The sequence below is a fragment of the Pempheris klunzingeri genome, chromosome 24, assembly GCF_042242105.1.
Source record: "Pempheris klunzingeri isolate RE-2024b chromosome 24, fPemKlu1.hap1, whole genome shotgun sequence".
Lineage (NCBI taxonomy): Eukaryota > Metazoa > Chordata > Actinopteri > Acropomatiformes > Pempheridae > Pempheris > Pempheris klunzingeri.
This window is the reverse complement of record NC_092035.1, coordinates 7,796,210-7,940,388: the sequence shown is the minus strand read 5'-3', so window position 1 is coordinate 7,940,388 and position 144,179 is coordinate 7,796,210. Positions and strand designations below refer to the sequence as shown.

Sequence of the window (144,179 nt, the reverse complement as noted above, 5' to 3'; positions counted from 1 at the left end):
ACAGTTTTACAATAAATACATTTAGTCTGATTTTAATAACTTGTTTTTGCCTTTGGGCATCGTCCTCTCACGTGTTTGATCCTACACGGTCAAGTATCATGATTGCTGGTAGATTTCTTTGAATTTAACCTTGATGTGGCTTGAACTTGGATTTTGCTTCTCTATAAGTCTTCTACAGAAGGTGATACAACCATATAATGAATACAAATTAATATTCTAGCTGTGAAGACGGCCAAGGGTTGACTCTAAAATGGATCATTCTGTAAACAAACTCAATGGTGGGCCGACAATTGAAACAGCAGGCAAGGCACTACTCTTCCTATTTGTTCCCCTCCATTCATAAATCCTTTGACTGCACTGCAAGTATAACCAGTTTATCGCCCAAATTTTCCAATACCCCATCTCCCTCTCTCTCTCTCTCTCTCTCTCTCTCTCACATACACACATACAGCGTACACTGTGGAAATCGATGATAGCAACAGAGTGTGGGAGGCAGAAGCTGCCAGAGCAGTGTCATCCAGAGTCGCTGATGTCACCTCCACTGTACCGTGCACCGGGAACGCTGCCAAAGTGCGACTTATTACCGCTGATTCAGCCGGCACTCAGCCTGGCAACCATGGTGATGTGCACAGTGGGATGCCTTTAAGTGTCATTAACTGGCATGGAAGAGTGTTGGTCGTGGCAAGGCTCTGCCACATTCTTTTGCCATCACACACATACACGGCTGTACCAGGCACACATCTTGAGGGAGGGACAGAGGAGGGAAGGAGGGAAAGAAGGTGGGAAACAGAGGCAAAGCCAGAGAGATAAAGAGGAGGGATAGAGAGAAGACGGTGGGTTTTAAAAGGAGGATAAGTGCGAGGGCATACCAGGGGCAAAGCTCCAGAGAGACAGAGAGTAAGAACCCACAACGTAAGGTGAGAAAGTGAGAGGCAGAGTGGGAAGCAGAAAGAAAGGCAAGCGAGTGAAGTCAGGCTGACTCATTCCCCAAGGCTCATCTGAAAATGCTCTTTCGTCTTCTTTTCTTTGTCTGTCGAGTCCACAATAACAGCATGTTGAAAAGATGCACCATCCTCCACTGGAGAAACAAATAATAGATTCATAAAGAAGTGCCTCTTCTTAGTTGAGGTGCAGTCGTGGACATTCTGTCTGAAGCGGATTTGAGATGAGCACTGGCGGTATGCACATAGCGTTAGCTAAGAATTTATAAAGCTGTTGCTACCGGCTCTACTGCACTGTGCTGCTCATCACAATGCCCAACTTTCATGTTACAGGATTAAGAGGGATCAGTTTTCTGGATCAATAGGATTATAGCTGTCGTTAACCCCTCTGAGATGAAAGAATCACAATCTACAGAGACAACAAGGGGATGTACAATAAGAAAATCTGTTACAGGGTGGAAGGAGGACAGCTTTGCCAGTACTTTGCACACCAAAACAAACAGTTATTCCTAGCAGGAATAATCTGTACTTGGAAGCAGACTCAAACCAAACTGCCCATGGCACAACATTACCAAAAGCAAGCTGAAGAAAGAAAGAAAGAAAAGAAAGCTGTGATTGTTCAAAGAGCGCAAATAGAAAAATCACTCACTGTAATTGGCCTGCCTTTCTTCTCTTTCTACCTCTAGAGAGGAGGAGAAACATGCTTGAATATGTGCACAGAGAACCATGTCTTCTAGACTTGCACAATAATTGGCTACTTTTCAGGGCACGCGCACGAGTCAATACCTACCATCAAATCCACTTTGAGCTGCTTTCAGCCCATTACTTCCACTGAGGCTGTTTAAAACTTACAGCTTGCAGACACATTACTGAGTGCTCTGCAACAACCTTTATTTGTTCTCTGCTTACGCACAAACTCACAGGAGGCAGCAAAGAGTAATGTTGACGACGTATTGCTAATATGCAAGGACGAATGCTACCTACTTATTGATTTACCAGTTGAGCAGTGCTCTGGCTATTATCTTCCTGTTTATCATTATTGGATGTTTCCTCTTTCAACACGACGTCGTTGGCTTGTGTGGGTGGTAAATGTAATCCATTTGTACAATGTGTGTATGCTTTTCTCACACCAAACACAGCACTACTCTTGTCCAGGTGTGTTTGTGAGTATTTGTTTTGTGTGTCTGTGTATGTATGCATGCTGAGCACCTCTCCCACATCAGCCCCTAACTCACAGCAGCGCCAGATGGATCCCCGGGAAATAGCCAGAGAGAAAATTAAGAACAACATCTGTCAAATCAGTGAGCGAAGTGAACAGGAGAAAGAAGAAAAAGAGGAAGAAAAAAAGGAAAAGGAAGACGAAGGGGAGGGAAAAAAAGTCCCTGTGTGTTCATACAGTCGTACCTCGCCCAGGTAAAGCCGGATTGACATTCAGCGAACGGCTTATTAGGAAATTTCATGGGACTCGAGAAGTGATTATCCTGAACCTGTCAGCTGCAAACAGCATGTCAAAATGCCACCCAGGCATTTCCCCCTCCAGGTGGCTGATGCGTTGCTGCAATGAAAACTAAACATGTGTTCATGAGACTGATGGCTGATGAGGGAGTTGGGGGATGGGTGGGGGTGTGGGGGTGCAGATGGAGGCTAAATAATAACACACACACACACACAAACACGTCAAACACTAACTCGTACTCGTGTGAAGAATGAGCACAAAGAGAACACACAAGTGCACTCGGATGATTCCCTTCTTTCTCCTCATGTCCCCGTCTGTCTCTAAACTGATTTGATGCATGCAGAGCAGCTAATAAGGGGTGTGAATGAATGAAAATGTGTCACCCTGTCTCCTCCTCCCCCCTTTATACTGTCACTCTGAGCTGTTTGATCATTGCAAATCATCTATAAAGTATTTTCATTGACAGTACATTCATAAGGGAAGGCAAAGCAAAAGCTGTTTTTTTTTTGTTTAGCATCTTTCAAGCACAGAGGCAATTCAAAATGCTTTGCTAACAGTGTACCATGATCATGTGGTGGTCATTTGTCCTACTCAGTGGTTACCTAAAGTAAAAAAAGGCAGGTCTTATTACTTACTAATGAGGGACTGTCAGACATCAGAAAGAAAGACAGAAAAAGGAAGGACGAGGAAAACGCAAGAAAGTTGACGTGCTGCAGATCTGGGATTAAAGCAAACAAACCCTCTGACAGAAACTCTTTTTCAGTCATATTCCTACATTTTGAAAAACAAGTTACAGAAGAGGTACCTCACATCGGCCTATGATGCCTGTTATACAAATCACATAATATGTCCAGTGATGACATTTCAGTACCACCACACAATACCTCGCCAACAAATGATATTGTGAATGTGGCTCTCCAATGCATACTGTAGTCCTGTCTGTTTACTACTAATAAACTACTAATAATCTGTATTATTCTCTTTGGAGAACGTCTCACAGATGTAGTTACAAAAGGCCCCAATGGCATTTTGCAAACGGAATGCTTTATAGTGATTTTTGCGATGAAAAGTGTCTGGCTGAAGTTTGATGAACCTTTTTCTACGGTAATAGCTGCAGATGCAGTGGCTCTGACTCCTGGAGTGCAGCATGAGGAGGAGGAGGAGGATGAAGCTGTGACAGCAGCAGTGGCTCTGGCTCCAGGAGCCTACGTGATTATATGCTTTTGGTTCATGAACTGTCTCTTTATCTTTCAAACGGCCTACGTTCTACATCTCAAGGTTCCATACAGCCGCCGGGCTCCCGGTGTCCCAGACACCAGTAGCTTATTTAATGCTTCAGGAAAGATACATCAGGACACAGTTCTCTACGCACAGTATCTACATCTTTGTTCACCTGACAGTGATTCAGCTTTTCTGAAGCATTAAAATATTGGCATAGCCTACCTTTACGTTACCATCACATGCCCATTCTCTCTCTCTCACACACACACACAGTGCAGTAGCCTCTCACAATGTAGCCACACAAAGATGTGACAAATCCACCGTGACTCTCTGTAATGGCCACCCATTATAAGTCTATTGGCATCATGTTATTTTCCTCAATAATAGCGTGGTATTTTCCTCCCATTACTCTTGAACAACGCTACATATTGTGATTGCTTTATTATACAATTGCATTGTATAATGAAAATGGATAGGACGTCTTCACAGGCCAAGTGCTCGCCATTCAGGCTCAACTAATTGGAAACTTTTCTAATTCTTCACTGCTGGAATAAACATTCCTTGAGGATCACTCTCGCCCACTGGAGAAGGATCGATTTGTTCTTGTTCATCGGAGTGGTGAGATTACGGGCTGCTCCTTTTTGGACCGCAGCCTCATCACAAACTTTGATTACAATCTTGATAAACGTTATTCATATTCAAACTATTTCAGTTGCTTGATTGGGGGTCTGGGGTACTTTGTCATGTTAATAAATGGATATTTTGGTGTTAATCTAACGTCGGCTTGTGTGCAGGCTAAAGTTGAACGAGGCGGGATCATTTGATTAGCCCACTTCAATACACAGTGGGACTATATGATCGTCTCCGATTGTTTCCTTATTGTACATATACATGACCTCTCTGGGATCCAATTGACAGCAATACATCACAGCGACAGAGTACGTTCTGTCCTGCTGATATAGTGTGAAACATCTTTGGACACTGAATGATAACCCTCCCTGCAGTTTCTAAATAATTACTTAATAGTTCCTGCACAAGCTCCATGCATGGATCCCCTGGCTTTGAAGCTCTGAGCTTGAGCTAATTAGACAAAGGTAGCGATTGTTGTAAGAACATTTTTCTTGTAGCTCTGACTCGCTGACAGAATCGCATCACAAACAACACAGAGAGATAATCAGAAAATGGGCAAACATTTGTTTTAGTTGACGTGTGCATAATCACTGCACAGCAAGTAGTTCCTGCTCGCAGCAGAAAAAGTTGTGCAAAAGAATATTGCTGAGGTAATAGACTGTCTTCAGTCTGTTGTTTTGTAAAGATACACAGCTTTGTTGTTCAAAACCAGCAACTTTAAAGATGTTATTCCAAATTCATAACATTTCAGAATTTGCCTTCACACTCTCTTTTATCCACTTTTGTGCAGAGTGTTGCCTGGAAAGCATTAATCTCTCTCTACAAGCTCATTTGAAATTGTAATGCACTCCAAAATCCATTTAAAAAAATTGTAAGTCAACTGCCCAGAACAGGCTGGAGTAGATGTGGAATACACAGATGTGAAATAATGCGATGTTGTGGAAATCTCTGCAGCATCAGCCTCACTACTCCTCCACTCTGCATGCATCAACCCGAGCAACTTGTCACACAAAGGTTTATTTTCAATGGATGTGTGGAAATGAAAGGAGAACAGCTGTGTGGAGCAGCGAAGCCCAGGTGACACGACTTTGTCTGCCACTCGTCAAAGTCAGGAAACAGCAAGCATCAACACGTTCCCTTTTTTTGTACTTTGTTTTATTGATGTTGTGAAACTTGTTCACTTTGGTAGAGACACAAACATCATCTTTATGCACGACTTTTCACTGCTTTACAATGTCAAAATTAACACAGTTCAATGTAGCTATGATCATATAAGACACTGGGTTTAAATATGAATTTACAAGGCTGTTTAATTATGTATTCTGTTAGGATGCTGTGGACGCCATTAGATGTTGATCATATTTTGTGCTGTGTGCAAATCTGGTTACAAATTCTATTTCAAGATTAGTTATTTTGTGACTCTAAGATCATAGATCTAAGACTTAAAGTTAAAGACTAACTTGTTTCACCAGCCTCTCTGGGGCATATTATGAAAAATGCTCTTTTTAATGTCTTTTCAACATGAATGTGTGTCCCTGGTTTATCTAGAGACCTAGAGACTATGCAACAAAAAAAAAAAGCTCCTCTCATCCACTCTGCTCCAAGATGGAGCAGGAGAAATCCTGCCTTTCAGCAGGCTGACGGTGCCCACCCACTGAAATTCTGAATGTAGTAAAAGAGGGCACTTGTCACAATGGCAACGCAACTAGACATAAACGCTTAGCAACATCCAGCCTTAAGATAAATATCTACACTTGTTGCACCATCTTAAACTACGACTTGGCACAGTGACAGCTGCCACACCATTCATACTGCTAGGGTTATGAACTTACATTCACATTCAATGTCATTCAAAAATTGCTTGTAAGCAGAGGAACTAAAAATTGCAGAACAAAAAAATAATTGAACTGTACAGTAAGTTTGTTTGTATGCAAACAAATCAATGCCGTAACTACTAAAAAGAAACAAGCCGTCTGGCAGATGATAACAGTGGCAGTCAATGAAGCAAAGGGTGGATAAGGAAGTGGGATGGAGGAAAAGGTGAAGGAAAAATAGAGAGACCTTTGTCATGGAAGCCAGGAAAGACTCTAGCCTGCTGAAAAACTAAATTTACCCTACAGCACTATCATCATGGAGGGGCATGGACACCACTCACATGCTTTCAACAGGTTAAGAGGCTGTTACACTAGTGCCGGCTGTATAAGCTTCACGGAAGATCAGAAGTTGAAGCTAGAGAAAGTTTTCCTTCCACATCAAATGCAAGTTCATCAGACAGCAGACATGAGTGTGCTGAGGACACACATGTCTGGGGCAAGTTTTATCTTAATGAAGCTGCAGGATCCCAACCTGCCTTCAGCACCATGGACAGCAGAAAACACACCTTCTGCTCCACAAGCAGCTCCGGAAAACACAGCAAGAGATCAGCTGGACCTGCACTCTGTGTTACTGGAGGGAGAAATTATAAGAGGGACGATGGAGACGGAGTAGTGACAGGTGGAAGAGAGATTTAAAGCTCCAGTTATTTCAGCGAAGGGCCAGCTACATGATTGAGAACATCATCTAAATAATCCCATACATGTAAATAATAAGAATTATATTACTTTTGATGACATGAGCCGTCACATCCTCCTCTCTGGCTTGTTCTCTGCCATGTTCCACCTTTGCCCCCACTGGTCCCAAATCCTCCACTGGGAGAGACACTCTTGGCTATGCAGCCCAGCTGCTGCACAAATGACTGTGCACGCCCTCTCCGGCTCCGTCCATATTTCACTGTGCAAGAACTGGAATCATAAAAAAAGTCATTAGTGTGCCTTTATGCAGTAGCTATGCATCATCCCATAACAGTGTCATTAGCCACTTCTCTAAAGGTTAGCCACCGTCTGTGTATTATGCCAGAGAGCAGACCCTCCTCATACACTCTTGCCGGTGCGCTCCCTCCCTCAGGATGTGTGCACCATGGCCAGATCCACATCACCAGGCCACCACAGCAATTTATTTCATGACTGCATTGCACACACCCAGAAAGTAAAAAGGCATTCCTGTTTAGATGGAGCCTGGGTGCACACGAGTACCATCAACACAGCCAATCTGCTGGAGTCTCTGCAAACTCTCTCCTTGGTCTGTGCAAACATACTAGTGGACCCAATCATCAAGGGCCAGAGGAACTCGTTGCATCATCCGGCATGCTGTACTTTTGCTTAAATTCGCCATGTCAGTGACTAGTTTGGAAAGATCCACCGGCATAAAATCAAAGAGAAATTAGCACCAGCTGCGTTGAGGACATCGCTCTGTTGCTCTGTGCTCTGTATGTCGCAACTGCAGTGATAACTCATCAGTTCTGTCTCCACATATATCCAGAGGACTGGAGCAGTTTCTAGTTACTCTTTCTTGCCTGAAAGCCTGTAAATAAGACAGACCGACATAGACACAATTATTGTCACTTTGGAAACCAGTCAAGACTTTTTCCCTTTACGCTTGTCTTTGACCAGGCCAAAGAATTAGTCTCAGTCATATCACTACGCCCAGATGGTGCAATGGGTATTAGATATACGTCCCAATTACCGCAGGCGTCTAACTGGTACAGCCGGCCCCAGGAGACCACGAATGCTTCTGCCACATGTCATGGAAATCCATCCAATGGTTAGTGGGATATCTCCATCTGGACCAAAGCGCTGGGCTGACCAAGTGACTGAAATTGGGATCTAGCATTGTTAAAACTGGTTAACTGCAACAGCTGGCATTTTTGCTGCACATATATTACAGTTCCCATTCCAGGAGAAGACAATCAATGTAAATCATTCCATATTAAAGGCTTTTGAAACAGCATACTTCATATGTTTTATACAGCATGCATCTTATATCTAAATCACCTTGTTAAAATTACTTCTAGTTTGCCAATTATCCCTCAATGATGAAACACAAGTATGTTTCCAGCTGTGCAGCATCATGACACCCAGAAAGTGCTTTTCTCCTCTTTGTAGTCTGAACAGCAGGTTTTTTCACGGGCCATCGCACTGAACGGTGAGCCGAGCTCAACTCCACCACTGAGCAGACGAAGCAGGTGACGAGACGAACTCAGGCAAAAGTGAAAATTAGGCGTTTCTTCATGGAACGCATTTCAGGTCAGCTGCGTGTCCACACTCCAATTACGGGCAAAAACAACGAGACGACCAACAAGATGGAGGCAGCGTAGTTGAGCATTGTTTTACACTTTCAGCATGAGTCTGAAATGGGATTTGAATGGGAAATTCCACTGAGCAGATGCACGCTGTTGTGCTGTGTGCTTCTTTTGAATTTATTTATTTATTACAATGCAAGCTAATTTAAAGATAACACTGGTCACTTTGCATTCAAACAGGCATTAAAATGTCTTTGAAAAGCCATTATTTATTTCTGTTCTATTTCTGCATTTATGTTATTTATTTATTTATACAGGCTTGAGTATGTACATACGTACATTACAAATCTGTTGTTCGATAGTAGCAGTATAATCTATGAAGCAGAAAAATATACAATTATCCACAGGAAACCCTCCTGGGTGCTCTCCATCACCTTTATTATCCTTCCTAGCATATTCTCTCAGGAGCCATCACTGATATTTCATTTTAATGAAATGGCAGGTTCAACTCTTTTCTTTCTACTTTCCACATTTGTGCAGAGAGTTAGCTCAAGTTAACAACGCTGACTGGATTTGGGAGGAGTGGAAAAAATACCTGAAATTCAGAGGGTGTTAATTCTTGAAACCAGACATCAATGATGACATATACCAGGAAAAATATACTGAGCCAAAGTTATCAATATGCTAAACAACATAGAGTGTCTGTATTCTGTAATAAGCTGCAGAATTGTATAGGGAGTGAATGGAAAGACAAAAGTAAATGTGAAAGGACATATCAGGGAAAATGATTCTATAAGTGGTGTGTGTGTGTGTGTGAGGAGTTCTGTATGCACGGTTGGACTGTGGCTGAGGGGACTGATTAGCAGCAACATCTTGTGCCAAGCTACTCCTCAGCTGTACTGATTTCACCCATCTATCTGTATTCATTTATGCATGCAGCGACTGTGGAGGATGAGTGGTGTGCAAAACAGAACATTTCTCTTCATAGGGTCTCTATTTCTCCCGGAGAACTCACCCCGCGCTAAAGCTATCTCTTCTTTCTCCAAAGTCTTCATTCTCTTTGCTGTTTCAGTTCAATATTGTGTGAAATAACATTTCAAGATTCTCATTTTGTCTTTTCTTTTGTGTCGGATTCCAGACCAAAGCTACACTGTTGTTTTTGGATTTTTATTGCTCCGATGCAGCCACCCACTGTTCAGGAACAGTCCTACTGTGAATAACAGCTAAATGACTGTCAGGGAGAGCGGAGCATCTCGAAGTGAAAGCAAACCACTGTGTATTACACATGATCATCAGGCTTTCAGCCCCATTGTCTCTCAATTATGTGCCTCATTGTCGAGGTTGGCTTGAAAAAGGAAAAAAAAAAACATGGACATGTGTGAAAATGTCTTCAGAAATGTTTTGTTGGATTCACAGATTGATTTCTTTGTCGCCACTTGTGCAGATAGGGCTGACTTACTGGGAATATCTAATCTAACCAGTATCGCAATCTAAATTGTGATTATCATAAATATGAGCCTCTTTTTGTGGTCTGTTAAACAAGGTATGATTGTTTCAAGCACAATCACAAACTTATCTTCTTTCTATGTGAATAGAATCACATAGAATCCTGAAAGTTTACCAATTTAACTCACATTTGTTATGATCTAAGATTAGTGGCATACTACACCATGAAAGGTATCAATACATTTCTAAAAATGGATGAACGCCATTAATTTAAAACAAAAAAAAGAAAAGTATACCTGCAGCTGCTCACATTAGTGGTGTTTCTTCATTCACAAAACCATCTACAGCCAACCTTATTGTTCAGTGACACTGGCCTGCAGTTAACAGACATTTTCCATTGCAAACATAGTGACTTGTAGTATAAAGGATGGGTGTTTCTAACATTAGCCATGGCTCTGTTCTATTCAAGAGTCTCAGTAAATCATGACAATGAGCCAGTGTAACAGCTAAATGGAATTCAGCCATCATCCATTTTATTATTTACACCTGTGCTTTTCCTGCTGTGGCACGCCAAAACTGTCTTCTGTAAAAATGTCTATGATCATATTAATGGGACAGAAAATAATAAAACAATGTGAGCAGCTGTGACACCTTTTGTCCGAGGCATTACTTGTTGGGTTTTCTGGAGAGTACCTCATGCTTAAGGTCTAGTCCTCCTGACCAGGTTTAACAGGGCTGCTCACTCCTGGAGGGCCTACACATCCCACAAATGGGAAAACCCCATGAAGTCAATCAAGTGGACCTGCACTAACACAGTAATAATGGCCCTGGCACAAACCTTAATGCTTGCTCACTGCCACATTTGTTAAAGTGGACACATTAGCAGCTTAATCTGTCACTGACTGTGGATTAGAAGAGTGAACACGCGAAGCCATGCAAACTCAGCATACTGCAGAAGAAATGCATCAGCTGCTACAAGCACAGTGGGGACACCTTGGCGACTTTTCAGCCTCCCAGCGATGAGCGCACTGCTAAGATATTAACATGATAATTAGCATTTCACTTCTGGTGATTTCCAGGAAATGTCTGATAAAATATGAGATTTGATCAAAACACCTCCAGGCCAGACAGAATGAAACATTACTCCTCATGATTAGCATTTACCTGATCAATATTCATCGTACTGCAAACGCTGGTTATCCGGCACTGATATTACCATGGGATCAAATTATTGCGCATTTGTGTCTCAAAACAAAAGGCAAATTCTAAATCCCTCCAGTCGATGCAGGCATTTAAAGCGAAATATCAGCCAACATTTGAGTCCAAACTCTTGACTCCACATCAGCCGCTAATGCTGCTGTAAGTTAATTCACTATCCTGCCTCAGTGAAGCAGCAGATTAGAAAAATGTATGTGGTTCAGAGAGGTACGCCAGGTCTACCATTGCTTCCATTAACCATCTAAATAATGATGACAGTAATGAGAGAAACTGTAAAACTGAACCTGGAGAATCTGACCAGTACTGAAGCTGTTCTGCAGGTCTACCAATAAAGCACGATCTGTTTCCAGGACAGCAGAAGGTTGTTGGTTGAGGATATGAGTATATAACTAGAACTGAAATGATACATAAATTGATAACAAACCTTAAATTATATCTTTCAAATAACTGTTAATGAAAATAGGACCTGCAACCACCAATTACTTTCACTATTGATTAAACTACAGATTATCTTTTCGATTAATCCATTGAATGTTTGGTCTCTTGTGGTATCGGAAAAAAACCCATAACACTTATCACAATTGCCCAGAGCCAATGCTCAAACAGTCCAAACCTCAAAGAGATTCAGTTTGATATTATATTAGACAAAGAAAACCAAAGAATATTAACATTTGACAGGCTGGGATCAATGATTTTATGTCATTTTTTGATTTTATGCTTCGAAAAATAACTTCAACAGAAAAATAAAACAGTGTGCCGTTACATTGCAAGGGATAAGAGGAGGTCATAAAACGTTTTTTTTTAGTGAGAGGTGGAGGAAAACCAACGATGAAGAGTCCTGATTGGTTAGTTTATGAGGCCAGCAAGACAATACTAGGCATACAGACAATATGACAATACACTAGGTATGTCATCAACACGCTTCGGATGCAATTAGAGGACTAATGGTTTCATTAGCGGGACGGAAAACCTAAAATTGGAATCCACTAAAGACCAAGAATTATTCAAATGCCACATCCAGGTAATAAAGTTAGTACACAGAGCGAGCGTGTGCGTCGCCGACTCTATGTTTGAGAGAGAGAGAGAGAGAGAGAGAGAGTGTGTCAGTCTTTTCCTTAAAGGTTTAAATATTTGCTAAAATAAAACCTATTTTCTATACAATCATGCTTGAATATTGTAGATCTTATTTTTCTACATGTAGTTACTCATTACCAGGTTAAATAAGAAAGTGGTAGGTGACAAAATTGAGTCTCTGGCAGGTTTTGGAATCCACCAGCCACAGTGACTAAAAAGTTCCTTTCCAGCCCTGTTGATGACCATGCAGCAATGTGTCTCCACTCATTGTTACTGCTGTAACTCCGGGCTTCGCGACAGTTTTGTTAATCTGGAATATGTGATGTTTTGAACACAATGGCTCAATGATCAGCTGCTGGCTTCCTGCACACCCAGAGGGAGGTATCAAAAGCAACAGCGTTAACATTCCCTGGCTTTGTATTCATAAGCATACACAATAAGAAGCTGGCTTCAAACTCTGCATCCAAATGGAGCTACAAACAGCACATGGGCCATTAAAGAGTGAGCTGTAATACCACCCTGCCCTGGCACACCAGCATCTTTTGATTTATTGTTGGGCTAAAGTCCTCACTGTACGATGGAGCAGCCACGCTGATGTATCCCTGGAGACGCATTGCAATAAAATGAACTGCCATTGTTTTCTTGCAGAACTGTACAAATTGCCTCATCAAAGCCACAACATGGGTCCTCCACCTCTAGCCATTAATCAGTGGGAGAGACGTAGGCGCCACAAAATGCCTTTGCATTTTCCGTAGCTGAAAGCGCATCAGGCTGACAAGTGTTGTTGTTTCCATGTTTTACTTGTGGAGAAATGAAGACCAAGTGGTGCTGTCAAGGCCAGATGTGTTTAAGCCGAGGAGTCTGAATTGACTTGCACGACTCGGATGTCTTCATACTATGTTTTATTCAAATGAGAATTGAGATTGAGTTTCAGGTTGCGGGTGACAGTGGGCCGGTCAGTGCTAATCGCTGACCTGTGAGTCAAAGGCAAAGACACCAAGCTAAGTGTCTCGGATCAGACACACTGCTCTTCTAAATGACTTTCTGCGATGGAAATCTTGCCATCGCCTTCACCCTAAATATGGAACGGATCCATAAATGAACGACACCACTTGGGGAATAAATTAGACGGGCCGTGGGCTGAATTCTAATGACTGTGTTAACCTTTGCTAACAAAGTTCCATTGACATTCACTTTTCAAAGGGGAGTGAGAGGAGAGGGCATTCTGTAATTTCCACTTCCACCAAACTGTTCTTTTAACAATTTACTACCCTTGTGCTCACAGTTTTTCATTTCTAATTGATAAGAGTTGTGAGGATGAGACACTTGGATTTCATTAAATTACCAAAGATGGATTTAATTCCACACATTCATGTGCAGCACGAGTGTGCTATTCTTTTTTGCCCAGGCGTGTTTGATATGTTGAAGTCTACTTGAGTTGAAGTGTGAGTGTGTGGAGTGGGGGGGTATCTTGTTATGATTGGACATGTTTTCATTCTACCGTGGACTGATGAGCTGTTGGAATCTGCCAATTTAACATGTATGTAGGGATGGGAATTGATAACATGTCATTGATACCAAAGCCATTATCAATTGTGCTAATCGATCCAGTGCTTAATCAATTCCTTCACTGATTCCTGAATGATTGTCTATGTGGAAGAAAAGTAGACCTACGCAGGTTTTAGGCATCAACCAACTTTATATCTCTAATGTCTACCTAATTACATTCTAACGTGTTAAAATAAATTATAATGCTGCTTCTCTTAAAAAACAAACAAAACTGACTGATAGAATAAATAACTCCTCTTTACAAAAATAGGCATGCCAGCCTAGTAACATTTGAATAAATTACAATACTTCTTTCAAAAGGGAATAAGCTTGAACCAAATATAAAACTGGCACATAAAATCCACAATTCTTCGGCAGAAAAATGAGCATGTCTGCCTTCCCTCTGAGGACCCTAGATCATCATCTAAAATGGATGAAATGAGAAAATATTTGTACAGCATTAGTTTTCATTTAGATTTTCTTTGTCAAAGAAAAAATCTGCTAAGCCTTCCTGCATGGCACTGATGCTATTTTTATCCTATGTCATTAATATAGGATAATTATTCCTGGCAATAGGCGTGACGCCCTGTTAGGAAGCGGTGGCAGAGCATTTAGAGTCATATACGAGGCATTCCTGGAATTTAAGCCCATGTTGCATAGACACATGTGTCTGCATATTGCAGGTGTTTCCCCCTTTACTTGAAATGATCATTCCAGGACATTACAGCTGGCACTGCTGTCATCTTTTTAAAATTGAAATGAAGCAACACTTTGGACCGTTTCTTCCTGTTCTTCCTCCTTCTTGTTGCAAGTTTCCAGCAGTGGAGTCAAGAGTTTGATGTCATTGTTTTGCAATGTTTCTGTCAGAAAAACTGGTATCAGAGACCATTTTGTCTAGAGCTGGCTCTAAATTCTCATCTCTACATGTATGCAGCAAAAACTAGATTAGTTTAAGTCAATAATGTCCAAGCTTATATCTTACAGCAGTGGGGAGGGTTTGTACAAAAAGTGAGTTATGCAAAAAGCCTGTGACACAACAGGATTTGAGCTCCACTGCTCTTATACAACAGACAAAAACAAACAGGCTATCCCCCTGAGTCCCGCCTGCGTGGCCAGTTAACCTGAAAACACAACGTTCACAGGGGCAACAAATGAAACTTTCTGTATGGCTGAGTCCTCACAAGCTAATGGAATGCTCCCACACGACAGGGTTAACTATTCAGCGAAATCTGGGACACTTCCATGTGCACGTGTCGCCAGAGCCACCATAATGCACACAGGGAGGGGTTACAACTAAGCATGACAGCTCATTTCACTCATCAGTACACCGATTGTAATATACACCAATCGGCTCAGGAGCAAGCCTGACAACGCCAGTGTCCTGCTGGGACTCTCTGCTCTTAAGATGCGTGCCATGCATTTCCATATGCTTCCTTGCATCTGCTGTGTTACCTAATTTTGAAGCTTCTAACTACCACCGTAGATGTAGAGTAGAGTCGATACTCTCAACATATGAGCCTCCATCTGGACGAGAAAGCTTTTTATTTTCCCTGTATCCACCATGTGTTAGCTAGATAACCAGTGGCACACTAATTCTCTCCCTTGCAGGGATCAAACAGAATGCCATGATCACTTTACAGACAAATAAAATGCAGACAAAATATATAGAGAGAAAGAAAGAGAGAAAGAACGAGCACAGCGAGCACCTGTATATCTAGTTATACATTTGATTCCGACATTTGAGTTTAGATGTTACCTTTACCAAAGGGAACCAACAAAAGGAAAATGTGGACAAAAAGATGGAACTGTTGGCAAATATTTCACTGAAAAGGGAATTAGATCATGTGGATCCCTTTTATTGTGTGACAATGTTCACTGTCAGTATGCTCTGGCAGAAGAATGGGAGTTAACTTTATTTTTGAATCCTCACAAGCTGCCTTTGATTAAACCAAAGAGGGCACGCCTGAGTCAAACCGTGCTTTTTAAACTGGCTTCATCCTTTCCCCCCAAAATCCCAAAAAGATTCTTTCTGTGAATCTCAGCCTCTAAATCCCAGCTGTCAATCCAGCTCCAATCCCTCTCACACTGAGAGCTTTTGACATAAAAGAGCCGTTCCCACCAATTCACTAAATATAAACTGTGATGTCACACAGTGTGGGCTCTCAAGATTTATGTCCGAGCTAGATTGCTGTCCGTTCCTCATAATTACTGTGCTACACTTGTTGCCCACGGAACGTGGCTCATCTTCCATTGGGACTGTTTTCGGGCTCACCTCAATCAGCTGAGAGTGCTGGGAAATCAGCCAGAAATGGGGAGAATAATGCCGTTTGCATGCCAGCGTCTCACACCTCAATAAACACTGAAAAAGGGAAATGGAGGGGCATTGCTCTGGCGTGGCTCCGACCGATGGTGACCTCCGGCACCGCTGCATTGCAGAGGTGGCAGAGGAGGAAGAGTTAAAAGTTGTTTGAGCCTGATGTTTCCCCTGTCAGTTTTACGGCGCAGCTTTGGCAGCTTTATTTGCGAAATCAACTGTCAAATAATCTTTTTCATCAATTTGATCAAAATGTCGACTTCCTTCCAAAATGTCAGTTCAAAAATAACCTCAGATGAAATCCTCAAAGCAAGCAGTTCTGCCACTGAGAGGTTAGACATGAACTCAACAATGCTGTTCGATGGAAACCAATATGGTGACAAACATTAGATGCAGCTGCACTAAGCTGGCGCTTTTATTGCTTCTGAGAGTTACAGTGTAAAGAGTATTATAAAAGCATACACTGGAGATTATGCCACTAATCTGTTCCGACAACCACATTGATTATTAAAGGCCCAATCTATAATCCAACAGCATACAGTTGGGACGCCTTGGTGCTGAAAAGCTTTTGTAAGCATTCATTCATTCATTCATTAGCAGGAGATTTTATACACAGAATGACAGCTGGGATGGTTGATAACAAGTTTCTGATGTGCAGTTGGATGCAAATGTGCATGTAAGCAGAAGTCATTTATAGTAATAAACAGCAAAAAGTAGATTTTCAGCCTCTAATCCTGTCCTTGAGTAAAGGCAATATCTACAGTATTAGTGACATTTTAAAACGCCCTCTGGGGCTCACGGAGACGACAGGCGGCGATGACTGCTGTGGCTGAACTTCAGCCTTCATAATCTGTATTGATTAGAGTGAAAAATAATACCTGTATGTGGTCAATAAAAGCGAATCACATGTCCCTGTGACATTAAAGTTCAATTCTGTATAATCCCATGATGTCTTTTCCCCAGGCCAAATGGAAACAAAAAGGTCAACATGTCATCAGAGGAGAAATCATTCATTGATAATGAAGTGGAGACCAACTTAGAGGGGAAAGTAATGATACCCAGGGGGCACAAAAAAGGCAACAGAACTGTTCAAATAAAACTAGTTTAGATGTAAATATTAACAAGACAAGAACTAAAAAGCTGCTGTTCACTCTCACTGAGTTGCTGCAGAAACAGCAGTCTTCTGTCAAACAGAAAAGGAGAGATGACTCTGACTCTTCTCTGTTTTCCAGCTTTGACAGATATTTATTCATGCTGCAAAGACATGAAAAATAATATGTGAACTCTTCTTGGACGGATTCTCTTTGTTAGGAAGACATGCTTTCACAGGTTGCAGATGAAGGAGGAGGGGATGCCTGTCGCAATTAATATCACGCTACTTTTCAGCAGCCTATTTTATTAAGACATGGGTCTATCAATTGCTGGAGCAGCAGGCACCTCTGGGCGCCAGAGTCTGAAGCCTGGCATCCATCTTTGCCCCCTAGACACCTGCAACACTGGCATCTCCGTACAGTCCAATCCATCCTTTTTCATTTTTCTCCATTAACATCCCAGCCTAGTAATTCAGTTTTCATTTGTTCCTCATCTTGCCGGCTGGTGAATGCCAGGCTGACGTAGCGAGACTCATGCCAGATGACTGCTTAGCGCTCCGCGTACAGACAGGAAGCCGGGGGACAGATTAGGCTAACCGCAATTACAGGAAAACAGTGAAGGGGAGGATTCTCTTCATTTGTTGTGGACCTCGGCTGACCCCGACTAGAATCTGTGCACCTGGCCTGTCCCTCCTGGGCTCCCCTACTTCACTCAATTAGTGAGGATCCTTTATTGCACCTGTGCCTCCCGTTCACCAGTCTGTGCCTGCCCTTTACCTCACAGAAGATGGCAAACATCCAACAGCATAGCGAAGGCAGTCCTTTCATCATTGTCTCTCTTTTTATCTCTCTGTCTGCCTCTTGTTCTGTCTCCCGTTCTCCCTACTTCTCAGATATTTAAACTGCAAACAAAATCAAAAATAGATACTTTGAATGAGCAGCACCAGCACCTGGGAAAACACAAGATCTCAGCTTGCCACTTTCCGTGAATCTAAAGATGGGTGACTGGGTTGAAAGCTGTGAAGATGATGAGGAGAAAACCTACTTCAATTGAGCATGACTGCCAATGCTACTTTTATTTTCTTTTTTTTAAAGTGGCATTTTTATATTTCCATCCTAAAAATAATCCCTGTTCACCCCTGCAATCAGTGTATGAAAACCAGCCTTTCCTGTCTGACAGATGACACATAGCTGACTGCTGAGTCCTGGGCTCCACTGTGATTCACACATAACAACTCTACAGTGGCCTATCACGTTTAGCTCGCCTTGAGGAACTGACTCCAGCCGACTCTTTATCATGAAACACAAGCCCCCGTGAAATTGAAGAAAACACAAACTACAGATAACACAAGCGGAGTGCGTAAATTCACAACGCAGCCTGCAGCACAAAGCCAGGGGGGATTTATAGACAAGGGAGATGACTTGCAGTTATGCTATAGGGTGTTTAAGTCCTTTTGTGTTCCCCATAAACAGAAAATACACAAATACACAGCCCTGGTTTGTTTTGTGCTGAGTTTGTGTTTGTGCAGTCTTTTGTTGGAGGCTAGATATCAAAAGCAGGTATAATAAAGCGAGAGAGGAGTTATTCGGGGCTGTGGAGTTGCAGATAGACACACTATTGTTTACATATTATATGTCTCTTGCTTATGAAAAACTTAGTAGTTAAATAATACTCACTGATATTTGCTTTTTTGTGAGCGTTCTAAATAGATACATTCATGTATCCTCATTTCACTCACTGACTTGTCTTTTCTTTTACTTTTGAGATTGCTGACTGAAAGATGGTGAAAATCTATAGAGCTGCCTCTTTTATTGACGGCATATTGTGTAAAATACAGGGTATTTGTCCTTATTTTCTCTGTGTAATGCACGATCATCTGATCAGTTCATATCTAAATCCACAGTACATCACCTGGCGTAGTATCAGGCTTTACAAAACCAGTTCCACAAGTGTTATTTTACCATATACCCAGGGGCTATTATAATGAGCAACAAAACACCACAGTAAAAAGCGTTGTACAGCATCATAAAACCTCAGGTGACAGTTAACTACTGAGCCAGAGAGTGAGATAAGAAAGGATAAACAAGGCCTAATGAGCTAAAAACAAACAATGAAATATGGAGCAAACAAGAATGTAAAAGTTTGAACAATATAACAGAAGTCAATAAAATGTAAAAAATGGGTCATAAAACAACACTGGCATTAAATCAGTCTTAACACATCCAGGGGTTCAGGGTAGGGACTTCCTTAAGTGCAAAAGGCCAGGCTTCATTGGGATTTAGACCAACGTACAGCTGGTTAACCTCTGTATAACAGCAGAATATTGTCTGCTACAAATAATGACCTGCAGTATCTTGTAGAAGATTAGTGGTCTTAGTATTGATCCCAAAAGAACACCACAAGTAAATAAGACATAAGAAGAAGGTAGTTGGCCTGACCAGCTACAACAGAGAATGATCCGTACAGGGTTAGACCAATATGTAACAGTTACCCAAATTAACAGTGATTAATTAACAGTGACAAAGAGATTATTAGAGCATAAAATGCTGAAAATTCTAATCTCGAAATCGGTCTAAATGTGTTTAGGGGATCCAGGTTGGAGAGAGTGTGAGGCCAACATCTTCAGGGAGGCTAGTTGGGATCATTTCAAGTAAGCAATATGCAGAGGATGTCACATGAGATACAGATTTCATTACACTGCAGGCTGGGTCTAACATTTCATTTGTCCAATTGTCACTAATTAATTATCATTATAATGTAAGTGCTTGCTAATCAGTAATTATCAAGCAAAAAAAACATAATGCGCATTAACATTAGAAGGATTTAACCACAGCAAAATCTAAATCTACACAGAGAATCTGTTTTTTTTCATTTCACAACATTCCAGTCAATAAATGTATGAGTCCACACACTGACAGTTTTCCTTAGCGTGGTAAGAATACTTGTTTGCTGCTTTGATTGGGTTCTGTGCAGTAGGCTTAGTTACATAGTTCAGTAAAACACAACAACCCCAGCCAACTGAGACAACTCTGCAGATCAGTTGAGCCCAATTCCTCTCAATGATGGGGGGAAAAATACAGAACAGCATAGAAATCTGCTATAAGTTAACAAGAAGTTAGGATCACCAACAGGTCGAGGCTTCTGGGAGTCTGCTCGCTGTTAGCAAATACTGCCTGGCCTGTTATTATAGAGTCCTGGCTGTTCTCATCAGCATTCACTCTGGGGAGCACCTGCTGCTGAGGTGGATGCTCCACGAGTTATTGGATTGCTAATCTCTTCCTGGGAGGCCTTTTCAGCCAGGCGGGCAGATGAGGGTGGAAAAGGCAGTAAGCCATCTACAGGGAGCAGCTGATGATAAACTCGAGTGAGACAGCAACAGAAGGAAGGGTGGGGGGGTGAGAAACGTATGTCCATATACACAGCTGAGTCGAGGAAGGATGTCCGTCTGGCTTGCTAGGACACGCCTGCCTCCTGATTTCCTTCTCCACGGCCGCAGAGTTATTGCTTTTATTTGAAGACCGCTCCGGCTTTCTCCCTCATAGATCATAGCTCTCAATAAAGTGATGGGGGAGGCGAGTGGGGGGGTGATTGGGGAGGGGGGCTCGAATCTGGCCCCGCCATCTACATTGGTTGCTTGCTCTAGCCCAAGCCGATCTGCAGCACCACTGATTGCTCCATTAATGGTGATGAATGCACAGGAAATGGCAGACCCACTGCCACGCATTCAGTGATGGAAGGGAGCAATAACTCTACATCATGGGACCCTTCCACCGTGTGCAGGCACGCCATTTACACAGAGAGCACACGGTCATCATGGAAACACTAAAATAATAATGACAAAAAGGATATGCTCACAGTTTTACCTGATAAGACAAAAGCTGGAGAATACACAAAAACTTTCTAGATTATTTACCTTCTTCTGTGCTGCATTTTCATGTTGTGAATAGCTGGATACAAGTGTTAGTCATGATTTTTTAAAAACCTTGCTTCATGTTTACAGCTGTCCCAGATAACTCTGCCTAAAAGGCCCCTTTAGACTATGCAATTTGTGGCCGTCCCAGCTGAAAGCCGACAATTAGCACTGATGGTGCTGCTAAAACACATTAACTATAGACTGACTTAACAAAAGTGGCTCTAGGTATTGCAATGTCCCGGTCTGTCCACTGCTTTGGTTCAGAAATATGAACCACCACTGGACTGTCTTGAAATTTTGTACAGACGTTCATGGTTGCCAGAGGATGCATCCTGATGACGTTGCTGACTCCTCTGACTTTTCCTCTGGCACCACCACAAAGTTTGGTGGGGAAAGTCTCAACGACAAGCCTATTGGATGGGTTGCCGTGAAATGTGGCCCTCCAGGCTGAACTGTACTCCCTTTGGTTAACTTTTCATCATCAGTCAACATTTCTATGAGTCCAAATGCTCAAGTTAATCACCAAATACCTGCAAAACTCAGAACATTCCCATCAGCCTCAGGAGTACATTGTATTTAGTGCCAATTAGCAAATCTTAGCATGCTTACACAATACATTAAGATGTGAGCATTATACCTGCCAAGCATCTGAATGTTGTTCCTGTGAGTTAACATGCCAGCATCTACATTTAGCTCTGAGCATCGCTGCACAGCCTCATGGAGCCTCTCACTCTTACAGATGTTCCATCAGAAATGCTGCTATTATAATACTATTATTGATGGCCTCTGGCCAGTTACACTACAGTTTACAGCCTGCGTGCTGTTTTCCGGAGTTTCTGCATGTGATGCTGCAGAAAAAAAGCCAAATGATTTGACTGACAACATGGGGTTTGAATTGGAGGCTTCTTTACTGATTATTTTATTAAGTACCATTTACATTTTTATGTAACATGATGGATTAACAGCTAATTTTTTTAATCATCAGTGTTGAGCAAAGCGGCTCATTGCCATATAACTCTTCTGTGTGCCCTATTTGGCGTCCATGGGGACAGCTGCGTGCTTGGCTTTGAACCTGCAGGACTATTGTGGCATCTTTAGGCGTCACAGCACATCAAACACATCTCAAAGGCTGTAGGGAGCCAGAGCTGCAATCCTACAAACCACAAAGCAGGACTATCATCCTCTGGTTCATTACACATGCACTGTTTATGTGTCAATGTGAACAGGACGGTCATGGTAGCAGCAAACAGATGATGGTGACAGGCTGTCCTGTTTTCTCTCTGTATAATAACAGGTGAATGTGTCTTTCCTTATCAGAGCTTTGTGTTTGTCTCTATAACATGACGGAGCAGAGGTGACACAGCAGTAACTCCATGTCTGGGATGCCTCAGTGATAACTCAGCTGAATTAAACGACTCTGCCACAAATTTTCCCCACGGCGGATTCATGCAGGAAAGGTCACCTGGTGTCCACGATTGAGTCAACGCTGCTTCTCCTTCAGGCACGATGGAGGATGACAGTGATGAATGAATGATCCGAATATCAAGATTACCTGCTGAGCTGGTAAGCGGGTAAACATCCAATCTTTACAAATCCACATGAACAAAACTTGGCGGTTTTGTTCCACAGTACTGCAGCATCCTTGTTCTGTTGTTTTCACATGCACCTATGACCCCATCATCATTTCAGCTTTCACTATTTTTACTGGGAAGCTTCAATGTAAAATGAGATGAAATCACTGTCATTTGAAGATAATATCGCAAAATACATTTCAATTTAAACTCATTAGAGAAGATGAAGAAGCTACAGTTACATTAGTTATATAACAATAATCCCTCAATAAACACAATTAGGGGTCAAGATCACTAAATGCTGGGTAAATAATATCGTATTTGAAGTTTCTGCCAGAGCAGCACTGAAAGAAAACAAAGCCATGGCGGTAAGTGCAAACAAAGTAAATGCATGTGTGCTGCAGATACGCTGAATTTTAATGGCCACTCTAGTGTAAGTAAAACCCATAGCGCCTGGAGCTGGTTAAATATGAAAAATCATCCAGAGAATGTAATCAACCGCATGGTGAAAAATGCATGGGGTTCACATATTAGAGAGGACACAGTGTACATCTCACCAGAGCACACATTAGCCTGGCCCTGTTATGTTATTTTTCCTCTGAAGGCAACTAGATGCGACAGACATTCTGATGTAATCTAAGCAGATAAAAGGATCTTTAGAGCCGGAGCCTCAGATAAGTCATTTATCATTTTCAGATCATGGCATTCATGTTGCAGCGCATGTATGCAGTCAAAACTCAGCAGCTAATGGAGTGCAACATACAGTATTCAAATCAATACGCAACATATTTACAGGCTTTTCTGCAAAGATAAGTGTGTGTTGCTAGCCTGGAGTACAAAAATAACAAAAGAGTGCCCTGAATGCCTGAGAACAAACATGCTCCAAGAAATGATTATACCAAACAAACCTCAAATGTGTTTTTTGCCTCTATCCCCATGTCTTCTTGGGAGCTCAAGGGGAAGAATAGTTTTTTTTTTTTTACCCCTGCACCACTATGAGAGCACAGTCAAACAACAAACAAATTATGTCTGCTGCAATAAACAAAAAAGAAAAATGGAGTGAGCTCACTCAGATATACATCCAGTACTCTTGCTCTTTAGTCAGTGTTTCAGTCACATGAGGTGGTAGTGATCATTGCACACACCGACTTGCCGTTGTTCTAATTTTCTCATTTGTTACAGCAGCCGATTCAATTAATAGTTTGGTCTTAAAAAAATATAAGAAAACTGGCTGTCACAATTTCCCAGAGCCCAGGGTGATGGATTCAAATGTCTTTTGATCAACCAAAACCCACATATATTCATTTTGCTATCAAAGAACAGCAAATATTCACATTTGAAAACCTAGAAGTAGTGAATGTCTCGCCTCCGCTTACCACATACATTTACTATCTTCGCAAAGGCCAAAGCGGTCAAAATATCCACAAACGTATTTTATTGGTAGGGTTTGAAGAAACTCCACTACGGCTCAGCTTTTCCACTCCACTTTCAAACACCTTTAACGAGGTAAAATAAAAAATTAAACACGGAGCAGCAGCAAGGATATGAGCTGAATAGAAGTATTCTCCTATTATCAGCCAGGCAGCTTAATTTAGTATTATTTGACCTTTAGAGGCTTCCTTACAGCTGTTCCCAGGCAAGAGAAAGAATGAGAGAAAACTCTACAGACATACAAACATACTCCAGTTCTGGATGTCCTGTACTTGAGAATGAATCCTGTAAATGCATATAGGGTTTCTGTTATTAAAAAGAATTGACTAGCATACAACATTCCCTGCAGCCTACTGTACAGATTATGTTGTGAACATGTACTATGGCGAATAGTGCAAACCTCCAACATTTCACCAGCTGGCCTTAAAACTCAACACTTCTGTCACTTTTCAATAGATTTATTTACTTTGAAAGCATACACAGTACATTATTATTGCATTAGATTATGAGACCTGCAGCAGTGCAACAATCATTTCACCTGCACATGGCGGCACAGTAAGTGCATCGCACATGCAGAAAAATCTGCAATTCATTTGAGTTGACATTTGCTGAACGGTAAAGCGGAATTCAGATTATTTCCACTGGGTTGTTCTTACTCCTGCAGCTGGAGCACAGCCCTTCCAAGTCAGCCGCAAACACTGCCTTCCCTCACAACAAAAATGAGCCAGGACAGGGTTAATGAATGTCACACAACAAGGAAAAAACATGTGCGAAAGCTCTGCACCCTGATGCAATGCAATTGATGCAGTTGCAGCCCTCCTGAGAATTGAACTCTGTAGGAGAAAGCTAAATAGAATATTAGACCCAATACACACTGTGTGTCTTGCTTTCTAACCTCCTTCTTACTTTTCAGGGAGTAATTTGTCCTTTTTGTAATCATCAATATTGAGAGCTAAAGAAAAGATCCTTAATGTGACAGTGCATCCCTGCAGCAGCCACTGCCGGGTACTAACTACAATTAAACTTCTATGACATGTTCTGCCAAGTGAGGCACCGCTTTGTGCTTCACATGGCACAGAAGCTTCACGTGTACAAATCTGAGATGAATTACAGATTTGGGAACTGGAGCTCTGCAGCATCGACCAGGATAAAAGCACCTGTGGTAATCCCACTGTGCGCACACGGCAGCATGCTGCAGCCTCACTTCATTAACACGAGTGGAGGCAGAGGAGATCAGCCTCTCCACTGTCTGATGGGAAACATCTGCTCAGTCCAGAAGGTCAGCTCAGGAAGTTTATTATCTAGGTCTGTCAGCCTCATGTAAATATATTTTTCTTCTTAAAGCTGTGAGCGAAGGCAGTTAACAAGACCAACTGGGATAAGATGGGGATAAGATAGCTTCACATTAAATCTGCCTTCTCTCAGAATCAATTTGGTAGACATCATTTTGTGAGGCAAATGTCAAATTTACATACAGGCCTCAAAGGATAAAGACTCTTAAACATGCATCAAGTCTATCAAAAACACCTGAAATAATTGCTACTGCATCTAGTTAGCCTGAGATTAATGATGTTCTGTAAGTTGTTTGTGCACACATAATAGTGCATAATTAGGCCAAAAAGTTAAACACACGGCTGTTCAAATGGGCTAGTTGGGTCCACTGAAGAGTGTGTGATCACCGAGAGAAGATGCTGATTGAAATCAATCGTGCATACAGCAAGATGTTCATGTCACCAACAGAATTACACCAAAAGCAGGACAAAATGTTATATGTGCAGGCTCCAAAATACAAAATTAAAACTATCTCATTCTGTGGCGACTGGGGGGTGAGCTGAACACTCTGTATTTAATTAATTTTGCTGAAGAACTAAAAACAGCATGACTTTGACTTCACATCCCATTTTCCTCCCAAACCCTGCTGCATATAAATATCAGTATGGAACCATGTTGGGCTTCCATAAAGAGGATTAGAGCGAGGGGAGGGGGGGGGGGGGGGGGGGGGCCTAAAAAACATTACAATGCTTTATCTTAGACACTAGAAACTGTGGAAGCACAATGCTACTGTCCAATATGTCTAATAAAACTGTTTTTTAAATGGACAAAAACAGCCTTGTTATTGGAGCATGAATTATGACACGGATGGTTTAGAATGTGCTTCATAAGCCATGGGGTTTCCAAATGTGTTCAACATAATGGACAACGTAAACTTTCAATCCAGAACCTCAAAATTAGAGTGACAAGGTATCCATGCGGCAGCAGAGATAAGGAGGAAGCATGCCCTCACACAAGCAAAGCTTCCAAACGTCTCGTCAAACGTCTATAAATTCAGTGCTCTTGGAGGCCAGGCAGCCTGTGGAGCTACACAGGGAGACGGCTGAAAGGGTTCTTACCCCTTTATCCCCCACTATTTGACCACTCCAATGGAAATCCAATCATCTACTTGACCGAGGGGGGGGACTGGGAGACATCACAAGTCGCAGTGGCCAGCTTGGCAAACCAGCAGAGTCCCATCATCAGAACCCAATTAAAAAAACCCCGGGCAAGGAGGCTCAGCTCTGCACTCATCCCGTGCCAAGTGTGGTGGTGGAGGGGGCTCAACAGGCTTTGCAGCCTCGCATGTAGAAATGGGAAGGCAGCGGTCGCCAACACGCAACCACAGCTGGTAGAGAATGAGATAACGGGATGCGGGGGATGTGGCATGAAGCTAGCGCAGCCCTGCTCTCCCTGCGTCTAACCGGCTATGTGATACCACCACAGTCATGAAAACGAACCGCCGTGACCCACAGAGCTGTGCACAAAGGGAACAAAAACAAAATCCAGCACTTAGCCAAGACTCCCCCAACAAACTCAGCCTTATCGAACAGTGTAATCACCTGGCTGTTTTATCGGGGCTGGCTGCAGCAGTAAGTGACTCACCTCATCACCCTGAAATGCACCAGCAAGGATGTGACAGACATTTTGGGTCAGTAATTTCACATTGTGCTGGGTGGCTGCCTTTAGTAGAACAAGAGAAGACATCAGCATGTTGATTAGGCTAAACCAGCTCCTCATATCTTGGTAATTTCCATATCACTTGTCATTTTTGTGAATAAAAACAGGAAACTGGATAACAACACATTTTCCCTTTAACAGTAGCATGCATGTTTTGGTGTCAAATCCATTAAATATAACCAGATATAAAAACAAACAACACGCTGTTTGTTTTATTCATGTGCCATGTTGCTGAAAGGCCTGCTGGGTAAAAATCAGTATGATCACAGTATGCTGTTGTTGGATTTGAATCCATCATCTGTGCCTATGGAGTCGAATGCAGAACCGGGGACGCGTGTGGCTAAGCTCCAGCCAACAAGATTATCAAATGATCCAATAAACTTTGGACGGCAGTCACAGACATGATCACAACGCGCTAAGCCCGACAGATGAAACACATAGCCGCCTGTGCAGCTTTCCAAACCCCTCTCCGCAGAGACGGGGAGAGCGGGAGCCAGCGTGGAGGAGCAGCATAGGTCAGAGCACATCAATGTGAAGCCAGTGAACGCCCTCGGAGAAAGTAAAGAATCAGAGAGAAATGCTACAGCACAGCAGCAAACTGTAGACCTTATAAAAGATGACAGCCTTGTGAGTTACAGCCTCCTCCTATCAGTAATTACAGTGTAGCCAGACAGTCATAAAATCTAATGCATGGTAAATTATGAGTTGTTACACAGAAACCATTAATTCTGCATGAAAACGGACAACTGGGCAGCACTCCCCTCCCCTGGTTTGCTTCCTCATGCTGCTGTTAAATTGAACAATTTGGTCATTAATTATTCAAAGAGAAGGCCAAGTGAATAACAATAATCCCTCCGAGGGAGTTTGCTCTCTTCACTTGCCCTGGCTCAAGAAGAGGTCAGGGGTCAAGAAGAACAACGCCCCCCCAGAGAGCTGTTGCTGGGTGTGTCAACAGGGGGGCGGTTAAAGTTTAATTATGTATAATAAGTGCAGATAGAGCCCCACAACTGGGGGAAATAACTGATATTGTGATAGCTGTTTGAATTCAATTATCCTCTAAATCAATATATTAATATTGATATTTAACTGTGTTCTTTGTACAGAGACACTTAACCAGAGAACAGATGAACTTTTAGTTTTAGCTGTTACCAAATTAAAAGCTAACTAGCGAGACAGCGAGAGCAGAGGTGCACTAAAAGTACAACGCCGTTGTCCAACGCTCTTTGCCAATAAAAACGATCAAATGTTTGACTGATGATTCGTTAGCGTCAGAGCTCAACAATTCAGGTATTTTACCAACTGTGAACAAACTTAAACCAACTATCGCACCCTATCACTTTGAGTTTAAATGTACAGACCTTGGCATGCAGAGAGCTCATTAACCGCACAACAGACACTGGTTTCTTTTTTGTAGTTTTTCCCGAAATTACCTTTGGCTGGTTACATTTATTGTCCTTACAGCTGACATCTTAAACTTTCAGTCAGTACAGCTTGTTAAAGCAACACTAAATATGCAACCTATAATTAAAACCACGGCTCTTGCGAGTTGAAAATTGCACTTTTTCGAAAAAGACGAAGAAATTAGTGTTCAGCGTTTCCAGTAATAAACACATTTAAAGCGTAATAAACCAGCAAAGCTGAAGCACACTGAACATGACACAAAGCACCAACAGTGTCGAGGCATTTGTCTTGGAGCACATTAGTGACATGCCACAGTATATGTACACACCCGCTAACGTTACAGGACCTGACAGCAGAGAACACGTCCCTCCACGTATATATATATATTTAGCATTTTGTCACTGTCATCCTGTTACTTCAGCAGCACAGCAGCCACCTGGTTGCATGCAGGGAAAGAAAGGGAAATGTGGTGGTGAACACAGCATTAGCATGTACACCCAGAGTACTGTACAGTTGCATTTATTAAAGGAGAATTTCAGCCTTGAGTATCCACATCCTGTGGTGCTCAGTGCGAAGAGGAAGCATTGCAATTTTACTTTTTCTCACTTTCCCCGGTTTTTGAGATTTGCCACAATGGCAGAATGTGTCTAAACCTGAGGGTGTCAATCACAGGTGGTCACATGGGCATATGCACATAGCTCGACTGCCAACTAGTCATGTTGGCGTATCTATGATTGCAGCCGTGACCCTTGCTTCTTGGAGAGATTGCTATCTCTTCCTCCTCTGTGATGGATTCCCCGCATGGCGGTTGAATGTTGATGCACAAACATTTGGAGTGACTGACACTAAATCCTGACGATCAACAGCAGAAATTAAACCAAAGGTGGTCATAGGCAGGAAAAAAGCTAAATTCAACACGCAGTTTCTAAAGGAGACTCTGGCACAACACATGTTCCCTCAGGGCACCAAAATGCCACCACATAACAAACAAGCAGCCCTGACAGATTTTCCCTTGAACTCCTCTTGACGGGAAAAGCAGCAGCAAAAGCGGAAGTGCATTGAAATTGTGAGCGAGTTAATAAGCCGGTTTGTAATACACTTTTCTATTGCGCTCTTTACAAACGCCATTCATCACTGCCACATACAGTTTATCTCATCTGGGAGCGCGATGTTGCACCATAAATCGAATTCCAATCATATCCAGGACAAAAATATGATGTAATTATGGGAACCTGGTCTTGCCTGAGGGCTTCTTGCAGATTCATTTCAGCCAAAAAGGAAATAAGGAAAAAAAAGTCTCCAATTTCCTACTCTGCACTGCAAGAATGCCATCTGATTTAGTGTAGAACATTTGAAAAGATCAATTCTGTGCGTCACATTCGTCCAATAACTCTGACAGGCAGGATGCCTTCACATATAAATCCCACACATGAGAGTTAAATGAGTAAAATCCAGCTTATTAGATGCACCCAGAGGCTTGCTTCCTCTCACAGGATGTCAATAAGATGTAGCTCACAACACAGCAGATGTAAACAGCTTATTTATAGATATAAGGGCTGTGATAAGAAGTGTTTAATAGTGATTTACTACTGCAGCGGCTTTTTAAAGAAAGGGTGAAAGTCATTGATTTTTGGGGAACTTACAGGCACCATGAGGAGGAAATTCTGAGAGGCTCTTTTCACTGCTGCAGCAGTAACTTATTGACCCACAATCGCTCTCATAATCATCCCTGAAAAGACTAACCACTGTGGTATTATGAGGAACTGATAAGCTGCGATCTAAACATCTTTAATTCTGGAAACACTCAGCGTGCTAGTGACATAAAATGACTTCTATCTGTTCACTGCCTGCCAGGAGAGAAATGGAGATTGTACGAGGAAGTCAAACATGCTGAAATCAATTACCATCAGTTAACAACAATTTGGAAATCCAGAATCACCTTCAGTTCACCAAAGCTGACCTCCAAAGGTCATCACCGTCCTCTGAAACCGCCTGAGTGTATGAGGTACCCTTTTCAATATGTCACTTCCTAATTGAGATTAAACCAGCGTCTTTCATGTCACAGGAGATAAATGCAGGACTGTGGGACATTTCTGAAATTAAATGGAACATTTTGACCTCCCCAACCCTCACACACACACACACACACACACACACACACACACACACACACACACACACACACTCTTACAATATCAGTATCTGGTCCTGCGCCAGCACGCAGGCTTAAATGAGAGAATTTGGCAGGACTGCCTGCATTAACGACCCAGGCAGCATTGTAAGGTTGAAAGCCACTGTGGCCACAAAAGAGACGGGCTCGGCTTCTTTAGGAATTACCCCACGACAGGAAAACAGTGTGAAGACGTATTGATGTAACCACTTCAAGCAGCGGAGTAATTCCAAAAAGAGGATCAGTCCTGTAGGAGGGAGACACATTCATGTTTCAAAGCAACAGTCTAAATAAATCTCTGGAAATGGATTTCTGGAGGCTTAGACGTACTGTTCACAGCCGGCAGAGACACTGGCGGTGAATTGTTGTTACGGCCCCTTGCCTACAAGGTAAAATCCCATTGAGCAGCTTGCCACAGAGGGTTACATCCATTTTTACTGTCCCTTTCACTTGCCTTGAGTAGTGCAGCAGCATCTGACGGGCGATAAAGCACAGCATGGCATGGTGACACTCATCCCTTTATGCAATGAAACAGAGAGCTGATGGATTGTACTAGTTCATGTTAAGTGACATGGATTAGCAGCCAGATAAATCATTGTACTTGATATCAGGCTGTAAAGTGCACAGCATCATGAACAGCTGAAATGCTCTCATCCACTTATCTGGATTTATTCTGCCTCTGCCTCGCTCTCCATCTCTTGTTTTCTCTCACACGCGTATTAATGCCACTGACAATCGAGCCACCCTGATCTTTAAATGATGGCATGCACTTAAATCGCCATGTTCAGTCTGTGAATGAGTCCAGGCTAACCTGCTGGACACTCACATGAGGCAGCAGCTCCAAACACCGACCAGCTGAGCAGCACTTCCAGGCGACAACACCAACTAAAATGTACTGAAAGTAAACGGACAAAAACAAGTTTAAAATCCGGCTTTCAGCACCGGACAGCTCCGTAGGGTTTGTTTTTCTTTTTTAAGAGGGGAAAAAAAGAGTATTTTGCCAAAAGGAGCGGGCAGAATGAACTGCCACAGCCAGGGTCAAACAGCGCGTCCACACACCTGGAGGTTATCAACGTTAATTCACTTTCACCCCCAAAAACAGCAGCACAGCACCGAGCGGGCAGTTCGTGCCCAGAAAGCGCACTGGCACGCCAAACACCGGAAAACCGCAGCGTTCCCGAGCACCTACCGGTGTCTTCCTCCGTGTCCCGTCGGTCCAGCTCGTCCTGCACGCCGGGCTCCGTCCGCTGCACGCCGCGCGGGTCCCTCCTCTGCACGGCGCGTCTCGCTGCACGCTCCAGGGGGGGTGGGGTGTGGGGGTGGGGGCGGAGGAGAGGAGCTGTCCAATCAGCGGCCGCCTGACGGGGAGGGATGAGCAGCCAATCGGCCCCGGCCGGGAGCGAGGAAGATGATGCTGCTTTGTTTAAGGGAGATTGACTTTCAAGTAACGGAGAGAGCGCCGGTGCCTGAGTGATCCGATGGCATCTGGGCAAAAATAGACCCAGATCCCAGAAGGGGAGGCAGGGAAGAGAGCCTGTTCTGATCATTACACTGTTTGATTGAAGGTTCACAGTTTTTCAAGGCCATCAGAATTTAATACTCACAGAAAATGCATGGATGATTTGAATAATCATTAGCTGCTGCCCTAAACCACTCCTCCTCTCCATACCTGCTGCCAAATAGTCCCAGTCCATGTGCATCATGTCTGTTTGGTGGAAAATTCCTTCCCTGTTTCCCTGCTCTGCTTCAGGGGTACTAACACAAAGAGTAAGAAGTGGTTTTATGCTTGTATAAGTGAGTTGACAGGAAATGGGAGGCAGGAGAGATGGTCCTGTCCACCCAGGGACACTGCTGTTCCTTAGGGATTAGTCAGACATATCAAGGTCAACAGTGTTATCACACAACAGCCTAAAGCTTCCTAAAATGCTTCTATTTGAGATGATTTCTAATAAAATCGTGGATCACATTTGTCAGACTTAATAGGCACTGAACAGTGGACCATATGACGCAGCTAAACTAACAGCTGTGCAAAGCAGTTCTTTGTAGTGTCCAGAATCACCAGAATAAGATTTGTTCAGTGAATCATTCTATGCTCTGACTGCTCACACCAAACTCTATTTATAATTCTTATCATTTTCAACGTTTCCTCACCAAATATCAGAGATCAATGCAGGTTTTAAGTCTTAAGTTTTAAGACTATCAAGTCTTTTTCAGGGATCTTCAGCTCTGCATTGCTCTCGATCAAGCACCTCGCAGTAAAAAGATGAAAAGAGAAGAGACACTCTCCAGCCATCTGTCTTTTCACATTGCAGGCTCCAACATGCATCGTAAACCGAAATGAGAAATGAATGGATCATTCCAGGAAGTGATTCAGCTCAGTTCGTTCACCCAGAAGATTCACTATTTTTGAACAAATTATTTGTAATTGAGCCAACAATGACCAGGAATTACTTTAAATGCAGCGTTGTGTTAAATGTGTGTCTCTGCGGGCACTCTCCTCTGGTAAAGAAATTGAAATTGCTGATAAAGATATGAGAACTGCATTGTGTTGATGGTAGTCATCCATCCATGTATGTGATCATGGTACATGGTGAAACTGCCACACTTGGACACCATGAACAGTAGTTCATGGTTGGGCCTCAGACCGAAGAAGCTTCAGCTGACCTTTTACAATGCACTCCTACAACACTACTGGACTCACAGTGGAGCTACAATGCAACTCAGCCCCCAACAGTTCAGTCAGAGATTCAGGTGATTCAGGTGCTTGTAGTGGCAAATGTCACCTGCAGCAGAGATGAAGAGCGGGCTGCAGAGGTCTAGTCACCCTTCGGATTCTTTTCATTTTCAAACTCGAGGACATGTGTCTGACGTCACATGGCTCCCCCTGGAGACAATAAAAGCTTTGTGCAACTTTTTTTCACATATACAGCAGAACTCCCCAACACCTGTAAACACACTTTGATGTGTGAAGTTGTTGGCTTTCCCCTTTAAGGATGCATTTTTCCACAGAACAAAGGCTGTGGATTTTCGCCGACACAGGAAGGTGTGTCCTCCGGGCTAGTGTGGACAGAAGGAACATTTGCAGCCAAGAGGAACTCTGTTAATATACGTACAGGCATGTGAAATTGTTTTAAGACAAAACAAAAGTGAACGAGCCCTTTAAGCTTTGGGGATAATTTTTGTATTCACTTTATCATTGAGTGCAGGTTTAACAGACATTATCAAGGTCTCGTCACATGTCCTCTTCTTCTATTATAAAGGGTTGGTTCAATATATTACAGGAATAATGTAAATCCTCATCCTCATTTGTTTATTCCAGTTTCCCCACATGCCCTTTCACCCCTTCACTCACCCAGTCACCCTTGTACATCTCAACAAACTGAAGGAGAAATAATGATTTATCAGTTCATACCTTATCTTTCCCAGTTTTAGAAAAAAACACCACATCCTGAAGCATCAGAGAGGTGGATGGATTAGGATCACATATCAACTGGAGAAGAAGGTGGTGTCGTGCTAATAAAGATTTGAAAGCTAGAGTGTCTAACAATTTAGAGATGGACAGACTGCAGTCCTGAGAGCCACCAAATATCCTAATAAAAGGGCAGTTTCTAATGTTAATCTTAAATATTTTAGACATAATCTCAAAATAGTCCTGCCAAAAATGGTACAACGTCAAGCATGAATAGAACATGTGACCTAAGTTGCTTGGAGATGTATGACATCTGTCACACCCATCCTCTACTCCTGGAAACATTTCAGACAACCAGGCGGTAGAAAAATGAACCCTAGAGAGAGCTTGTATGGATTCTTTTGATGGCCCCTTTCCACCCTCCCTCTGTGGATTTCATGCCCAGCTCCTGCTCCCACACCACCATTACTCTGATCCTGGAACACTCATGGAGTGTTAAGAGCTGGTGGTACATCTTGAAGATCAGTGGAGTCTGTTTAGGGGTGAGTTCAAGAGGATCTTGAGTAGCAGACATACAGGACTGAGAGTGGCTGACTAAGTTGCTTGAAGTCCAAATTCAGTAGAAATATCTGCATAACTGCCTTTGTATGCCTTCATCTTTGTATAGATCTTGAAAACACTTTATGCCTTTGTTATTGCCCCTGCAGAAGAACAGCATCTGTATGTGATGGGGGAGATAAATGGTTCTTCGCTGGAGGTATCCTAGGGGGAACTGATGGTAATATGAAGTGGTGCCTGCATTGATACCAGATCCGAAGGGTGCTGGATTATCTGTAAAGCCAGAGGGGTTGAGCGATAGAGAGGATGTATGTAAAGCTTTCAGAGAGAATGAGATGCAGGACTGTGCCTCTAGTCTACACCATGGTGCGTCTGAAGATCTAAGCCCAGTAGTTACCTTATGAGTTTGTGCTGACCAATAACATGATTGTAAATTAGGTTACATCCTCATTAAATTTACGTTTTTAATTGTGTTTTCATTTTTTCCATAAAAAGGTTTTTACAACCTCATCAATAGTTTTGTATTGGTTCAGATAAACGAGAAAAGGGATATGACGCTTCTTTTTAGAGCATTAATCCTTCCGTTAAGTGACAATGGTAGGCTGCTCCATCTCTGGACATCGACTTTAACCTGTGAATCAAAAGGGAAAAGTTGATGGAGAAGAAAGAGGACATGATTTGTGTTATATTGCTCCATAGGTTGTCTACCTGAATCCAGTGGGGTGAATTTTAAAGAGAACAGCAGGATTCTGAAGTTGAAATCAATGTATAATGACAATTTAAATTCCTCTTCACCCCAGATCACTACCTTAAACTACCTTAAGACCAGTCTATCACTAATGCAGACAGTAGGGGGGATAAAGGGCACCCCTGCCTGGTCTGTTATGTCAATGCCAAACCCACGTTTCTACCTCCATTCCACTCAAACAAACGCCTTCTCTGCGTCCACAGGAGAAATCTCGTCTGGAGTTTTTGAAGAACGTTCTGAATGGAGCGTATTCAACAGTGGGTGCCCATTGAAAAAAAACTTGCCGTTCTTTAAGCTTTGATTATCTATCAGACAACGGGCCATTTACCTCCAACAGCCACAGAACACCATGACTGGATTATGGACGAATCGTCATTTTCATTGTGAAATGTATCACCTTTTTGGGCAGTTTTATTGTCTGCCTATCCAATCTGACTGGCAGTTGTCTGGGTTTGTAATTGCTTGGCAGGGGAATGAGAACGATTAAAAACGTACAAAATTGCATCTCTGTTGGAATGCCAATGAAAGCCTTACAGAGGAAAAATAGTCCAATTAAAAAGATGCCATACAGCATTTCAGGAAAGGATAGTGAATCATTGAACCGGCAACAATACCTCTCCAACTTAAAGGAAGCACTACATTGCAAGCAATGTAGCAAGGCGCACAATGAATTGGTAAAGCCATCAGTTTTCTGACACAAAAGTACAGTTTGTTTGCTTTTTGGCTGGTGTAATTAACATTGCAGTATTTTTTTGCACCCAATTACCCCAATGTGTTTAAGCTGTAACTGAGAAGAGGGAAAAAATCTTGTCAGCTGTGACAAAAGCCACCTAATGGAAAAATCTGTAACTCCTACAGCAGGCCTGTTCTATCAGTGAAAATCAATAGGCCTTTCGCCAAAGAGATCCCAGCTGGTCTGTGTTGTCTAGGTAGGCCATAGATCAAACAAGCCAGCCACACAAAGGGGTCAGAGCTAAGTACCATTCCTGCTCCTGTGTGTCTGTGCACTTACTGATTAAAAAGTCATATATTGTCGAGTTTGTGAAAGCTTTATTTCAACCAGAAGACATAATAGAATGAAATAAGTGAAAACCTCTTTTTATCAGTCACAAAAGGAAGCTGGCAGCCTTTCAATCAAGAAAAACACTGTTTGTAATTAAAGCACATGTTGCAAATTTTGAAAATATAGCCCTGTTTAGATCAGTCAGCAAAAATATAGATATGCATAGTAAGTAACATACAAGAACAAATATCCTCTTTCCATTTCTCTGCACACCAGGTGCATTCAATCAGCATCAAACAAAGCTGGATATTAAACAAAAGAGCAGAAGAGTAATATTAAAACTCAGTACAAAAACATTAGATTCAATCAGAGCAGTTCATCTCTCCATGGACATGCATTTGAAATTACAAGTGGTCAACGCTGCCTGATTAGTAGCTGAGTGGGCTGAATTCAGGAGTTGTCGCTGTCGTCGTCACCGTAGTATCTGTTCCTCTTGATCTGCTCCTCCACCGTCAGGGCGTCATCGTCTGCGTCTGCCCACAGAGAAGTCCCCTCCCCGCCCGTGCTGTAGTCTGTGGCCCCGCTCACATGCTTCCCCCTCATATCTCCCGCTTTATCTGCACTTTCCCTCGCATCCATCCCGAAATCCAAAAGGTCATCCAGCGCCGACATCAGAGGTGTCTCCCTGGCAGATTGACTGAAGATGTCAGATTTGAAATCCGAAAGCAGACTGGAGCTGCTCGTACTTAAGCCCGCGAAAATGTCCTCAAGGAAGCTCGATGTGCTAATCTTTGGCTCGACTGCCTCATTTTTGAAAGTGAACGTTCCCTCGGCTGTGTCTGTGAAGAAATTTGTGTCTGAATAGCAGTCTGTGGCTTCAGTACATTTGGCACCGGCTGGCACAAAAGCATCATCCCTCTGTGCCAATTGCAACACTTCACTTGGCATCCATTTTGATTCTTCACAGTGTTCAGCTTGGAAGAAATCTGTTGCTTTGGTTGTATCTGCGAGGAAGGGTGACTGATTTTTCTTTCCCTCATCCTCAGTAAGCCCTTGAAACAGGATTTCATGTCCAAGCAGTGTCTGGCCGTTATTATTATTGTTGTTATTGTTGGAGTTAGCATTCAGTGTCTGCCCTGCCGTCCCTTCCTCATCTATTAACGTGACCTTTACCGCCTCCCCATTCTTCATGCCATCATTGTTCCCTTTATCTATCTCTTCCTGGCTTTTCTGCTCACCTGCTGCACTCTCTATCTGCCCGTCGTGTCCATTCACTTTCACTTGTTCCACAATTTTCTCCTCTTTCTTCTCTGTCTTTTTCTCGCTCTCCACATCACCGCCATCCTTCCCTTTGCCACATACTTTCTCTTCCACTCCAGCCTGCACTTCAGAGTCCATTTCAGAACCCACTTGTGCCACAGCATCAGAGCCACTGTTTGACTCTTTGGTTTCTTGAGTGTGAGTAACACATGCTGATTCCTCAGCAGCTGCCACGGGGGAGGCCGGGGCCTCTGACTCTGCTGGGTTCTGTTCAGACTTTTTCACTTTCTCTGTCGAGCAGACACCCTCTTGCACCTTGTCATTTTCTTTGGGTCCATTTTGCACTTTAGCTGCAGGGATATCAGTCTCTTTAAATGAGGGCTTGATAGGCTGATCTAGGTGTTCATTTTCCTGAGCTGAATCCTCCTTAGGGGGCCATGATGGCTTGACCAATTTCAGCTCATCCTCGATAGTGAAAGACTTCTTTGGAGAATCTGACTGAGGAGGCCACACAACAGAAATCTTACTTGAACACTTTTTATTTTCATCCACTGATTTGCTTATGTCATTATCCTGAGTAACTAATGTGCTCTGAGCAGTGGAATATCTGGAATCCATGACTTTCTTTTCTGGTGATGGTGATCTGACTTTTGTCTGTTCAGCTGAGTTCTTCTGGTTTTGATTACTCCATAGTTCTTTGTGTGGTTTCTGTCCAAATCCCTCATCATAATTTCCTTTGGATTTGAACAGTTGCTTGTAATGTGGCTTGCAGTACATTTGTCCATGGAGAGAGGCATAGTTGCCAAGACTGTTAAAAAAGAGGAAGACAACAAGAGGTTAAAGTAGTGCAAAGAAAAGCCATAATAATGTTTATGCTTTGGTGAAATACCGTAGTTTCACCTTAGTTTGCCTCTGCAGTGTTCACAGCGAAAGCAGCTTTTATGGAAGTTTTGTTTGTCTGCTATCAGCGATTCCATCGGGTACACCCTCTTCCGACACACCCTGCACAGTTCGGACTCTGGAACTCGAATTTTCTGCAAAAATGGAAGTAACACTTTAATTTATAGGTTCATAATTTCCTTTTAATTTCCTAGGAAATTTCCTGGAAAGAACCATGTAATCTGGAGTAAATTAATTTAAAAAAGATGCTCAGTTGTAGCAATTCCTATTCCACCGAGCTGCTAGTGTCACCTAGCAGTGTTTCATCAATGCTTTTTGGCTTACTACTCCTTCAGATGAAGCAGTATGTGCTTGTGACTCACAGGTTATGCAGCTGCAGGTTCACATGGCCAATAGTGTATGGTGGCTAATGTTGGGTAAACTTTAAACTACAGTGTACTACATGTGCAAAAGGGACATGCAGTGCAGCTCTCTTCAGTTGCTCTTTCCAGGAAACTATCACAGAAACTGTTTAAGATTATGAGCCAAACAAGGGCAAACCAAACGTTAATGTAACTGTGCTAGAAGGGACAAAGAAAACAAAATAGCCCTGCAGTAATAAGTGTATCAACAGAGCATGAATCCTTCTAGGTGTTACAAAATGCACCTCAGAAAAATGTGCTTTAGTACCAGCATTAGAATTGCAATTAATTGTCTAAAAATTTACTTCGAAGGATTTATAGTGATTTTCATAATTACTGCAAAAGCTTTGAAATGTAATTTTTTCTTTGTTTTCAGTTATTTCATTTTCACTGCATAAAACAAGTGAAAATGAAAGGTGAAATCATATCTTCAGCTGAGTAGAAATTTAATTAAAAGTATTATTTTCTTCTTGCTGGAGACAATTCAAGTAGTTCTCTGCTGTCTCGCACTGAAAACGGCATCACACACCCAGGCATGAGAAATATTAGTTCAATATGTTAGCGTCATTGCCAGCTTCACACATCAGAATAAATCGTGAATAAACAGAACAAGTGTAACCTGTGAATATTAAAATGTGTGAAGCTGACAGCACCTAAACTGTGAGCTGTTCCAAGATTTAGTGTGAACGTTTCAAATAAAAGGGAAAACATCAAAGGAAACCATGAGACATAAACAGCAGTGTCAACCCGATGTTAATGCTTCTTTTCTTTCCACACAATACAGTTGATGCCTTAAACTTCTCACAAACAAAGCGTGTTAAACACACCGTCACGCCTGTTTAGTATCCTCATGCTGCACTGCTCGGTTTACCCGTCACGACAGTCTCCCGCTGGTGTGTTACGATCTGCGAAGTCCTCTGCTCGGTGACACTGAAACCCAGGTTCTGGAAAACTCCCTGGCTCTCGGCCCATGACTGCTGGAAGTTTCTCAGCAGTTCCTCGGTGGAGGCCTCAGGGGGCACGGCGACAGTCGGAACTGTGCCTCTCACCACATCGGCGTAGGATGGAGGGCTACCACGGGTCAGAGAGCTCCCAGAATGCACCTCACTCCTCATGTCGCTTGTCATGTTTCCGAAGTCGTCAATGCAGCAGAATTGCTCAGTGACTGCTGTCGTCCTAGAGTGACCCACCGGCTCAGAATAGGCAGATTCTGGTTCTCTTCTTTCTATTTGTTCTCTTAGCTCTCGGGCTGCCTGAGAACTATGCTCTCCTGTCTCAAACACATCCTTTATTGCTTTAACGTTGAATGAGGGGATTTCTTCAGTCTTTGGGGTATGTGGGTCAGGTTCTGCATCCTCCGTGTCGCTCCCCAGCCTCTCTGCAATGACAATAGGCTCTTTTCTAGTGTAGGCTGTTGGTTGTGGTGACTCAAATCTGTTTACCAGCTTCGACAGGTCAACTCTTGGGAGATCTTCTTTCAGAATGTCTATAGTCACAGCCTCTGGGCCTTCCTCGGCATCAGCCACCAAACGTTCTGGGATATCGATGGGCTCCTTCCGACTATATGCCCTGCTCAGTTCAGCTTTCTGCGCATCCTCGAAAAAAGTCTTTTTGTCCATCACAGTCATCATGGAGTCCACCATTTCCGTGACATCCACCAGTCCTTGCTCATTTCTCTCTATAGGTGTCCCTCTGTCGCTGAATGGGGACGAATGCTCTCTTTCAGTTACAAAATACTCCGGCACTGGCATCGGAGGAGGAGGGGTCATGCCGCGAGAAAGCTTGGAGGTGGTGTCCCTCAGTTTCATCAGCTTCTCGGAGCGGCTCAGGGTGGGAGAGGGCGTGGCCCGACTGAAGGTAGATGTGGGTGTGTATGACTTGCGGGGAGGAGGTGGAGGTGTCCCGACTGATTTGTAGGGTGGAGGAGAAGGGGTCACTCTGAGGGGCGAGTCTATCTTCCTCGACTCAATACTAATAAAAGTGGGTGATGGAGTGCGAATGCTAGCTAACGGGGAGGACACTGCCATGCCCTCACTCAGCTCCTGATGCACCTTCCTTTCTTGAATGCACTTTTTCTCCTCCACCTTTTCACTTTTGGACGAGCCGATACTAATCTTTGATATCTTTGTAGTTGCCCCATTGAAAACGTTCTTATCTGGCTTTGGAGGCACCAGTGGTGGAGCTGGAGGTTCCTCTTTTTCATTTTCTTTCTTTGCCACAGCTGTCAAGTTTTCCTCTAAAAATGTGAACTTTGCTTGAAGAATCTTTTTCACATAGACTATCATCTCTTTCAACTTTTTCTTACTTTGTTGTTTAGCAATTTCACTTAAATTCTTTTTCTCCTCCAAGCCCATCACCCAGTCAGGGAATTCACATATAATCATCTTGACAGCGTTGGAGTCTATTTTGCTGGGTGTGCCTTCGAGCTCATTTGTTTGAGCGAGCAGCTTCTGCAGAACATTGCATTTCTCAAATGCTGTGATTTCTTCTGCGCTGGCCTCCTCTTTATGGCTCATGTTGCTGCCTGTCCCTTTCACAGGCCCACTCTTTGACTTTATCTGCATTTTATTTGTTTCTGCTGCCTGTACTTTTATTTGCTGTTTATGCATCTGAGCGGCCTCTTGCTTCTGAAGGCTTTGCTGCACCACACTCTCAGTCACAACCACCTCTTCGTGTCTTTGAATTTGCTCTGTCTGCATGCTCTGCTGACTGCGGGAGACAGACACATGGCCTTGTCCTTGATGAGTTACTGCCGATGATATCTTAGCCATCTTAGGCATCAAAACAGTAACTGATGGCGACAGCTTTACTTCACTCTTTTGCCCCTGCTTCCCCTTTTTCCTGAGAACCTCCACTTCTACCTCCTTTGGTGGGGTCATCTGACTTTTCTTCTCCTTTACTGTCTTTTCTGTTTTCATCTCAGTTCTCACTGACGTCAGTTGGTTGCTTTCCTGATTCACTGTTTCGCTTTCCTGTGACACACCAGTTTTCTCTTGCTGTAAATGCATTTCACTTTTCATTGCCTGTGTTTGCCCCAAACTGTCACATTTCTCCTCTCTCTTCTCTGTTGGCATCTTAAAGGTTTTCACCTTGAAACTTGGAGTTACCTTCGGAATTTTAGTGGGCTGAGAGGGACTCATTTTCCCCTCGTGTGTCAGAGGAACATTAATATTCTTTACATCTTCAGCTTTCAATGTGACCGCGGTGTGGCTTTGAAGATTTACATTTTCCTGGACAGCACTCTGTGTGGCCGTGATAGACCTGGTGTTGGATTTCTTAATAAACTGCTGCTGCTCCGTGACTGAGGAAGTGACCACATCTGAGCGTGACTGGACGTCAATATTTGAGGCCTCGTGATGAGACTGAGAAACAGAAATGGTCTGATTCTTGGGTGTGGTTTGACTCTTTTTAACAACATCAGCTGAGGCAAGTATTTTTTCTGAAGAGTGCCCGCTGGAAACATGCTTTTTATCTAAGGACACATTTGAAGACCCAGTGGCTGATTTCTTATTCACCACTGAGATCAAGGGCTTGCTCAAAGGGATCTGGGAAGGAATTTTCTTGACAGGTGAGTCTTGTGCCGATATTCCTTCTTTAGAAACTGTCTTGCTTTCTTCCGTCTTTGCTTTTGTCTCTTCTGTGGCCACTTCTTTCTCAGTATTCTGTCCTGCAGACAGCTCAGCACTAGCAGCAGAGGAGGGCACACCAACTGGTGGAGAAGTGGGAGTGGTGACATTACTACTCTCCATTTCCTCTTTCTCCATCATTTGTTGGCGGTACCTTTCTTCTGCAAGCATGAGAGGGGTTTTAAATTTGCGAGCATAAGGTCTAGACTTTGATGCTGGAGTGGGCTCAGGTGGTGGAGGCAGTTTTAGCGGAGGGACAAACACTTTTTTAGGTGGCTGTGGGCTTTCTTTTTGCATTGGTTTCACAGCAGGGATGCTTGGTATTTTTGTTGTTGACACTGCTGTTAATTCAGACTGGATCTGCTTGTGTGTTTCAATCTGTTGGGTTGCTTCCTTTTTCACCCCCTGAACTTTAGCATCTTCTTTACAGTCTGTTGTTTTTTGATCAGGGGGGAGCTGTGGTGGAGTTGGAGGTGGAGGTGGTGGAGGAGTTTGCTGCTTTTTCTGCCATTTGGGTTTAGCTTGTATGGGCTGTTTCTGTGCCTCTGGTTGCTTGGGCACTTTGAATAAAGGCTTGCCAATGGGTTTCACCAGCTTTGCATGTGGAGGCTGCGGCATTGCATTGAGCTCTTGCTGTGAGGGAGGCGGAGGGAGAAAGTCTTGTCCGCCCACAGAGGGAGGAGGCGGAGGAGGTGGTGGAGGAGGATAAAATTCTGGCTCAGACTTTATGCATTCCATGGGAGGTGGAGGTGGTGGAGGTGGGAGGTCACTGTCCTGCCTCATGATAGAAGGCCGGGATGTGGGGGATGCTGGGCTCTCTAGCACTGGAGATGGCGGTGGAGGGAGGGAGAGCTCCGACTCTGAGGGTGGAGGTGGTGAGGAGGGAGGAGGGGGGAAGTGAATCTCTGGCTTCACCTTTTTGATCACATTTTTCCCTCTTGTGTCAAAGTTACGGTTATCACTCTTCATATTTTTGATGCTCTGCTTTTGTGTGAGAGCCTTATTCTCTGTTTGCTTTTGAGATGTTGACACTTGCTCTGATACGGTTACATTCTGCTTGTGCATGACAGATTTCTCCATCACTGTAGTCTGCACCTGTTTGATTGTTTTCTGCTTGTTTGAAATATTCATCTGTGACGTGTTTTGCACCTCTTTCATTTTAGCCTCTGTTTGATCATTATTAGTCATTTGTTTGTTCTTTATCATGACAGGCTTAGGAGCTTGTATTTTCTGCGGGGGCGGCACTTTCTGTTTCTGTTCTTTTATGCTCTTCTGTTGTGAGGCCCCAGCAGTATTATCTGTTTTGGCTACAGTAACAGAGAGGCCCTCTTGGGTTATTACCTGTGTATTCACCGATTTGCTTTCGTTGTGCCTCTGTGTGTGCTTCTGTGACTCACCACTCTGAGACAGGTTTTTCACAGCGGGGGCTGGATTGACTGCAACGCTCTCACTCTTGGCTTCATGTAAGCATTCATGCTCTGCTTGCTTGACAGTTAATGGATTTTTCATGGGCACTTTTGCTTTCTTGGACGGATACATACGCTTTGTATTTGAATACTGTTTTCTTTGCATTAGACACTTTATTGCCCCTTGCACGTCCCCTTTAACCACTTCTTCCTTTTCCACCTGCATTGAGTCTTGCCCTTCATAAAGAGATTTAATGGATGTTTTCACGTCGCCTTCGATGCTCCCCCTGCGATTCATTCTTGGAGGATCTGTTGGCTCTAACAAGAGCTGGATAGTGGCTTTAACGTCCCCTTGCTCGCTCACTTGATGCTGGCAAATCCTTTTCTCGCTCGACGCCTCGTGTAAATTTTGCATTGCAGTCTGGATATCTCCTTTGACAATCTCCTGTTTTTCAACCTCCTTCACAGCTTGCTTTGCCTCCTCCAGGGACTTCAGGGTCCCTTTGATATCACCTGGCACTAAATCCTCAACAGTTGCTTCCGTATTGCTGGTTGCAGATTTCTCCAGTGACTCGAGAGCACCTCTGATGTCTCCCCTGATGATTTCAGGCTTTTCTATTTCTTTGGCTTGATGCTGGGCCTCCTCCAGAGACCTCAAAGTAGTTGGAATATCCCCCTTCACCACCTCCTCTTTTTCTATTACCACTTTCTGATTGATGGCTTGGGTGAGTGAATCCAGGGCTGCACTAAGGTCACCTTTAACAATATCCTTTTTTTCTAGGTTTCTATAGGTAACATTAGGCTCCATCATGAAGACTTTAACGGTGCTGTGTACATCACCAGGAAGTATATCGTCCTCTGCCACTGTGCGACCAATCTGCTGCTGATTCTTCCGGAGCAACATTTTGGTCTCTTCAACGTCACCACCTATAATATGCTCTTTTTCCGCCTTTTCCTGGGGTTCATCTGGTTCGTACTGAAGCTGCTTCAGGTATTCCAAGGCTCCCGACTCAATGCATGTGGAGTAAAAACTGACATTGCCCCTTTCTGTGTCTCCGACCTTTATCTTTTTTGAGTCTTCACCTCCTGAGTTGGAGAGAAGACGATGAAGGGTTTTGTTTACGTTACCGTGAACGATGTCCTCTTTCTCCATGCTGGCCCTCTCCCCTTTATTCAGAAGGGAGTAGACTGTCATCCTCACATCTCCCATCTCATCCTCTTGAATCAGAATGCCTCGCTTGGAGGAGCCCTCATTCTTGAGCAGATTGTTTATGGCCTCTTGAATGTCACCGCGGATAATTTCTTCTTTCTCAACATTGATTCCCTGTTCCTGGTTGAACAGTTGCTTCACTGTGGTGTTAATATTCCCTCGCTCCTCCTTGTCAATAGTGATCCCCCTCTCAGTTGTCTCCCTGCGGTTCAGAAGGTTCATCATTATGTTGCTCAGATCCCCTCTGATAATCTCTTCTTTTTGGATTTGTGGAGCCTCCTGGCTCATGAGTTTATACTTTGCCATGCGGACATCACCGATCTCATCTGCCTCAATAAGGATACCCTGTGAGTCTACCATTTTCTGACAGTAAAGCTCCTCAAGTGTCTCTTTAATGCTTTTACCTAATATTTCTTTCTTTTCCACTGTGTTCTCGTTGAATTCATGGAATGGTGTAGTTTCAAATAGCCATGTTGTCGTCTTGACATCGGCCTGTGGGATTTCCTCCTTTGTGACAACAAGCTCTGTGCCATCAGTCTCTTTGATACTGTCAAGGGACTGCTTTTCAAAGAGCCACACAGACTGTTTGACATCCCCTTTCATTACCTCCTCTTTTGTCACTCTCTCCATGCCATCATACTCTGCGCCTTCACCACGGATCTCATCAATTGTGCGTGTTTCAAACATCCATGTGGCAGATCTGACATCGCCTTTTTGGATTTCACTCACGCTAACAGTTCTGATGTACTTTTGAGACATCTCATCAGTCTCAAATCGCTGCTTGTTTGTCTTCACATCACCGCCTTGGATATCTGCAACTGTTTTCGACCTTACTTTTATTTCCTCTGTAATTTCATCCAAAGGTTGCGTTTCAAACTTCCACCTTGCAGAGCTAACGTCTCCTTTGTTAATGCCTTCCTCAGTCACTGCTCTGATGACATAGACCTCCTCAGAATCCCTAATTGAATCCAGAGGCTTTGTCTCAAAAAGCCATCGGGCTCCCACCACATCTCCTCTCATGATTTCTTCTTTGGTAAGGGTGGTTACTTCATGGTAATGGCCCTCTTTGTCACGGATGGCATACAGCGGCTGATTTTCAAACATCATGGTGTAATTTTTCACATCTCCCTTCTCTATTTCATCTCTAAAGACACTTGTGACTTTAGAAATATCAGTCTCAGTGGACTCCTCTTTGATTTGATCCAGAGAATATGTTTCAAATGTGAAGCGGCCTTTGTCAACGTCACCCCCTTGAACATCAGTTACAGTGCGAATTTCCTTCGCCTCGTCATGGATGGCATCGATCGGCTGATTCTCAAACATCCAGGTACAGTTGACCACATTTCCCCTCTGGATGTCCTCGGCCTGCTGCGTCTTCAGCCTCTGCATGGTTTCCTCAGAGGTGGACGTCATAATGTCAGAGGAGCGATTCTCAAAGATGTACTTCATCCTGGAAACATCACCTGAATGGATGTCGATTTCTGTAACCCTCCTGAAAGAACCGCTGTCCTCACCTGTGATATTTTCAAGGTTCTCGGTTTCAAAGAGGAAGCGCGCCAGCCGCACATCCTTTCCTTGGATGTCCTCTTGCTTTACAGTGCACATTTTCAGAATGGTCTCAGACTCAGACTCTGTGTGATCACGTATGTTGTCCAGTGTCTGAGTCTCAAAGAGCCATGTGCACGTTTTGACGTCACCTTTTTGCACTTCCTTGACATCAGTGTCGCTTTTTTCCACCTTTTCATACAGAACATCCATTGGTTGAGTCTCAAATAGCCACCTACAAGTCTTAACATCTCCTTTCTCAATTTCAATACCTTCCTTAGTTTTATGGTCTTCATCCTCAGAATTATTGAAATATTTAATGGCATCAAGCTGTTGAGTTTCAAACAACCACTTGGCTGTTTTGACATCCCCTGACTCAATCTCCTGTTTGGATATACCTTTTATGATCTGAAACTTATTGATGCTTTCATCAAACTCATCAATAGGACGTGTTTCAAACATCCACCTGCAGCTGCGCACGTCTCCCTTCACAATCTCCTCACGCCTCACGGTCTTCACCTCATGGTAATGGCCAGAGCTGTCTTGCATAGCATACATAGGGGTAGATTCAAAAATAACTCTGTTGGACTTGACAGATCCACTTGTGACACCTTCAACTTGAATTTTCTGTGTTCCTTCACACTTACTTAAGTCCATACTTTCAAATCTTTCTTTATAGTTTGTCACATCTCCTTTATCAAGAGCTTCAACATTCACAGTTCTTGTAATCTCCTTCTTCTCCTCCCTTATATTCTCCAGAGGCTGGCTTTCAAAGACCCACTTTTGATGCCTCACATCACCCTTTTCCTCTTCAGACGCAATCATTTTCTTCAGTTTTCCAACTTCGAGCAGTTCTTTCAGATTTTCCATTGGTACCGTTTCAAACAGATGTTTTGCTGATTGGACATCACCACCCACAATCTCCTCTGAAGGTAAAGGTCTGGCATTGGTGTTGTCTTTCAGAGTGTCCATGGGCTGAGTCTCAAATACCAGACAGTGCCTCCTCACATCGGCACCAATTATCTCTTCCCTTTGCTTGCTGGAACTCTCCCATTCCTCATCCTTAATGGTGTCGAGAGTCTTTGTCTCAAAAAGCCATCTACCTTTGTTCACACCACACTGAACGTTGTCCTCCATGGAAATACCACATATCAGTTTTACCTTCGCAGGGTCTTTGCTTATCATATCCAGAGGCTGGGTTTCAAACATCCAGCGTGATGTCTTCACGTCTCCTTTCTCAGTCTCCTCCCTGCGGATGGTGGTGATCTCCAGCATCTCTCCTGAATCCCCCCTGATGACACACATGGGCTGGGTCTCAAACATGCGAGTGGTTGTCTTCACATCCCCTTTAATCTCTTCGAGTTCAGACTTCAGGTTGAGAAAGTGGCTCTCCTCAATGGTCTCTGTTTTACCCAGGGAATCCAGATGCTGGGTCTCAAACAGATATCTAGCCGTTTTCACATCTCCGCCGGTGATATCTTTGGTGATGACGACATCTGTCTCCTGCTCGTCCTCTTGGTAGATCTTATTCAGATAATCGAGCGGCTGCGTCTCAAAAAGCCATGTTGCAGTGCGGACGTCTCCTCTCGCGAGGTCTGACGATTTTTGGGACTGCTCAGTCGAATCTGCAGTCTCTGTCCCCAAAGCATCCATCGGCTGAGTCTCAAACATCCAAGCTGTGTATCTAACATCTTTCCCAGCAATGATTTCCTGCTGGGCGATACTCCTCACCTCGTTTTCATCTGGGGTTTCATCTTTGATTGTATCCAGTGGCTTGTTTTCGAACATCCAGCGCCTGGACTGCACTTCGCCTCTCAGGATCTCATCCCATTCCAGGTCCTCTCCATCAGGGCTCGAACACTTACTCGGGCTGTTCTCTTCATTTTCAAACAAATAGCACGCCTGCTGGACATCTCCCACCATTTCCGTGCTTTCCAAGTCCTTCTTTTCTGCTTCGGTGAGTTGACTTAAGAAGTCCTCTTCCAGGTTCTTGCGGACCCCAGGATGAATGTGCTTATAGAGGCGCTTCAGTTCAGCCATACTCTTGTGTTTAAAGTACTGCTCCTTAGTAACAGTGTGCTTTTGTTGGGAGGCTGACTCCTGATGCTGGGAAGAGATGGACTCAGGGATTTCCTGAAATACCTGAAGTAGGTCTGAGGGTGGGGGAGGGAAATTATCTGTCATTTCATAAACCACTGACGCTCCTGATGAGCCAGTGGCAGTCTTTAAGGTGGAGGAGGTGCCATGGCTTGTCACGGCTGAGGTTTTGGAAGATTGGTTTACTGGTGTCCACTGAAACTGGTTGAAATCCACATCAACCTATGATTAGTAAGTGGTTTGGTTAAGGAGAGAGGGATAGTGGAGGCTGTGTTGAAGTCTTTTTTGTCATGAAAAGCACAGAAAAGGGCAGCAAGGAATAAGACTAATTTAGAAAATGAAGTGTAATCCTTCCAGCTAAATTAATAATTATCATAAATGTTAAATCTCTTATCTGTGCAGTGTTGTCAAATTTACTTTGCAAAGCTAGAAGAAAAAGCACCAAAAAACAAACCTGATTTGGATGTAATGCACAAATACAGTCGCATCTCCAGTCTGTCGAACCTACACATTTTCAGTTATGCACATTCCTAATTAGTGACTTGATTGAAATATTCATTGAAGATCATTTTAACTACAGACAGTAATGTGAGTTCTTGTTTTAGTCTGGGGATTCCTTCTAACACTGAAAAAAAGTTTTAGACATTGGCTGTGTAATAACATGAGGTCTTTCATCCAATCCAATTTATTCTTTATCAGCTCATGGCATGCACAATTTCCTTTTGATGATTTCATGATGGAACCTCATCTTCATACTGATACTTCATATAAAACCCAAACTATCATCTATTTAGATAAACAGACAGCATCATTACCTTAATTTCCTTGGCTGGTGCAGCTTCCTCAATCGTTTTTTCATACTGCTGCTTCAAAGCCAGAGTGGAAACCTTTGGTAGGTCCTCTCCTCCGACGAGCATAACTGAATTAGACACAAGAAGAAGGCTGCCTCATTAAGTCATTCGCAGTGTGGGAGCTCAGGGGGATTGGAAAGAGAAATAAATCATTTCATTAAAAACCTGAGTAGTTTTCATTTTCTGAAACCATGCAGCGGTGATTGCCCAATTTCCACTTTCCAATATTTTACCTTCCTGACTTTGCCCTGATTAGATTTGCTGCTATGCACTGAATAGAAAATCATCTGCAGTCATTTTCATAGCTCATCCCTTATTCAGCAGGAGTGGGAACAATCATTAATATACAGGACACAAGCAGTGCTGTGATAAAAACGTGCAAATTACAATATAAAAGGCATGAGCAGAATAACCTGTTTCATTGTAATGGTTCCCATAACTGGCGGCCACATTGTTATGGTGGACTCTTTCATCATGGATCACCTGTGAAAAGATGGTGGCAAATCATTAGTCTAGTGGCAGCTCCACTGCAGCTTCCAACTGTTTTCAATCAGTGAGAAGTTAAAGGCTTAGCATGAGGCTAATTTTCTATATAGGGCACAAAAAGTGCAACAGAAACTTCTGAAATAACCAAAGAACTCAGACTGGGTTTATAAGCAGCCTGTCAGTGGTAATATGCTCCCATACAGCTGGTGACAAATGGTGAGTGTAACAGTCAGTACCTCTTGTTGATTGTGAAAGAGGGTTGTGGTGGGGACGACCTCTCTGGCACTGCTTTTCACTGTCACCTCTGAGGAGCTTGACATCTCCTGTCAAACACAGAGAAATGAGAATGAGTAATTTCCTCTTACATCGACAACACATGCACACACACACAGAGCGCACATACAGAGCTGCACATACAAAGACAGACACACACATGCCGCGGTTTTATCTCCTCAAGACTGTGCGCTGTAAGAGACAGCAGAACAGTAAGTAATCTTTATGTTGTAGAGCTTAATAAAATCCCTCTGTGGCCGGTTACAAGTGTTTTCCCATTACAGAGCTGCTTCCTGGGGAACTACTAAGTTAAACTTTCGCTAAAGGAGGATTTCAGTGCTGGAGAGAAAAAGCAATAGATTGCAAAAACTGTACAAAACTGCATCAGCCATTTCCTCCAGTGAGATTCATGCAATTTGAACGAGATGAAAGAGGAATATTATACTTGAGCTCGTATCTTCTGCTGTTAACATGAAAGATACATGGAGGGTGGGGATGCTTGGTACTTCTGAAACCACTTATGTCAGAATAATAACATCTTTCCTGATGTATAACCAGATTTAAAACAGAGCGTGGATATTACACCTGTGACGAAAACTTGAGTGGAAAGTGGTTCGCTGTTGCAGCACAGAAGCAATAGCAGAGACAACTCGATCAAACAGGCACTCCCCTCACGAACCGCTATGTAAAATTTAGCATTCAGCAAGGTCCTTGTGTGCTCAATGAATCCACTCTGCTTCCCGCCTGAATGAGCAGATGGGGAGAATGAATGGAGGGGCGGACATGACCTTACTTCACTGAGATCTGGCCCTGTCCCAGGCTGCTAACGTGTTCAGGCATTTTCCTCACGCACTGGATGACAGTCACAGAGACGAACAAGGTTCAAGGTGCCCTCTCTGATTTGACCTAATAGCCATAGAAGCCAATTTTTTCCAATAAAGAGCTACAGTAGAATGTAGATCATTTAGCGAAATGTTTCTCACTTTACTCAAAGTAAGTCCAAGTTCTATTGACTTTAAATAGGAAGAAAAATGCCCCTTTCGTCTACTATCCTCACGATCTCTGACAATTCATTGACATTCATGTGGAGCCCTTGCATATTCAGTGCTGATAATATTATCACATACATAATCTAGCCTCAGGTTTTTTCCATACTGTGGCTTTATGAGAAAGCTGTTGACTGTGTCTGTAGATTTCTATGAGCTTGAAAATGCCTATAATAGACTCTTCCTCTTAAAGGAATGGTCTGACATTTTGGGGAATACATTCATTCGCTTTCCTTGTGAGAGTTAAGTGTTTGGTACTACTCACATGTCTGTGCACAAGCATGAAGCTGGAGTTAACAGAAAATTAGCTTAACTCAACACTGGATGCAGGAGCAACAACTAACTAGCAATTTTAAAAAAATCCACCTTCTAAAACCTCCTATAGCTGCAGTACCGTCACTGTGCCCCGGAGAAATAGTTCCAGCACACAACTGTCTATTAAAACACAGCATGACATTTTTACATTTCAGGTTTTATATGGATTGAACAAACAAGATATGATGTGTTAATTAATGAGCTTTAGACTTCCTGTTTTATTTTTGTTTGTTTTTTACCTTTGAACAGAGCCACACGTGCTATTTCCCCTTGCTTACAGTCTTTAAACTAGCTGTCTCCTGGCTCTTCACTGCATGAATGAGTTTATATTTGTTGATCTGACCTTTGGAAGAAACCTACATTAAAGTTGTATTTCTGGATGAAACTGTAGAGTAAGAAATCATCATCATATTGAGACCAAAAAAATGTGCTGGGTGAAATATCATCCATCAGGTTTATCTAAAAGGTTTGAAATACGGTTAACGATGTTCGTACTGTAACCTGCAGGTCTTTGAAAACATCACTTTGTCTAATAGCCTAATTGGAACATAGCAGAGATCTTAGCTTAGCTTCCACAGAATCGCGATGCCTTATTTATGGTCTAACTCTTGGCAAGAACACTTAAAAACCCAAAATGGGGTGAGGGTTAAACTAACAAACTATTCCTTTAACATTTCATGAAAATATAGAAAAGCCACAGCCCCTTCCAGCTGCCATCACATGCATTCATCTGCCTTGTGGTATAGAAATATGCACCATCATTGCAGAAGGGTTTTTAGCAGAAAGTGGTTGAGCACTGATGATTACATTCTCACCTGGACAGATCTCTGCTCAAAGTGATACTGGGTGACGGTGGACTGAGAGGACGACGAGGAAAACTCCTGGTTCTCAAACTGTCTCTTCACACTGGCCAGGCCACCAGGCAGCGAGCAAGCCTCCGACTCATCCATCATCTATCAGCAGAAAACAGACAGCATAGAATAATTTCTTTTTAATTTAATTTCAATACATTTTAAATGAAACACACTGTAAACAGTTTTTGTGAGATTTAGAGGTTGGATTTGACCTTGGTGAACCAGTCTCTGCTCTCTTTGACCGTGAGTGTCTTGTACTTTCACTTATGCTAATATAAAAGTGAATAAAAAGGCAGTATGCTAATGGTTTTAGAGCCATCAGTGTTCTTTTAAGCATACAATGAATGCTGTAATTAAAAAAAATAACTTTGGAGACAAGAAGGTAAGGTCATGCACTGTAGCCAATACCTTTAACAATACTGGGAGACAAGCTGTAAATCAAATGCAAACAGGACAAAGCTCCATCTGAGTGATACAACCAGCTGAAAAGGCAAAAAACCTACATTAAAGTAACTGAATCATTTTTAGTCTTTATTTCTGGCAGAAATTTCTGAGAAAGCAAAAATGGCAGCCACCCAATTTTAATGGATTTACGTTTTCTGCATTTATTCTGAAACAAGGAGCGAGACGTCAATAGAAGATGTAGCCTCTGAGATTAGCCAGTTTACAGTAATGGAACAAAAAAAAGCTTTTCAATACATTTTATTGAACTACAGAATTATTCCTTAAAACAAAAAAAAGAAGAGGAGGAGGAGAGAGGAAAACTTTCTATATCAGCATGGAGAAGGCAGTCCTCACCCTATGAGAGATGGGCAAGAATGCATCAGATTATATGATACAATAATCTATTTTTGAGTTTGTCAATTACTTTCCTAATAAAACATTTATATGTGAGCTGCGGCATATATGGCAATATACTGTATATGAGAGTTTCCACGCTTGAAGCTATTGATGCGTGTGTGTGTTGATGTGTGTGTGAGTGTATCCGTCACCTTTCCCTTTTAATGCAAATGGAGGGCTGAATGCCTTTTGCACGTTATTGTAGAAGAGTTTAGGCCAGTGACATTTTATGGCAGGGCTCCATGTTATCAATAATTTACTACTTCACAGTATAATAGCTCCATTGCTATGACATGAAAACAGCTCTCTCTCATTTAAAATGACGAAAATGCAGATGAGCATGCAGTTGCGCAGGTGAATGCAGCGTGTGTTGGTATAGTAATTAATAACTGGACTGAATGGTGTCCATCAAGAGCTCTGCTAGCTCTTAACGCCTTGTCACTTGTGCGTGGACATGCAGACAACAGCTGCAGAGGTACAGAGGAAAAACAAGATTCCTGTGCTGATTCTCTGTGGCAACTCCCCCCCCCCGCTCCACACACACAGAGACAGACACACGCAAACATCCACATTCAGCTGTCAGTAGCCAACACATGAGGTTGAGGCGGTTGCCACACAGGCAATCACTGAAGTGAAGTGCAGCCAGTGAGCCCCGTTTGAGGCTGCTGTTTGGGGACGGTTATGCTAATCTATCAGTATTATCAAACTATCGATAGAAGAGTATGAAGGGTTTATTGAGTTTGTCCCATGGTTGTTATCTGAAGGATAATTGTGTGTTATGGCCATTTAGACAAAGCAACAAGCCACTTGAGTCAGCGCTTTACTGTGACACCCAGCTAAAAAAGCACTCTGTTTCATGGTAACAACACCTCTCATCTGCTCTGAAATGGCTGTAAAGCTCGGCCTCAAGTGGTTTGTCACTATGCAGACCTGTGACCAGCGAACAGTTAATGCACTCACTGAAAAACCCCACTCATACTACAGAAATTAAGCAGTGCTGCACAGTAGAGAACAACACTCAGTTATTACTATCATTACTGTTAATCAGTTTTTGATTATTTTAAGTCTCTTTCTCAAGATTATCTATTATTATTTTTTAATGAAATGTACCAGTATTATGATCAGCCAGCCTCCTGAGCCTTATCACATCCAGTAAGCCTGGAGCACTTCTGTCTGGTCATGTACAAAGACTCCAGAAGGTGGCAGGTCGGCCTCTGTAGACACACCACAGCATGGCCTCATGAACGACCTGCAGGACATTAATCATTTATCCAGCCAACAGAGTCAAGAACTGGACATGAAGCTGGATTACTGCATTTAACTGAAGCAGCCATTTGCATGAGAGATTTTTTTGGTACACATTTATTTTTCCTCATTTGATTGAATTATTTCTAAGATAAAAAGATAATTTAACAGCCTACTTAATGAGTACCTGTTGCTGGTTGCTTCAGTCATATCACACTAGGCTGGAGCTGCTGTCAGGAACACAAAAGGTTGAAAAATAGCAGGTTGCTGCTGCTCGTTTGAGTGGAGAGCTCTGGTAAAGTAACTTTCTTATGCATCTTGATTCCTTTCTCTTCCCCTCCCTGCTTGGACGTGGCTACAGTCTCTCTCCCTCCACGTGAGCCTGATAAAACAGCGCCACAAACATCTGTTTTTTCCTCTAATGTTACACCTCCGACAGCTTAGTCTGTCACAGTGGTGAGTCAGCGGTGATAAATCAGGTGCAGCGGATATTTGTAGAAATTCCCTCCTCCTGTATTCTGCAGCTCTGAACAGGAACGCCTTAAAATACATCTTACATGAGACCAAATGTGAAAGTTTCAGATATTTACCTGCACAAAACCTTTCAGTCTACAATAACATCCTCATGCTCGTAAGTGATATTTCCATTAAGTTGTTATGTGCTGCAGCTGTAGGGATGAACAGACATTTTCCAGGAGCTTTATTTCAAATATTGAGCTGACTTACTGCACCAGCCTTGGCTGACTAACTGCTTGCACATTTGAATTATTGGGTTTTTAAAGCGCATGCAGGCTCTTCAAAGCCACTGAGGCTTTTTGGTCCTTGGTAATGACTTGGTTATCTTCAGAAATGTTTTTTTACTTTTAATCAAAGGATGAATCATGTGTGAAGGCCTGCCGATGTGCTCGCTGTGTGGCTTCATTTGAATTTTTCCCCAAAACACATGTTTTTTTTGTCTACACACGCAGTTAAAATGACTCTGATGTTCTGATTGGTGGGTTTTTGCACTGCCTCTTTGTAACCAGATTTACTATGTGTGCGTGTGTGTGTCTGTGTGTTGTCTATATGTATACTCATTAGGCCAGAGCAATATTTTCACATTGACCATGACCATTCAATATTAGAATAACACCCACAGCTTATCCAGATGAAGGGCTTAACGCATAAGCGTTTCATATGTAAACGACAGGTTTTCACTTAACTAAACAAAATACTGCATAATTTAATCTAAAGTACAAAATGAAATTATTTTGTATATCTTTCAGTGCATGGAACAAATCCACTTTCCTTCTTTCAGACTGACATATCATCTAGATTGAAAATTAAGGGGTAAAATACCAGATGTTTGTATAAAGTAGCATGAAACAGAAACACTCAAGTGAAATATACTGATAAAGTGATCTATATTGAATGTACTGAAGTACAGTACTTGAGTAAAAGTTATTATTAGTATCCATCAGTGGGAAAACCTTCAGCATGCCGCAGGTTTACTGAAATGGCTCCAATTGATGAAATCAGGATATGCTGAGAAATTAATGATGCAATGCTGCAACAGCAGCCCTGTGTGAAATGACTGATGATTCCTCCTGACTCCATTCATACTCTAAAGGTTTTCCCATCCTATACCTAGCTTTATGACACTTTGACAAATAATCCCACTGCCCCAGCAGAGCCCTGTGGCACCCATCCCCCCTTTTCCTGTTCACCAAAGTAGCCCACAAGCAGGGCAGTGCTCAGCGACGGCAGATTTATACCTTAGGGAGAATTAAGTGGGAGAAATTTGGTCATAAACATCAGCAACGTCATAGTGTCAATTTAAAAATGGAATGCAGACATTTCTCAGTCTGTGACAGTCTGCCGTCTCCGTGGCTGCCTGCGTATCCTGGCTGACATCTCTCCTTACATCCGTGTGGAAGTATCGTCTTACCGCAGCAGAGGAGGAACTGCTCGTCTCTTTCTTGGACACGGCGGCCTGATACATTGCCAGGCGCTCTTTCACTGACACCGGCTCGCCCTCCTGGTCCTCGATGCTCGGGGCCCTGTCCTTTGGATGTCCTGACCTGGATTTACCTGCACTGCCTGCAGCTACACACACACACACACAAACACACACAAACACATTAAACATATATATCTACATACCCATATATATGTATACACAGACAAAATGGAGGTCTTTTGGGGCTAAAATATATACAATAAACTTTACTTTTTTATCTTTTTGTGTTCATAACTCATAGTAATCATAATAGTTTTAGATTGTACATGTATATTTGAACCTAGGTTTGGCCAGAGGTAAACAATCTGTACCAAATATTGACACGAAACCGAAGTGGAATACTCATCAATCACAAAACCCTAGTTTATGATACTTCACATTGCTCAGCACATCCCTGTGGATAGCCAATTAGAGAAGACCACTGATTCTACATTTGACTTTTCTGTGCTACAAAGCATCATTAGGCAACAGAGAGAGCTCCATTAAGGCTCAGCATACGCCCACACTGGACCTTTAGCTCTTCGTATGTTCTCTATCTCCAGGCAACAACACCGTGGGATGAAAGAGGACCCTAAATAGAAATTATTCTCTCTCATTATGTGCTCATGCTGTGACCTTTTGACAGTTTGTGGTGTTTTCACACTAGGCACCTACATATTTTCTCCACATGGATGCATGCTGGCTCAAAGCAGAGGTCAAGATGAGCTCTACTTCAAAACTGATTGATGTACATTTGAAAGGTCTGACAGCAGCTGGCTCTTAAATGCATATGGATCTGGTGAAGGTCCCCTTGGTGCAGTGGTAGTATTGAGATTAGCAACAGATTCAGTGCTTAGTGATGTAGGGCATACTGTGCATGCTTGGCTGTGCAAAGTAAGCTACCTCAACGCTTCTCTCAGGCCACTTCTAGTATATTTATGACTACTCTGGCTTCATAAAGCCCACGCCTGGTGTCCATATCATCAAAATGAAGAAATGTATCACCCACTGGTTTGGTATTTGTATCTGGTAGATAAAACTACATGCTTTCTCACATAAATCCAGTCTAAATGTCTGGTGACACTGGTTTTGAAAACAGTGAAAGTTTCCTACTGCATTCATGCAGACTGAATGGGTGATTTGTTCATGTGATTGAAATAAATCTGCACAAATGTTGATTTTCTTCATAGTGTAATCTTTAGTATCGCAGGTAACACAGTCTTATCTGGGTGATTGGATGCTTCTTTCTGAAATGCACCTTGGGATGTGCTCCTCCTGCTACACACCTCTTGACAGTGCTGACCTTTGAGGTAACAGAGAGCCAGAGGGTCCGAAATAGTAGCGTATTAGCTTCGTTGCATGATCTGATTTTATCAGCTGCTCCACAAAACAATAAAGGCTTATGTAGACAGTTATGAGACAGGAGTATCATCATGATACACAAACAGTTGCAGAAAAATAACTAGCACTACCATGTTCCTGGGTAGATAGTGTGTTGGTGGCTTGCTCCCTGGCTGTGGTTGTTCACCAACTAGCCCAGCAAATAGTCCCTCAGCCACCGAGCTTCAATAGCCAAATATTTTGAAACAATGCCACTTTCTGGTGTTAGTGGGCCTTCATACAGATGCCATGTGACTAGTGCATGCTGTCCTCATATCGCCAATTTTAGCTTTCTGCTACGTCCGGCATGCTAGTGTAACCAATAACCCGTCAGGGAGAGAAATAGCCTGCCCGAGACAGCAGCATCTGAAAATAAACAGGGTTTTTACCCCCAACATCCTATAAATATGGGTTAGAAATCCTACACCTGAGGCTGCGGCGTAACCTAATACCAGCTTGATGACAGAAACACAAGGGTAATGCCCTCATTTATCATCCGAGATAAATGTTCACGTCACAGTCCGGAGCTGGAGAGGCAGAGACATGGGGGTTTTGATGCTTTTGAGCGATGACAACGACGCTTTGGATATCTCTGGCCTCTGAGAAGGGTATGTCGTATGCAAAGCTGCCATAGCATGGAAGTGAGGTAACCAGGGCTCCCGGGAGGTGGAGAGAGGGGGAGGCTGACTGGAGAAAAAAATAAACCCTGCCTTTTTATAAACCGGCTCTGTCTGCAGCGTCATGTTCCCCTGTGACAGGGAGATTTATGGGGTGGGAGTGTGTGTAAGAGAGGAATAAAAGGAAAGAAAGAAAACAAAGTAGAGGCAGAATTGAAAGACTTCTAATGAGATAGAATATTCTCAAAGATTTGAAATTCGTTTCACCATCTCCCTGTGCCGCCACTAATTAGTACTGGCACCAACGGGTGTTTAATTAGCATTAATAATAGCGCTCAAACACTGTTTCATTGCTTAAGATGCCTGAACATAATGCAGGCCAAGCCTCTGTTTACAGTGAGATGTTGATATCGGGGGGGAAAAAAACCTTTATCTCAGCGTAAACTTATAACCTGTGTCATTTCTGCTTTTGATGGAAAGAATATCAGACTGCTTAGAGGCATATGTAGCAGCAGACTATTATTGTCTACTTTTATTAGCTTCTTATCCCTTCAGTGCCACAGCAGTGGCACATGTGATGGCACCAGGCGGCGGTAATGAAAGTGAGAGAGGCCGGGAAAAGTCATTGGGGGAGGCCATGCTGCTGCCAGTGTGCACAACTCAGTGCCTATATCAAATGGAGCTGAGGGCCATTGACCTGACTGTTACCGCCTCCTCAATGGTGCCTGCGTTAAAGCGATCAGGGACGAGGTGCTGCACCAATAGCTACCCAGAAGTGAGGAGGTGAAGGACAGCGTGGGTTGTTAGGCCAAGAGACGATAGAGGAGATTGTGACCAGGAAAGAGAGAGAAAAAAGAACAAGAGAGTCATTTCAGAGTGTAAGGTTGCAAGAGAAGGCAGCACGGCTGCGTAGCTCAAAGCTAAATCAAAGCCCATAGATCTGTGTCAAGCAGAGGCCGTCCGCTAATCACAGAGGTGTCACCCCTTTCTTTGCCCTCTCCCCATAACAGAAGCCTTAAGCAACCCAATTTTCTGTTCATTACTTACTGACCAAAGCTTTTGGCTGGCGAGGTTTGACAGAAGAGCCAAATCGAGCTACACTAATTGAAATGTCAGCCATGGAGGGCGATTTTTTCCTTACAGACGAAAGCAAAACAGGCACAATAATTGAGCTGTCAAATCTATCAAAATAACTTCTTTACATGGAGACTGCATTGCCCTCCGGTGCTTCCTTTATGCTAGACTAAGCACTTTGTCTCCGATTTGCTATGCTTTCAGAATATTCCGGATCAGATTGCTGCTGGTTATATCTGGTGGAAGGAAACAGGAAGGGCCCATGCATGTTTTATGACAAAGCACAAATCCTGGTGGAATCACTGAAACGCACTCTCGTATCACGTCTCATTCTTTATGACGCTCCAGCACCTGATGTTCCAACACAACACAGCTTCACGTCATCTCATTTCTCATTTTACACAAGATGGTTCATGTCTGCGCAGCCGAGGCACATCAAACCAATTCATTATAGGCTAAAATGCCATCTACCTTTTCCAATCAGTCTCCTTCCACTTATGCGTCCGTGGAAAATCACTTTAAAAGAGCTGTGCTGACAGTGGGGCTTATGTTGATACAAGAGTCAGCCTTGACATGCTGATAGTCTACATACATCGCTTACCTTCTTTCGGTGTTGCTCTGTACGCCAAACAACAATAGAATCCAACAGAACAGAAAAACGGCCTTGGATCTCCAGAAAATGAATTGGGTTTAGTTGCCAACCCAACACAGAAAGCAAATCCTGGGCAGAGGCAGACAGTGGGGCTTGGAGACCAGCTCCAGCAGTGTACACCACAGCTCAGTGAGGCCCAGGCATCCAGTGACAGCTGATTTTATTTTAGAAGTCCCCCTTGGTAAAAAATAGGATGGACTTGTGGGAGAGGGTAGGTGGATGTGGGTTGGCTTTTTTTAGTATCGAGTATCAAGGTACCCAACATGCCCTTAGCCTTATGTCACAGTAGTCTTATGGACACAGACGCTCCACACTGTGAGCTGGAAAACAGACACTTAGCACATCCTTCATTTACGCAGCCGAGAGCACGGAGACATTTTGCATTTAAAATCACAGCCTGTAAATAGCATGGTAAATATCATGGCATTTCATGACTCAGCATGCACAGTAAAGACAGATTTCATACACGCTGCTTCATAGACAACATACAAACAAACAAACACTGGGGAAAGTGAGTTTGTTAACCACAAAACACAAAGATATGATGCAGACCTAACCTAAAATACACCTAACAAGACATCTAAATCTCATTTGTTTAATCAGCGCACAAACAGAAATGTCTCTTTATGCTAAGCTAAGATAATCTTCTCATCTGACTCAGGGAAACAAATCACCATATTTTGCCAAATGTCAAACTAGTCTTTTAAAAAAAATGGCTGGTAAAGAAATTGACTTGCACAGGTCCTGCTAATATACCTTTTCCCGATGTAGCCCTGCCTCTCTATGTGCATTATTGATCATTCATTCATGTGCTCAGCATCACTTATAACAACAGGGAATGGATATGTTACCACTACTGCCAGATCAATGCTTCTTCTCAAACATTCTGTTTTCAGAGGAACACTTTGATAGCAGTTCAGTGTGTTAAAAACCTGCTGCTGCATAGGTCTCAGATACATACTCACAATGCCCCTCTTGACTTAAATATGGCCTGTAAAAGCTGTTCAACGTTTGGATTCTTTCAGTACGGTGAATGATTTAAAACTTTCTGCCAAGAGGAGTGGAGTGCACCTTTCTGGGCGAAACCTTTGCTCCCCCTTGAGCACTTTACGCCTGCCATCAATGATGCCTTTTAACCCTTTTCAAAGACAGCTCCCCAGATAGCCAGTAAGGCACTGCAACCAATGCAAGTGAGGAAATTCAGTGAGGTGCCTGCTGTGAAGAGGCCCAAGAGAACTGAGCAGGAAACCTTTGACGATCAAGACACCCCCAAAGAGGTAGAAATCATCTTGCCACTCTTTTTTTTCTGACTTTCTATCCGTCTTCCTCCTTTTCTTCTTCCTTTTCCTTCTATCTTGAACATTGCCCTGTAGCAATGGCAAAGGTCCACTTTTTTTGACCTTGTGTTTATCTGCCTGGGGCCTTTCATTCACTGTTTTTCAACCTACATCCCTCTTGACAACACAAAAGAGAATCTTACACAACCCTAAGGAATCATTTATTTCTATTTTCTCCACATTATTTTCTGTGATCATGACTGTTTACCAGCCTCACACATGAGACACAAGGTGTTCTCTGGGAGCCAACCCCATGGGGTGCTGTCGGCAGCACATCGACGAGGGAAAAGTGTGGTTATCAGGCTTGTGGGGAAGCTGCACTCTGCTGATAATCCCACTGAAATTGCACATGGATTTCCTGTTTCTAAAGTGGAAAATAAACACACTCCTGTAGAATACCTAATGAAGGGGCCTGAGAATATCCCCAATCCGAAGTCCAGAGTGAGTTCACATTCAAGTGAGTTTTAAACAGACATAACTTTTGATAAGTATGGTGCTGAATGAGATCAGTATCTCTAATTTGTTCAAAGACGTTGTCAATGAAGAGTTTTCTGGGTGGGTTAGGGATGTGCTAATCAATGCTAATGATTTGTCTGTGAGAACACAATGTCAAGACTTTCTCAATCCCCAAAAATTTCATCTTCAGCTCGTCAGGGTTGGAGAACGGTGCTGCGTTTGAGTAGACAAGGTTATAGGATATTTAATTCTCAGGCTAAAAAAGAACACAGCAGTGTTGTGACTTTATTGTGAATGTTATATAAGTACCTTATTAAGGTTTCTTGTGGTCTTTTCCAGTCTAATTTTCTGAAACATAATTGCTGAGTTGGCCTGAATAAAAGAAAATATTTGCAACAGCAGCACCTGTCCCTGTGTTGCATTACTGTACATTAAGAACATTGCTAAGATAGCAAGTTTCTTAATACGTGTTCATGGTGTGTCTTAGAGTTAGTCAGCACTACGAAAGCAGCAAAACCCTTAAGTGTATTAAGTTGAGCAAGAGTGTGTTTTATTGTTCATGAATTCCACTTTTCATTTACAAGGATTGTGTTTGTTGTTCTTTTAAACGGTACATAGTCTCACTTTAAAGATTAAATGTATGTAGCATAAAAGTACAGACAGAATAAACAGAAAAGACATCTCTGAAATTGCCTGAGTAAACAGTGTCATTAGTCCACCATTAGTCAAGGTGAAACCAAAGATATTCATAAAGTAATCATGATAAGGCGCACTCAGATTATAGGAATTTGTTTACTCTGCAAGGTTGAGAAACATTATGTTTAAATGTCAAAGATTTCAGAGAATAACTACTTTCCACACATACTAGGCTAAACCTATGCAGTGTATTGACATAATGTTGATTCACCACAGACCGTGAACCGTGAATCAATGCACAATATGATCAATTCTTAATTTTCAATTTCCAAAACTCAATCATGTCTTTAGGGATAATTTGTGTCCCATAATAGCCATTTAGGGAATCACATCTGAAAGAAGATAGGAAAGGAATCTTTGTTTTTCCTGAGGATAATATTATAAAGACATCATCATTTAGCATGTAAATCTGGGAGGAGAATAATTTAAAAAAACAAAACCCTGGCAAATCCAGTTCCAATTGGCAGCATTTTTCCATTCCAAAATTCTCCTGGGCTTGTGTCTGACAAGCTTAGTCAGCCACAACCTAATTTAAATATATAAATAGCATAACATAACTTTTACATAATAAAATAAAAAGCATTCTTGTTTAACTCCCACCATTGTGTGTGCCACAAAGGTAACCATAGTTTCATAGTGGTGATTCTGGTTTAATATGAGAGTAAGTAAGTAAACAAGGATGCTTGTTTAGAAAGAGCAGCAGCATGGAGATTTAGAGGTGAGCTTTTGTATCTGTTTAAAGCACGGTTACTCTGCCACCGCGCTTTATTTAAAAGTTGCGGCTTTGTCGAGAACAGCTCCTGGAGCCCCCCTGACACCACTGTCAGTCATTTGACCTGGCAGATTATTCTGAGTTTGCATGACAACCTGTCAGCAAAGACAAAGACCATTGCTCAGTCAGGACAGCAGGAACATAGAAGATCGCCTAGAAGCTCTGATTTTAAACACGCCACGGAGATTTAGAGACACGCAGGTTGACACGAAAGCCTGACTGATCTGAGGTGGAGATGAAGAGGCTCTCAGTCTGCATGTGTGAATATGTAAAGTGTGAGCATGCATGGGTGAGTTTATGTGTGCGTGCATGCGTGTGTTTAACACCTTTACCACTTTGAGGCATGTCAGCACCTCCATCACTTTAGATTCCCATTCTCTACAATCACCAGCTGTTTGTCTCTTTTTGTCCATTTGCAGTGGCTGACAGGTAACAACGTGTATTGTCCTCTGCTTTCTGCTCTGCACTTTTTGGAGCATTTTGACAAAACTTTTGATATAGTTTTACAAAATTCAAGTTTTTCTGGGGGTGTTTTTTTCACTTCCACAAAAGCAAAACTCACTCAATGATCATTATATTGTGATACCTGAAAAGGCCAATGTGCCCAATGTGCCGTTACTTGCTTAGTTTTGTGTTCCTTGCAGAGTTAAAAAATTGGCTGTACCTTGCACTGTAGGTTCCATCTGTGTGTACACCGCTATCAGCGCCAGTGGAAAACAAACTGGAGGTAGCCACCACAGCGTTGCTATCACAGTAATGGAAGTGCAGTATCTAGCAAGCACCCAGCTTCCCATTAAAAAGCTGCCAGGGAGGCACCTTTATCTAGCAATGAACAATCAAAAGCTGCATTCTGCCAAATGTTTATCTCATAGAACAAATGGGACACCAAATTGCATTAACCAACCCGCAGCCTAGACAGACTAGTGTAACCATGATGCAATCAGAGAGCTAGGCCTCCTGTCATATGTTATAATACATCAAATGTTGCATCAAAGCTATCTGAAAAGTAACTGAAAATACAATTCCTAAATGAAAAGACAGAAATACTCACACAGAGTGGCGTCTGTAGGTGAGGCCATGGTGTGATGTGTTGATCGGTCTGCCTGCGGGAGATTACTGGACGTCACTCTCTTGGCTGGGGAGTTGTGGACAGTGTTCACTTCCTGGTTGGGAGAAAGAAAGAGGGAGCTATCAGAGAAAACACCTGTGCGTTTTTCAACAGGGGCTGGAGAGGTGACGCTAGGGGTCATCAAAAACCAGCTGGCTGTGTCCGAGTGGCCTCTGTACACACTGACACAGACACCTATGTACACACACAGACAAACAGAGGATGCACATGCTACCACACATGCCTTAAGCATGAAAAATGATACAGTCAAGCGTCTGGATGCCAGTGAAACGTTGCTTTTGTCTGGTTTCAACACACAACACATGTACACACACAAACCCACACACACACGCACACATCTGTGAGTGTAAAGAGAGACGACCTTGAACACAATGTGAACAGTAGGCATTGACTGGAAAGTTAGTTCAAACAGCACTTGGTTGAATTTTAATAGAGTCACTCCAGCTGTAACTAAAGGTGTTTTCACAGGCTTCTATTGATAAAAGGTACAACATTGGTAAATGGCATGTCCTTGGTGCATACAGGCTTGTTTTTCCCTTGAAGCATTTTGTCAAAACTTAGAAGTCAGTTGGTGCAACACTCCTATTCAGTTGCAAATCATCCCTGCAGGGAACAAACACACCTGTGTCTGTGTGTGAGTGTGTGTGTGTAGGTGTGCCTTTGCAAATGTGCAGGAGGTTTTTTTTTCATTTGCAAATCAAATGTATTCCCAATAGCGTTTTTTGCGACAGCAACTTGCCAGGCGTCAACATGGAGTGACAACAAACACACCATAATTCTGCACACGGCGTAACCATGCGGCACGCGCACACACACATAAACAAACCTGTATCTGTCTGGCTTGGTCTCCTTCTCTCTGCTGAAGGTGTCAACCATAATTTCAGAAATGCACCAAAGGACAAAACATTGTCCTCAAAAATCCCATTTAGCAAATCTTGCGTAGTAATTTGCATACTTTCCTACAATATTACACACAAACACACACACTCACACACTATGGATGTAAAATGATCTCTCCCTTCCTGTCACTGTCATTCTCTCTCTCTCTCTCTTGCAGAAGTAGAACTCACATCGAATGAAGCTCAAATCAGTGAGCTGAGAGGAGCAAAAGCACACTGTCCAAATGGGCTGCTAACCACAGCTCCCCAGTGCTGTGTGTCTGACTGCTGATATTAAACAGGGTATTTTGTCCACAACGGAGGGCTACTTAGCTCAGGGGATGATTAAGTGCACGAGTGTTAAGGATGTTTTACAGGCCAGTGTGTGAAAAATGTGTGTGTGTGTGTGTGAGTTTGTGGTGGTCTGACTTCATTATAGCTGGTTATAGAGGTGAAAGGCAGTGAATGAAGGCCATTAAAGGGATTCAAACATTTATCTCTCTTTGCTTGTCTGATGGGTTTGTTTTCAATTCACTTAAAGCCAATGTCTGTATGTAAATTATGCATCTAGTACATGTGGTATGTGGGTGTGGACACATTTTGAAAGATTTCCTCTACACATTCATAGATATTTTTCAGTTGCATCACAGCAGATGGCACTGAATCTAATTGAGGGATTGGCTGCATGCACATACACTACCGTAAGTGCTATGTATTGTGTTGTATTGTGCTTCAAATACAAGGCCCAGATGTGGCCAACAAACACACCAGGGCATTCTGGACGTCACGTGGACGTCATTCTAAAAGCTAACAGAGCAAGTTTTGAGATCACAATTCACTGTCATCAGAAATGTAATGGTCAAGGTTGTGAACAGTGCCGAAGTCATCAGGGTGAAGCAATAATGTACAGTAGTATGTCATTGCCTAACAAGGTGAAAAAGTATGCAGGGTTTGAACTCTCTTGAACTCTTCACACAACACTTTTTGTATTCACAACGAAGTAAAACATCATAACTGCCTTGCAGGTTGGATTAGATATTGTGCGACGCTTTTTGCATTTGTATAGTTTATTGTATTTCAACCTTGTCCATTAAATAGGCTTTTTTCTCTAACTTGAAATGTGTAGCTGTTCAGAATAGATATACAGGCTTGTCTTCTGGCATGATGTTTACTCTTTTAAGAAGAGAGCTTTCCAAGGATTTTAAATATGTTCTTTCAGTAACTGACCATATGAAATGCAGCGTTGAGCTAAAAAATACCAAAATTCATTATGTCTGGCTTGTCATTTGAAATGTCATTACCCTCTTTGAGAAGACCCATCTCAGAGCTATGTTTGGCATTGAACCATGACTGAAATTAAAATTGGAGCCAGTAAAATTTGAGTGTTGAGAGTGAACTTTTTCAAAAATACATTGACTTGGAAATTGGTCCATAGTTATTCACAATATTGGCATAAAGGCCATACAACGGCAGTTCTCAAAAGCCAGAAAAACACAGCCAGTCTGCACGGAGAGATTGATAATGTGCTATAATTCTGCTGACACCAATGAACCTCTTTACAAAGCTGGTCAAGGGCACAGATGGAGCTTCAGGGAGTGCAGCACCACTAGTTAAAGAAAAAGGTTGCAGTGCATTAAAACGGGACATTGTGTTAATTTTCAAATTGTTATTTTGCGTAGCAAGCCTATGTGTGAACGCATGAGGAAAAAGGATTGGTGTTTACTGGGTTCATTATCTGGGAGCTGTATGTTCTGATTTTAAGAAGGGGAACTAATCCGTGATCCGTATCACATCAGTTGATTCAAAAAACATCTTATTGGTGACAGGTACTGTCTCTAAGAAGACCCAATTTTGAGGTCACCAGATATTTTGAGGTGGACCACAGTTATCCATTTTATGAAATACAATAACGGGATGAGCAGCAGCAGTGCTACAGCTCAATGTCTCATGCAACCATCACCAAGTGTAATCTAGCGTTGAGTCCCTGCCATATGTTCTCTTTGGCGCATGCTGGCTGCCACAGAGGAAAGAGGAAGAGGGAGCAGGGTAGTGGCGGGGGATGCCTGTATATCTCCAACAGACTGACGGAGTTAATAAGGGACAGTGCTTGGTGAAATCTGTCTAAACGTTGCTGGCCTGTCGTGAGAGATAATCCCTGCGAAAAAAAAAATCACTAGATCCTCAGCTAATGAAATCAATGCTGGCCATCTGGGACCATTTCATGTGTGACAGGCGCCTACAAAGAGGCCAGTCGGACCTGTAATCGCGAAACCATGGTAACAGGAAAGAGTAATATGCGCACTGCTAGCCTGGGGGGGGTGACACCATGACACCCTCCACCTTCACTTTGGTGGCTATTAGAGGAAGACATCCCCAGAACATAGACCGATCCAGGAAACTGTGAGCTCGCCATCGCACGTGCAGGGTCTTCGCCATTTTACACTGATTGTCTTATGTCAGCTGTTGACATTTTTCATCCTCTAACAAGCGGTGCTCCTACTAGTAGGAATTTAATGACACACCATAGTGCATAGATAGTCTCTGAGGAGGGCTGTCCGCCTCTCTCTACTCAAATGTTCTCCATCTGTCCTCCCCCTTTCCCATCCTGCGTCATCGTCTGTTTAAAAATGTCAGTCTCAATAAGTCAATTACTCAAGAATAGAGTCCAAAGGTTTTAGTTCTCTCGACTCAAGTGAGTGAATGGTGTAGCTTGGCAACATAATGTCAGTTATAAGGACATAAGCATTTCCTACAAGGAGTGAAACTGTCTTGACTTGGATCAAGTGGGTTTACCTGAGTCCATTGCAGAATTTTTCACAAAGGAAAAATCATGAGTCAGTCCTGGACTTGACTTTTTGGATTGTCAACCTCGGTCGACACTTTCACAACATTCTCTTCTTTAACCTTCACAGAACCACTTCTGCCACTTTTTGTATGTAATTTGAAGTGTGATTGCACCTCACTGTGATGGCAGGCTTTTTGCACTGCCTTTAACTGTGGTGATTTGACAAATGTTAAAGGATAAGCCTGAGCTCTATTTCTATTATTAATATAAATGATTAAAAAATGATTATTACATACAAAAAGTCTTTGAACTGGTCCAATTGATGGTTTCAGCCAACAGCCGTGAAATGCAACTGCTGCAATGTAATCCTTTGGGGCAACTGCGCCTGATCAAAGTACATCCACTAGAAGTGCTTGTTTTTGACACTGACAGGCTCAGATTGTCATTCAAAGTGTCTGAAAACATTACGGAAATGATTCCCTGGACATAGAACTGTTTTTTGTTTAACCAGAAACCCCTGTTATATTGCTCTCTTCAAAGCCACCAGACTCTACTGAAAAAAACAGTAATCTAACCTCTCAAAACATGGGCGTTGCTGGTGTACCCCTGCATCAATTGGTTAGTTTGTTTGTGTCATTGTGAGCTAGAAAATATTGTATTGGGCCCGAATTAAAACCAAAAGAAATTAGGTGATGGAGGCAGCAGTAGAAATAGGATCGTTATCCTTTGACACATTTCTCTACATGTGGTCAGTCAACACCTTGTACAGACTAGTTTGCTTCAAGCATACCATTGAGGGAATAGCGATGAGCAGATTGATTCCACCCTCACATCAGAGATAAAAGCTACAGCCCACAGTGTTTGTGATGACTTGAATATGAGTTACCACTTTGCCAAAACTAAGACTCCTATCCGTCTCTCCTGCACCTTACTACTCAAATAGCACAGAAATTGCTCCGAGTGTTTTTGCTGGAGTTGGTGAAGCTGCAGTAGCGTTTCAAATCGATAAGGTCTGCTGGTTTGATATCAGATAAGACATTTTGGAGGAGAAAGGGCGCCCACGTCAACAGGCTGTAATCCTTGAACACTTTTTAAGATTTTATCTTATTTTTGGATTGCTCTCTATTCCTTTTCCCCTTTTTCTCTTTCAGGTTCCTGCCTTGTTTTCCCTATCCTTTCTATCTCTCTATCCTCTCTCTATCATTTTCTTTCTTTTCTTGTCTTGAGACAGCACCCTGGCCTGCGGCATGCTTGTTATCCTGATTGTCTTGCAGGTGAATGGGGGGGCTCTTTTGTGCTGCCAAGATCTGTAAAAGCTTCCATATCCACCTGCGCAGGGAGACTCTCCCCATCCTGTTTCTTCATGTTTGTTTCTTTGCTCCTCTGTTGTCAAACCTCCTTAATTTAATTTAATGCCTATGTGTCTTTGGAACTTGCACTGTAGTTCTGGCTGGTGTTTGACTAGAGGGGCCTGCCAAGAAAAGAAGTCACTCACACATGACTGACTGTTTGGGAACCTCATTTTAAATGACAGGATTCCTTTGTTGGCAAATGGTGCATACACGAGTGAATCCATGCATGTGGTCACAGACACTGTATTTAAATACACTTGAGCCACATGCACAATCCCTCTGACAGCTCTTGGACTGAGTGCTTCTGGCTGTGAAAGCTGCCTTATGGGTTTGCTGGCATAACGTACAAGTGGCTGCTCTCAAAAATGACTCATGAGACTGTACAACAGTAAACAAATCACTGGGCGGACGGAGGCAAACAGTTGCTTTGGATTTGCTTTGGATTTACTTCTCTAAACATGTCTGACCTTCTCCAACAATTCAAAGCGGTGAGCCAAAGGTCTTAGCAGTCATTTCAAACCGTTACTCTTCAGCAGGAGCATCACAACATGTCTTATTTGGGTCTGTTCCCCAGTTGTTGGCCTCAGTCACAAAGTTCAACTGAATCAGGTTGTCTTAAAGTTAGTGAAGTAACCAGAACAAAATCAAGTATTAAATATGCTTCTGTGTATTAGACAGTGATACCCAAGAAGAGAAGACATGACAATCATGTAGGTAGTTAGGGTGTAGGATTCTGTGTTATTTTCCGCTGTGTTCTACAAACCAGGACGTTTTGGATACACCTCATTGAGAAGACTAAAATGTCCTTCTACATTCACATGTGATGACTTTTAAATGCCAGATTTGTTAAATTAACCAAAGCAAAAAGAGAGAACACGAGAAGACGCAGGCTGCATTCCTTCCAAAGGATGCACCAGCGGCTCCCGGTCCAACTGTTTATCTGCTCCATACGTCAACAAAACATCCCTCTGCATTACTCCACCTCAAGTTATCAGTTCCTGCTGTGAAAAAAGCCTTTAATATTATAAGACAGTTCAGAGTGGAGTCAAGCTGTTTCTGCTGCCAAAGCTTGAAAGAAAAACAAGACATTCTGTGCAACAAAAAAAAAAAGTAAAAAGAAATGAATAGTTAATAAAGTCTATCTTACCAAAATGTTGCATTTATATTTTAACCCTGATGGTGGGAACTTTTCAGCTTGGAATTTTGTAGTGCAGGTAAACGATTCCTGAAAATGTCATTAGGCTATTTTGCCATGCCAGATTTGTAGCAAGATATATTGTTGGATTCTTGCTCTGGTTTCCTGAATAAATCATTATTTTTTAAATTCAAAACTTCTTATTCAGAATTTATAATCAAGAAGCCACATTTTTGGTACTTTTCTGACTACTTGAACTGAACTTTCACAGCAGTGCTATTGGTCACATTACAGGAAATGTAGCATGGAAAAAGCACCCATACTCGGGGCTAAAAGTCAGAATACCTCATCCTCTGCTGCATCGATTCAAAACAGTCTGAGGCTTTTCGCTGCTTTTTTTGGAGAAACTGCATCCTAAGGCACATTAGCCTGCATTGGCTTCAGCATTCAGCTGTGGCGGTTGCAGTGCTGCAATACCTCAACCTCTGAGTCTAAATCATTTGGTCTGTGAGAGTAAACAGGTGAGTGAATGAACGCATGATTGCCTGAGTGAGAGGCTGTCTTGATTACATAAGGTAATTAGCATCTCGAATGGGACAGCTATTGTGAGAAAAGAGACTGATTTGCACAAAAAGAAGCCTATTTATCCTCATATAATGTAATTCATATTTACCCAAATCATTTTGATGTTAAACATTTACAAATTTTTTGTAGTAATCTAAAGTGATGTCTGCTGGCTGACAGGCGATTGATGGAGAATAAAGGAAACATTCCATTTGAGTACATTGAAACAAAAATCTAACTGAACAGTAAAGTCTCTCTTTGAAGCTCCATGTTTACCGTGACGGATTAGCTCTCAAAGTGGAAGCTGCTTTATGTGTTGTACAGGAGTGGCAGCAAATAAAAGCAAAGCGTTGTACCCTCAAGTCCTCAGTGCAGACAAACCAGGAATAAAATAAACCACAGGGGGGGGGAAAGAACTGCAGCGCTGATTTATGTACAGCCTTTAACAATGCTAAGGCGTAATGGTTATCACATTCACCATCGTAGTTTTGCCTCTGAAGATGAATATTAGCTAATTAGCATTTAGCACATAGTTGAGCTGAGGCTGATGGGAACTTAGATGTGTCTAGTACAAGTACTAGAGAACTAACACTCGAAAAAAAGTTAAAGGATCAACAAAATCATTAGAATTCATTGTGTGGGAAACATGAATGTCTGTGCCACTTTTCATGGCAATTCATCCAAAAGAGATATTTCACTCAAAACAACACATGTGAGTCTCATGGTGGCGCTAGAGGACAAATCTGGGGATCAAAATCATTAAGATTCATCCTCTGGGAACAATTGACCATTACAGCAAACTTAGGGCTTAAAAATGTAAGATATTTGACTGGATTTGTGAAATGGCTGACCTGCTGGTGGCACTAGACAAAAGGTCAGAGGGTCATCAAAGTCAGCGGAGAACACAAGTTTCTGCACAAAATGTCATGGCAATCAGTTCAATAGTTGTTGAGATCATTCTGTCTGGACCAAAATGGTGGACTGACTGTCATCGCCGACCATGCAGCCATTCTGCTAACACACTTCCACTAACTGATACACATGTTTGTTGCAGTACGTGCACTCTTTGCACTTGATGTATGTACGTTTAAGTTCCATCAGGATATATTTGTGTGTGTCTGATTCTGTTGTGTATAGGTTCTGGCACTTGGACAGTGGCTCTGGCAACTCCTGTCCTAGCATGCAATAGATTTGAAACCTATTGAACCTACGGTATTATCCAGTCACACATGTAGACCTACTACTCCAGGTTGGCTCAAGGCCTGATGTCCTTGCAGTTTGATGTTTCCACTAAGTTATTTAGTGTGCTATTTTCCGTTCTTTTCCTGTGACGTTCACTGCCCTTGATCTGAGAAACACTTGAATCAGCTGCACATTGTTGGAAAATGCAAGTAGAACCCATTTTCATCAGGAATAATGTGCTGAAATTAAGCAGCCTGAACTATGGGAACACTTTATAAAAAGAGCCATCGATACTGTCATTATTCCAGTCAATTCTATTTTCCAGTACTGTGCCACGGGGAAGCAGAGGTAAACCAGAGGCTTTCCTCTATCACCTCTTCCTTGTTAGTGTTATGCAACTGCGTGCATTGTTCATTTGAAGGTCATCAGCTTTCATGCCATCCTCCCCTCTGCTCCCTCCCTCTCCCTCCCTCGACTCTTTGGCAGCAGCTTTCTTTTCACCACTGTTGTTGTTTGCGCCAAGTGCCATAAGCGTTCCCTTTTGCAATCCAGCAGCAAATATGAAAACAATTTTTTGGGGGTTTTCAATCCTCTATCGACTGTCCTCATTATGACTAAACAGAGGCACATCAATATTTCAAGCACTCATAGGCAAACATGGGCATAAAAGAGACACGGTCCAGAAACAGAGAGGGAGAAGAGACAGAGATGAGCCACAGGCCAAGAAAAACACTGAAGTAAAATAGAGTGTAAGGGAAAAATAGACAGAGAATAGCAATGTATCTGACATAAGAAAAAGTCCTATTGGGCAACAAGACCTGATAAACAACAGGAAGAGAGTGGAGAGGTAGGGAAAGAGACTGTGGGAGGTGGACTCTGGTTTGTAACAGTGATTTGAGTTTTTCTACCGAGGCCAGCTGGGACAGACAGGATTAACTAAAGGCCAACAACCAACAAACACATACACAGTGAAAAGCTGGGAGGCAGAAGACAACAACACAGAGAGACCGGCAGAGGAAATGAAGAGACTAAACAGAAGAAAGGACAGACAGGCATATAGTGACCTAGAGAAAAGCCCAAGGGGATATATGATTCACATTTATGGTGACAGACAAACAGAGCTGCAACAGATGGGATATTTTGGTACTGAAGCTCTCAGTACAAGAGGCTGTCGTGATGTATGAGCAGAGGGCACATGCAGGATATTGCTGCTCTGGTCACAGTTCGCGCTTCATTTTCCTCTCAGGCACTAGTTTTGAAACATAAAAACTTGGGTGATGTGTTTTCATCCCATCCCGTGCTGGTGAGAAAGTGTTTTTTTTTTTCTGGGGGAGTCTACATGATGCAACATTTAGTCAGAGTTTTCCCTCAGCTGTGTTTGTGGTTCTGTCCTGTCAAAATCCTCCTCCCATGTCTGCTTGATGAACAGTGCAGTGGTTTCTGCTCTTTTTTTCCCACATTCTTTTAAACCTTTAGGTCTGAGAGCGAAGAACAACTGGGTCAAATATGTTTTTTAATGAATGCTTTGACTCTGGACAGTTTAGACTGTGGTGCAGTCTAAACTGTCTAAAACGATACTCGCAGGGCAAGTAGGTGAGCTGTTGTAGCTGGGGGGACCGGCCATGGTCCCAATAGTCCATTATTACAAAAACGTAATAGTCCAAAAAATGTCCATTAAATTGGAACCAAATGCCTATTGCTCTCAAAATACATGCTCTCCCTGCAGTTGTTAGTTCAGTAACTACTGGTCCTGTCCATGGAGCTGAATCTCTGGGGTTTTTGCCCCAAATAGTTTATCTTTGTGGCGTTGTACCAACTGACATTTTAAGTGATTTAACTGTCAAAGACACATTTTCAGTGTTAAAATAAAATCTTTAGAGTTTTCTAGTCTTGTACGCTTCTTTCACATTCGCTCATACACTCATGGGAGGGGCTACAATGCAATTTGGGCACATTGAAAAACTTTTTGTTGATTGTATGTGACAAACATTTCCCAGTCAAACTTACAACCTCAGCTGTCCACTTAGTGGTTACATAGCAGCTTCACAGAAGTAGTCAGAGGTTATGTCTAAACCTGCTGCTATTTTTAGCATTACTAGCACTCCCCATGGGGCAGCTGTGTTACAGGAAAGCCATGGGGGCGGTCTGGTATAGTAGCAACATGGATACTTATTTTCAAAGAGGAGGATTTCAGTTAGAAACACTTTGAGTGCATCAAGGAGTTCAGCATTTATAGCAAATGGTAACAGTTAGCTTCAACCTTTAATTTAACTTGAGTAAACTTTGACTTTTTTGACATTTCAAATTTGTACTATTGACCAGCAGCAAGCTGATCGAACAGTGCTGACTTATGAGCCATGACCCGCCTCTGATCGGTCAGTCACAAGGTAGTGACCACCTGCTTCCACTCTCTCTCCTCCTGCTTCCTCCTGGGTTTGTCACCACAGCTGGGCGAATTGTGGTTCCCAATTAAATGATATTAGTGTGCAGAAATAAAGTTTGTTTTTAATTATTCATCCTGTCTTGCTGCCTGCTCTTTCTCCTACTGAGGTGCTTACCCAAGGTAAAAAAAACAATAGTATTTCTAACAGCTTATTGCACCTCTTATGCATTGACTGCCAAAAACTAACAGGGCATTAATGCAAACTGGAGGTGTGTGGCCCTTAGAGAACATAGATATACATATATAGACGCACATCTATGTAACAATATTAGACATTTGTGTGTTTCACATGCAGCACATAAATGAATGGGACATTTGTTACATATGTATATTTCCATTTAACATGAACACATACGTGACTTACTCATGTGAACATGTATGCGAATGGACGTTTTTTCTGAACATATATAAGATATAACACTTGTGTATGTGAGTTGATATGTGGTCATATATTTAGTTTCTGCAGTGCTCCTCACTCTGTATTCTAGGCCTTTCTCCCCTGATTATCAGCACACTTAACTGAACTTGACAGACGTGTGCTTGTCTGAAGGAGAAAAAAAAGTTGTGGGAAAAGAGAAAATTGAGCAAAGGGGAAGGAAAACTGTCAGTGTGAGAGTCTGCGCAGCCCTGATGTGGAGCCTGATGAAGCTTATCATTATTGAAACATGAATATAATTTGTTAATCAGACTCTGACCTGCTTTACCTGCTAAAATATGAACTTGCCCTTCATTTAGATTTTCTCCGCTTAACGCCTCTGCTGATTCACTCTGAATCTCCATCGCTCTCTATCAATCTTCATCTTCCTTACGCTCTGCCTTCCCCTTCCATCCACCCTCTCAGTCTTCCTTTTCACAATATGGCTGTGTGCTCACAGAATGTAAATTATATTTCAGTCTCTTTCATCAGGCTCCGTGCGCTCTTAATGTTCAGTGAGCAATGCCAACATCACCAGGCACCACTATTTATACAGGACGACTCTGCAGCAGCTCAAGATCCGGCTCTGTTTTCAGCCTCTCCAAATATACACTGAATCATGCAACCGACATTGGCTGACATGCTGCATGCCTGGTTGATATTCTGGGGATTTAAGTCTATAATTGTTCAAATGTGTAATACAAGCCCATGCATGTGGATGAACTTCATGTCACCCTGGCATGGTGACTCTTTCTTTCAATTATATGTGGCCTGGATACTCGACCACTTTGTACCAGACTGAAATGTGTAAATAACTGTTGGATGGGTGGTTAGGTTTAAGCATTCAAAGTTCCCAGAGGATGAATCCCAGTGACTTTGATAATCCCCTGACTTTTTTCTAGCACCACCATTAGGATGCTGTTGAATGGATTGCAGTGAAATTGTGGCTAACAATTATATTGTTATTTTGTTCAACAACACAAAATATGTAAATAGCCCACACTTTTGAAGTGTTTTTGATTCTCAAAAAAGGGGGTTACCTGTAAGTGGCTAAATGAGACTAAGGTGATGCTGAAGTCGGCTGTGTTGTTCTTACTTATGCAAATTGCATTTATGCTTCAAGAATGCTCCTTTGTGGAGATGCTGAACAAACTGTGGAAGTAACTTAAACTTTTGTTTGCCACAGAGCTAATTTTCTGTGATAATCCACCATCCAATGGAAAAAACCCATTCGCTTTTTGTCAAGGGAACCAGGGAGATGGTAACTTCAGGGATGGCCTAAATTTGGACTCATCTATCACTTTAAATTCAAATGATTTTCCCACTGTTTGATATATAAAAACCACCAAAGTGTCTTTAGATCTAGAAGCTTCTGTTTTCTGCTTCCATCCATCAGTGCTAACATGGCACCATAATATAGCATCCTGGCTTTTCGCCCAATCATTCCAGCACCTGTAACAGGTAATGAGACAAATGGGACCAGTTTCTACCATCAGTGTAGAGCACATGAGCATGCTGCCAAAATGTTACCATTCAGAAGGTTAACAATGGTGTGCAGTTTCTCACAGACTTTAATTTGCAAAGAGAAAAGGGCCGAGAATTTAAAAGCAAGCAGCACCCAACACTGCTGGCGCTGCTCTTAGCCTTGTTTTTCCCTGTGGCTCCTTGCTCTGTTTTTCTCTGCACAAGCTTCAGTGATTGAGCTTTCGGTCATGACACACAGCCAAAAACATTTGCATTAGAAACCGATTCGAGGTCGCTTCCTCTTTTCTTTTCTTTTGCTATGGCAACAATGAATGGCAGAGATGAGAGATGGCGTGGTGCTGCTGTCACAATCACATCTTTCCATGATAAATGATTGAGAGAGTAGGCCTTGAGGTCTTTGGCTAATTGTTGAACACATATGCTGTTGTCGGGTTGTGGGTGTCAAACTGCGTTAGAGAAAAGACAATCTGAGTCACACAACAACAATCTGTATCTGTAGGCCCGGAGATATGCATTCATTACCCAGCTTTGGGGATGGATTATCATGTTGGAGTAAGTATGCACATACCGTCTGAATTCCTCTGGTAAGAAAAGGGCTGTCTTAACAAGTATTGACAGCAATACAGAGCAGACTTTTATGTATGTTTCAATTTCCCAAATCCACACACAAAACAAACGACGGGTAGGAAAATGAGAGGTAAATTGAATGAGTCAGATGGAGCGGGCAGTCTCAGAGCTGTGTTCGGCAGACCGCATAACAGCGCGACTATTCTCAGAGCCAAGGCTGCGAGCAACAAGTCATCATCACACAACAGACTAGCTGTGCGTCACACACACAGCTCCGCTGCCAGCTCCATTAAAAGATTTGAATCTGCGAAACTGAGACGAAAGAGAGGCCCGGTAAAAGTTAATGGAATTTTTACGAGCTCAATGGACTTGATGAGGACGCCGGTGTCCTCATCAAGTCTGGATCAATTTCTTGCAGACACATTGTGGCTTTTAGTTTATTCAACATTTAATTAAGTGCATTTAAGAATGTTAGTGTATATTGATGGATCTCTTTTTTTTTATTTGGGGAAAATGGCCCACCATTAGCCAAAAAGCTTTCTCATATCTTACACCACATCATTTGACACTTTTAAGTGCGATTTTTCAATGCAGCATAGTGACAAAATTCACACTCTTTGCTTAAAAGCAAAAATCTATGGAAACAAACTATGTGAAAAGCCTAATGCATTGCTCCATTTAATGTCTTTGAAAACGAATACTGCCTTTTCAAAGCAGGGCATTTGTTGAGACCAGATTCTGAAAGCTCTATGGAGAGAATATGGTTTGTGGAAGGAAATGACAAGTATATCGCAGTGCATTCAGCTAGACGCGTAAAAAAACATGAGCGAGTGTGTGACAGTGATGATACAAGTTATGAAAATAAACCGAGGCAGCATTCCAGACCTCTTGTGCAACTGTCTGAATTTATACAGACACCTCATTCAGAGTCAGAGAGCACGAGTCCTCCACCAAGAAAAGCTCCCCTCCCCCTGCTTAACCATGTTATCCTGTTAAAAAGGTGTGACTAGCTTTATCCCAAAGTATGAAAATCCATTTAAATTCTTATATGTTGTGTTAAATTTACCTAACACTTCAGATTTAGATATTTCCCCAATTATGCAAATCCTGATAATCTGATTGCCTCAAACACAAGAGAAAAGCCATTTTAAGACACCGTCAGGCATTAAGAATTAACTCCAATTAACACCAGGTGATTAGTAATTGTCTCACAGTGATAAACTCCTGATTAAGAGCAGATCATTTATCCTCCTTCTCACAGACCTTAGTTTTCACACTGGCTTTGTTTTTAATGTCAGCTTACTGTCTTAGTCACACAGATGCTACACTGCCACCCACTGGCCAACAGTGGCCATCACTGCATGAATGAATGCCAAGTCAGGTCATGAGTAGTAGACACATTTGCATTATGTAACTACTAATTTATGCCCAAACATTTTAATGAGCGAGTGCAGACTAATGGAAAGCTTTCTGAAGTGCAACATTCTTGATTACTGGCCTATTTTGTGCACATTTGCATGCAAGATAGTCACAAAACGTGCACATGCACTTCTGACAATTCTAGGCCATTGTAGAACAGTATCACCTCATCTGTCTCATGCATGTGCATCAGTGTGAGTGTATTCTACCTTGTGTGTGCAGCCATGACCAGAAGGTCAGACAGATGTTGTAAACACAAGCCAGCGTCCCTCGAGGACCGGCCTGCTTCACAACAACACGCTCTTTGCACTCAAGATAAACCGTTGCATCACTCCACATCTGCGGTTGTTGGACTGTCCTCTCCCCTGCTCGGGATTTTGGCCATAGCTGAGCGACCACCTGGGAATCCATCAGTCACTGTTATCACTGGCCGTTCAATGACATCGCACACTTTAAATAACTGAAGTGGAGGCACAGGAAGAAAAATACGGCGCATCATCAAATATTAAGCTCAGCATCACAGATGAGCTGGAGACAAGGTCATGTTTTATAACCAGCTCCAGTCCTGTCCTCTCTCTGGGAATCTGGGAACAGTGCCCATATGCTCCATTAACACTAACTACAGGCCTTTTTTTTTTCAAGAGAAGATACAAACACGCTATATGCACACGTGCTCCAATGCCATGATAAAGCGTGTGTTGAGATGCCAACATACAGACACAATGACCAGCTAGACAGCTTGTTATTCAAAAAAGAAATTATGAATAAATGATAATTTTTTTCTCCCCTGGGTAAAAAAGTGAGTGTTAAGTTTGGAAGGTGAAGAAAACAAATTAAAAGCTTAAATGTGGTGCTGATTGCAAAGTGGCAAGCTGAGTAGTATCAGCTAGAAAAGATGATAAGTGAATTACTAAGTCCCACTCTCCCAAAACGATCATGTTGCACAATTCATGCTGCGATGAGGAGACTACTTATACGTACATACTTATATGTGAAGGCTAAATATGTCATGAATATAAGGTGTGAGGCATTAAAAAAAGAGAGATTAAACAGAAACAAACACTAGTATAGTACAGATTGAGTGTCCGCTGAAGAAAAACAACAGTATCAGTCACTTTAGAAAATGCCCAGTAGTGATATATGTTCACGCTCAAGCCCTCTAGCAGCCATTAGAAGTATGGAGTAAAGGAGGAAATAATGATGCAGAGCCACAAAGCGCTCAGAGGGAAGATTGGTTGAATGTGGGAGGGTTTTCTATTTCTTATTGCCAGTCAATGTTCGCGCCCTAACGTAATGAAATAGTCATTCCCACCTAAACCATGATCATTCCACACTCCTACTGCTGTCGCATCAGGGCTCAGATGTCTGAAACAAACAAAATGATTTCTAACAGTCCTGGAAGAACCTAACAATGATATCATCCTGCAGGATGTCCTCCAGCAAGATGTAAATACCACATTGATACTGTATGCTGTATGTTGTATTTACATATCCAGCAGATATGGATTAATATTAGCCAGGAGTTTATTATTCACTCTCTTTTCAGCTCTGTTTTGGTCTCCTGAGAAAAACATGTGGCTCTTTGGCTGCTAAAAGCTCCATTTTGTTCACCAGTTAGTCACTGATTGTGTCTGTCTACAATTTGGTGCTGTGCATGTAGAACGCAGTGGGTTTTTTTTACAGCTTTTTCACAGAAAGCAGCTGTCTGCTATAGGTTAAAACACTAAGGATGAGAGCTGTGAGACTGACCCTAAAACAGTAAAAGTGCCCAAAAAACAAGAAGCTGTTAGCTGATTACTTAGCTCTTCCCTCTCTTCCAAATATGGTCAGTTCTGGCTCCAAAAAACCATCACAGTGGCCACGTTCACTTCTTTTATACAGTCTATGCATTACAAATAGTCATTTGAGCCACTGTTACCATAAAAGTGTTTACTATAGCAGCTTTAACAAGCCAAACACTATAAACAAAAGGAAACTGATAACAGTGAAGCACACAAAAGGCTCAGAGGCTTGGTTTATCAAAAGGCTGGGAAAGTTAATGGTAAGCAAAAGTTGTACTTGTATCTAATGGCCAATGAGACATTGGAATGTAAAAAGACCAAAGCGGAGCTCTTATCTCTGGAGACTGTTATTGCTCATACCACAGCAGCCCAAACACACACACACACACACACACACACACACACACAAGTCTGATGACAAAAATAAGGTTATACTTTATAAGCATTAACAGCTGGACTGGAAGGAAAAACCTCAAAGTTGGCGTCTTTGACTCAAGCTTTGGTGATGCGGATCATTAACCACAGTAATCTGTAAAAAGTTTTCTTGTCAGGATCCAGATGTGATTGGATTCTAGTAGATCCACGTCTCTCTCTGCTCTGTCTCTGGCCTGACGGAGAAGCCTCTCGCAGCTTCCAGCAGCAGCCGACATACCAATTACAGGGTTATTTTTAAAATCCAGCTTAACCATAAAGCTCCCCGGAATAGGTCTTAAATAACAGGGTGTTGAATATCAGCAACCCATTTGCACAGATGCACAGATGCAGCTGGTGTGTGTCTGTGCCACCAGTTGGCACTGGGTGGGGGGGACTACGTTCCCCATAATGCACTGGCTCTTGCGAAGTTTGTTTTAAGAGTCTGGATACAATGAAAAGAGAGGTCTCCAATCATCATTGAGCTCATTGCCCTTGGAACATTTTGAGATTTGATGTCACAACCACACCAGGAGCAAAAAAGTAGGTCATGTGGGCCTTTTTGTCCCATCAACAGACATTTGGTAAATGGGTGGTTTTCTCATAATGACCCGCTTCACTTCCAGCAGACTTAGATTTTCCTCTCAGAGCAGAGATGGAAAAACAAAGCAGGAGGGAGAAGAGAAGGCCACCCTCTTCTCTGGCAGAGAGGCTGTGAGCCTTTTTCACCAGAGTCAATGAAATGACGGAAAGCCCCGAATTATTATGATTCACGTTGAAGCAAATAAGATAAACAACATCCCGTTTGGTCTTCAGCTTTTCCCATTATGTCCAAAAATAAGTCAGCAGTAGGGTCACCCGGTGTCATCCTCACATTCATCACAGAAAGAAGAAAACTACAACTTCCAACAGAAACTTGCTGTGCATGACCTCACAGTCGTGTCACCGCTACTGACTTTGTAATTCAAGTTTCTTTGAAGGTTGTAAAAGCTTTCTGATTTATTGAAATGCAGCTTGCATGAAGCCCATCCATCTAGCTGACACATTCAGTGCAAGGCATGGCAGTTATGTAACACTCAATTTACCTGGAGAAAAGTGGACTTTCACTGCTCAAAACAGAGTACAGCTCACACCAAAGCATAGAAATAAAAGTGGACAGTGGCGGTACTTACAGTGTTTGCCACAGCAGGCGACTCAAACATCCTCTTCAGGCTATCAAGTGGGATGTCAAACCTCTCAATCCTCTTAGCAGCCTGCAGGTCCTCTCTCAGTACTGGATCGTCTGATGCCTCTACCTGCGACCCAGAGGGACTACGGGAAACGAAGCCCGAGGTCGCCGACACTGCTCTCTCCACCTCCTCTCCATTTCCTGATTGAATTTCCATTGTTGTAGAGAAACCGTATCCCCCCCCTCTCTGCTTTTCCCTTCAGGCTGGTGCTTAGAAGGGAAGTCTATTGTGTGAGGTGAGTCAGGAGGGGTGAGGAAGTGAAGGAGAGACAGAAGGAGTTAAGAGAGCTCGAGGAGTGGAGATGGAGATGCAGTTCCTGGGGTTCTTCTCAGTCTGGGAGGCTCTCCGGGCTGCACAGGCACAGCGAGTGGCTGGAGGGAAGAGGAGGAGAAGAGAAAAAGTTCACAGGGGAAGTTTTTTCCTCTCTCCCCTGCCCTGTAATTACTCATACACACACACAGAAGCCTATGTAAACTCACATGAGGGCCCAGAAAAGCAAACTGACATAGGAGTTGTGAGAGCAGGCAAAAGGGAAGGGAAGGAGGAAGAAAGAGTGGATGCCAGAGGAAGAAGGAGAAAGTTTTACTGATTCTTTAAGGGTCCTCTATGACAGTCAGAAAACATACTTAACATTGTTTATCACCTTGTTGCTTAACGTCTTTTCCTAGATTTTTGATAAATGCTAATGAACATGGTTTAAAACTGATATCCTATCCTATAATATACTTACTGTATATTCTTACTTAATATAAGTATAAACTAGGTAATTGTACTTAACTCGACCATTTCCATTTAATGCTATTTAAAAGGAAATGTACTTTTTTCTCCAGCTCATTTGTTTGACAGCTATAATTACTAGCTACTTTAAAAATTAGGATTGTACGCACAAAGCACATGTTCACTTATAAAATATAGTTAATGATTATAAATTAAGCCAAGCAACAGGCTACCATGACCATCCCTGACATTAAAATGTTGCTTCCACGTTAATGAGTCCCAAATAATAATAATCAAAAAGTTATTTTCTCTCATCTTTAAATCTCTATTGAGCTAAATGGTGTGCAGCGGTGAAGAAAAATGGCAGGGGGAAGGAAGCAGAGCAGTAGAGAGCGCTCCAGGGAGACGAGCAGAAAGAAATGATAAAACTGATATTATGCATGCTGACTCACTGTCATATGAGAAGTTACACCTGTGCTTTTCAAACCTACACAAGTCAAAATGTCTTCTGTGAAATGTATCTGATAATACTTCTGTACTTTAAAGACTAAAATGCAGGACTTCTACTTGTAATACTTATTCCACTACTGACACACACTTTCACACACGTGTGTGTGCTGCATGTCCTATTGAAGGTTGATGTGAGGTTGCATTAGACACAACAGTCCGTTTCTGGTAAACACAGTTTGGCAGTGATACATTATTAAGGCAGTAGGGATTAGTTTTTTCAGTAAGGAATAACAATTTGAAATTGAATCATTATGTTACAGCAGTGTTGCATCACTTGGCACTTTAACTGTAGTTCGATAGGAGGCTGATGTTTATTGGGGCATGTTAGTGTGATGCAGGAACTGGAGGTTAGCTGGCTTCTTCTTCTTAATCAGCTGGTTTGCTAACATTAGCCAGTGGTGAGCATTAAGATGGTACTGAGGTTAGCTGTCAATGGTAAGAGAAGCCCTGTAGGCAGCCTCCTTGTTAAACCTTAACGTCTCATTTTCTGTGTGTGCCAGTGTTAAACACACACTATGTGACTTGTGGGGCCTCAAGCTGTGGGGTGGTTTAAAGGCATCTTCAACAGAGCTGAAATAAGTAATAAGTACTGTAGCAGATAATGTAACAAATTACTTTCTATGTTAATTGCGAAATTGGATAATGTAATTACCTTTTAATTGAGTAATATGTAGAGACTTAGATTACAGTGTTTAAGTACCCTGGTCAACACTTAATATGAAAAATGTGATATTTTCTCATTGGTGTAATAAGAGTAGTTTATGGTCATTTTCTACATATTGGTTTTCATAATAAAGTCCAAATTAAAGAAAAAGATATTCAAAGGAAAATAAATGGCTGATTTTACAGCATTAAGGATTGTTGGACCACAAAAACTCAGGAAGTATATCCAGCATCAACAAAAGACAAGGATTGAAAGCTGGCAATAATCAAATCTGCTGCACTGCTTGATCAACTGGTCGTGCATGAACCTCTGCAGGCCTCCAGGAAACAGATTAGCAGCTTTTTGCCTCACCCATCCTCTCTTTAACACCAGGTTTAGGGTGGGTAGGAAAAGCTCATTATTCCTGAACAAATCAAGGAAGACCCACAACAACTAACCCTGCTGGCCTCCCCTGCATCCACGGCGGTGGATGTATTGTTAATTTTTCATCAGCCTCGCAGGGAGTATTTTCCTGCAGTGGCATGAAGAGGGAAATTAACACATTAACACGTTAACTCGGCTTCCTCTGTGACTCACACTTCGGCTGTTCCTCTCACATCCTGTCATGCTTAAAGTGCTGTTGTCGAGTTCACCCAGTTATACCCACGTGAGCTGGGAGAGAGGAGCGGGGGGGTGTGTGTGTGTCAGGATTGAGATTGACAGCTTAGTTACAGGATCACGTACATACAGTGACAGCACTGAAACAGTCAGTCAGAGCCCCAAAAGAACAGTACAGAAAGAGAGAGAGAGAAAGGAGTTGAGAAGTAATCCAGATAATCCAGTCTTAATGAGTGAACGGTCATGATATATGGATCTGATAGTACTTTGGAGGACACACTATCACTCCATTTATACCAGCGGCAAATACATTATTCAGAGAGGACCAAAGGTATGTGTGTCACTTTCAGCTGGATCCTGTGTCCACTGAAGCCACTCATCTTACAGCAGTTACGCACACATACATGGAAGATAAAACACAAATGTAATTTTATGTCTGATTGTGCCATTCTGAATTTCTATGAGCAGTTTTTCCCAACGTTATTTCATTTCAGCGTGTGAAAAAGGTCGATTTTGTGAGAAGATTGGACGTTAAGGACTAATGGAGTTCAGAGGATTTTCTGTGATATGCATCTTGATTTATAGTGGAAGTATAAAAACACACATGCTGTTTTAAGAGCAGGTCTGAGTTGAATTCAATGTGAGAGCAAACATAATGCCTCTTCACGCGAGGCTCCAGAGCAGCTTTTCTTTAATACAACAAGACAATATTTCAGCCCTTGTGGGGATTCAGACAGACTTTCTGGTAAAGGTTCACCAGGGTAAAAACACTGTCTGCTTCTATTAAATAAAATATGTTGCAGGCTCTGTGTTTGCTCCCATGTTGAATCCCTGGCCAAGAGCTCCAAACGACTTTATTTAGAGGACAGGCTGAAATGTGATCCCTCTGATAAGATTAGATGGAAGTAGCAATTCTCATTTTATTTTGTCTACAGTGTCAGAAAGAGGTACGCGTACACACAGATGCCAAACATTCCAGTAAACCATCATGAAATGCAAGTAAGTCGGTAAATACCCCCACTTAATATGGTTTAATATGGTTTCTATTAACAGAGCCAAAAGGTCCTTCTGGTTCCCAAGAAAAAGTCTGGAAATACAAAAGAAATAAATCAACCTCTCACAGTCCTGACTCATATATTCAGCTAGAAAAACTGTTGAAGACTCCAGCCAGGAAAATCTGTCACAGCTAACCGCACATTATTCATGCTTGTTGGTTTGTAGATATTATAGGGAATGCCATTCTCAGAGAAATCCTTAGATTCCAACGCTTCTATTCAGCCAAAGATGATATTTAGGCCTTTGTAAGCATTGTTAAAGTTGTTTTATGCTAAAAAAAAAGCTGAAAAAGTCACTGCACTGAGCACCAAATGACAGACAGACGATGTTAGCGGCGAAAGGGTGAACATAGTGGAGCATCTAGCAAACTACACCCTCAGTTTACTTTCTCAGGACTTGGTGACTGAAACAGAGTTGTGGCTGATCACTGGACTTAAGAGAGGGAGTCTAAAATTTAGATACAATGACTGACTAACTTAATATTTCTATTCTGTCCCTCAGCTCATAACGTCTCTATGCTTTGGCCTCTGGTTGATTCAGTTCCATGCAACAGCCTGCAACAACCTGCATTTATTGTGACTATGTGATGTGGCGACTTGCAATTCTCCCCCTTGACCCAGGTACTGTATGTGCAGTTCGATTGACATCAACCACAGCCCTGTGATGACAGACTTCCCTGCTTCCTTCTCAGCCACTGGCTAAAAGACAGTTTTTAGAAAAGCATCTGTCCTGCAGTGCTTTCACTTTTGAAAACTAGAGCCAATGAAAAATGCTGGCTATCATCACAGTATATGGGACAAGAGATGAAAATGCTGTGCAGTCTATCCTGACAACTGGTGTCTGATGTATTACTGATTGTGTACATCCCATATTTCTGTAATAGTTCCACTGCATCCTACATAATCACTCAGCATCCCTCTGTGTTTGTTAACACTGTATTTCATTGTCTCATTATTCACAATTTTAATGGTTAATGATTTTCTTTATGTTATCTATTCGTCTTGTCTGTTTCCTGCTCTCTTCCGCAGAGATCAAAAAAGTTTCATCTTATTATTTCATCTTAAAAGAACAATCTCCCCACAGAAACTCTTACAAGGTTTATCATGAGGAGCTTTTTTGTTGAAATCATTCATCCCCAGCCCACCTCCTTAATTTTCCTTCATTTACATCGATGCCTTTAGACAGTTCTTGTGCTTGAGCTTAATTTTCCAGCTTTTCTATATGATCATGATTGCATTATAGCAAGTGGAGCCAAACTAGGACTTAAGGGATTGAGGATAGACTCGTGACCGCAGCTGAAGTAAAACGTCTACAGTTACAGGATGGTGTCACCGAAAGCCCTCCTACTGGCCATCTGAACTCTGATCTTTGACCTCTGACCCCAGAGGAATAAGAAAAGAACACATCACCAAACATGCTAAATGTGTCCAGAGACATTATTTTTTAAACAGTGATTTAGTATTGATTTTCTAGAGAATCTAGAGGTTCATTTACAATGTTTTGGCAAAGAGGCAGCAGCAAAGTCGCGAAGCAAACCTCTGACCTCCTTCCAGGGTGACTGAATTCTCCAGTAACTTATATTTAAGTTTAGTTTTAGTTTGGTTGCACTATGTCTAAAACAGGATGAATGTTCATACTGCACCACAGCCTTTAATCCTATGCAGAAAACCTACTTTGATTTTTAGTGTTAAATGAATAAAAATGTTTATGTTTCTTCTGTAAAGCCAAATTCCAAAGTATGTGTGTAGTACTGACAGGATACCCAGGTAGATGTAGAGAATAATGAGTACTTGGTTTATGATTGGAAAGGGATATCTGGACACTACTAAAGGCAGTAGATGGAAAAGAGCCTGGGATGATGAAGTGAAACCACAGGCATATAAAATTGTGTCATCGACTTAAATTAATAAAACACATGGTAGCCCATCCCATCACTGTATGAATGGATAAATGTGAGTGTTGTGTAACAGTGCTGTGAGTGGTTGTGAGACTAGAATTACTCAAGTGAAGCCCATTTACTGTTTATATATTTAGAAGAAAAATATTCTATCTATATTGCAGACGAAATTAGTCGATTAATCAAAAAGCTGACTACAGAAAAAAATCATTTTTAAAGCAAAATATCTAAGATTTACTAGTTTTAGCTTCTCAAATATGATTACTTGCTTATTTTCTCAAGACTGTACAACAGTCTGTTAAATTTGGCTTTAGGAGATTGTAATAACCATAATATACAGATATGATATGCAGATTAATTATGACTACAGAATAATGTCCACATACTCCATAACAGCTCAACTGTATCACATTTCAGTGCTAAATTATTCTGTGTATGCCGACAGACAGAATTCCTGGAGTTTACTACAGTGTACATCCCTCTATACACACTAAGATACTTCCTGCTCACTTTCTAGGTACATAGGTAGACACAGGAGTCAGTAAGGATCAGGTGACAGCTACACGACTCGAGTTACTTAGGTTTTACTTCCTACCTTAGCTTCAACATAACACAACAGGTCATCTGATAGGGCCAGAGGATAGTAACAGTAGGCAGAGTAGTAGCTGTCTGGCCTACTAATAGTGAAAACAGGAGTCGTTAGTAGCAGCACTTAATTTCCTAATGTTGGATGGAAGAGTGCAGCTGGGTTGTAGGCTGGGTAACAACCACTTTATGCTCAACATTTTTAACAAATCAGTTAAGTCCAGGAAAAGTCTTTAGAGTGGGTTTCACTGCACTGTGCAACGATTTCAAGAAGGGATTAAATCTTGATGTCTTCAGGCTGGAAGCAATCGTGGAAGCTCTGAGATCATCCCGGCCGTGTAGTTGGCTTGTTTGACTTGGGGCTTCGCCTGCAGTGTTCTTTAAACAGACCAGACAGACGGGGATGCCATCTGCTCTCCTGACCGGTTCTCAGCCACCTCCTCCTCCTCTGAGTAGGAAAAAATGACTGTCTCGTCTTTTTCACATTCATCACAGCTGGCTGCAACAAATACTCTAGTTTAATGCGAGCAATAAAACTTGGTAAAAGATGGAACTGCTGTGTATTGGAAAGGTAGCTCCTCTGTTGATAAATTACAGGGTTGAACAGGTCTTTCAATGGGCCACTGAGTCGACACGGTTAGAAAAATCTCATTTACCTTGTGGTTTTATAGAGGAAATCTCCAGTTTAGTCTAACAAGAAAGCCCTGTATATACAGCAGGCTTTTATAGGGTTTAAAAGGCAAGGTCTCTGCACCTTTGGGAGTCTCTGCATGTGCTTCTGTTGGTCTGAAGCTTAACCGAAACAATAAAAGGACAATTTTCTATTGTAGGTCTTACTGCCACATTTCCTCATATATTTAGGATAAAAAATGAATCCAAAATTATATCTAAAATATAATATGCCATGAAACACGGCAGTAATCTTGAAGTGACAGTCTCTACTATCTGAAGGGCCCTTAGGTTCCCCTGCTTTTATTTCACCATCACACTGTGTGTGAATCAGTTTTCAATGCCAAGTCTGCCCTCTGGTGTTCACCACATAGAACTACACCGTGGGCTCATTGACACAAACATGACGTCACTCTGTCAGAACTTCATGTCAGTTTTTGTTGGTGGTATAAAATGTTCCATTTGTGAATAAAGCAGCTTAATCTGCATTGTCTGTAGAGTTAAAACACCTGCCACAGCACAATCATTCAATTATTCATTAAATGAATGAGGTGGTTGATAATTGTTAGTTTTTTAATTTATGCAACAAATAAAATCAACATCAGCGCTGGAATTCATTATTATTGGCATCAGCAGGAAAATCACAGGCGTTACTAACAACATTAACGATGGCTCTGCTCTATTCAAGCATCCCAGTAAACCAGCAGGAACAATGTCAGGACCCTGAAACGGAGGAGGCCATCATTGAATTCATGATTTACACCAGTGCTTTTCCTACTCTGACATGTCCGGATGCCGTCTAATGTCAACGGTTTTCTTCAGGAGACACATTTGCACCTTGAGGAGCAGTTTAAAATAGTGGATGGCACTAATAAGCTATGACAGATTCCTCCATTTTGTATTCTTAGGCTCTTTGTTCCCTCAAAAATTAGCTGTCAATATGTTTTTTCTATTGCTTAATGGCATAAATTTGTATGTCAGAGTTCACTAATGTTCAACACAAAAAGTTTATGCAGATTTACTTCTCCCCTGCAAATACATCCACCGTGGCTACGTCAAGTATTTGCTGGTATAGTTTTGCCCAATGCTGATGTTTTATCAGACAGGCTAATTGGAAACACGTGTGTGGGTGAGGAGGATCCTTAAATACTCCTGTAGATGTTTCATCGCACATGTTTGTTATTTAGCTTATTGTTGCTATGCAGTATATAAAAGCCTAACTTCTACACGTACATACCGTATTGCAAAAGCTATTCTGTAGCCTATTTTTCAGAATAGCAAATAGTAAAGCTCCCACCGTACTGTCATTTAAAGATAATGTTTGTAGTGTTAAACATCAAAAACGTCATAAACGTTACATTTAACATCCCTTAGAACAGTTTTGTTCGCTTTTACATCCAGTTTTTGTGTCAGTGTTCCCCAAGTGATGCCAACAGGAGGACAATGAATCACTGATGTGTTAATTACAGCTGAAGGGAGTAACATGAGTAGAAATATGCACGGCACAAAACCTCAGGAGGAATTCAGGTGGGAAAATAAATTTACCAAGTAGTGTTACGTACTTGGAAGAGTAAATGGATTTCTACAGACTTTCAGTTCAAATAAAGTGACATAGACGTCTCCCAAGAAGAAAAACTTTGGTAGCTATTTTTATCTCTCCCTGCCATCATTCTTGTAAGGACTGAATTGTATGTTTGGTATCACAGAAACCTCTATTTTCTTACTAGTTTTAAAAATGATCCTCTACATATAATTTTACAAACTTTTTGTCAGCTGTAAAAAAACAATGGTTGTTTTGGTCAAAATGGTAACAAGACAAATAGATTATACTGAAATGATGTAATTCAGACCATTTATTTCTTCCCCTGAGCTAAAGAAACTCCCTCAACCCATCCTTCTGTCTCTCTCTCTCTCTCTCACACACACACACACACACACACACAGGTCTGTGGGTCATGCAGCAGCTAGATAGCTGAGCCATTTATCTGGGTCCCTGGGGAAACAATTACACCCGGCCAGGCAGCAGAGCCGGACAGGGGCTGGGAATTAATGATGGGCTTATGACTCAAGTTGAAGCAAAAACTTACAGTGAAAGGATGGTGTCACTGACCAGAACACCCCCCTGCTGGTTGTTGACACCACGGTAAATTAGATTAGGAGCTCCCAGAATCACTTTATTTCAGTTCTCTTGCAAAACAATACGCAAAGAAAATATATTCAAACACAACAGCAAAATAATAAATAACATCCTAAAGGACTATTGGAGATGCTATGGTGGTTGAATAGTGGACAAAAACTATTAAGACAAGACAAATCCCCATAGGAGCATCATTAGAATAGTATAGTGGTACCATGCAGTTAGAATTAATGGTGAAAGTAAGACATTTTACCCAAGTTTTTCTACCATTTGGTGCAGTGCAACAACCTGAAATTAGCAAACACTTGTCTATTTACACATCCAGCATAAAGCTGATATGATGTGCTAAATTAACCAAAGCTTGGGTTTGAATGTGTGCAACAGCCAAAACTCAATTTCTAGCCCATTTTCTGAAATGTCTCTGGGTGTAACTTCAGGTGTCGGCCTACTTTTACTGTGTTGGTGCATAGAACACAATATTGTCCTCCATGGTCGTTAAAAGAAGTGTGATAGTTGGTCAAACATCATCTTCTCCATCCTCAGCCTCACCCGCTGTCTGTGAATGCCCCAAATAAAGCTGCTACAAACTCTAAGGTTATAATATAGTTAGCTGTCGTCATGAGGTCACTCTAAACTTTACAGATGACACACTGCAGGTCCCTTTAAGGAAATAATGCAAGATAATTATAGTGATTAACTTTGTTTGGCTCCGTTTAGGTAATTTTTCCTGCAGATGTGGAACACAATAACTTCAGCTGGGATGGATCTTTGTATGTTTTGTTCAGTATCTATCACAGGATAATGTATGTGAGATGTGGAGTCTTTTTAGCCCCAGCTGCATCCACATGTACATGATCACCGCAGGGTCATCTAGTGACCTTAAGAGCCACATCAGCACAGACTTTGAAAGGATGTATAGAGGAGAGAACCTTCATTATATGCTGTAGGGAGATAAGAGTCTTAGGGTGCTATTTATACTTCATGTTTTCTATCTCTTGATAATAAAGACGTTTGATGTATCCGATAATAAATAGAATTACACGGTCAAAATATAATCGCAAGGCTGACAGACTGATATTTTAAGTCTAATTTTCCTCTACTGTGCCCATTGTTCAGCTTTCCGAGCACATTCGCGCCGTGTTCTTTCCCCTGCTGTGAAAAAGCAGACCTCCTCCAGCTTTCCCCTCATGCTTCAGCGTTAGGAGCTGCCACATCCCAGCCCCCACCTTCCCCACAACCCCTCTAGCTGCCTCCTCCTCCTCCTCCTCCTCAGCCCCCCCACCCACCCACCCCTGCCCTCCCCACCTCCCTCCTTCTCGTGGATGGTTGCCATGGAAGCTGATTGGAAGGATCACTCCGTCTCTCCGGCACATTGCCACTCCATCTTTGCCAGGAGAAAACAAGGCGATTCAGAGCAGAGCACACAGCCAAAAAATGTCCTTCACCAACAGCAAGTGGAGGTCGGCTATAAAGTTAGAGACAATAATAATACAGTGCGTAGACACAATATTGTTTTTGTGTCTTGTTTTTAAAAACTTTTCATCTAACTCGTTACATTTGCACTTCCCAACAGTGCCAAACACCTTAAACACGTATTATCACATTATATAGAAGTAGAAGAGGTTTATATTTGAAGATGTGTGTATACCTAACTCATGATTTATGTCGTGGTGTGTGTTTTCTCTTATATTCAAGGACATTGTCCTCCACGCACCGCTTGTTTCATCCAACAGCACCCCGACAGAACACAAGCCTCAGTACTTTTTAATTACCTTTTAAACTACCTGAGGGGAAGAGGTACTAGCAGCTGTTGCGTGGCTTAATGCAGTACATTTATTTAGGCATTAATATTTTGCCCTCTTTTTTGTTCTTACAACATAATAATCAGACTGATTCTGAATATTTCTTCAAGTATTGTCTATAAATGCATCAATTATACGTACACTTTCAATAGAAATTCATTATAAGTGAGTAACAAAGCTGTAAAACTACTTCATCAGATGCCTCCTGTGAGTCCTGATTCTTTCCCTCTTCCTCTGTGCTGCATTGGATAGAGAGGAAAACGTCTAAGTGACAGATGAAGCTGAATCGCTTTAACACACTCTCTCTACAGACAAACCCAAGGCTAGGGCTCTTGGTAGCGTTATTTCTGATATTTTCCGACCAAGCACTACTATAATGGGAAGATGGGTCTAGCATTGCTATGGCAACAATGTTTAGGGGCTTGTGGGTGGGGGTTGGGTGGTTAATCACATATTTTTGAAAGAAATGTTGTGTATACTTATATTATTATATTATGAATATTAATCTTTCAGGGCACTAAGTAACAACTGATCTTTATATGGACTTTAAATCTTCTAAATAGGCCTTTTACAGCAGGCTCTGACATGTCACAGTAGGAAACATGCAGGTCTGAATAATAAAATGAATAATGGCTGAACTCCATTAAGCTGTTTTGAGTTCAGGGACCTCGTATTGTTAATGCTGGCTTGTGGTCACAGCTTAAATAGAACACAACCATTGTTAATGTTTTTAATTACACTTTTTGCTTTTTCCTCCATGACAAATCTAAATGTCTGCTATGAAAAAGGTCTAATGATGATCATGACTCTGACTACACCAAAGACACAGAGGACATGTTCTCTACAATATGTCAATGAATTAATCCATTACAGTTTAAACCAAAGTTGACTGTTTTTGGTCAAGCTAGTGCTCGTGTGCTACATGCTAACGTGCTCACATTGGCACAGCTAGAATGCTGATATTTAAGTAAGATATAAGTATGAAATGAAAAAGAGAGGTTTTCAGTGAACTGATATGTTCAGTATCAACATTTCCCGACCAATCTGGTACGCTTATTAACAACATTTCAATAGAAAACGTCAATTCTAATATATAATTGTAATTTCTAGAGGACAGGGCTGCACTATAGTCTATATTAGATCACTAATGTCATATGAATTATTATCTGGGCACCATGAACATCTGTACCAAAGGTCATAGCAATCAATCCAATAGTTGAGATAAAACTAAAAACCAAGAATGTGAACCACATTTTGTGCATCAAGTAGATGTTGAGATGTTGGATTTTCAAAACTTTGACCCACAGGTTCAGGAGATTGACTGATTTTTTTCCTGTAAAATACAAAGAACATTTCTTGTTGGTGGCTTGTCAAAACATTCCAGTGACATCAATATTTCCAAAATCCCCTGAACCTATTCATTCTGGTCTGTTTTAGAGTTTGTGAGTTTAGGACAGGCTACCATGGTGCACAGTCCAAGTACTTTTGTGTTGTTCTTTTCACTTTCAGTGAAAAACAGAACCGATTTATTTCGCACATCGTCTCCCACACAGCAGACAAGTGTATACAGTCTTGCTAGAGTTCATTGGGTTTGAAAATCAGAGTGAGTTGATGACTTTTAGTTCATCCTGCTATCATTAAGTTACATCTCTGTGCACACAGACATGAGACAGCACATGGAAATCCCATGTGTGCAGTTTAGAGGTGTTCATATAAACAGAATCACACAGTCATAATCCACAGGCAACAAAAACAGCTCTTTCTAATCTTAGTCAATTGCACGTTTCATGCTGCCTTAAAATTATTGTCTGAAAGGCTTCAGCTGAAAAAAAACAGCTTTTTGTGTTAAATGTTATCAGCCACGAGACACGTGAGCGTGGAACAACTGAAGGGGCTCTGAATGGTACCTGTGAAATGCGTCGATTGTGACAGCTTGGATGTGACCTCCATGCCTGCACAGCTGCTCCGCTCCTGTTGTGCATGTCGTGTTTACTATTGTGTTTTTAAGTAACATTTGGTTCGTCCCTGCAAATGTACTGCGCTGCAAAAATACCCTGTCAAATTTGAGTTTAGCCAGAAGTGAACCAGAGATGTTGCAGGCCAACATTGTCTCATAAGAATGTATTCAAGCGTGTACATCATATATTTTCTAATCTCTATGATCACGACACTCCTAAAATAGATTTCTAATCTCTGTGAGGTCCTTCCATGTTAAATGAAGTTAGATAATAATCTCAAATTCAAATTAATAATTTAAAAAATAGTGAGATAGATTTTTACTGGAAGGTTGTCAGTTAATAAAAGTGAAACAACAGTCATTTTACCAGCCATTGCAAATGTTGTCAGTGTGCCTCTGAGTATCTAATTTCTTTAACTACTCCATTATGCTGCCCCAGAAAGCCAAGAAACTTTAACTATATCTGTATATATGATGATTGGAAATGATTGAATTCAATGCAGATTAAATCTGTACAGGACTTTTTGCCTTAGTGTCTGTTACATAGTTCAGAAGCCTGAAACCTTTAAATCCCTTTTCTCAACGTGGTCCTGCAGTGGTCAACAACAGATGCCTATTTTGTGTTCTTGTGTATCATAGTGTCACACTTTTTACTCCCTAGATGAATGTCAGTGTCCCTTACGACATTCTGATTATTTTGCTGTATGAAAGCACGGTGAAATGATTGATTTCCCACTCATTGTCTCGGTTTCCTCTTGTTTCCTCTGATCTGTTTGTGTCTGCTATCAATTTAAATTTCTAATCAGCTTTGTGGAAACGAAAAGAAGGAACAACACAAAGCAAAAAGCACATTACATTTGCATTATAAATGACCTGCAAAGTAACAAATGTGAGAAACATAATATTGCAGGGAGTGGAAAAAAAGCAGATGGTGTGTGAGTGTGAAAAGGTGGAGAAACTCACTGTTTCCACTTATTTCTGTTTGCTGTAATTGGAGGATAACTAAAAATATTCTTTATCTATTTGGAATAATTGTCCTGAAGACTGCGGAGAAGAGGAATTTCACAATGCAGAATCTTCACTTTCCACCCCCACCCCATCACAACCAACACACTACCCCCCCGACCCTTTTTCTCTCTGTGATCTCGAAGGGCTTGCTTCACCTCAGTCAAGCTCCAGCGCTCCAGCCGGCAGCAGCATCGAGCTAACAAGTCTTTGTGAGGAGAGGGACGAGAGAGAGAGAGAGAGAGAGAGAGGGAGAGAGGGAGAAAGGAAGAGGGGGTGCAGAGCCAGAGAGAATCAGACAGTGAGAGAGTTGACAGTGGGAGCATAGGATGAGGGTGCAGAGGCAGAACGTATAAGATAGTGACAGAGGCTGGGGTGTTCAGTGCTGCACAATAGTGCCAGAGGCTACTGGAAAGGGAGAGAGAGAGAGAGAGAGAGGGAGAGAGAGAGAGAAAGCAGGCATCATGGCAGCGCTCACTGCATCATCACGACACATGGGGATGTTTGGCTGCTGCTGGTGAACACTGTGTGATGCAGAGGAGAGAGTCGAGGACTTCCTGGAAACCAAAGGCAAGCCAAGGAAACAGGTCAGTGACGGTCAAACCCACTGCCAGAGAGCCTTTATGCACGCAGCAGCACGGCCACTGGGAGGTTTATTCACGTCACAGGATGATGCTGATTTACATTTGTCAATAAGAATTCCCCTGTTAGTGCCAAGGATGTGGACATGCATGGGGAGTGGGAGGTTGCGCATGCATGCAGACACGTGAGCATGCTTGTACGTGTGTGTGTGTGTGTGTGTGTGTGTGTGTGTGTGTGCAGGTTTGTTGCCCTCAATGGCACCGGTTAAGAGAGCTTGACCAGGGATGTTTGGGGATGTGAGGTATGGGCAGCACAGGAAACCCTCCTGAATCCAAAAAAACTGCAACACCTTCTGTGACATCACATACATAGAAATATAGTATTGTGTGTTCAGTGTCTCTTCTACTACAGATTTTTCTGGTTTTACTTTTTTTTTTTTCCTTCAGGAAAGCAGGGAGCTGGAGTGTCAGGCTGAATACAAGGGAGGCTGGAGACAGAGGAGAACATAGAGAAAGGGAAAGAATAGTAGGCAATAATGAAAAAGAGGGTAAGAAATGACAAATGGAAATGAAGATAAGGCGGCAAACAGGGCACAGAGGAATACTTGTATTGCAGTTGGTAGTAATAGAAGGAGACAAAGCCTGTGAGAGAGGAAAAGCTTGGTCCAGCATTCAGCTCTGCTGCATATGATGTAATCCTCTACCAGTCCAAGCAGTCAGCTCAACAGTTTTTAAAAAATTGAAATTTAGGTATCAACAAAGTGCAGAGGGCCGGCTGAAGACACAATTCTCAGTATCAGCAGTGCTTTTGATGTGCAGGAGAGAACCTACCATGTGTGCTGATCATCTCTTATCAGAAGTGTTACCGTACTTTCAATTTTCCACAAAAGCAACCAACAGGATGACAAAATATCAGTTGATCAAAATTTTAATAAGTGCAACACTTGACTTGAGTCATTCTCTACTTTTGAAGCATCACAAAGTTTGGCAAGGTCACCTAACAATTCATAATGGCATGGTGCCAAGTTTGCAAACAGCATCCCAAATTAACCCAGACTTCTTACACAATACATGGTGGTTTGGTTATTTACTGAGCTCAGTAAAGTGGGAACTTTGTAAATTGGTTGTTATCCAAAACTATAAAAATCAAATACTTGAGGAGTCATTTCTCCTTCTTTCAGCTGCCAGATTTGCAAGTTCAATACAAAGATTTCTATCAGATTGCGCGTTATTGAGTGGTAGCTCAGTTCATGGAGTTAGTCAGCTGGTGTAATGGATGAAATGGGCTTAAGGTGAATAAATGGGGAAAATGGATAATTCTCTCCTCCAGTCTTGTCAGAATGGAAGCAGGCTTGAAGATGACAGAACAGGTTTCACTTCCAAACATTTTAAGTGGTTTGAGAATCCATTACAAATAAATGTGTTATTCTTGAACTTAAAAAGAGAATATGTTGGAACACGTGAAAACCACAGAGCACACTAACCTGACTGTGTTGATTTTAGGTTTTACTAATATTTTCTGGATTGGACTGGATCTGAATTCACCCCAAGTTCACCTTAGTGGCTATACAGTTCTTAATATATGTGAAGATTCAGTTTCTCAGCATGCACTGCCCTATTAGATGCAAAATTCAAGTTAACGAACTGAAATGGTGTGGTGACCTTGGTTATTCTACATACAGTATATCTAACTTATTAATGCATCTCCCTCATACTGAACATGGCTATTGGGCTTTAATGAAACAGAATAGTTTAATGTAGTCTTTCCTGGGGGTTCATATAGCAGATTTCCCCCTTGGCTGTGTGATTTGACTGAGGAATCTCCAGGATTTTAAGCCGGCTATCTGGAGGAATATGATTGATTGGATTGAAGATTTAATTGATAAACTTTACCTTTTTCCTTTGTGCAGGTGCGACCAGTGGGAGGAGCCACACAATGAGTGGGATCCTAAAGAGAAAGCTTGAAGAGGGCCCATCCCCTTACTTGTCCCTGCAGGGCTCTGATGATGAGGTTTCCTGCAGTGACAGCGGCAACAGCAGTGACAGTCTCAACCACCCTGTTCCCTCTGGACTGCTGGACTGTAAGACCACATTACCATACTGCTAGTATGTTTTGGTATGATGGGAAGCACTGGAAACACTAGAGGAATGAAAAGTTTAATTCATAAGAACTAAAACTTATCTTGCACAACCTATTACCTTCAGGGGTTCTGCTGCTACAACGCTACTTGGTCTGCTATGACCAGCGCTTTATGGTGTTGTATGGTGTTGGCGTATTGCTGAATAACAGATTTTACTGAGTGTGTTGATGTTATGGTTCAGTTTATTTGTGCCACTGTTACACTTAGTTTAAACATTTAACATTATTGTTCTGTGTCTCAATTTAAGCCACTCTCCAACAGCAGTCAAAGCGGCTGCGGGGCCGCAATGTGCACTTTGAGAGCGTCACAGTCTACTACTTCAACCGGCGGCAGGGCTTCACCAGTGTGCCCACTCAGGGTGGCAGCACCCTGGGGATGTCACCTCGTCACAGTGGGGTGAAACGCTTCACCCTCAGGGAGTTTGCCATGGAGCAGAAACAGAGCCACCGGAACATGCTGAGGCATCATCTCAAAGAGGAGAAACTCAATGCCATCAAACTCAAAGTCAGTGGGACAGCTCAATAAAGCCTCATTTAACTGCAGCATAGTTTTTGGATCATGAGCTTCAAAATGTTCCATATATCAGTTTCACAACTGTGGAGAGTTTCAAGGATGTTTCCTTTCAGATATTAAAATGATCATTGTGTATATGTTATCAAATAAGTCAGGGCATACTGACAGACTGACAGAGTTTCTTGTATACAATTATCCTAAGGGTCTAAATGCATGTGTAGGCGTACATTTATGGTCCAACCCTAATTCAACTTGCTTTCTGTCCTCAAGCTGACTAAGAATGGCACCGTGTCATCCTTGGAGGCGGATACCCTGACGCTCGATGACATCTCTGAAGATGACCTAGATGTGGACAACACAGAGGTGGACGACTACTTTTTCCTCCAGCCTCTCACTACCAGGCGCCGCCGCACCCTTCTCCGCGCCTCCGGGGTCCGACGCATCGACGTGGAGGAGAAGCATGAGCTTCGTGCCCTCCGCATGTCCCGAGAGGAGTGTGGGTGCCGCTGCCGGGGGATATGTGACCCGGAGACCTGTGCTTGCAGCCTGGCCGGCATTAAGTGCCAGGTAAATGGAACTGTGGTGAGGCCCATCTATAATACTATAGTGTTGTTCATGTCTGTCTGTGCAGTACAACTTCTTTAAAGTCAAACTAAACTCAAAACTCTTTTTTTTTTTAATTACAAATCAGTATATACATTGGAGTGAAAAATTGTAGCTACAAAAAGTGAGAAAGCAGGTTCTGTTCATTTTTCTGCACTGACAGGATTCCCTGTGAAAAGTAACATCTAACATTACAAGGTACACAATTGGTAACCCTAAATTTTCAGTGTAATAAAGGAACAGATGTGTTAAAGTGGTACATATCTCATGTTATGTGGGCTTTTTGAAAAGAGAGAAAAACACATCCCATATCAACATTTGTGGGCTACAGGCCTATGATGTGATCTACCCAGTCACACCTGGTGGAAGGAAAACGGTTGTACATGCAACTTTAACGACGAAAATCAATGAAGCTTGAGTTCATTTGAATTCCAGGGTATCTAGCACACGAAGTTCTACTGCATTAACTTCATAATCCACCTGTCCACAGGTGACCAGGGTAAGGTTTGGGTTCTTTCAAAAATGAGTGGATGTTAAGGGTTTAAAGGTGTGAAATTATATACATATAATTGGTGAATGGTGGATTCTGCAGTTTCTCTCCAAGCATGACCAGCAGCGTGATTGGCAGCTGAACTACATGTTTTTTAAAACTCCTGTTCGACACCGGTGAATGTGTTTTTGTCCCCAGGTGGACCGCATGTCCTTCCCTTGTGGCTGCACCAAAGAGGGCTGCAGCAACACCACGGGACGCCTGGAGTTCAACCCGGTCCGGGTGCGCACCCATTTCCTGCACACCATCATGAAGCTGGAGCTGGAGAAGAGCCGCGAGGCGCAGCAGCAGCAGCATCAGCCGCAGCCGGAGCAGCAGCTTGTAACCAATGGCAACAGTTACCATGGCGACTCCTCCTTGGTCCAGCAGCAGCAGCAGCAGCCGAACCTGCAGTTTCCACTGATGAGTGGCACACCGCACATTCCCATCATGCACCTCCAGAACACAGGCGACACGGATTCACATCTAGAAGATGACGAAGAAGACGACGAAGAGGAGGAGGAAGAGGATGATGAAGAGGATGAGGATGACGAAGCGTATGAGGAAGATGAGGATGGCAGCAGTGTTTGCAGCGGGCTGTCGGACTGCAGCACACACAGCTTAGAAACAATTGACCCAGAGGAAGAGGAAGAGGAAGAGGATGAGGAGGATGAAGAAGACGATGATGATGAGGAAGAAGAAGAGGAGGAAGATTGGGATTGCTCGTTACTCGGAACAGGTCCCCCGCCCTACGCGGTTCCACTTCCTTCAGTGCTGGGTTACTCTAACAACACACTCATGAGCCTCAGTAACCCGTTCCACAGCACTCCCTCCATGCAGCCTCACCAGACAGACAGCTCTGTCAATGACACTCCTGCTTTCCTCAGTGAAAATGTCACCGTCGCCCCCACACTCCCCCCAGTAGAGACTGCACTAGAGTCAGAAATGAACCCAGAACTCCACTGCCAGACAGAGCAGCAGAGCATTCCCTGCCATTTCCCCGACCCCACAGAGTCCCTTCAAACTTGCTCACATGTAGAGACCCGTGAGAGTAACGGTGCCCCTGCTGGTGCAGCCGACGAACAGCCGCTCCCAGCGGACCCCCGGAACAATCCAGACCATCGTGACTCACAGACTGAGGCTTCGGCTGGGTCTGCGGCGCAGACGGAGGAGGAAATGAGGGAGCAACCAGGACTGCAAATGCAGGGAGACGCCAGTCAAAAAACAAACACGTCATGCTCAGAGAGCACCTGATGATTCATATTAGAAAGGGATCAGCTAATATTGGAAATCTTTACCCAAGAATTGTGACCATCAGAGTTTGATTTATTCTTGATAAGTGCACTTCTAAGGGGAGAATGAGTCACAGATTTTGACACAGAAGGCTCAAAGAGGTGATCTAATTTTAGCTTCATTTGTCTCCAAACCTTTCTAAGATTGTTGGTTTAGATAAAAGACTCTAAAACTATTACTATTAAGCTCAATAAAACAGTGTTTCTATATGTTGCTTGTATAATTTATGCCCTGTTATAAAGTCTTTGATCATTACAGCATGTTTCGTAGTTGTGACGGGCATCTATGACAAATCAAGATTTTGAGGTGCTTGTATTGTTTCATCATCTTCCATTGTGCTGGTGTCTCATCGTTGCTGCTAATCGTTCTTAAATGCCTGTCTGTATAGCATGTGTTCAGTTTATCTAAAATGTTTCAGGCTTAACACAAGCTGTAAAATGATTAAAAAAAACAAAAAACACATCAATCTGTTATACTTCATACAAAGGGTCTTTTTTTGTTCCTTTCTGTGCTCAAATTTTAGCCTCGTTGGCAGCTACATTAGTACAAATGTTCATGCTCACCAAAGCAGCTAGGATTAATATTTTTAGACTAACAGTGGGTCACATGATTACACAGATGAGAAAGGAGGCACTAGTCGTGATAAACCCATAAACAATACTCCTTACAACAATAAACTTTGCGGTCCCTGAGTGTTCTTTCAACTTCTTTCAGTTCCTTGTTTTGGTTTTCAGGTCCAGATCTTCACTGCTTTGATTCACTCTCATTGCTCACATATTATTTTCACTTTCACTTTCCCATGCCAAATAGCAGACAAAAATTAGCAACTACCTGGTGAACATAGTGGAGCATTTTGCAGCTAAAGAGCAATATATTTCCAAGAGTTGGTGGAGACCAAAAACAGACATAAAAGACAGCAAAAATTGGGCTTAAATTCCTCAAAAATACAACTCTAAAATGCTAATGTTACTCTGTATCTGTTGGATGTGTAAATGGGCACTCGTTAGCTAAGATGTTAGAAATAAACGTAAAATATGATAATATGCCAGTAACGTGTTTCCAGATTCTCTCTGATGCCTCCAAGGAGTCATTGAAAGTTTTCATCTTGCTAACTTTGTCCAAACTTTGTCATTTAAAACAGTGTGTGCTCCATGAATCTGAGCTTTTCAAAACTAATAAAAGACAGGTAGTTTCCCTGTTTGGATTGGTATCAGTCAGGTCATAAAAGGCCTCATCAGTTCTCTTTTTCCATGATGTTATGCACTCAGTTTTGCTTGTCAGTAATATCTCACTGTAATGCATCGCTGCTGTTTCTCTCGTCCTCAATAACAACACGATCACTGTCTCTGTGGTGTCAATCAGACTGAAACACATACGTGTGCCAAAGCATTTAGTAAGATTAGGGAAACATTTCTGTGCATGGTATTTATCATTTTACAGTAATGGGAACAATGTAATAAAACTGCACTTTTTCCAGATGCTTCACTTTGTCTCTCAATACTGCCAAAAATATGTTTCTTTTTTTTAAAACAACTGTAGATTTCCATGAGAGTGTGAATTAAAACCTTTTTGACATCCATCTCACTTTCAATGTGGTCATTTAATTGTGTGACATGATGTTTTTGCTCCTGTTGACACAAAAAATGTCATAAACTGGGCTTTACGAGATGCAGATGAATAAAATATGACACGTTAATGGACAGAATCCACCCTCTTGTGAATTTCTCACTGTATTCTGGTTTTCTCCCAGCAGATGGCATCTGTTGCTTATTAACTGACTGATAACATCCTGCTTGCCACAGACTTCCTCCAACATCAGAGGGTTAAATCTTTTTTTTTTTGTCTGACGTCACTGAGTTTGTTGATTGTATGTTTTCTGCCTCAGGACAATCTGTGACATTGGTTCTTCTCAGAACATCCGTCCTCTGCCAGCAAACAAACATTATTTAAATCTTTTTTTTCCTCATTGAAAAACCAAACAAATGCACAGTCAAGTCAGGCTCTGGGAAAACTTACTCACACCTTTACGGAGAGAGGAGGATGTGTCTAACTGCTGTGTCACCCTGCCTCCCATTCTCATCCACATGCTCCACCAGTGCCTCCAGTTGGAATCTGTTGCAGCTTGCAGCCTCCAGAGAGCACTGCTGAGGTAACAACACTGTCATTGGGTGAGGCACAGATCAGACAGGGGCTAGAAGAAGCCCCTCATTGGTCAGCCTATACATGTAAAGAAACATTTTCATGGCTCATTGCATAACCACACAACAGTGCAGCAGGTGCTGGGCACAATAGACACCAAACATACATTCAGAAGTCTTTATGATCCTCCAACAAAGCTGCACACGTGTACAGTACATGTAGACGGTGCACTGGATTTCATCAGGAGCACAAGGTCGTCTCTGGCCTCTCCCTTTTCTTATATAATGAAACCGGTAAGGTGTGTGCGTCCATTGTGTTGGGGGTAGCTTGCTTGCTTTTAGCCAGCAAGGTATTGTGGGTAAGCAGGCTCAGAGATGCTGCTGATCAATCACAGGCAGGGGAGCTGTAGTGTTAGGTTGCCAGGCAACAGGAGAGGAGAAGCAGCAAAGTGTTGGGAGGGGGCTGCTGGGTGGGGGAAGTCTCAGCTTTTCACCTCCGTCCCCCCCCCCACACACACACCACCCTCTCCTCCTCCTCAGCCTGTCTGTCTGGCTGTAGTGGTCGACGGCACTTGATCGTATAACGAGGACGTCACTGACACTAAACACTGAGTGACTGTGATGTGTGACTGCTGCCTTGTGCAAACACAAACATGTCCAGCACCAAATATGTTGTTTCAAATGCTAATCCAATCTGTGAATGGTTTTATTCAAGGCACACTTACTGCTTTCAGCCACGTCTCGTGGCCTTCATCAGGGAATGAAGATTGCTCAGTTGTGGAGATGGTTGAGTTTATAACTAGTCGTGTGATGGTGATATATGGGATGATGAAGGCCAGGAGATGTGGCGGAAAGCTATGGAAGACATCCTATGAGATGATCTTTAGTTTCATGTTCTGTGAAAAGGTTCTTTGCATTTACAGTCACTTTTGCTCTCATACTGTAAACATTAGACTTCAATAACTGACTGGCCAATATACAACTATACTTTGTACTTTTAAAGCAGTATATAAACTAAAAAGTTGTAAGCAGATATAAGACAAGTTTAAAGTGATATTATTGTATTTGATCATATAATTGGAGCTTTTGCCTCTAACTGGTGTATAGGCAGTTAATGAATAATTTTACAATCATAATTTATCATAAAATGGAACAATAATAATTCATAATCATATCAAGTGTCTTCATGTTTAATAATAAACACACATTTACTAAATTTACTGATTATTATTATTAATTTGTTATCTATTTATACTAGGAAACTGATAACTGAAGAATAAACTGACATGCAGCTGAAAGCCCTGGAAGAAATCTCGTAAGTGGACCTTGAGGTCGAGAACAAACGTTGTAGCTTTGAACCCGCCTGTGAATGATGATATCACAGCCATGTTATAATGTTATCACCGGGTTACCAATCATTCACTAACTGTTTATACACCAGGTATTGATGCTTCACAAGGAGTTTAGCTGTTCCAACATAAATAACGCTGTGTCCTTAAATATCTGCCTGCAACTACATTATAATGTGTAACAAATTGTTTTTTATTATCTGTACACTGCTTATAAATGCTACATTAATCACTGAATAAAGTGTTACTAGTTGGGGTGTAACTTTACTTGGCTTCTCTTTATTTTGCCCTTTACTTACAATTCCTAGTACTCATAACTTTTTAACTAATCTTGCAACAATGTGGTAAAAATGTCCACCTGTATGACGGCGTCTCCCCCTCTAGCAGGGTTTACTGGCCTGATTCCCCCTGTAGAATATCAGCCGTCTTTATTCAGAACATGATCCTGGGACTGAAAGCGGACATCATCTCGGAGGGTTAAGTATCTGATTAAACCTGGTTGAATATGCTGAGCGGCTCCCCTCGGTCCAACACGTCTCACCTCACAATGAATGCATCCTGCATGCAACATGTGCTTCCCAAAATAGGTTTTATTTTGGAAATCTAGATTTTGTGTTTTGTTGCCACATCTTTGGTTATAACAAAAAATGTCACTTGTCACATTTTGCAAATTGATACATAGTTATGTGTAACATGTACTTGAACCACATGAATGATCCTGTTCAACCAAAGTTCCCGCCATGTTAAGCAATCATACTTCAGGTCTAGCTCACAGACCAAAGAGCGGATGTCACAGAAAAATCATATGAAACCATCAAACAAAGAAAAGGCCGGAAAGAAAATGGAGAAAATAAACAAGCATTTACAAAAAATATGTCCTTTATTCTTTTGGCTTTAAAATTATATTACCATATGAGCGGACAGTAGTCACTTCTTACATGCAGTTCACTAAAACACTACAAGCGCAATGAGAGATGGCTACTGATTGCTTCATGGTTTGTATCTACAGATATGGGGACCATACATGTGTTTCATCATGTGTTACAGTGCAGAAAGGAAAAAGTTCTAGAAAAAATGTAAATCAAATCCGAAGACTGGAAAAATGCACTCATATCTACAGTAAAAATGTTATTTATAATCGGTAGAACAGAAGCAACCCGCGGAGCCCAGTGGCACACCGACACGCACTCGCTCGCACGAAGAGATAGACGCTTACATTCTCGCAGTCTCCCTTTTGTTACAAATACACACATAAAACGTACAAATACAGACACGCTCGGACCTCCTCTCACACACACACACTTACATGTATGACCGCCACATGTGGTATTACATAGCAGTGGGGATAAAAAGTGCTCTTACATCAAATGTAAGTGTGATGCATACTGTGGGCCCAAATAGCTAGATTATTTACAAACCAAAGCACTACATTAAAACCACTCGCCTCTCAATTTAAACCAAGAACAACGTGGATGTCATACAAACATTTGTGATATTCTAACCTTTAAACTTGTGATATATGGTCCTGTTCTAGCTCGACAGCAGTTAGAAAGATTTGCTATTTAGTATATTTTATAACTTATTTTCTTTACAAGAGCTCTGGGAGATGAGGTGGGATGGAGGATAAAGGATAAAGGGCTGGACAACAAATACGTCAGAGGAGATACAGCAGTATGACGATGAATGAAGGGGTAGATGGGAGTGTCACCTCAAAGGAATAGCCTTGTTTTCTTTGCTTTCTTGCCAAGAGGAAGATGAGAAGACTGAAACCTCCCATGTCTGTGCTTTAGTGTTAGGTAACCACTGAGCTACAGCCGGGAGCCAGTTAGCTTAGCTGTGCCTGATACAGGAACCGGAGGGAAATGGGGTCAGAAACACACTTAGCAGCACCTTTTAAAGTTCACTAATAAACATGTTGTCTCATTCGTTTAAACAACGTAAATACGTAAAAATGTGAAGTAGTGCCTCTATGAGTGGATGTCAATGATTCACTTAGAGGCTCCAACTAACACCTGAAGCATCTCTGGCTGTTCACCCCCAAATGTCCACAGATCTGTAGTCATCTATCACTTTATGCAAATGAAGACAGTGAAATTTAAGGGATTCACAAGGATTCAGATTAGAAAGTGAACTTGATAAAATGCTACCAAACACTTTAAATTAAAAAAAAAATGAGATAGAAGAAACTAGATATATTGTGTTATTTAGTGAGCTTTAGAGGTGCTTGCAGGCAGACTGTGGTAGCTGTTTCCCCCGGCTTCCAGTTTTTATGCTAAGGTAAGCTAATGGTCTCTTGGATGAGGCGTCATATGGAAAAAAGGACACACATTACATCTTCTCATCTAACTCGCAGCAAAAAAGCGACTATGAATTTTTCCCAAAATGTCAAACAGTCTCTTAAAAGGTGTCTTATTCCTTGCATACATTCAGCTTCTCTTTATTTAGAGACTTGTGTTTTCTATTGAAACGGCAGTCCAGATAGAAGCACAATACAGATTTCAGAAACACACCAGTGAATACAACGTATTTGTACATTGCACTTCAGCGGTATTCTTTTTGTTTCAGCTTTGTATACTTCCTGTGAACCAAGAGCATTCTGGCACTGACCCTGCGCGAGTTTCAGACGGTTGCTGTAGTTTCCAGCATTGACTTTGTCTGCCCTTGGTGATTTTACAACAGTGAAAGCAGTGGGCACATTCTCACGATAATGACACAAAAAAGGTAGAAAACATTCTTCCTCATTAAAAAAAGAAACCTTGTAACCAAAAACGGAACCAAAAAAATGCAGAGTACTTGTTAAGTGATACAGCGATTGTTAAATTCAAGACACTGGATTTATAGTAGTAGCAGCAGCACTAGCTACAGACAACTTAACAGTACACTCAAGTGTGTCAGATAGTAACAACAACCAATAGGAAAATCACAAGCGTTTTGCAGAGAGGCTTTTACCATGTTCCAGTCAATCTCTGGCAGTGTCTGCTGGATAATTTGTTTCCGTATTTTCCATCTGAGAAGACCCCATGTATTCACATATGACATAACTGCACTCCCAGTTTAGGCCTGCCTGATAAAGCATTCCTCATCTCTTGACAATCAACACACAGGCGTACATATATCTACCCCCCCTTTAGAAGCTGTAAACAAATTTCCCTCATGTCTCTAATGCATTTTTAGTTTTTGTTACTTTTTAAAAAGTCTATTTCTTTCTGTCTTTCAAGTCTTTCCCTTTGTTTTCTTTTTCCCTGTTCTCTTTCTCGTATTTGTCCTTGTCCGATTTCGTCACACTGTTGTAGGAGGGCGGGGAGGCCGTGGAGGGCGTCATGTCCGTTTTGTCTGAGGTGGAGTTCTCATTGAACTTGCTGATGACCATCACGTCCTTGTCGGGGTCGCGAATGCCCTCCTTCAGCTGCTCCTTGTAGAGGGCGGAGGCCTTCTTCATGGCCAGGCGGATCATGTAGCGGCGGAAGGCTCTCTGAATGATTATGGCCGACATGTCCTCCTGTTTGCGCCGGAGGGTGGTTGTGATGGGCTCATAAGACACCTTGGAGGGGTTAGAGGCCATGAAGCGCTCCTCCATCTGCCCGCGTAACACGTCCATCTCCCCGCCTTCGCCCAACACTCGTTTGGTGAAGGCAAACAGGATGTCAAGGCAGTGGATGCGCTCGCCGCTAACCATTGGCAGGTCCATGGAGATGAGCTGGATCATATTAGGCTTGGGCATGCGCAGGGGGGGATCTAGCGCATCTGCAAAGTCCGATAGCTTGCTGTACTCCATGAACTGAGTGGCGCCAGGATCAAAGCGCTCCCACACTTCATAGAACATCTCAAAGTCGTCCTCACTCAGCGGCTCGGCGCTCTCCTCTGTGGCCACGCTGAAGTTCTCCAGGATGACGGCGATGTACATGTTGACCACAATGAGGAAGCAGATGATGATGTAGCTGACGAAGAAGAAGATGCCCACTGATGGGTTGCCACAGTTGCCTTTGTAGTAGTTTCCAGGGTGCTCCATCTGGCTGTCGCAGTCGGGCTCCCTCTTGTTCAGAATGGGTGCCAGCAGGCCGTCCCACCCGGCTGAGGTGGTGATCTGAAACAAACAGATCATACTGTTCCCGAAGGTCTCAAAATTGAACATGTCATCGATTCCTGATTCCCGCTTGACGTAGGCAAAGTTAGACATGCCAAAGATGGCGTAGATGAACATGACCAGGAAGAGGAGGAGGCCGATGTTGAACAGGGCAGGGAGGGACATCATTAAGGCAAAGAGAAGCGTCCGGATGCCTTTGGCACCTTTGATAAGGCGGAGGATGCGGCCTATCCTGGCCAGACGGATCACTCGGAACAGGGTCGGGGACACAAAGTACTTCTCGATAACTTCAGATAAAAACATACCTGCAACAGCAAAAAACACTCTCAGCACACAGTTTCACTGACAATCTAAAGGAAAGCTGAAGCACTTTAAATGTCTCCTTACCGACAATGGACAGGATCACCACCACAAAGTCAAATATATTCCAACCAATGGTAAAGTAATAGTGACGCAGAGAGATCATCTTAAGCACACACTCCCCAGTAAAGAGCACGATGAAGACCAGGTTGATCCAGTAGAGGATCTTGTCCATGTCCGGCGTCTGGTCGTCCGTCTCCACCATCATGGTCACCATGTTAAGGCAGATGAGGATCATGATCACGATGTCGAAGGCCTGCTTTGTGATGCAGTCAAACACGCAGCCTTGAAATGCATTCTGAGGGCAGAGGAGGACAAGGAACAGGAGGACGTTAGTCATTTTACACCTTTCCTTCTAGTCCATTAGTAAGAACTGACAGAGTCCACAGTCTGAGCACTGAGAGTCTTACTGTTGGCCGAGGTATAGGTTTCTGTGGTTTCTTGGAACCCAGCTTCTTCATGGCATTGTAGTATTTCTTCTGTTCTTCTGTCATGAAGATGTCCTGACCTCCAAAGTAAAGGGAGCACAACAAAACTTGGTTATAATCATGTGCTTGAAGAATACATTTCTTTTACATGTTAGAAAGCCATAAAGTACATTTCACTTTGGTTCAATGCCAATGTCAAAACACACAGTACGTCTTGGTTGTTTCTAATATAATCATGAGTTTCACAGATGTATTGTGAGAGTCAGCAGGAGTTCTGGGTTCTAGGATGAAAAAAAATAAATTGTGTCCTTTAGTTGACCAAACTCCAGTGAATTTGGAACAAGTTGGATAAGCAGTCGCTTAATGAGCTTGTCAATGGGAAAAAAATCCATAATAACCTTTCAGCATATTGTGATTCATGTGGTCTGAGAGAAAACTAGACTCGTGCACCTCCTCTTGGCTCTGTTTTAGAAAAATTGCTTAAAGCTGGTGTAGGCAGTTTGTTTTTAGTGTCATTAGGCAAACAATCCAGAGTAACCTTTCAGCATATTGTTCCTATTGCCGGTTCTACACACAGACATGCATCCCTTCACATAAGAAGCCTGATTGAATGACAGAAAATCCTACAGAAAAAGTTGCTATCCTTTGGTAGTCTACACTACCAAGCAACTTAAACAAAAGGAAGATGAACTCAGAGAGTTCTGACAATAAACACAAGTCAGAATCAGCAAAGTGTTTCAGAGATGACGTGAAAAAGCTGCTGACTTCATCATCCTGTAATATCTAAATACGTTGCAGTGGTCTGTGAGGTTTGCTGGTATACAGTACGCGATTGTTTGAAGCTGCTCTGACTTCATTTTCTTGTACGTATAAAGTGCGTGCAAATGTCTGTGCTTGTCTGGTGTCAGGGGGTTCGGAGAGAGAGAGGGGAAAGCTACAGGAGAACTGCCTCACTGAGCCTTTAAGCAAAAAGTGGAGTTCCTAAAATGTGACTATTGGCTCGTTTTCTCATGCTTACGATGGTAAAATGATTCTGAGGGACATTTTCTGCCATTTATGTGCAAAAATTGAGATTGAGATTCTCTGAAGGTAATATGTTGAGTTTGCTTTTTACTGAGAAGATTTCGGTTCTGGTGAGATCTAAAAAATAAAAGAAGAGCAGGAAACTTCTATGTTCTATCAACTGATTCTTGGGAATGCTTTTGTCTTACATTTGTGGAACTGTACATTATGATTTGTCATGAAAGCATTTTGATTACTTTTGCTGTCTAGTGTCCTGTAACCCCATACAGGCTGGGCACCAAATCAAATCAATTTGTAAGAGGAAACAGGTGCATTTCTCCTGCGCTGAAGTTCAGTTTGGTGCTCTGGCTCAAAACAAAGTCTTTATTCCCCGAGACAAAGCAAACAAATTCAGGACAAAAGGTAGCAACAACAGCAAAAGAATCACCTTGTGTGTTTTTCTGTGGGGTAAACTGATCTGCAATCAATACACTGACAAATCTGTTGCCATTTCAGCATGAACGTTTCATCAGAGCACGTCAGACAGCTGTGAGCTCTGTTTTTAAAGGACACATCATGTGATCACCAATCAACAGAAAACAATTACACCTGCAGGAAGATCCTCCACTCTGCTTTTTTGTCATGTTAATGTTTGTGTACAACTGTTACTTCTGGGCATCACCTCATTGTTATCAATGTAGAAGCTGTGTGTTTTCCTTTGTGTGTTTTCTTTATTAGGTTTTGCTTTTATCAAACTTTTCTGTGGTGGAGGTGGGGGATCTCCCTGCAGGTGTGCAGGTGTAAGTGTTTTCTGTTGATTGGTGATCACATGACGCTCCCTTTAAAAGGAGAGGTAGCTCCCTATGATCAGATGTTCTCATGATTACAGAATCTTGAAACTGTTGTATTTTAATTTGATCTGTGTCAAAATTAAGCAGCATGAAAAAGTAAAAAAGTACTTTTCCTAAATACTCTTACAGCCAGCACAGTCCCTATGCCTTCCTTAAACAAAAAACAATCCCCCTCACAGTATCATACATGAGGCACACGTCACACTCGGTGCTGCTCAGCGTCTGGAGGGACTACTGGTGTCAACACTCAGCAACCATCTGTGTGACGCTGTGGCTGTGGGGCTGCTGAGCCACAGCGACTAAATCAGTGTCTCGTTCAGTCAGTCAGTCAAGTCAGAGCTGCCAGCGTGCAGGAAACACAGTGCAAACCCCCTCCCCACTCTCCTCCACCCCCTCCTCCCTCTCTTGGGCGTTGCCAGTCCCACTTGTTAGCGCTTGGTTGAATGGAGGGCACATTTTCAGACTACAGTCACTGAGACTCTGCGTGTGTGTGTGTGTGTGCAGGCGGGGTGTTTCTCAGTGACTCATGCATCCTCAGTAATCCTTGGCAGCAGCAGGTCCTCACCGTGCCTCAGATAATCATTATTCTGTGGTTCAGTCCTCCCTTAAACACAGCCGTGGCTCTGCTTTGGCTAAATCTGTCTGTGTCTCTTTCTACCAGGCTATGCATGTAGTCGGCACAGAACTGGTACCTGCTGGTGTTCCAGAGCAACAACGTGGAGCAGAACCGAAGCTGTGAATGTCAATACTAATAACAGCTAGCAGACTGGATCAACAACCTGGGGCTGCCGGGGATTTCATGTTTCATTTTGAAGCTGTATTGCATCTTCACAAGCTAGGGCTACATTTATGATTGGGATTTCAAATGAATTCAAATAATTTCAATTCTATTTGAACATTTGAACAACTACATTGTGTAGTTATTACAGCATGCACAAACATGTTTGTTTCAGTCAAAGAAATGAAGATGATGACTACATTAGTCAGTGTTGAGTCAGTGTTCCCATTCCATACTGCATATTAACTGTATACAATATACTGATCTGTACTGGTTTTGAAATGACTCACAGCTTTATATTAACAGGAAACTAAATACAACACCTGTACCATCAGATGCCACTGCATGTGAAACTTTAAAATGCCACAGCCAATGAAACTGTTGACACAAGCATCTTATTCTCCATCTCTCTCCCCTCATTGCTGTCATCTGTACAAACAAAGATTCTGTTTCTGCTCAGCTTTAATGACCGAGACACTCTGTGTGTGTCCTTGAGGTCTAACAAGGGTGGAATGCACCTTGGCTCCATCTGTGCTCTTTAGATTCTTATTTCTGGCATTGTTTTACTATATTTGACAGCAGCAGACAGTGGAGACTGACAGCACTGACAGAGTGGATGACATGCAGCAGCATCTGGCCCAGGCCGTGTTTGAACCTGATGCCTTAGGGTTAGGGTTGTGGTTTTGCGCTCTTGCAGGTGAGCTACCGAGCCGCCCTGAGCTCAGATGATCAAAGTAGACATAGTAGGAGAGTTACTGAATGCAACTTATCTTCTTCTTCTGCTGGTTGAAGTTGTCGATGATGACACCGATGAACAGGTTGAGGGTGAAGAAGGAGCCGAAGATGATGAAGATGACAAAGTAGAGGTACATGTACAAGTTCACTTCGTATTTAGGCTGGTCTTCCAACTAGAACAAACAAGACGGAACCGATTCAAAATGTTATTGGCTTTCAGAACTTGGATGTCTATCCGTTGATATGAGCTGATGTAGAGCTAGTTATGCAAACAGACATAAGAACTAGGTAAACAGGTATTTTTCACACAAACCCCTCTGAGGGCACTTACATCTCGTGAGTCCACTGCTGCGTACATGATGTCCATCCAACCTTTAAATGTTGCCTAAGATCAGATGAGAGAGGAGTCAGAGTGTCAGGCTGGATGGTGGGGGTGGGGATCATCTCAAACAACCTTCATAATCTAATTCTCCCCACAGACGAGCTCCGCTGCTTGTCTGTCATTTAGAGGAGTGGGGGTTGTTATTTTGGTGCCTCTGTGACAATCACACATGACGTTAGCTTTGGGAACACCATCATAGTCTCACATCTGATATCAGCTACTTCTATTTTTTTCATTCATTTATTCAATTTCAAATTATAGCAGAGAGACATTTTCAAATTCTTTTGGTGTATTTTCCAGGAGTGGGTGACTTCTCGTAATGGGAGCCATGTGACATGAAGCACTACACTCAATCATAATTTCATACTAACTATAATATATTACAGGCATTTCAAAAAGATTTGATTAGGAAGAACTGACTTGGATCATTTGTATAAAGGATATAATTACCGCCTACTATCCAAATGGAAAACTTAATGTTATGTGTATACTTTTTGGCTGCTGTAGTTTTTTCTGTGCTCTGATTATTAATTTTCAAAATATTTATATTCAACTACTTTTATGTTTTATGCAAGATAATACGGATGTATATGAATATTGAATTCACATTTGCATTTGATGGCATTTCTTCTATCATGAATTGTTTTCCCCTGTCTTCTGTATCAGATTGTAAAATGTAAATGCGTCATAAGACTAAACTCACCACTTGCAACAGAGCCAGGTAGCCGGCGCCGACGTTGTCAAAGTTGATTTTGACATTCTTCCAGCGGGCGCTGTCGTTGACCAAGTTTAAGCAGTCAGTCTTGTTGTTGACAACTTGGATGGGAAAGACCTCGTCTGTGGTGGTGTTGACACAGTAATAGTACTTCCCCGCAAACAGGTTGACGCCCATGATGCTGAAGATGAGCCAGAAGATGAGGCAGACCAACAGCACGTTCATGATGGAGGGGATGGCCCCCAGCAGCGCGTTCACCACAACCTGGGGAGGTTGAAGCACACGCAGGAACTCAGCACTCTCCTGTCGGTCAAATGGAGTCTCTGCTTGTCAAATTAGAGAGGCTGTTTGATTTTAGATAAGTGGCCATTGCAATCATCTAATCACTCAACTGCTCTTAAATAAGACATGTGGACACCTAATTTAATTGAGCTACAAAGCTGATGCTACGTTTTTCAGAACAAGAGCCAAGACTGATTTAAAAATTCATTGTCTTCCTATATTATTCAAAGCTGTGTTTAATATGTAATGTCTGCACACATACAGCTCCTGACACCATCCATATATACAAAGAGAATTTAACAACATGACAGTTGGAAAGAAGAAGGTGGATAGGTGAAAAAGTTAACATTTGATAGGTAAAAAAGCAAAACAGAAAAAAACCTTAGAGAGGCGGGATGAAGTCACAACATTTTGTTTGACTGTAAATGAAAAAAGACACACAACAAAGAAAAAAATTACAGGTCAAAGGCACCACACAAGCAACGTCAGAAAACAATGTCAGAGAACAGCTATATACAGTAATCCATTGACACAATGTGAAGAAAGTCATGCAGATAGAAGTACAGTGTTGAATTGCAAGGAAAAGATAACTCTACAGAAATTGTAATAAGCATGCAGTCCTAAAATCAGCCCCCCTAACCAGCTACAAGCATTTAATATTAACCCTGAGATTCTAAAAATGGCAATATAAACCATACTGTGGCATTTTCCTTTTGTAACCTCTAAGCAGTGCCTCTATAGCTCTACAGAGACCATGTCAAATCCAAATAATGTGACCTTATTTTATGATAAATTGGCTGGCTGAAAGAGGCTTAGCATTAACATTTTTACCACACTTTTTACCAAGAGCTGGATGAAAAGATTGATGCCACTTGTTAAATATGCTGCAGCCAGGAGATGGTTTGTTTAGCACAGCATAAGACTGGAAGCAAGGGGAAACAGCTAGTACAGCTCTGTCTTGGTCAGTTTTTTAAAAGTCTGCCTACCAGCATCTCTAAAGTTCATTAATTAGCATGGTAGTTTTTATACTCGGCTAAACATCTCCTGGCTGTAGCTTCATAATGCATTCAGCGTACATGAGAATGATATCTATCCTCTAATCTACTATAATTCTTGGCAGGAAATGTATTTGAACCTTTTAAATCTGAGCCACTAAAGATTTTAAAGCCTGTAGAATAAATTAGTGTTTTAAAATGAGAATAAAATGAATTAAAGCTAAATTAAACAGGCATGCTGGTTTTCACCTGGCTCATAAGCAATCATACTCTACATGCGGGTCTCATGGCGCTGTTATTCCAAATGTCCTTACCCTCATGCCCTCAAAGCGAGACAGGGCCCTCAGGGGCCGGAGGGCTCGCAGCGTCCTCAGAGATTTGATGGCGGTGAGCTCAGAGTAGCCCAGAGCGTTGGCTACAAGGCTGACCAGGGACACCTGGAAGGAGATAATGACAGAGACAAGCTGGGTGAAAGGTGAGAACTGAAGGTCCCTCTGAAGAGTGTTTGAACAAGATGGTTGATTGGGCATCAATGATTAATCTGCACACAATTAAAGAGATAATAAAGAATTAAAAGTGTTTAAAAATGAATAACAGAACTATGTGCAAAAATGAATTTCAGATACAGAGATGTGACAACAATGAACAATGACTTAGGTGGACTCACTTATTTTTATGTATGTATGATAACAGCTAAAGGGGAAACACACTTGTTGCAGGACACTGTGAGCTTATCTTATCTTAGCATAGCACAAAGACTGGAGGCAGGGGAAAACAGCTAGATCAAAAACATCAACACATCTAAAGCTCACTGATTAACACTTTGTATTTTGTTCCTTGAATTCTTTACAAAATAAACACAAAATCGTGCTGGAACTATTTCTCTGACATTACATTTTGGTTTGTAACCAGATGTTTGAGCTTTGGTGCTTTAGCATGTCTTTTACAAAAACTTAAAGTTTAAATTGACTTGATTTTCTGCCAGATTGAAGTGTTATCTTATGATGGAGTGTGGAATGAATATACATACGTCTACAATGAGGAAGTCCAGCCAGCACCAGGCGTTGGTGAAGTACTTGACAAAGCCGTATGCCACCCACTTCAACAGCATTTCCAGGATGAAGATGTAAGTGAAGACCTTGTCTGCGTACTCCAGCATTGTTTTGATGGTCCTCCGCTGCTCGATGTAAATATCCTCAAATGCCTGTACAGAATGGAAAGAACAATAAAGGCGGCTGATGGAAACGATGACATGTGAATTATGTAATTATGCAAGTAATGTGTTGGTGCTTCCCACTTTAACCCAACACACTGTTAATAACTGAAGTGATCAAAGACAGTAAAAAGTAAAAAATCATTATTGATTTTAGGACACAAACAAACAGAAACGCCCACTTACCAGCGCTCCACTGCTGAGCAGGATCATGAAAATGATGAAGGATTCAAACCAGTTGTGCTCCACTATGATAAAGCAGGTTTTCCTGAGCGTCCACCAGCTCTTATAATTGCTTCCCTCCTCGTTGATCTGGCAGCACTGGAACCTGCGCACACAGCCTATAGGCATGTGGGGAGAGAGGTGGAGAAAATGGCCACAGAAATGAACATTTTGGTCCATGCTGACTCAAGGTGATTGTGTGATTAAACCAACCACTTTGCTTTGTCTCCATTGCACTTGCATTTTCTTTTTATCGGTATGATTTGTCCACCTCAGCCAAGTGTTCAAACTTTGTGCAATATTAGTTTTCACTCAAACCGAAAATGTGCATAAATACAGATGGATGGAAACACACTTAGTGATACATATGATCATTCTAGCAACGCTGTGCGATACATTTATTGTCTGGTTCAGTGGGTCTAACTGTCATACTCACTTGTCAAAAGCACCTTGTAATCTAATCTAAGCATATTTCACTGTTTGGTGTATGCTGAAGTACACATTCAATGAATAAGCTGCAATATAAAGTGGTGTGTAGAATACGAAAAATAATCCAAGAAAATGTAGAGATACTAACAAAAGGTAAATATTACACCACCCATCTCTGATCCCCAATCATCATATTTTGTTTCTGTTTTCTCATGTTGCAGATTCAGAATTGTACAGGAGGTGGAACTAAGTGTCAGGTTACATTACAAACCCAGAGAATCCCACAGACCACTTTTCTTTCTGTCCTGCTGAGCATTTGTATTCACTGTCACTCCGCTGCAACTATAACACACCGGTGCTAAGTACAAGCAGTTAATGCGATTTAGTCCACGTCTTGAAATGTGCCGTGGAAGCATTTCATCTCCCACCTTTCTTGCTCCGTCCCACTTTCCCACTACCCATCATCTTCCCTGCCTATCATCCTCCCGTCCCTCTTACCCTCTGTGAAGCAGGCCTCTGGATCCAGTGACTCCTCTGGTTCCAGCTCCACTGAATCCACCCCATCTCCTGGGGGGCGAATATCGACTGTGCTCCCCTCTGATGAGCTCAGAGGCCGGGGCTCTGCATCAAGCTTCTGCATGGACGAGGAAGAAGATAAAAGAACAAAGTTACACAGCAGTGCCTGAACTAACAAAGGTTCAGTCGTTATAGGAGCCAACCTTCTGAGCTGGTTATCATTGTGATTCTCAATTCACATGTACTCCAGTGCCACAACTGTATACCATAGTGTGGAGACTAGGCACTGTAATAGCTCACAGAGTTGGGCTCTTTATAGTCATTATAATATCATCATCACATGCAGCATCGATCAAATGTACCTACAGGCTTTGATATTAATTTTATCTGATGGCTCAAATCAGATTATGTGGCAAACACATGGCATGGGGAGGTTGGCGTTACGGAAATGCGCTGTGGGTACGTTTGATGTGTCCTCAGATCGAGGATGAGTGCATGCAGTATTCCAGTGCATTATCAGTCCAAGCCTGAAATAGTATCAAGCAGAACGTGTGCTGAAGTATTTTCATGTCCACTGAAAAATGATCCCTAATCAATTTTTCTATAATTTATCCCATTTCTAAAATTATTTCTATGAATATAATAATAATTTCCCCACCCTCAAAGCTTGAATCCACCCTCAGGACTGCTGAACATTTTTGTCAGTGACATGAAAACACGTTATTTCCATTCCTTGAAAGCAGTGGACAAGCTTCTTCTGTTTGAGTTGGAGTAGACGGATAACCACATTAGCTTACCAGCAAAAACCAGTACTGTGCACTGTTTATAAGACAGCATGTGGTCTGGCGTTTTTTTGTTCCCATTTGTAAAACATGTTGAATTAGCGCCCATGCATACCCAGAAAACATACAGGACTAAGTGTGGTACTCAACGATTTTCGTCCATCTTCTCAGCAAAATGCAAAACACATGTAATGACAAGTGTTAATGTTGTCAAGTTCATTTTACTCTGTCTTCCTTGCTAACTCTGAATTTTGAAACCTGGCAACACTCCTCTGAAACCCTAAAATGCAGTGATCTTTGTTTTTGCAGAAATATACATTACAACATCTGCATATAGTGAGACTTTTTGGTCTTGTGAGGCTTCCTGTCTGTTTTTCTTTGGGCAAACATGGTGTTATGTGGCCTTATGTCTGATCTGTCTGGTGTGTGAGGTACAGGAACATGTCATCCTAGACAGTGCAGCAGCTCTGATTGCCGTGGGACCCAGCTAATACGGCATGGGAATGATGGAAGCATGCTGCTCACAAGTGCATCGTCTGGAGGGGTGTTTCCCTCCGGGTTCTCTTCTTCAACAAGAAAACCATTTTATCATTTCTGGATGTGGACTTTAAGATTATTTTATTCTTAACCTAACATGCTTTATTTGGCAGATTTTGTTGGAAGTGTTGTTGTTGGCAAAATTTGTACAAGTTGGGTGACAAGATAGTTGCAGTGGACTGAAAAAGGATAACACATAGAACTAGGACAGCTAATCTATGATTATGTACATGTACCACACCTGGTATTTATCATTTATTATAGATTTAATTTGGGATGGAGTTTCTTCAATTGTATGTTTGAAGAGGATAGCAAATAAAGAAATTACCCCCATCTTGTGGTATCATCAGCAACATAAATAAGTCTAATTCTATATGAACTGCCATGTGTTATCTATTTTGCCACCCTGCAAAAATCATGTTGACTCGTGTTTCAAAATGATCTCTTTGGAAAGAATTCTGTAAAGAATCTTTCATCACTGCTATTATTTGAGTTTCATACAAAACATGTATGTACAAGTATTTTGTGTGTGTGTAGGTGGGCTATAACCCAGACAAATGAATTTTGTCAAACTACAGCAAAATTCATTTCTCCATTCCATCTCTTTTTTCTCATTCTCCTCCACCTCCTCTCTTCCTTCATTCTCAAGCTCGGAAGTGTTGGATGCCAGTCAAGTCCCAAAACCAATTCAAAACCAAGCAATGAAATCAAAAGCAAAGATCATGTTAGATGAGTTTGTCTATCAATGGAAAAGGTGGTGTTGCTCATTCCTAATGGTTTGTAACTGCAATTCAGCCTGATGCTTGGAGATAAATTATGAAGGGGAAGGGTGGGGAAGGGGGGTCGGGGTAAAAAGAAACTCAAAGATTACAGCATTGAGTGTGCTGCTATATGGGGAGGGGAGGGCGGGGGTTATAAAGCAAAGAGGGTGGAGGGGAAGGGGTGGGAGGGGTGTGGGGCGGAGGGCAGACCAGGCAAAGAACGAAAATGGGCAATCCATTGAAGGTATGAGAAAAATATGTTGTTTGTCTGTAAATGGCATAGGCAGTCCTCATGGTTAGTGCTATGGTACAATAAAGTGGTCTTACAATTCTCCTCTCACTGAAAACCTTGAGAGCGTCTGTGACACAGCTGCAATAACAAATGGGGGGTTAAACAAAGTAAGTCAAACACACCAAAAGCCAGCATACAACCTCAAGTCTGCTTTCACTGTTCAGCTATAAGGCACAGTGGTGGAACACATTAGCCACAGAGAACAACAATTTAGATTTCCCTGAAAGCATATTCTTTGATAGATTAAATCCAAAAGAGTGGGATGCCATTTTTATACTGGCAATGACAACTGACACTCATGTCACACAACAGGCACACAAACAGCACACACCAACTGTTCACTGTGTAAGTCTAAATGCATAAATGAATATCATTCATATCATTAATATCTAATTTGATCAAACCCTGTGACACAGTAGGTAAGAAATATCCAAATATCTTAACTGGTGCTTATTTATCACAATTCACTGACCCCTGGCTACAGCGCATTAAGATCAGCAGTGATGCAAGAGAGCATTGCCTGATCCAGATATGGAGCATGTGGTGCCATAGCTAGAAATAGTCTCTGGGGTTGTTTTGTATCGCAGGGAATTGGCACCACACCCACAGTGGCAGGTTGACATCACCAGGGAACACAGTCCCATTGCTCTGCAAGCCTGGCGACACTTGACAGCAAAACATGCATTTGCTCTGTTAGAATACACAATGAGTTACAAAAAAGTAAGACTTCCTTTCAAATTGTGTGCCAAATATGACGTATTTGGTTTAGTAGTACAGAATATTTGATTTAGATTCTGACGTACACTGGTTATTCAACAAAAACTGTTTTTGCTGCTTCTTTCATTTCATCTTAACAAATAAACACATATAAACACAAACTTTGTTTTTCCTGAAGACAGAAATGATTAGGAATTCTTTTCAACAGGTCTGTATAATAGTAAACTGCATTTAATGGCAAGTCAACCACGTAACCTTGTACGCAAACACACTGACACATATAATCTAACAAATGCCTCTAGTAAGTGAACCTGCTACATTGGTGAGAGTCAAATTTGAGTCATTATTTGTCATGGCTCTTTCCGCTGCTGCCAAGATCTTTTAGAACTATGTAAAATCTCCACAAGATTCCCTCAGTAGCACAGCATGACGAATGTACAAATGAGTCAGCAGGTATGTTATTTTCAAACTGCTTGACTGTTGGAAAATTTTCTGAAAAGGCCATCTCTATCAGTTTCTGACAAGTTCATACATCGGCTGACTTGTGTCGGGTGTTAACTATTACAAATATAAAGAAAAATACAAAATCTACATGACTCAAGAGATTTCCTGCACACTGACAGAGATGTCAGTCATCTAATCAAAGTCTTTCATCTTACCTCTTTGCTGCCCTCCACATCCGACGAGTCGCTGCTGAAATCTTCTGTGTTTAGGTTCTCGAAGTCTGACTCGCCTACAGCGATGGGCACCGTGACTGTCAGGCTGGGGTTATGAATAAATGACATGTAGTCACATTCCTCCAAAGGGTACTTCCCTGTTGTGTCCCCACCAACCCCGACAGCAACCACCAGCCCTCCTCCTGGTCGGCCGTTGCCCTCTGACACATACACCCCAATGGGGTCTTTGGTGATCTCCACTGAAGTGTGATTAGAGATGCAGTTGCCTTTGCCATTGCTGTGCAGTTCATCCAGGGGTTTGCTCTCCTCAGCCAGACCGGAGCCCTTACTGGCTCCACCAAAGCAGAGGCTCTGGAGGAACTGCCGCACTGTGGTTTTGACAAATGCGATGCCCCGCTGGATCCGGCCTACAGCAATCTGCAGGTTGTTCATCTCACTGTCCTCGTCAGTTGCCGCCAGGTTGTCAGCACTGAATGAGCTCAGGAGGAGAGCCAGGAACAGGTTTAGAACCTGGGAAGAAGTGGATATTACGCAGGGAAAGTGAATTCCACATGACCTTATTACTCAAGGATATTATATCCAATCCAACCAACAAAATATTCTAAATATTGAAATCCAAGTTGAATTAAAACAAGCTATTGTCATACACAGAACTGTGCTATGTGGATTATAGAAAGGAAATAAAGAGGAAGAACCCCATACCACCAGGTTTCCAATGACCATGACCATCATGAAGACGATGAGGCACATGCTTTGTCCAGCCACCTCCATGCAGTCCCACATGGTCTCGATCCACTCTCCGCACAGCACCCGGAACACGATGAGGAAGGAGTGGAAGAAATCGTGCATGTGCCAGCGGGGCAGCTGACAGTCATCAGATATCTTACACACACACTCCTTGTAGCTCTTGCCAAACAGCTGCATGCCCACCACAGCGAAGATGAAGACGATGATGGCCAGCACCAGAGTCAAGTTCCCCAGAGCACCCACTGAGTTACCGATGATCTTGATCAGCATGTTCAAAGTGGGCCATGACTTGGCCAGTTTGAAGACCCTCAGCTGTTTTCCAAGAAAATTAAAAGCAGTGTGTGACTTTCTAGATGATTAACATTCAATAGGTGAAAAGATACATACAGATAAACATTTTCTGAAATACATTTAGATTTTTTGCCTTCAGTTAGATGAGATGATTGATGCCACTTTCTTATGTGTGTGCTAACTATGCAGCTACAGGAAGGAGGTGAATATATCTGCCTGTTAGGACATCGGAATTTCCCCTTGGGGATTAATAAAGTATATTGATTGATTGATTGATTGAAACTGGAGCCTGTGGTCACTGCATCCTGCTAATTAGCTAACCTTTTCCATTTGTGTATGGGTTAAACAAACACAATACAATGTGTTAATTTGTGAGGATGAGAGGTGCTGACAGACTCTAATTACCTATTAGTGCTTCAGTTTTGACAGTCAGATACAAGAGTGGTACAACTTGTATCTATCTATCAGCAAAAAAAGCCAACAAGGGCATGTCAAACTATTGCTTTAAAAGCTTGCCAAGTATTAAAGAGTGAGTACAGTATGCATTCAGTCTCATTGTGTAAAAGATGACTGCGCCTTGCAGCACAGCAACAGGCACAAAGTTAATCAGGTGAACAGAAAAAGGCCCCAAAGGCCACAGCATCTCTCAGTTGGGACTTTCACGTTCTGCACAAAAGCTTTCATTATATTATTACCTCATGAATACCATGAATGGTATTGAGAGAGCTATTGTGGCTTGACCCAAAAAGTACAGGTACATCTTAACTTTTTTCATCTGAAGAGCAGATAACTCATGTAATTCAGCTTTTCTAATAACATATTACCAGTGCTCTCACCAATCTAAAGGACCTGAGCACAGACAGGCCTTCTACATTAGCCAAGCCGAGCTCCATCAAACTCAGACTAACGATGATGCCGTCAAAGATGTTCCAACCCTCCTGGAAATAGTAGTAGGGATCCAGGGCGATGATCTTGAAGCACATCTCTGCTGTGAAGATGCCTGTGAACACCTAACGACAAATGGGGAAAAATTCTAGTTTTACACATGAATCTGCATCATGAAAGGTGTTTAACGTTTATCTTTTTCAGAGTTTTTAAAGCACATCACACAATACTTGCCAGGTTTCCAACTGAGAGGACGTTATCAAATTCTTTAGTCATAGGGTAATGCTCCATAGCCATGAATAGTGTGTTGAGGACGATGCAAATTGTGATGGCCAGATCTACAAATGGGTCCATGACCACCGTCATGACGACTTCCTTGATTCTCAGCCACGCAGGGCAACAATCCCAGATCAGACAGGTGTTGGCGAATCTGTACCAGCAAGGGGGGCATTTCTGTCTTGACTCTTCAAGCTCTGGAAATGGAGAAATTACTATATGTAAGATCATTCCTTTATCCTGTATATATGTATATGCTGCTCTCCTAATGCTCTCAAGAACTGAGAGGTGATGGCGAGACCCTTACCTTCCATGGTGTTGGTGAGGATACTGGCCACACTCATGGCTCTCTGCCTGCCCCCTGGTTCATCCAAATAATCCATGGATGGTTGGTGAAAACCTGACCGACGTTTCTTAAGCTCAGTGTCTGTGGTTGTCCCCTGGAAAAATCATAAAAAACATAAAAAAAACAGATTCATGCCGTGATATTTGATCACTTTTTAGCAGAAAGGGAGATGAGTCAAGCAGACAACCCTCCATCTGTCTCCAACCTGAGCAACATTTTAATTACTACACACTTTGGTTGGAAATGTGCATCAAATTCGCTTCACTTAGGAAAAAAATTACAACTTCTTTTCCCCCATCACTCATCTATCAAGAACATAAGAAAAAAGGGAATAAAGGGGACTACAGGGCATAAACTTGGAGCAGGTCAATGGGAAAATAAAGCATGAAACATTTAAGTCACCTCAGGCAGCAGGAGACCTACAGGGGAGGTTGTTACAGAAGTTCCACCGACCAGCGACACCACACCGTTGCAGTCCACGGCGCAGTGCATCTTGCCGTTGGCGGGCAACATGATACGCGGAGCCCCGAGGCTCGTCTGACTGACGGCGCTACAGCGGCGCTCGAGGCGACGTGGCAAGAACAAGGAGCCCCGCCGGCTGTCGCTCTCCTCGAAGGTGCTATGCTCGTCATCAGCGAAGTCATTCTCTGAGCCCATGTCACGTGCTCGGCCGCGGAAGCTGAACAGGCTGGCGCGGCTGTTCCTCCGAGGTGAGAAGAGGGATCCCCGGATACTGAGGAGAGACTGTTGGACAGAGGGAGAGGGAGAGAAAGAAAATGGGGTCAGAGGGCGGAGGGAGGTAGATCCCTAGAATACTTGGGAAAGACTGGGGGGATAAGGGAATCGTTTGTAATGGTTAGCTTAGCATAAAGACTGGAGGCAAGGGGTGTGTGTGTGCCCTCAATTCAACGGCTGGTAATTTGGTTTAACTTATTTGTTGTTTGTTGAAGCTTTAATCATATCAGTGGCTTGATGTGACATGTCTGAAACTTTATGAAAGACCAATATCGGTCTAGTTTGAGGCTCAAAAATGCTCCATTTATCACTGGCAAATCTAATTTGTCCAGGCAGCATTTACCTGGTTGGGTGAGGAGCATCTTTTCTCATAAGAGAGTCTGTTAGCATCGATGGAGAAGCGGAAGCTGGATCTCTTGATGCTGTCCTCGGACTCAGACTTGTGGAACTTGTCTCGGGCCCCCCTCTCCTCCTCCTCCTCCCTCTGCTTCCTCTTCTTCCGCCTGTTGCGTCGCTCCTTGGCACTTTTCGAGCTGAGCTTAGACGTCCCTGAGGAGGACTCAGAGGTGGGGCCCCCTCTCCCGCTGTACTCTCCACTCTCTGTAGCTGCTGCCGCGGCAACCTGCCAGCCAATCAGAGCACAAACACAGTTGTCATGGCGACCCAGTGCCTGTCTCAGAGGCTCTCATGGACTGGAGCGGAGGAGAGAGGCTGGCAGCTGAGAGCAGCAGCCAAATAAGCCTCAGACACCTTCTAAAAATGGATGCCTGCATGTTTTCCTGCAAACCAAAACATTTCTGATTATTTGCATTTATAATTCTCACTGAACAACAGAAAAAATGTGTGGATGCTGGGTTAGGTAGCAGCCATTATGTTTTATAGAGCAAGAAGGACATTCTCCTCTTAGAAGCCGAGCAACATTGATCAAATCAGAGGCACACGACTTCTTGCATCTTCCCTTCAGGAATATGATTTACTACCATGTGCATGAACAGACATACTGTTGCCTATTAGGCTTTTGTGCATGTTTTATGTTCTGTTGTCTTCATGAAATGTTTTTGAGAAGCTATAATGGGGGATGGGAGTGTGCAAAAAATCTGCCGCTTTAGAAGAAAGAGATTTTCTATACAGTTGAAGAATTGCCAAAATTATCAGAGACTCCATATAAGGCCCACAAATCGATGCGCATCCCAGTACGAGGACTTAAGAGTCTGTCATGGCAACTACGGCACAACCAACAACAACAATCTGAATGTGCACAAGCCTGATAAGAGTGTTGAACCTGGCAGAATAACCCCTGAAGGATCAAGCACAGGCTGGGAAGCAAGTCTGAAAGCAAGCCAGCAATACAGAAGACAAAAGGTATCTGTCTTTGTATTCATGAGTGAAAGCTCGGCTTTTTCTGCATGTATTATAACTGGTTATCCATTATACTTTTAATGAAATATTTCAATTTTAAATATTTCTATTCTGACATTTCTACATCTGTTACTGGTTATTGTGACAATAAAGTTACAAAAAATCAGCATCACACCTGAGTGTAATCCTATTTAGATGTAGGTTTTCCTCTATACATATATAGATATATTTATAACAAAATCATAATTTCTATTTTTTCTAATTATCTGAGCTAATTCACAATGTTTCCATGAACCTCCTACTGTACATTTACAGCATTCAGCCATGTGTTAGACAAGTAGTAGTAAGTCTCCCTTGACAATGAGCTTCCTATACAGCTGAAGATACAGTAGGTATATTTTCATTATCCAGCATTTCACTGGCACCATCTTCTAATTCTTATTCCTGTAGGCCACCCAGGAGACATAAGACTCCTGATCCCTGAGGGAGCAGTAGAGGGGTGTCAGTCATCCAACTCCGACTCCCTGTGTCGCTCAGGGAAACGATGCTTTTGACAGCTGGCTAAAGAATTTAAGCCTAAGAGTCAACAGTCTCCATAGATCCATAGCTAAATATTTAGCACTTTAAAACAACACAAATCATCAGAGTTAGAGCAGACAAAGATGAATGTCTTGCCTGCGCCTCCTCCTGCTGTCTCTTCAGCTGTTCCAGCATGGCCTGGAACTCCTCCTCCTTCTGCTGAGCCTCCTCGATGGTCGCCTGGTTCTGCTCGTCATAAGCCATGGCCACCACGGCCAAGATCAGGTTGACCAGGTAAAAGGAGCCCAGGAAGATCACCAGCACAAAGAAGATCATGTAGGGTTTTCCTGCCGCACGCAAAGTCTGATGGATCCAAGAGAAGCAAGAGAGGAGAAGAGATTGTTGTTAGGAATTTATTAGAAAACCAACAAAATGTATGACAATAAAAGATTGATGGATTTTTGTCCTTTTGTTCTTTGTGGTTGAATATGAACTACAGCGTTCAGCTTTGGTCACGCAATTGTTTGGTGACTTGCAAATGTCAAGTAGCTGCATTGTACTACTGCAGTACAGAACAAAAGACAAAAGACAAAACAACCCTTACATAACAGGCATAGTCTTTAACTGTGGGATGACACACCCTTTTGAAAACACTGGATGTTTGCTCAGATATTTACTGACTTTAATTATGAAATTAAATGCTTCCACTTCATTACTTGGTTGTTTTGCTTTTTCCACCTTTTACAGATAATAAACACAGTGAATACACACAAGGGAAAAGCAAATTCTACCAACCTGCTGGTAAAGGTTTTCCCAGTAGTCCTGGGTCATGAGTCGGAACAGTGAGAGGAAAGCCCAGCTGAAGGTGTCAAAGCTGGTGTAGCCATAGTCTGGATTGCGACCTGCTTTGATACACACAAAGCCCTCTGGACAGAGTCTGTCGGGACACACAGTGTTATCAACAGTACTTTGCATTAGAGGTTCCATGTGTCGTATTTTAACATAAAAAATACCACAACACTCACGTTACTGTATGGTTCAAAAATCTATTGTTTATCGGAACAAAGCCGGAGAGTCATTGTGTCCCCATAAATAGAGGAAACACATGTTGTGGCCAGCAGCTCTTGATGATGATGTGCTTTTTTTAGAGTGACTCCAAGTGGAATCAGTGTCTTCAATATTGTTTTAAATCAATAAGCAACATACGAACAAAGGAAGTCTCAACGTTTCCCAAAAACACATTAAATGAGACGCACCCATAGTTAAGCAGCAGTTTAGATTCCCGTGATGTCTCAGCGTGGTGGTGAGTGTCGACACTAATTGTGTATGCTCAGCTTTGTGTTGCATCTAATTGGCCATATAAATAAAACATGTCAAGCCTTACCCAGCGCCACTGCCATTCCCACAGAGCAGAGCATCCCTACGGCCAGGGAGGTAATAGTAATTACCTAGAGGACAGGGAGGGGGGAGACAGAGCGACGGTCAGCCAGAGTGAATAAGTGACGAAACAGAATCAGAAAAACAACATGCGCCTTGTGGGTTTCTATTCAGTTTTTAACTGTGCTATAACACTGTACAGTGGCTGGAACACAGAGAGAAAGGTGGTGATAAGTTTTATTTTTTCACAACCGGCCACATTAGTCATCCTGTTGGTGTGCTTTTCACTGTGTGTGTCATAAGCACATGACTTCTGAGGCAGTCACAGCCAGTCTGTCCTCATTTACCTCATGAAATCAAGCTAACATCAGATTATTTTAGGGGCAAACGTGGTCATTGATGCAATCAAGATGTCAGACTTCATAACATCTGTGCAATTCTAATCAGCTCTCCCTCTCTCTCTTCTTCTCTTGTTCTGGCTTCAGCTTGTCATGTAGCTGGTGTATGTCTCCTCGATATCCTGCTGGCGGCCAGTGACTCAGCCTGTGCTAGCACTTTAGGCTGCTCATGCCACACAGATGGGCTATTGGAGAATGATGAAGGGTAGTGAGGGGGTGAAAGTAGAGGGTTTTATTGTTGTGGCGATTATCTGCCACATTTGCCGCATTCTCCCACCAGCCCTTGTTAGAGAGCGCAGCCACTGCTCCCAGCCATTGCTGTCACTCCTAATCATGACGGGAGGCCAGTGTGCCTGACCTCCCCCCCACACTACCACCACCACCACCACCACCACCACCCTGACCCATCCGTGCATATGAAGTAGCCAGTATCTGACTCAGGCCGTCTGGGGCGGACACTAACTTGACACCGGTTAACCCCCTATGTGTGCCTGGCAGACATGCAACAGCACTTTCACGCCGCTTCGCTCGGCTTACTCTCATTGCTGATGTACTCCGTCCAGTTGAAGACGTTCTCCGTCTCGTTCTGCGCGAACATGGTGTTGAATTCCAGCAGGGAGTTGTTTAAAAACATTGTGTCGTTGGCGGCGATGTCGCTGCTGTTGGTGCCGTTGTTGTTAATCAGCAGACGCACACACTTCTGCCTCAGGTTGCCCATGAAGAGCTGCAGGCCGATGAGAGCGAAGACGCTGAGGCAGAACACGGTGAGGATCATGACGTCCGACAGCTTTTTGACCGACTGGATCAGTGCACCAACAATGGTCTTCAAGCCTAAACAGGAGAGAGGGCAAAGGGGGGGGACGGGACGGGGACATCGCAGAATGATTACTGCCTGCTAATTACAGCCACAAGCTTGTATAGAGAAGAGGCTGCTAATAAGAGCTTACAGAAGAAAGCAGCCAGGGGGGTCTGCAGTGGAGGTTCCTGTATGATCTGTTTGCCGTCATACAGGGACCAGGCTGTCACTGCTAATCATGGTTCAACCACTAGAGAAAGTTATGTTTCTCATGTCTGTTTTAGTGCTATGGCATTGGTCTGTGGCAAAAAGATCACTGATAAAGAATGTCTTTGTGTGTGTTGTTGTCTTTCCTATGTTTTTTTATAACAAATTAGGAATACTAAGTATAATATTCTAGACGTATGTGTCTTTTAGTTAAAATGCCATTGAAAAAATGGAGCTCTTTTTTTTAGTGCAGTCACAAAGACCAGCGCACACTACTAAGTCATGTGGACAAGGTCAATGGGGACATATCCAAGCACATGCTGTTTTTATCCATATAGACACAGTAACGTGCACAAGAGGCTTGGGTGAAGTGGTATATAAATAGGAGGGTGATTGATTGTGGTGAATTGTCATCCTCTGAGCCAGTCTTATACCTTTCTCATGCACATGGAAGTGCATATTTTCATCAGGTATTTAGTTTGTGCTAAATAACCGACAACCTAAGAATAGTTCAACATTGTGCTGATGGTTAGATGGAATGAATGGAATTTTATGTCTGTACAAGCCAGCAGCTGTTAAGTGAAGCTTAGCTTAGCATTAAGGCTGGAGGCAGAGGGAAACAGTTAGCCTGGCTTGGTCTACAGTATGAGTGTCTGCCTACTTGCACATCTAAAGCTCATGAATCAACGTATTGTATTTTGTTTGTTCAATCTGTTCACTGTGCTTAAAAACCACAACTTGTTGTCTTTCTGTTGAGGTTTTTGTACAGATTAAAGAAATGATATAATGTGCTAAAAAATCACAACAAAACTGGCCCATCAGTGAGCTTTATAGGTGCTTGAGGGTGTATTTCTTAAACTTTGGACAGAGCCACTCTAGTTCTGTCCATCTGCTTCCAGTCCCTATGGTAAGTTAAGCTTGTCGCCTACTGGCTCCAGCTTCAGAATACACAAGAGTTGCATCGATCTTTTTACTTTCAACATTAAAGACCCAATTTTCACTGAAACACCACTTTAGATCTTTCTGTACCACTTCTCCCACCTTTGCACTATGTGCACTATGCTCTGCAAAAAAAAATCAAAGTGATGGACAAAACACGTCTCATGTGCTTACACTGCTTTGTTTTGCACTGCCGGGAAAACAGAGCCCAAAATATTTCATCTGGCTCCAGATGGAGTTGTGACAGCTAAAATAAGTAATGTATGTTGTGGAATTAGATGATCCTCTTTATACAAAGAGCCAATGATAGGTTATCCGGGATGGTTTACATATGACCTGGTTGTGAGTTTGTGATGTGAACAGTGTTAGTGTGTGGAATGCCATTACCCAACCACCACACACCATGTCACAGTTTCTCCAAAACACACAACATTGAACAAGACATGCACAGGAAAACAACGTAAGGAAGAATCCTACACACACAAGTGCTTGCCACCAGAAAATTGGCTTTTGCAATGTCTCATGCAAAACGGAAAAACAAATAGTGCACAAAATCTACTTATAAGTCTCCCAAGGCAAGGATAGATTTCAACCCAAAAGAATTCTGCCTTAAAGGATGTATCTAAAAGCCAAGAATCCTGTCAATCTGTGCAGATTGGAGCCAGATTCCAGCTTTTACTGGCCTTGGGACGAAGGCAGCATGAGGGACGGCGACGGGCGTCATCAGGCTTAGCTACAGTGAGATGAGCTGAGAGGGGGCGGGTGTGCTCGGATGTTAGCGAAACGCCAGTTAGCCGTTAGCATTTCATCAACCCTATGGGCCTTGATGGCTCTCTCACCTGGGATGACTGATATAGTTTTCAGGGCTCGCAGAACCCTGAAGGTTCGCAGTGCTGAGACATTGCCCAGGTCCACAAACTCTGTGACATATCTGTAAGGGAAGGTAGGGGAGGGGGAGGAGGAGGGGTGGGAGTTGGGTAGGGGGGCATTTCGGGAAAGAGGTGGGACACACACGCACATACACGCACGCACACGCAAACCAGGCACCCACACGCATGGCATGACAAGACAAAAGGAGGGTCATGGGAAGGGGGGGGGGGGAGGAGGGAATGGCAGACGGTCACGCACAGAGGACAAATGACAGGAGTGCTGGCAGCAGGCACGGGCAGCCTTACCTGGTATTACTGAGATAGTTTTCAAAGCTCGCAATACTCTGAACGTGCGCAGAGCTGAAACATTGCCTAGGTTTACAAACTCTGTTATATACCTGCAGGATCAAATGCACAGTTACTATACAGCATTACACAGGCAGAAACCCATGACACGTGCACAGACACATACATCTGAGAAACAAAACCACCTCTCATAACAGAATTGTAAATTACAGGAATCTCTCAGAGATTACCGTCAAATGATATTATGGGATCAGTGAGTAATCCCTCACAGCAGCAAATACGATCATCACAAAAAGGTCCAACTGTGTAACTTAATGCTGAAGGCTTTATTTTTTAGTTTTAAGACAAGTAGTTGAAGTCATTGAGGCGTGGGACAAATATGGGCCAAGATGCTCCATGCTTTGGGGGCTCATGTCCATTAAAACAGAGAAGAGTTGAGATCTCTGGCCGTGCTTTCAAAACACACACAACTAAACCACAGACTATCATGCTCCCGTTCAGTCTCTCCGTTCCTCCCCTCACATTCAGCAGGACTTAAAAGGCTGCTGGGCTGATTAGCATTTGGCCTCATAATTTACGCCAGATCATGTTAAGATGATCCTAACTGAGCTTGTCAGAATACTTACGCCATGAGGATAACACTGAAATCCAGCCAGTTCCACGGGTCCCGCAGGAAAGTGAACTTCCCCACACAGAAGCCCCTGGCCAGGATCTTTATAAGGGACTCGAAGGTGTAAATCCCTGTGAATGTGTACCTGGCACACGAAACGAGGAAGTGTGGGGAGAGAAGAGGAAAAGACACGCAGAGAGAAATAATGATCTTGGGTAGCGGCTCCACTGCTCAGAGTGGAAGTAACAGATTGTAGCACCACTGTATGATGGAGGGCACAGCATCACCTGTGTCTCACTACCTAATCATTTTCTTCATAGTATTCTTGATACATTGTTTTTCATTATTATCTGTAAATAGTATTTTATAAAAAACAGTATTAGCAGTAGTTTGCACCTACATGTGGGCACATAATTACATTCCTTCTAAAATCTTCCCCACTAATGCTAAGGCAAACATCAAGGAAAATATCTCTGTAAAGGAGGAGAGTGATTTTGTCACTCTTAGTGTTTTTCCTTTTTGTATTTGGGATAAACCCCAAGAGCTTGGAAACTACAGTTCCCATCATGTGCTGGGGGATTCAGGTAGGAAGTATTATGTTGCCATGGAGTCGCTGTCTATTGCTACATTCATTATTGCAATCGTGATTTTTTTCAACTTGTAAATGGCGTTCAGGTCAGCATTCAGGGATACAGAAGTGCCTGATTAACATCATTCAGTGTAATTTAACCCAAATTGAACATAGATGGGATTATATGATCATTGCACAGTATTAGAGAGAGATTTAATATGGGAATTTTTCCATCCATCCCATATGACATAAACAGCACTTGTCTGAATCACTTTTCTATTGAACAGGGCACTATAGTTACTCTCCTCCATATTGTTTGAATGGCAGAAATGAGTGTGAAATTAAAGCATTACGTTATGCCCTCCAAAAAGAGTAATGAAAATCAGTGAAGGATAAATCCATGTGCATGTTAACTGAAAACCAAAAAAATGCTTTGCTTTACTGACCAAAATGAGAGACAATGGGGACTTACTCTACATTCTTGGCCCATTCTGGGGGATTACTGAGGGTCATGAAAGCACAGTTGGTCAGGATGGTGAACATGATCAACATGCTGAACATCGTAGGGACAAAGTCAAGGAACACAAGCATCAATCCTGTACTCATGTATGCATATATATATATATATATATATGATAAATTACAATCTTCACTAACAGCAAAAAGGTCCAAACTAACATTTACCTACCTTTATCTATAGTTACTACAGTAAATACAGTTTGTACATCAGCACATTTAAATCCCTCTTTTGTCTGTTAAAACCTTTAATCCAAATTAAGCTGTGTCCGTAGCAAACTCTGAAAGGATATGAGTGCACTAAAACTCTAATAGCTATCCTCCTCAGAGGGTTGAAGGGGCTTAAGATGTACAAGGCAGGAGTGGCGTTGAAACGGAAGATGGTCTTCCCGCGATTCAATACTATGAAGGTCTAAAAGAGAAAGAGGGAGAAATAAAATTAGTTCAAACCTGTATTATACAAAGCACCTAGGGGAGACACACAACAGCACCTGCATGTGTTAGAGTGTGTGTGTCCTATAGTATCTGCTCATCATGGCTGTCTGTGTGCATGTGTGATTAGTCAGAAGAGCAGAGAGGACTGAGCTGGCCTCTGCTCAGGCTCTGTTATCATAATGCCGCTGGATGAGTCCACTTCAGGCAGGACATGTTGGCAGCCCAGTTTGACTGACACAGCAGCTCAGATTAGCATTTAGCACCTCTGTTGGCCTCTCTCTGACCTGGCTCAGCACACACATTCATGATGAAATGGGTTTTGCCTCTCCCCTGTTGAAGTATCAAATGCTAATGTTGCCACTTTGTCTGGATGTACTGGTACCCCTTTAGTTAAGAAAAATAATGTAAAACACAACATTTTGTTAGATGAGACGATTGACACCATTTATGCTGAATGTGACGCTACAGCCAGCAGACACTTAGCTTTTTTACATTACATTAAAGATTAAACAATTAAGAGATAACTTCTGACTAATCTTTACATTTAGCAAACAGTTGTTATTTGTCTTCAGCAGAAGTTTGTTTTGCATGGGATGAAATGGCTACATTTGCCCGTGTGTGTCCTTAAAACTGTTGGATGAATGGAAGAATGTTTTCAGACGAGCACAGTCAAGAAAGGTCTTAAAGGTATCATTCACATAAGTTGCAATATTGATTGATGTGATTGCTTTAATAACTTTAAGACAGACCTTCTGATTGCTGTAGTAGGTGTCCATGTCCTCCAGAGGGGTGGACACCAGGCGGGGAGGGATGTCCCCATAGATGAAGGGGAGGGATTTCCCCGCCTCCAGGTCACTGTTGGGCTTGGGCCCATTTTCATCATCGCTGTCACTGCGGCGCTCCGCCCGTGGTCTCCGGGCCTCCTCCTCGGCGATGCGCCTCTCGATGGCGGCCAGCGACTCGGGGGTGAAGGGGCGGAAGCTGTCAGGTCCGGGCGGTACAAGCAGCTGTGCCATCTTGTCATCCTGCTCCTTCAGAGGGCAGCGAGGGGCTCAGCTGGGGCAGGGAGCTGCAACGAGAGGGGAATGAGGAGAAAATGGGTCCAAAGTCACAACCATGTTTCTGGAAATAGTTGGTGGCTGTTATATTCCTGAACCATGCTGGCATTAAGTTGGAAATCCTCCCTACAGGTAGTGTTTCCTGTTGTCTTGATGAATTCAAAATTTCTTTGAGCATAGGAGATGATACCACAAAAATCTTAAAGGACGACCATGACCTGCATTTGATGTCTCTGTGTTTACTTAAAGGCAGCATCTGCAGAACTGAAGAAACTAGCAAGAGTAGCTTGATACTGAAAGTATCCAACTGAACAGAGAGTACAGCCTGTCTGCAGATAGGCAGTATGTATGCAGACAGACAGACTTATTACAGTCCTGCCAGAGCCACAGACACCAGAGTTTCTTCTGCCATAAAAAAAAGCCTCTAAAAGCCTTTAACCTTGTGCTGCTGGGTCCTAACGCTCATCCGATGGAATTCAGTTCAGCCATGATGAAAGTGTTATAAGATCTGAAGAGTCAGAAGACAGTTTAAGATAAGTGACTCAGGCACTTATTCAGACATGAGACAAACATGTTGAATTGCCATCACATTTACATAAAGAGGCGAATGTCTGACAGTGGCTGAATATAAATGACCATAAGTATCTACTCACTGTATAACGGCCACCTCTGACACGAGCACACAGACATTAGGAGGAAACACTGTGGGTAGTGCACGAAAATGAACAATGCTGAACTTTCCTCCATGTTTCCTCCATGCCTGCACCCTCCCCACTCAGTTACTTGCAAAAGTTTGCCAGATGACACATTTCGGGGCTCTGGGGCTGTTGTTCAAACTACAGAAAGTACATCTGCATTTTTTGTGTGCCTAGTGTAAAAAAAAAAAAAGACAATTTTTACATTTTAATGCTGGACTCTGGGCCTTATATGACCCAGAACACAGGAGGAAGAGGCCACCACAAGAAAAATATATCAAAAAAATCCAAGAATTTATATCAGAATGTGGACAAATCACAAACCTGATAAATGTCTTAATTTTGCCATGAAATATTTTGGAAAGAACAACTGTCTGCTAGAGGGCACATTACTGCTTCTATCTAATAAAGATGGTGCCGTGTCACGGCAGCCTCTGGGTGGAATATTTTACTCGGAGCAGTGAGAGGTCACAGGTAGGTGGAGGCTTTAGAGAGGCAGTAAATCTGGGGGCTGACGTTGGTGACGCGCCTTCAGCTGATTCACAGAGACACAGGAATAGCCAGCACCAACAGACGGGATCAAACGGCCCTCTCATGAGAACCTGATCTCACCATCCATTCATTCATTGCTCTGTCTGTTCACTGCTCTGGAGAAAGTGATTTACAAGTCCTTTTATTACATAATTAATTGGTGGATGGCCTCAAATTATCAAATTGTGTTTTGCTTGTGTACCAATCAGAACCAACACCACATTTCCCTGTAAACCATTTGCCAGTGCCACCCTTCACACCCAGAATCCCATCATGCTCCCAAAGGAAATAATCAGAAGGCACACACAAACAAGGCCTGCCCACCCTGGTGAGCCATTATCACTGCATCCTCGGTGCCACGCAGTCTCTGCAGCCTCCCAGGTGGGTCGTGTTCCTCGCGGGACACTGTACTAGCCCAGAAAACAGGAACCCTCCCCTCTGGCACAATCGCAAAAGTGACGTCTCCTTGAGTCATCTGCTTTTCTTCTTTTTTGCACACAGAAATGAAGGAACAGAGACGCCTCAGCCCGCTGCAGCCTATTCTTCTTTGCATTGTAAAAAAAAGCCGGGGTAGAGCTAAAGACAATTTTAAGCTATGTTGACATTTAAGTCACGTCTGGGTAGAAGGAACTTAAAGGAAGGTCTGGAACACAGCGCCATCCCTCAAACATAATAACGCTTAACCATGATATGAATAGGAGCTTAAGCAGCTTCAGACATAATGTGCCATTTCCAACAATGCTGCATCAATGGCAAGATAATTCCTAAAATATTCTGAATTTGATCTAAAAATCAGCTCCTCTAAATGAAATATTACAATATACATACATTTACAATCAGGTGATATAAAATAGACTAATCGAAAATAATGAAATGAAATTGATACTACTCTCATGTCTGTTGAAATGATCCAAAACGTCAAACTACACTGTTTGTTTGTTCATTTGAGTTTAGTTTTCAACATTTGCACAAATTATTTGTTGCTGTTTTTAAGCTCACGTGGACGAGAAGTGCTGCTCAGAATAATGGAAAGTGAACGTCGGCATATCTGTGACAACCAAGCAAACTCAGTTTGTGACCAAATTTGAGCGAAAAAAAAACCTCTTGTCTCCTCCAAAGCTTTGTTACTAATAATTTAAATTCAATAAACATTAGAAATGTTGAAAATGTGAACACTATAATAAACCATTTGTCCTAAACACAACTAAGTACAACACACAAAATAAAACCTTTGATTTTAACCATTCCTTGATGAGAGTGCAAAACTGGAAGAAAAGATAAGTAAGTGATATGGCTCATAAACTCCAGTTAGCCAAGTGCAGCATCCATTATCACTGGAGTGGAGGTTTATTAGAAAGCCACAGCAGCCGATAAATGTGTTTCTAAGACTTCATCAGGCATAAACTGCAAATTAATAGCAGCTCCTCCCATGGGGGGGCGTCTCATAAAAACACATCTGCTTGTGTCCCAAAGACTGCCCCGGGACCCAGTGTTGTGATGTGTTGCCTGACAGCTTGTCTAGCATGAGCTGCTGGGTGGAGGGGGGGGGGTTGTGAGGCCTGATAGACCCCATAGGCCCAACATCCACACCCACCTCTGAGCTGAAAACATGCAGGGACATTTCTGCTCTGACAGGAACCTCTAAGAAGACACAGTCTGGTCCACATGTGGCAGACTTTGATGTTCCACACACTTAAAGCAATTATTCCGATGTGTCAAGGTTTGTCTGTGAACTTCAGCTGTGTTGGCGAACTGACACTGTTGCCAAGAGGTCAAAGACAGATTTATCTTTTTCTTGTTTTCCAATGACTACACAATAAGACGACGTTCATAACCTCCTAAGTGTTGACATCGAGCATGCTCTAAATTTTGCTGGCTGTTTCACTAGATTGGATTGGCAGTTAAAGGACAGGTCCACCTTTTTTCAAGTCCATCTTAATGCAACTCGCATGTTTACATGCGTGCATTGAACCACTTTTTGGTTGCTTTGAACAGATAATGTCCACAGTTAGACAATTCTGCACAACTATTACACTTCAGCGGTCTGATTTGGACAAATAAAGTGTGTATCTTCCAAAGTTACTGTCTTTTTAGTGCAACATGCCCTCTTCATGTGACTATCACTCCACCAAAGCTCTTTACAGTTTTGCACAGAATGGATAGTACGGTGACAAGGATCAATTACAGCAACCAAAAACTGTTTTAATGTACATTTGGGCACGGGAGCGTTGTTTCAAGTTAGATCTTAAAAACTGTGACCCCTGTCCTTTAAGACACCTATCAAGTCCACATGTCCACAGCAGTACCGCCTCCTTTGAGCCCCCCAGAGCTGAACACTTGCTCCCTTTTTATCAAGGTTGTTTGTTTCACTGTCCATGGTGCTGAAGAAGAGGAGCAGCTGCCCCAGAGAACAAACACAGAGTGAAACCTGCCTCTGTGCATCAGACATTTTGTTAGGCAACAAACACACCAACTCTGGGGTGTTCTTCAGGTGGATATTAGCTCTCTGATCGCTTCCTCAGCTCCCCACATTTCATCTGTGTGACTATGATTTCAGCTGACATGGTGTCAAAAGGGCGCTGCTGTCCAAGGTGCTTAAAGAAGAAGGAGGGAACAATGGTTGCCTGAGACATATTGATGGTGCTTAACTACAATTACACCAAACATGTCTAATATTCACTCACACTGGCGTCTCTGTGGAGACTTTACTGTGACCTCAGAGCACTTTCTTATCATCTCCTGCAGACATTAGTGTGACATTTTATATGGATTGATTTTCTGCAGAAGCTACAGGCTGACGTGAAGGTACGTGGATGGACGTTGCTTGTATCAGAAATGAGAGATAAAGAAATGGATGGCGGGTGTCAGACGATACCTTAATTGTCGCGGATTCGAAACGAGCCGAGGGGGGCGCGGCAGCTGTCGCCATGTTGATGATGTGTCTCCGCGTTTACCTCCACCGACACTTGTCGCCTATTTCACCGCGGATGGGAGCTTGTCTAATAAGCCATCATGTCCCCCTTCTTCCTCCTCCTCCTCCTCCTCCTACTCCGTTGGCTTCCCCTCCCACCCAGCCCCCTTCATCATCATCCTCCTCCTCCAGATACGCCACCGGCTGCACGACGACACCCCGGAGCGGATAAAACACAAACAAACAGGCGAGAAAAGGTGAGGGCACCGGTCAGGTGCCGTGAGGCATCCCGGCGGCAGCCTCCCCTCATCACCGGTGCTCAAACTGCGGTTCGGGGGCCAACCTGGGGTCCATGAGCTGTCTTAGAAATGGCTCCCAGCAACAACAAAAAAAGAAGTGCTTTCATTTCCCTAATAATGTTATTCCACTTGGGGTTTTACCACTGAAACAACAGCTCAAGTGTCCTGATGTTAGGGTCAATGCTTTTTCAAATGAGAAATGTGTAAAAGCTGACAGCACACTGGGGCTCACTGATGTAAAAGGTTTACAAGAAGCTCCTCCATGAGCCGCTGAGAGGTCTGAATGAGTCTGGGCGTGTCCTTGCCAGATGTGTATTGCCTGTAATCAGTCTCCTGTACAGAGGAACACTGCTTCACCAGAAATAGAGAAAAAAAGACCTTTGCATTCTTCCTGTCACCTCGGTAGGGGGGGGGGGGCTAATACATGAACCCTCCTGCATGTTGCCCCCTCTTGCACGGTGTTATAAATAGGAGACATTTTCACACCAAATGGGCCTGTAGGTGTATGTGTGTGTGTGTTTGTGTCTGATGGGGGGGGGGGCTTCTCCCTCCCAGCACGTCGGGGGTTGCATTATATTTAAAGCTTATATTTTATTTGTCACGACGTGGGGGCTATTTTCTGTTCATATACATTTGCTTGGATTTGAAGGGAAATTAGCGCAAATGCCCACACAGTCCATAACTGGCCTAATAAATGATAAATTGGATTTAAGCAGCACCAGTGGAATGGTAGCCTCTGTGAAACACATGCATGTGTGATTTAGGCGATACTTTAAAGAGAAAAATCATAAAATATTCTAAAATGTCTGCTACAGTGTGTCGTTAGAGGCCGGACTCGCGCAATTAGCGGAAAGATATTTAAATTAAATATAAAAAAAAGATGCAATAGGTCGCACATAATGACTTAAACTTCACACATTACGGTTTTGCAGCATTGTCTCGGAATAAAAATACCTGTCCCTCAGTAAAATGAAGGTGTCTCATCAGAGACTGAGAGCCAAAGATGTGGTACTCACCACCATTACGGTGCCCAGCAGGTGGGGACCCTGAAGGTAGATCCCATCTCGCAAAGAATAATCCTTTATTTAAGCGGATAGTCTCTCGCGTCGAGATTTAAACGCGTAAAATCCCGTCCGAAGCTTGATGGATTATCATTCAATAAGCGCTCCCTTGATTTTTTTCCTTTTTTTAATTTCTTTTACCTCCCCCTTTTTTAGCCGCCCTTGCTCGCCACGGAGAAATCAATCCGCGCTTCCGGTTGGTTAGGCATGGCAGGCGGAGAGTGAATGTCCTTAAAGCTGCGAGCGGCACAAGATGGCCTGAATGTCCACTTCCAGGAAATATTACAGTCACAGCAGCAACCTGTTGTCAGACTGGCTTAATAAATACTTTATGTTGAATTAACAGCTCATCTTTGTTTTATTTTGGTTGCCTATTGTTTTTATTGGATCTAATTTAAAAGTTGCTTAATTGGGCTCATGCAGCCATGTTACAGTTGTGCTGCTTCAGAGAATGCATGACTTTTTAAAAGATTCTTCAGCAGTGGGTACGTGTGAAATAATAAACAAAACTTCAATCCATCATCTATTAACTTCATTATTTAATTGTTTATTTCTATACATTGTCGTGCAGGCAGTACAAAAACCTCAATCACATTCTACACTCTTCTTCAGTAATTAGATTAAAGCCTGTGATATAGTTTCTCTCTCCCACAGCCTCCACATCTGCAGTCCATTCACTGACGTTAGATTAAGTGTTGGAGGCTTTAAACACAGATATTTTCTTTTAATATGAAAGGTGAACATTTTTTTAAATATGATTTTGCTGACATGGAGATAGAGGTTGAGGTAACAGGAAGCTGGCGTGTGTGTGCTCAGGTGCAGACCTCACTGGGGTGCAGTCATAGGCGCTTGGCACCCCCTCCTGCATTTTTCTAGTAGATTCCTGCCATCTGGTGGACACTCGGTAAAACTACACCCAGCCACAATGTTTACACTCTGGAATAAAGTTAGTTCTGTAGATAGTAATGCAGCTCTTGTGAAAATATTGTAGTCAAACTAGATGGAAAAGCACAAAGGGTGACGGGTGGGCATTTGGGAAATGAAACAGAGGGTTAACTCAGTGGACACACCCTTCAGCTCTGTGTAGCGTGTCACTTTGATAATTCCTTTATTCATTTGTTTTTTTCTTGAACCTTTTCTCATTTGACTTGCTCAGAGACACAACACAGATGTACATGTCTAAGGGGGAAGCCTCTGTGTCCATGTACAGTCCTAAGGAGCTGTGATTATTTTCTTAGCCATCAGGAATCATCATCGTCATCATCTCCTGCTAATATTCCCAGTATAGAGTAAGACGATTCTATATCTAAACTCTTTTTTTACTTTCTTTTTGTATATTTTGCCCATATTCAGATAATATTGGACAGTGCTGATCAGAGGCGCCACCAGACTTTGACAAGAGGAGTCCTGAAAAAGCTCTACTTTACTTTCCATTCAGATTCTTCCAGTTGAGCCTGTTTGTTATCTTATGTCCCTCTTTGCACCATAGTTCATACTGTTCATCTCCAGTTCTGAATTTTCTTTTCTATCCAAACTATAATCTATTAGTTCTTCTTGTAATATCTTGTACATGTGCAGTATGTTCCATATTGGAGGATGAAGTATGCAGTTTGTCTGATTCTTTATGTGTCTGTAGGTCAGTAATGCCTCGGCTGTAGCTATCTGTGAAAACTCCATTAAACACAACAAGCAACACATTGCTTAATCATGTCCTGTTTTTCTCATGTGTTGTTTCTCACATTATCAAGTAATTTCCACAGGTACTTTCAGGATCCAATTTTTACCCCCATATTTTTACAGTTTTTGCAGTGCTCAGACTGAGAGGAGAGGAAAGCTGATCAAAACGCTGATTCTGTCTTCTGTTCTCTTTCTCTGTGTGCTTGCAACAGTGGACTGAGGGACGGGGTGACCTAGAGGGCACTGCAATGTGTTTTCTCAGTTTAAAGGGCACCCATCGGTGCACTGTATTGTGTTTTCTTCAGTTGAAGGGCACCCTTGAGATCACTTCATCACATTATCTCCACTAGTGTATTACTGATTACATTAAAGATGCTAATAAAGCATTATCTGTCTCAGCTCCACATCAATAATATGAAACAATTGATAATAAATTAATAGACATTTAGGCTGCATTTCTACTCTCAAAGACCAGCTTCATAATAATACTGCTTTAAGTTTGTAAAATAGCACTTATGATCATATCAATAAGTATAAAATGCAGAGGTTTTATTTCTGGCACACTGGCTGTAGAAATATGTCTAAAAATGTCATCCAGTCCATTAAACACAGATGATCCAACACCTGGGAGGAGTTAAGCAGCTTGTATTATCAACCATTCACACAGTCCAGGGATTTTCCTCATGTGTGAGCAGAAATCTCCAGCTGAGTAATAAGAGGCAGACACTGCTACTTTACAGTCTCCAGCGGACTGAACGATACATTTAAAATACGGAGGTTTTATTTTACAAAGCACTGAAAATGAGCATCTAAAATGGATCTTTGTAACTGTGCAGTAGCAAATGAAGCCTTCAGACAACTGTGGTCGACCCAGATCTGACTGGACTCTGCCGTCTGTGATAATGAGACCTGAGGACAACACCTGAACATGTATAATACAATATTATCAGATATATAATATATAATATGATATTTGGGCTTTACACCCAGCTACATTCAAACACAGAACAAAGATCTTCCCTCTATACACTGTTTGCCTGGTTGTACCCCTCCAGTGTGAACAGTGTTTCCGAGGCTGAGTTCTCAGTTGTCCTTCTTGGCACCTCTCTGTGACTTTGCTGTGTGTTTCATTAGAAGCGAAGTGATGAATGTGGAAGCCCTGTCCAAACAGTGGGATGTCAGAAGTGGGCTGCAGCATGTCACAAAGCACACTCTGGCTTTGTTGCCTTGTGAAATGCTCAAATTTAGCCCTCTGTTACCGGCTGGGTTACTGCAGACGCCCGTGTTACGGTATATGTGGAAACAGATTGCATACATGTTTTCAGGCAGAAAAACAGCAGCACGCCCTCTGTGCTCCGCTGGATAAAAACTTCCTGAGTTTACATGAATCTGGTCAAAAATAGAGTTTACATGAGCCCACAGATGAATGTTAACACTGGACGTTGAATGAAAGGGAAATGAATTCATATTGTTGCCATTTTGATTTCCTGTGACAGGAAAAAATGAAGCTTGTCCGTATCACGCCACGTACTTCATCACACATAGCCGGGCCTGGGTGCAAATTCCACCTTAGGCCTGAGCTGAATCTGTGTCTGGGCTCGAGCGGACACATATAAGATGGTGAGATGGAAACAGACAGTTTAACACCTTCTACCTGTTTATCTCACAGCGGAGTGAAAGCTCTGCGGTGCTGTGTGTGCGTGTGACTAACAGGCTTGCTGCTCATCTGTTAGTCATCAAAAGGAGTTCATTATCGGTGGGTTTACTGCAGCCGGCCACTGTAGAAGCCCCACTGAGGCTCCACTGACAGACTTCACAATGAGATTACAAGATTACAGCCAGTGCGGACATGTGTTCCCCGCGCTTAATTTGATTAAAACTCCCACTTAACTGCATGCTGCTGCTCACCTACTGTATGCA

General features: G+C 42.4%; 3 protein-coding genes across 3 annotated transcripts; 1 reads left to right on the top strand and 2 right to left on the bottom strand.

Annotated features, from left to right (window-relative positions):
• Positions 1–38,184: 38,184 nt before the first annotated feature.
• Positions 38,185–82,500, bottom strand: xirp2a (xin actin binding repeat containing 2a). The gene is made up of 10 exons (XM_070855451.1): positions 82,288–82,500; positions 64,621–64,732; positions 56,535–56,692; positions 52,484–52,621; positions 50,271–50,357; positions 49,962–50,031; positions 49,513–49,616; positions 39,685–48,919; positions 38,413–38,546; positions 38,185–38,320 (listed from the first exon to the last, which is right to left on the bottom strand). Exons 1-9 carry the CDS (start codon positions 82,498–82,500, stop codon positions 38,452–38,454), a joined length of 10,212 nt encoding a protein of 3,403 aa, XP_070711552.1. The 3' UTR covers positions 38,185–38,320; positions 38,413–38,451.
• Positions 82,501–93,963: 11,463 nt separating this feature from the next.
• Positions 93,964–101,561, top strand: LOC139223857 (cysteine/serine-rich nuclear protein 3-like). The gene is made up of 6 exons (XM_070855861.1): positions 93,964–93,976; positions 96,483–96,527; positions 98,432–98,602; positions 98,910–99,166; positions 99,446–99,757; positions 100,467–101,561. The coding sequence occupies exons 1-6, from the start codon at positions 93,964–93,966 to the stop codon at positions 101,559–101,561; spliced, it is 1,893 nt and encodes a 630-aa protein (XP_070711962.1).
• Positions 101,562–108,283: 6,722 nt separating this feature from the next.
• On the bottom strand, positions 108,284–135,043 carry scn1lab (sodium channel, voltage-gated, type I like, alpha b). The gene is made up of 27 exons (XM_070855442.1): positions 134,777–135,043; positions 133,886–134,004; positions 133,549–133,638; positions 132,522–132,650; positions 131,896–131,987; positions 129,425–129,609; positions 129,316–129,364; positions 128,388–128,451; positions 127,799–127,940; positions 127,160–127,366; positions 125,469–125,747; positions 124,793–125,134; positions 124,352–124,484; positions 124,003–124,241; positions 123,720–123,893; positions 122,548–122,904; positions 121,828–122,355; positions 118,062–118,197; positions 117,099–117,253; positions 116,730–116,903; positions 116,014–116,136; positions 114,411–114,686; positions 113,657–113,710; positions 113,361–113,498; positions 109,942–110,046; positions 109,559–109,829; positions 108,284–109,476 (listed from the first exon to the last, which is right to left on the bottom strand). Exons 1-27 carry the CDS (start codon positions 135,041–135,043, stop codon positions 108,284–108,286), a joined length of 6,021 nt encoding a protein of 2,006 aa, XP_070711543.1.
• Positions 135,044–144,179: the final 9,136 nt, after the last annotated feature.

Excerpts from the sequence above, each read along its gene's own strand:
- xirp2a (XM_070855451.1), bottom strand. The coding sequence starts at position 82,500 with ATGGAAATTCAATCAGGAAATGGAGAGGAGGTGGAGAGAGCAGTGTCG. Across the intron at positions 64,733-82,287 it reads CGCCTGCTGTGGCAAACACT|GAAGTGAACACTGTCCACAA; the intron begins GTAAGTACCGCC and ends TCTCCCAACCAG. Across the intron at positions 48,920-49,512 it reads CACCAGCCAAGGAAATTAAG|GTTGATGTGGATTTCAACCA; the intron begins GTAATGATGCTG and ends TACTAATCATAG.
- LOC139223857 (XM_070855861.1), top strand. Across the intron at positions 98,603-98,909 it reads TCCCTCTGGACTGCTGGACT|CCACTCTCCAACAGCAGTCA; the intron begins GTAAGACCACAT and ends TCTCAATTTAAG. Across the intron at positions 99,167-99,445 it reads TCAATGCCATCAAACTCAAA|CTGACTAAGAATGGCACCGT; the intron begins GTCAGTGGGACA and ends TCTGTCCTCAAG.
- scn1lab (XM_070855442.1), bottom strand. The coding sequence starts at position 135,043 with ATGGCACAGCTGCTTGTACCGCCCGGACCTGACAGCTTCCGCCCCTTC. Across the intron at positions 113,499-113,656 it reads CAGCAGTGGACTCACGAGAT|TTGGAAGACCAGCCTAAATA; the intron begins GTAAGTGCCCTC and ends TGTTTGTTCTAG. Across the intron at positions 110,047-113,360 it reads TCAACCAGCAGAAGAAGAAG|TTTGGAGGTCAGGACATCTT; the intron begins ATAAGTTGCATT and ends TGCTCCCTTTAC.